Source organism: Venturia canescens, chromosome 7 (genome assembly GCF_019457755.1).
Source record: "Venturia canescens isolate UGA chromosome 7, ASM1945775v1, whole genome shotgun sequence".
NCBI lineage: Eukaryota > Metazoa > Arthropoda > Insecta > Hymenoptera > Ichneumonidae > Venturia > Venturia canescens.
The window spans coordinates 16455338-16595483 of record NC_057427.1 but is presented as its reverse complement, the minus strand read 5'-3'; the positions used below and the strand labels follow the sequence as shown (position 1 = coordinate 16595483).

Sequence of the window (140146 nt, the reverse complement as noted above, 5' to 3'; positions counted from 1 at the left end):
AACTTTATCATTTTAATATCCCGAATGCTAAGAGCTTCCGATGAACATTTTTCGGACAAAATTGACAGAGTTTGTTGGGGGACGTCTAACGACGTTAGCAGTTTTGACCTTCGATAATTGCCTCAAGGTCATTCGAAGATCAACTTTGTTTTGCCGCTTCACCATCGGCATCCACGTGGTGAACACTGGGTTCACCACGTAGAAGTTGTTGATTGGGTTTTATACGCAATATACTTGGCCCTGAGAAAAGCCGTTTGTTTTTTGAACGCCTTTTGCTGCTTGATTTAGCGCATTTCGTGTTCAAAATGGCCTCCATTGATCTGAATGTACATGTGAAACCATTCCCAAAACAGCAACAAGTGCATTACTACGAGATCGTCTCCCAATGATTATGATTTCTTGATAAGAAGGGTGACGGCGGCCGTGGGTAATTCCCTGCGACGGTCACATAGCGTCACTAAAATGTCGACTACCTCATTAGGATCATGATTGGCCATTGATTGGTTCTTCAAGTTCAGCTCAACATCAGCTTAAAACATCATAACGAACATTTACGCAAATCCAAAAAGCTATATCGTACATGTATCGATAGGAATAACAGTGACAATATTTTGTGAACAGGCACTGAGCTTTGCAAGTAAATCGAACCATCATATGGTAATCTGTGATTATTACTTGCAAATATAGGCTCAACCTGTGCATTCGGAGCAACAGAGGCTGTTTTGAACACGAAATGCGTTAGATCAAGCAGCAAAAGGCGTTAAAAAAAACGGCCCTTCTCAATGCCAAGTAGTGTGTATGTAAAATCCGTTCAGCAAGCTCCACATGGTGCACACTAGGTAATGCCGATGCTGACGGTGAAGAGTGACAGCTCGGTCAGTGATCAACAATTGGAACTACGCTAACCAAGCGAGTGAATGATACTATTCTCCAAAACTTAGAATATCAATTTTCGATTTTAATTTGAGATTTCTGCAAGAACTTTGCCAGACTTTGTAAAAAATATATAGTTCCTATCAAATTAACAAAGTTGATCTTCAAATGACCTTGAGGAAGCTACTAAAGGTCAAAACTGCTAACGTCGTTAGTAGTTCCCCATCAAACCCTTTCAATTTTGTCCGAAAAATTTTCATCGGAAGCGCTTAATTTTCGAGATATTATAATGACAAAGTTAAAATGAGCCACCCTGTATACGATTTGAATTAACTTACAATTAGTTGCTCGGGGTGGAAATAAAATGTTAGAATAACTAAAAATTCGAATAGCTAAAATCTCGAGAAACTTCGAATGATAGCATTGAATAAGACAGATCAATTCGACTAGAGTTTTAAATGTCAAAAATAAATAAAGTAGAAACTCTAAAGTTCGAAGCACGTTTACATCGAAGATGGAATGTGAAAACGGCCCATAGAACAAGGACTAAAATATCGATTTTCGGAAAATTCGATTATCGCTCTATCGATTAATAAATTACTACAAACAATCAGCGATACTGTTAATATTCACAATTTCGAAAATATAATAATGAAAGACCACATATTACTGATGTACAAATACTGACGCACCAAAAAGTCGAGCGGTCAAAATAGCGAAACGCTAGAAAATCGACCGATCAAAATAAAGAAACGCAGCGGAACACAAAATACACACTTCTCACTCACTCACTCGGACTAGCAATCCTCAATTTCAACCATCGTCTTTTTCACTTTCGCCTTTTCGAGCCATAGATATTCTGCATATCCAAGTTTTATAGACTCGAAAAATTCACCTTCGATTTTTTGCTACTCTGTATTCTGGTCTGTCTATGAAACAACTACTCTCCATTTTGAATTCGAAAATATGAACTTTTGACATTGGTATGGTCTGTAAAAATTGCATCCGAAATGAAAACTATCGAAATTATATATTTTCGTAAATACGAATTCATACCCATTAGTTTTATGAGAACATCACATCAGAGCTTTTTGGTAGAGAATTTGATTTCTTGCAAAAATATGTCTATTGAAATTGTGGGTTAAACTTTTTCAATAGTTTTTTATTTGAACAAAACGGGGAAAAAATTTATTTACGTGTAATTTATATGGAAAAACGAAAATCCGTCGAGCGTCTCGTAGAATAAAAATATGGAGCTGCCCTTGCAGGAGAATTTTTGTTATACCTCTTAGAAACTTTTAATACGACAGGACCGGGAAAAAAAATAAAAAATGTGTTTTTGGACCATCTTAAAATATATATATACACGAGTGTAATGTGTTGCGAAAAAAAAGTTAAGTCCTCAAACATTTATGTATAACAATGGAAAAATCCGCATCGTATTGATTGAACGCGGTTTCAATTGATATTTCGCTGTTTATAACGAGAAGATTACGAGGCTGAGATGACAAAATTACAAAAAATGCACATTTGTTAATATAGCCCACCGAGAAAAGAAGTTTATTAAAATTAACTCGTTGATCGACCAAGTGAAAAAGCAGGTCTTTATAGGCGCGAATCTTAATGAAATACGTAGGTGATTGATGGATGGACATGCATATTATGCGTATGACAAAGGGCTTCAAAGAGAATTCAATTTCGATATTTCGTACTCAATCCCGAAGGCATTATTCGATGGAAGGAAGAGCAGGCTAAATAGAATGGGCCGAGAGTCAGGAATAAAGAAAAAGGGAAAAATGCAGTGAGAATAACGCATTGCACGTTCGGTACAATATTATACGTTCGTAACAGTTTCAACAATGGAATCATTCGCTCGGTTAAGGTCTCATGCGAATGCGCACGCCCGGTATGAAAAAGCAGCTCTTTTAATACGTCGCTAGCCAGTAAATAGATTTTCATACACGGATCCCCGCACTCCCGCCCTCGCCCTTGTCCCTCCTGCACCTAGACTATTCCCCATATCAACAATCGATATATTTATCGATTTTTATTGATCAATCGTTCCTCTATTATTTTCCGATTATTGGTAGTAAAGAAAGTAAAGAAATATAAAATATGTCCACTCAATCGCGACGCGTGCCAACTCGTCGCAGCTCTGCAAAAAAATATAATTTCATATCGCTTTCTTTGCAATAGTATGAGAATCGATCGATAGCTCGATTTTATCTTTCGAACTGATGTTGCCACAGAGAGCCATCGTTGAGTTGGAATTAAAAAAAATAAATAAAAAAATGAACTTTGACCTCGCGATATAACAAGTTCGATGCAGGTCTTCGACGAGCGCAGAGGGTGAGTTTCTTGTGGCGTATCTGATACATCACCAGGTGGTAGCATATCCACTAGGGTGGCGCAAAAAAATCGACTATTTTTTTTTCAGTGTCTCTTATGAAAATGTGTTAATTTATCATGTTTCAAGAGCCCCCTCCAAAAATCAAGTCAACAAACAAATTTTTAAAGGTCGCTCAAGATTTTTAAAAATTCCTAAAATAGTCGAAATTAAAATTTTTTCATTTAAAAAATTTTTTTGCTCGATACACCGAAATATTGTCCAGAAAAAATCAATGAATTTCTGAAATTTTTAACTCAAAATATTCATTTTAAAAGGTCGCTCATAATTAATTTCATCTTTTATATGCTTTGCTTTCGATGCTTCGAGAGACCTTTAAATATTTATATTGATTATTCATTTTAATTTTCACTTTCAATAAGTAAGGTAATGGTTAGAAATACACAATGAGATGAAGGAAAAATCTGACATAGAAAAGTATGATTTTACAATAGGTCGATATTTTTATTTAAACAATTCAAACAATTACGAGAACTAATTAGCAAAGAAAATGTAATTATGAATAGTGCATGCCTGTTTAATCAAAACATTTATTGACTCTCATAATGAGTGAATTTTGTACAATACTGAGTGATGTTTTGAACAATTTGTTTTAATAATTTTATCAAGTAGATTTTACCAACAAAAATACTTCGAACTGTTATTTGCGACCAAGTACTTTATAATTGAATGAAAGCAAAAATAGCGCCGGTTCAAACACGGTTTGCTACGACGATAAAAAAATTTCCGTGTTTCTGGTCTATTACCTACATTGTTATATACGATTTTTCCTCTGTTTCGTAGTGCATTTTCATCGGTTATCTTACTAATTGGAACTCAAAATTCAAATTGATAATCAATATGAATATTTAAAGGACGCTCGAAACAATAAAATTTAAGTATATATATATTAAAATGAATTTAGAGCGACCTTTTAAAATGAATATTTTGAATTGAAAATTTCAGAAACTCATTGGTTTTTTCGGTACAAAATTTCGCTGTATTGAGCAAAAAAATTTTTTAAATAAAAAAAGTCAAATTTTGACTATTTTTGGAATGTTTTGAAATTTTGAGCGACCTTTAAGAAAAATTTTTTTGAGCTGATTTTTAGAGGGGGCTCTTGAAACATGATAAATTAACATATTTTCATATAGGAAACCCTGAAAAAAAAAATAGTCGATTTTTTTGCGCCACTCTAATATCCACGTATTTTACAACGGCGCTGACGGACACAACGCACAAACGACAATGAACACGCACGCGGCGGATCATTGTCGTATCAATATGTGGCAGTTGAATTGGAACGATTTCGATCGCGTTCATTCCCTATCAGCACTTTTCAGCACTTTTCGCGTCGCATGTCGCGATCCTGGTGTCGTTCTGCGCTGCCTCGTTCTCCGCACTCGCAAAAGGTCAGTTTCACCTTCTCGCGTGTTTCGAACATAGAAAATATGACATTTGAAGTCTCATTCGTAATCTGGCGATCTATCGATACACCCTTTGCTGCTAGAATTTTTTTTTCCTTTCGTTTTTATTCGAACGTTGGAAAAGTGTCGTCGCTCACGAACGACGAAGCCCGCTGCATGACTGGCACCGTTTACTCAGTAGCAAAATTTTACGGCGCCTTTGAGAAATAATCTACCTCGAAGAGCATCGTCAATGGAAATAAATATACGACGATTAATTCGTAACGTGTTCCGCATGCGTTTGCAATTCTAAAGCGACGTACTACATGAGCTCTCTTTCATTTAACATGAGAGTCGCGATAGCATCTTCGAGAAAGCGCTCTCAACAAGTGTGCGCATGTTATGTTTCCGGCCGGGTGACCGAGGTACAAGAAAATAAAAACATATTTTTGGTGTTTCATCATTTTTCAACTGCCGACTGCCCGCAGAGAAAAAAAGGCGCGTTTCACTGCGCGATCAGTTAATAGGGGAAATTTTCTCGAAGCAACATATCTACGGCACGGTACTAATTCTGCCATACGGTTGTACGCTGATAATTTCACTTCGAGCTGTTCAAATGAACCTTAAAACGTGTGAAATGGAAAAATGTTTTAAAAAAACATAAAAACTCCCGATTGAAAAACCCCATCACTTTTGAAAATAGTAGTAAACTTTAAATGTCGGGATTTTTGTCGGGAGATGTCAATACTTATTATATTCAATGATTTGATTGCAGACATCTCCCGACAAAAATACTGGCATTTGAAGTTTACTACGACTTTCTTAAGTGAAGGAGTTTTTCAGTCGGGAGTTTTATGTTTAAAAAAAAAAAATTGTTTTTCCATAATTTTTCTTGTTCGCGTCATGTTACATGTACGAAGGGAAGAAGAGAATTTTATGAAGGAAGCTCGGTTGAAAACGGGCTCATTCGATAAAATGATCGGAACATTTTTCAATCGTGTTATATATCAAGAGACTCGGTAGTGTTTGATTATATATATTCGGGTGATCCTTGAAAGGGGTGTTTTCGAATTTCTTTGCTCCCAGGGGCTCAAAAAAGTAAAAAAAAATCAAATAAAACATGAGAAATAAAAAACCGAAATATCGCCCTTGATAAGATTTTGAAAAACGATACCCCATTTTTCTTATCTTATTCTAACAACTAAATCAATTTAAAAAAAAAAAAATCCATCTAAGTTACTTACAGCATTAAAATTGATAATATCAATTCGAGGCCAAGTATTTTCTAATGAACTGAAAAAAGTTACCACTTGAATTACGTGCAGCCCTAAAATTTATAATATCAATCGGTGGACAAGTATTTTATTAGTCACTCCAAATTTTGACATTATTAAATTGTTCTAAGAAGCTTTTAAATCCAAAAAAATCACATGAAAGCTAGTCATTTCTTACTCTATGGTGGCAGAGACTTATAAGAAAATCGATTCTTCTCAGACTTTCAGGATCCTCTGGTATTATTCACAAAATTCGACGTCGATTGGATCGATACAAATTATGTTTAAATATGTATTAAAAGTACTTGTCCGGCCCACCACTATTCATTCAAATAAAAATTAATGATAAAAAAACGAAATTGTACCGCAGAATCCGGTTAAAAATTTATTGAAATGCGATTTATTATTAGTTTAATGTTCTTAATAATAGTATAGGTTAATTATACCGAATGGAATTCGTTCGCTGAAAGAAGTGAGAAGTAAAAATTGCCGTCATTGCAATACAAACTGGGGAGTTATTTTGAAAGCTTGAACATATTTAATGTGCAAAATATTTTTTATTTATCGATGCACAATAACATCCCTTGTATATTACAGGACAATTCGTTTCCATTCTTATTAAATTAGTGCAATTAAGGGAAAATTACTTGAAGATAACTCTCTAAATTTCCTCTGCATGAATATTTGTGCTCCATCAGTTCTAAAAAAGCCCTGATTTTTACTTGAATAAACAATTTTAATGGAAAGTGATGGGCCGGACAAGTACTTTTAACTCATATTTAAACATAGTTTGTATCGATCCAATCGACGTCGAATATTGTGAATAATACCAGAAGATCCTGAAATTCTGAAAAGTATCGATTTTCTTATAAGTCTCTGCCACCATAGAGTAAGAAATGACTAGCTTGCATGTGATTTTTTCAGATTTAAAAGCTTCTTAGAACAATTTAATAATGTCAAAATTTGGAGTGACTAATAAAATACTTGTCCACCGATTGATATTATAAATTTTAGGGCTGCACGTAATTCAAGTGGTAACTTTTTTCAATTCATTAGAAAATACTTGGCCTCGAATTGATATTATTAATTTTAATGCTGTAAGTAACTTAGATGGATTTTTTTTTTTTTAATTGATTTAGTTGTTAGAATAAGATAAGAAAAATGGGGCATCGTTTTTCAAAATCTTATCAAGCGCGATATTTCGGTTTTTTATTTCTCATGTTTTATTTGATTTTTTTTTACTTTACAAACGAATTGCAGATTTGTTTTTTTTTTTTTTTAATGTATTGTTTTTCTCAAAATTTGTGAAATTTTTTTCCAATTGTTCTGTTGAAATTATTTACAGTTAGCTACATAATTTTTTTTAAGGATATTTTATTACATTTTTCATGATATGATCAGGAACCACGGAAGCATCAATGTACTTTTCCCAACCTTTTTTCCCTAAGGTTTTGATGAATATCCTTGATAATATTGATAATGAGAAAAAAAAACTTTGAGCTCAAATGACTCTTAAACCAATAGATTTAGCTAGAATTCATAACAGACCTTTTTTGTAGAGCGTTAAATTCTCTATGAAAATATGTATGTTTCGAAATTTTGAATTTATTTGTCTCAATGCTATGAAATACTAAAGAACGAAAGGAATTTTTCTCATGTTATTTTCATAAGAATCATAGGTTGGAATGCGGACTATCTTAGAGTTAATATTAAGAGCTCCAATTTTCAGGGAATTATTTTTTATTAATTTGGAAACATCTGAGCCCCTGGGACCAAAGAAATTCGAAAACACCCCTTTCAAGAACCACCCTAATATATATATACACTCCCGTCCAAAAGTTTGGAGTCACCCGTCGAAATTTCTACCCACACTGAAAGTTCGATAGCTCAATGAAAAATCAACGGAATCGAATTTAACAAACGTCATTTCAAAGAGGATAAATTAATCTTCAATTTGCCACTTATTAGTATTTTTTACAATTTATTTTTTAGTTAGCATGCGCTTCAGAACAGCATCGCTTTTCGACATATTTTTGGCCTTCGTAAACACGCTGCCTATCAACTAGAAATTTTTTTCTCGACTTTCCTCCATAACAGCTTTAGAGGGGATAGAAAAAGCTTTATTTTTGTTTATTAAAAAATACCGTACGATTTTTTTTCGCAAAATTATCTTAGTTTTAGCTAAAAACGAGGAGTTTCAGAAATTGTGGCGTATCTCCAAAACTTTATGGGTTCAGAGGAAATGTCAAGAGGATAAAAAGTTGTGTCGGTTTATGATAAGCTCGCTTTAATTAATTTAGATTATTTTCTTGGTCATGGTATAGGGCTGCTTTTCTGGTCACGGTACTGGCAATTTGATAAAAGTTGAGGGTATTATGAAGAAAGAACATTATCACCAAATCCTTATCCGGCATGCGATTCCGTCAGGTCTCAGGACCATTGGCCTCGAGTTCGTAATGCAACAGGACAATGATCCGAAACATAGTTCCTGCCTTTGCCGAGGATATTTGGAAACTAAAGAAAAAAATGGAGCAATCATCAATATGGCTTGGCCACCACAATCTCTTGACCCAAATCCGATCGAGCTTTTGTGGGAGGAGTTTAATCGGAAAGTTAGAATCATTTGCCCTTCTTCTGCCAGCGATTTGTGGCGAAAGCTCAAAGACGCTTGGGCGAGTTTGGATAAAGCCATAATTGGCAAATTGATCGAGCGAATGCCACGACTTGTCAACGCAGTCCTCAAAGCCAAAGGCGGCTTTTTCGATGAGAAACAGGTGTAAACTAGGTAAGAGACTAAATGAACTATTTTTTCTATTGAAATGACATGGGGATTGCGATAAAATCTGCAAAAAGCATCTCGCTTATTTAAAAAAAAATTGACAAAAAAATTTGAAAAAATGTCATTTAGTTCAAAATTATAAATTGAAACTTTCTTCTCTCTAGAAGTTTCATCGCGAACCCTATAATTCTCGAGTTACACCGCTTTTCTCAATCAAGACCCGACCAAAAAGATCGAAAAAAAATTTTTTTTTTAAATAATCTAAATTAATTAAAGCGAGCTTATCATAAACCGACGCAACTTTTTACCCTCTTGACATTTCCTCTGAACCCATAAAGTTTTTGAGATACGCCACAATTTCGGAAACTCCTCGTTTTTAGCTAAAACTAAGATAATTTTGCGAAAAAAAATCGCACGGTATTTTTTAAAAAACAAAAATGAAGTTTTTTCTATCCCCTTTAAAGCTGTTATGGAGGAAAATCGAGGAAAAAATCTCTACTAGATAGGCAGTGTGTTTACGAAGGCCAAAAATATGTCGAAAAACGATGCTGTTCTGAAGCGCGTGCCAGCTAAAAAAAAAAATTGTAAAAAATATTAACAAGTGTCAAAAGGAAGATTAATTTATCCTCTTTAAAATGACGTTTGTTAAATTCGATTCGGTTGATTTTTTATTGAGCTATCAAACTTTTAGTGTGGGTAGAAATTTCGACGGGTGACCCCAAACTTTTGGACGGCAGTGTATATAGAGTTGCACTACGAGCTCAATTCGTGTCGAATTATTGGTATTCTCCTGATCAAAGGACCCAGGGACGAAGATGGCCGATAATTTGATTTGGGACAAACCCTTCTACCAGCAATCAGGCACCATGTCTTATTCAATTATCCAGCCGAATTTCCCCAAATTTAGTCTATATATTCGAACGCCGATGCCGTCGTTGTATTATCTTCCATTTAATGAACGAAACAAATCATTTGTATACGAATCAACAATAACTTTTTTCAACCACCCGCATCAAGTCTTTTCAAGGGGGAAAAAAATGTTGTCAAGACGAATGCGTAACGAGAATAATGAATGAGAAGCACGTTTATTACGGATTTTGAGGGATGCTTGAGCTCCCTTGACACACACCTACGTGGCCGGTCATTCATTTCAACCCCCGTGCCAGTTGGGTCGTTTCTCGCGACGATCAGCCAAATGTCTCAATGAGTGACAAGCATCATGGAAAGCTTCGCGAACCATTTATACGGATGAATACGCGTCATTTCGGATGAACGACTTTCGATAATTCGTGAAAGGTGAGGCGTTAATTTCACGTTTTGAGAATTCATGTGCGAGGGAAGGAAAAATTTAACGATCTGCACCGAGACGCTACAACGTCCCTTATGATTGTTCGATTCCAACTATCGATTTTTCGATTTCCCAATTTTTCCATACTCCATTCTCGCACCCCCTTCTGTACATTTCAACGAAGCGTTGTTTTTTTGTTTTGATTTTACCGACATTCGAGCTGATCTTACTGGTGTAACTTCCATTCGCGGACGGAATAAGTTGGTTAAAAAAAAAGAAAAAAAACGCGTTGTTGCAAACAATATAAAAGGAAATACAGTAAAATTTGATTTCAACATCGGCCCTCCCATCTGTTTCAACAATCTCGAATGACAAACTTCTCAAATGACTGCGATAAATAAGTGGAACGCATCGTTATTTCGTTGCATTCTTTCAATCAAATTTCGTTTTACTTATTTGAGTTTTATTGTAAAATAAAAAAACAAAGCGGTCGTCCGAATATGATCAAACACCGATCGACTGATTTTTTTTCCAATTGCAGCATTATTTTTAACATCGAGAATCTTCATCACTCTTTTGGATTGCAAAAAATGGGAAATTTACTTCGACTTGTAAACTTTGAGGTTCCAAAAACCCTTCTAAAGTAACAGATTTCGAATAACGGCGTATCGCGATAATTAATTCCCGCATATTCCTACTCATTGAGTTTCCGCAATCTTTTCCTTCGCAGCAGCGTGCATCTTTGCATTGTTTCGCACTCCCTCGCCCAATTTTCTATCAATTGTTAATTTGTGTTATAAAATACATGCGCAACTTTCTAAGAGCGGAATAATTCGAGGATGGAAATGCGACAAATAAATATACCGAAAATTCGAAATCTAAAAACAAGCTCTTTGTTCGGCTAACTTGTGTTTCAATAATCGATCACTTTTTCGAAGGTTGAGCTGGTTGAGCTGTTCTTTTGCGAGTTGCGAGGCTCCAAACGACTCGAAGATCGTAGTTTACTAAAGATACGACAACGAATTCGTGGCGTAACGAAAAAAAACGACACAATTACGATTAATTCATGAGCAATATTTATTAATAAACACCATAATAATGATATTAACCCTCTCAGACCGAGACCTATTTCGCGTTGACGGAAAATGATTCCCTTTATAATTTTATCTCAAAATACTTTCTAGTTTCCGAATCCATTGTGACATTTCGGTTTTTTTGTTGGGAAATATGAATTTTTGAATGTTCGCTGCGCGCAGCACCAGGTTCTTGGGGAGCAAAATCAGGAAAATTTACGAATGAATCTAGCACCGAATACCTTAAATACATCATATTAGCTTCTCTTTGAAAGGAAATAACGTTTGGAGTACGAAAAAAAATGTATACCCACTTTTCTTTTGCGATAACTAAAGCACCTTTTCACACAACGCCAGCTCAACATGAAACGCCGACTTCATATTGATATTTCGATGAGTTAAAGCAGTTTATCTCTTGGTTTAGGAGTATCTAAGGTGCAATCTAACCTTGTTTCATGGAAATAGGCAGTTAGAACCCCGACCTTACTGACCGATGCAGTTTTATTGGGCCTGGAAGCGCGTGTTGCGTAGAAGCAACATACGGTCCGAGAGGGTTAAGCGTGTATAATAAATAGATGAACCGTTGATAAACTGCGAAGTGTAACGATACGGGGTGAGGCTGTCACAAGAACAAGGTGGATATGGCAATTGCTAATCTTATTTAACTTGTGATGAGATTTGTTTAGTTAGGATATGCGAAGTAATTAAAGTTTGCGTGAAAAGTAAGTTTTCTAGGAACGTACCGAGTGCGCGAATCTGACTGATGAGGAACAGGTGCCGGTGTATATAAAAGTCAAGAGAACGAGAAGGAGAGAGAGAGAGAGAGAGAGAGAGAGAGAGAGAGAGAGAAAGGATTGAATGGAAGGAAAATGAATGAACGTGTGAATGAGAACGACGAGAGATGAAAGAGCCCAGAGTTCGATTCAAGAGAGAGAGAGAGAAGTAAAATTGCATAGAGAGACGGTGTAAAGTGAAAAGCGAAAGGAGGGAGCGGGGAGCTCGGAGCAAGGGAGAAGAAGAAGGGAGAGCCGAGAGTCGGGCGAAACTAACCTGTAACGGTGCGCAGAGTCCGAAAACCTCGAACCAACTGATGTGGTAAGCGGCAAAACGGCACGGGACACGGGACGGGACCGGCTGTGTGCCTCCTCCAACGCCTCTGCCACTACGGGGTGTTCGCGAAATTCCGTCAGTTCCGTTTAGAGACACTCACCGCCGTCACCGCCGTCACCGCCGCCACCGCTGCAGCCGCCGTAGCCCCTTGCCGTTCCCGAGTTCCCGGCCTAGCTTCTACGCATTCTCCGTACAAAGTTCGCTCTCATTCCTGCTTCATCCTCCCTCTCCTTTTCGCTTCTCCTCTGGCGCCCGCCGCATCACCCTGGCCGGCAACGCTGGCAGGCAGGCACGCAGGCAGGCGGACCACTGCCGCTCCTACAATTACATATTTCCAAAAGCCCCACACTTCATTTCTTTCATCCTTTCATCATCCTTACCTCGAGACCAGAAGCTCCTTCTCGCCTTCTCGCCTTCTTCTCTTTTATTTCGTATCTTTCCTCGGATGCTATATACTACTCGATAAAAACACATCACTCCTTCGCCGGGGACATTCGCACCACATTCGCACCGCACGACGTGTGTCCTACCGATCCCGCCGTCTCTCGTCGCGCAACGCGAGCATCAACTTTCGAGCAAACGTCGATTTTTATATCCTGCTTCTTCTTTCACTTATCTTATGTATACTGATTTTGCCAGCATCTTTATTTGTTCGGGTCGTCGCGTTCACGCAGCGAACGCCATTTTCGATTACAATTGAGAAGCTCGTCCGCTCGATGTGACCGATCCCAAAAATTATTGCTGCTCAATATCTTTTGTTGCACCTGTCATCCCACTGTTTTGGAATTCGAATCGTCAAAATAGTATTGCCGATCGAAGTACACAGAATTTGTATATTTATCATTATAGACAAAAGTAGTGAAAATACCTTACATTTGCGAATGTGAGACGTTCATTTTTGTGACAAACTATATCACGCCGCAGTTGTTCTTCTTTATTCTTAATGAAAAACGCCATTTGAAGAGAGCTCTGCTTTTATAGCCGGTCAACTCAATAACATTCGCGTCGAAAAACCCTACCAAACAAACAAATGCTTTTCTCACCGCGCCCCCGAACCAACAACGTCTTGCCACCCGACACGCACTATAGTCCTCCGTCGCTATAGACATATAATACGAACAACGCACAAAATCTTCGTACGGTCGTCCTATCCCAATTGCCATCAATGTCGAACGATATAGTGATGAAGGTTTTTCGGTGCTTGAGCAGCCTACGGAAAGAAACTAAATTACCAAATTTCGAGCCTTTTCCTTTTCTTATTAGGTACATTTTATCACTCCCATAGAGCCCATACGAATGAATTATTTTATTTGAGGGAAAACTATATTGCTATATATGTGTTATACTTATATAATGCGCAATGCATGCTAATCACAAAATTTTTAAAACGCTTTTAGACCAAGTCTAACGTACCGGTTAAATCTATTGTTAGTATATATGCATTAAAGTATATATTACTAACGTGAAAAAATATTAAAAACGATATAGTTTTGCTGAACCATCGACTGTGATAAATCCAAATTTCCATGACGACACACTTTCACTGGTATTTTTCAAAGAATTATCTGTATTTTTGACCGATTTTATTGCACCGCGTCTCATTTTGTTCCTCGCATTTTAATCCTCTACGAATTCACCACGTAGATTTTTTTCAAAATTCATTTCATCAGAAATTATTAATAAAAAAATTTTTTTCGCTCAATGAACGCTCAAAGCTGCAACGGTCGAACGATTATGTCGAAAAAAAAAAACGATATGCTGTAATGTAAATATCCGCTAAAAATACGTTTAATCGGTATGTTCATCTTGGTCTAAAAGCGTTTTGAAAATTGAACACTCATCTGCGACTAGCATGCTGTATTTTGAGCATACCGAAAGTTTGTGGGCGCATCCTACGAGCAGTGTATACATATATAATAACGTATAATAACGAGAGGTCTGCGGAGCTGCGGTTCAATATTCCCTTTCGAGTCCGGGACGAGAAGACACACGGCGACAAATCCTACATCCGCGTATGTCAAAAGTAATCGAAAATATTTCGAGTATATTTCACACCTTGCAACCAGTTTTGAATAGGCCTGCTGTCGAGTATTTTACTTTTTTCTTTTTTCATGTTATCAATCAACGTGCATAATACACAAAGACACGTTAAGTTCATTCGGTAAAGAAGTTGGCGTAATTCGCCAAGTGGTTGACAATAACTGCGATCGAGCATCTCCATTTCCAAGCTATATTTAACCCTGGAATCGTATCGTATGACCTTTGCGACTTTTCACATTATAAAATGAATTTGGAGAAAAAGTATTCGTACTAAAGGTCACCGGAATGTTGTTGGTGTTTTTTTTTCGCTTCTTTCCTATTATGAGAATGGTGATTTTTCAAGTATTCCGTGTTGGAATTCTCCTCGTGGTATTATCACAAGATTTTTGGGAATTTTTAACATTAAATATCCGAATGAATTATTGCGCAGGAGTTTATAGCTCAAAGCGAGCTACGACGAATGCAGGAATATAGCAAAAAAAAGAGAGAGATTCTAAAGAGGAGGGGATGAGCGAGCAGGGATCGAAATATGAAAGCGAATCCTGAAGCATGTGATAAAGGTCTCTCGCGTGCTGGTCGTCTCGCGCGGTGGGCGGCGTTGTAGAAAATCTGATGGATGATGGCTTGGCAGTGTAATTCAACGGCGCGGCATAATATCAGCCAATAATCCAATGTAAAACATCCTCGTGTTTATTTCTAGTGAATTCTTTCACTCCCCAACAATGATGGTTCATTGTAGCAAAGAAAACCCAAACAAACAAAAAAGTATTTGATGGTTTTTGTTTCTTATGACCCCTCCGCGATAATTTATCATTTTTTACGACTCGACGGCCGAACGAAAAGAACTAAAAACCACGGATAACCTGCCCGCGATTCTCAATAAAATTCAACTTATATAAAATTCCAATAATGGAAATTTCATTTTGATAACTCTGTTTATACATATATTCGAGGTTTAAGTTAACTGAGGCGAAATTAATTTTGTAGAGAACGAGGTTAAGATTAGACATTGTCCTCGATCCTCATATATAATCCATCCAGATATTCCATCTGTCGTACCAGGTATACGAATAACGAGCGAAATTCGAGTATGGAGACTCGTTCCAGGCGATAAACGATAGTTAATGGGGGCGTCGTCGGTACACGAGAGATTAGCGACGAGCTATGAATTCGAATGAAATTTATCAGGAAACAGGTATATGCGTTGCGTATATTATCGTAAGGGAAGGGACGACCATATGGTTCATTCATCGCTGGTGTAACCGTGTGTGCAAGCGGTGTGGAATTGGGGGTGGCACGAAAATTCGATCCAGTCCTGCGGAGACTCCTGCTACGAATTCAGGCCAACTTCTCTGCTCCGGCTTCCACCTACGCGCTTAACCCTCCCATCTCGCTATATATACGTATGCGAGGCGTTTCAATTCAAATTGACCTATCTTCGTGACCCCAACATTTTTCAATTTTTATTCCTTGTCATACACGGCCATTTATTCCCGAGCAGACTTTGAACGAAGAATTTTTTTTTCTTGCCCATCGCTTCATCGCTCGACCATATGTTGCTTCGAAACGTTGGAATAAGCTAAACTTAATCGTCTTTCCCGCTTTAGGTATATGGAAACGAAAAAGAAACGAGAAAACTGGCGATATACACGGTGAAACTTATGCGCGCACGACACTTTGATTTGAATCGAACGAAAAATAAATAATGAATTTAATCAATTTGGTCTCGATGAAGCAGCTCGAGACTCCAATCCGAAAAGTTAGTTTCAATGGGATGAAATACTCGAACGTAAGGGGTAAGAAATGAAGGAATTTTCAATTACAGTTAAGTAAAAGTGCATGCGAATAGATGAGCGAAATTTCAGCTCAGGTTATCGAACATTTAATAAAGAATTAAATTTTGAAAAATCGTAAAATTTATACGTGAGCTTATGGAGATTCCATCATCATCTCATTATTCTATTGAATAATTCATATACCAAATAATTCTGAATTCCTGATACAAACTGTCTCACAGATATAGAAAAAAATGTAAGGAATCCATAGCAACGATAAAAATAAAGTCAAAACTCAATGTTTAAAAGAAATATTAACGATACAAGTTATTGGAAAAATGGCAGAATCAGAAGCTTTTTATGTATAACCGCGCGACTCTTCAGACGTTTAGAATCAGTTCAAATTTCAAGTGCCCTCGCCCCCCGGCCCCAATTTGCACCGCTAAAAAATACGGCAATGCAAAAGGCAGAAATACTTTAATTTAAAAAGTGGTATACGGCGGCTAGCCCCCGCACGTAAAACGTAGTAACTCGAAGAGCCCCTCCGCCGCGTGGTGTTGCTCGTTTTTAACCAGTTGAAACAGCAGCAGGCTGGTGAGCAACCCCACCACTTTCTTTCATCGAAGAAATTTGTTGTTGGCGTATACGGGGCGGGAGGGAGGGCGAAGGGCCAAGTTCCGAACGTTCCGAGATAGAGAGGAGAGAGGCTTGGCTCGTGCCCCGTATAGGGATAGAAGCAGGATAGGAGCTATACGTAACCTACGTACGTAAGGAGACTCGGATAGCGGGGGTTTACCCATTTTCCACCCACGCAATCGATGGCAAGCCTACCAGTTTGTACTGAATGGACTTTACCATCCCTGTGCTCTCCAATGCCAAAACCCAAGCAGCACCCCTCCCTCCCTCCCTCGCGCGTATTGATTACTATGTCGTCGTCCCGCGGCGAGGGGGATGCTCCATCGATCCCCGCCCAGCTGAGGAGCTCTGTGTCAGTTTCATTCATAAATTTTCCCTTTTAACATCTGTGCCAATGATATTCTTTCGCGATGAATTTTATTTCGTTTCTTCATTATTCTACGCTGTTGTTGCGCTGTATCGTCTCGCAATGCGAAAGAAAGAGAGCACGCACACCGAGTTAACTCATTTTTTTTCATTCGTCGCTCCGTCTTGTCCTCGTGAATTCATGAATTTTTATTCATCCGGGACGAGGGGGGAGGGAGGTTGATGCGCGTCTGTTGGTCCACTAGGCTGGCGATTGTTTCATATATGTACAAAAAAAAGTCTGGCCCATTCTGGTAATGTACCCAAAAAGTAATGCTGTAATTTTTTCAGATTTTTAAAACAATGTTTAACCATCGACCACAGGGGTTTAAGTATTCCGTTTAAAATGCATGGGGTTTTCTTGCGTTTGCGGTCACTATTTTACAATAGGCCTAAATATGTTTGTAAAATCTTGAAATTTTCAGAAATTACTTTACAAGCATGTGGCAACACGGAAAAAATTGAAAAAGCTTCCAATATCCCCACCCTCAAAATGTTGTGTAGCATCACCATCATAATTTCAATTTTTTATTTATTTTACTTGCTCGTTTTTTCGCGTCCGTGGCGCCAAATACGAATTTATAGTTTTTGCAAAACCTCTACAACTATAATAAGTCGATTGATCAAGAGGTCTCGAATGTCACTCTTAATACTGAGACAGCTGCGAAGTCATTTTTTGACGAAAAAGGGTCATTAAATGTTAAGCGCAAAAAGATGGTTTTGGAATTGAATCCACACGAAGAAATCGATGAATCGTTCCCCAAACGGATCCAGATCAATTTTCAATAGATTGGTGGTTACTATGACAAAGAAATTTCGTAACTCGTCAAACGCTTAACTTTTTCCAAAGGTTTGGAATTGATCACGAGTTACTCAAAACTGATCCATCTGTTTGGAGTCAAAATGAAAATTACGTAATCGGTTTGAAAATCACAAAACAATTATAACAGTGATTAACGACGTTGCGGAAAAAGGTGTTCGCCTGTTCCCCGACTACAACGGAATACTCACATGGAACGAACAATGAATACAGTTCATTTTACAAATTTTAAGTGAATATCGAAAAAATAATCCAGGCGCAAAAAAGGAGACAATACTCAAGAGATCGTTACTCGTGTAGAAAATTATTATATTTTAAATACATTCGTAAAAAAATGAGGAAGCAAAATAAAAAATCTTTTTTTTTTAATTCAAATTATTATGGTGAGGTTATACAATATTTTGCGAATAAGGGTTTTGGAAATTTTTTCAGTGTAGCAACATGCTTGTGAACTAATTTCTGAAAATTTCAAGATTTTACAAACATATTTGGGCCCGCAGTAAATTAGTGACCGCAAACACAGGAAAATCCCATGTATGTTAAACGGAAAACTTCAACCCCTGTGGTTGAGGGTTAAACATTGTTTTAAAAATTTGAAAAAATTACAGCATTGCTTTTTAGTATATCGAATCGATTCAGGGGACGGGAAGGATAAAATAAATTTTGACCCCAAATAACGACCACCCTAATGTGTACATTTTGATATAACGTTTTTATTTTTTAACCGTGATTCCGATAAAAATTGGTGTACACCGGATTTCTGGGTCGTTGATTCCATTTCTAAACTTGATTAATTTTTGGCTTGCTGATTTTTCGATGAAAAGTTTTTATGCGATATTACATTCGAAACGTATGTTTTTAGGGGTACCAAAATCTTTCATCAAAATAAAACAAACTCGCTACCTACCAATGGGTGAATAATGAGGGTTGGGGGTGAATTTTTCAGATTTTTCACTTGCAAATTTTTATGCTAAATGACATGAAAATTCAAGGTTTTTCAGGGCACTAAACTCATTTATCGAGAGTTTTTATGTATTTAATTTTGTTTGATTTCGATAAAAGAGTCTAGTATCCTAAAAAAACTTGGAATTTTTATGTAATATGACATAAAAACACGTCACTGCAAAATCTGAAATTTTCACTTTCAACCCTCATTTTCACCTTTTCGGGAGGTACCTAAGTGAAAACTAAGTTTGGAAATGAAATCAACAACCTCGAAAACGCCCAGAAACAAATTTTTGTGTATTTCGGTAACTTATTGACTCGTTATAGTTTCAGCACGAAAACCTAAAAAAATATTACCAGTCAACCGGTTAAAACAACAACGTATAATTCAAGTATTCATGAAGTGTGCACCTTTAACATTCTCAGGCAAGTGCAAATTAGCTCGAATAATAAACAATTTCTTCGGAGGATCGAGTCTGCTTCGCAATAACTTATCAATCGATCAATCGATAATAAATTTTCTGTTGTAACATCCGCGCATACATATATATATATATATATTAGGATGTGCGGAAAAAATCGATATTTTTTTCCTTTGCATTCAGCCGAGAAAGTCAAATGAAGGTGAAAAAAAAGATCCCCAAAAGGAGAGCTCACCACAAAGTTATTTCGAACGGCGTATCGCGTTTGAAGATTTTCCATAAGAATAACCCAGGAAACTATTGAGACCTCTGATCATCGTATCATAGCTCTTTAGGAAAAAATCACAGAAAAAACACAAGTATATGTTTTTATAGAAAATCGATTCCCCTACAAAAAAAGTCGATATGAACAAGTAGCTCGGAGCTACCGTTTCGATGCTATCGCCGTTTGAAGTTGAATCGATAAAAAAAAAATTTCATAAGACTAAAAATCAAATTTTTTGTTTCATGAACAAACTTCTTGGTAGTTTTTCGTAGATAATAATAATATAGAAATGGAGTATTTAATATTAAGTGGGCCACCCCAATTTTGTACAATCTCACAATGACTTCATAAATCTTTGGCGTGTCGTTTGAAATATCTACAAATAATTTCAAATTTTTAACTGCTCAATTTTACTCACAGTTTTTGTTTTTCCGTTTTTTTCCAATTCTCTGTGTATTGAAAACTAATGGTTACACAAAAAAAAATGTCAAAAAATAAAATTTCGGTTTTTGCACATACTTTCTAATAAAACAACTTTCTTAACGGTCCACGTTAATTTTCAACAAAATTAAATTTTTTTTTTTTTCATTGGAGAGGACCCTTTTTAGAAAGCTGAAAATTTGAGAAGTATTTGTTTTCATTGTCTACAAACCACGAAAAAATTGGCGCGATGGCAAATCAATATGTTCACACTGTTTTGTGTGTTTTTGCGCAAAAAAGCTTCTGATTTTTTTTAAACCCTTGTAACTTTGGGAATAATGGACCGAAATATATATATTTTTTTTTGAAATCTTGGGTTTTTATTGCACTTTTCGAAAAAAAGCATGAAAAAATAGCTGATGTCCACGTTCGTTACTGTTCATGAACGTGAAGCAAAAAATATCGATTCCAATAGGAGGGACTATAGGAGGAAAAAAAATCCTTTCAGAATCTTTGTTTAATTTAAATATTTCTAAAACTTGTTTTATCACGGCAAAATTATTCTCCATATTTTTTCTCTTTTATACAAATTTTTTTTTCATCATGTATTTAATATTTTATTGGGTTGAATGAAAAAAATGTTTCGATCCAGCCACGATAGATCTAAAAAAATAGCTCTCTTTGTTTTGTACGGTTGAGTTTGTCACAAAGATATCATCTACAACCAGCAAGACTTTTATGGATTTTTTCTTTTTGGATTTTCTTTATATTTTTTTTGTCATCTATTTTTTTTTCTGCACCGATTCTGATGATAATTGCTATCCGAAACTTTTGAGATCGCTGATTACGAACCCAGCAATGGATTTTCAAATTAAAAAATGGCGGATCCAATATGGCGATCGTCAAATGCTAACAACACATCAATTCCCAGGAAACTTAGTATCCAAAAGTTTTCGCGATCACTGATCACGAAATCGGCATTGAATTTTCAAAATTCAAAACGGTGCATCCAATAGGTTGGACGTAAAATTCTAAAAACTCTACAATTTTTCTCCAATTCTGTATGTAGGGGATTTTTGTTCACTGATTACGAATCCGACATTAGATTTCTTCAATTCAAAATGGTGGATTCAGCGATAGATTTTTCAAAAACAGTAGAAAAAAATTGCAAATGATTGGACTATCGTTTTAAGAATAAAAAACCTGATAAAATCAAGGAATGGGTTAAAATCATAATTACATCAGAAGACTTTTTCCGCAAAAACACACAAAACGCAGGTAGCACATATTGATTTGCCAGCACGCCAATTTTTTTATGGTTTGTAATCATGAAAAACCATGAAAAATACCTCTCAAATTTTCAGCTTTCTAAAAAGGATCCTTCTCTATGAAAAAAAATAAAAATTTTTAAGTGTATTGAAAATTACACGAAAACTAACGTGGACCGTTAAGAAAGTTGTTTTATTAGTTAGTAGAAAGTATATGTGCAAAAACCGAATATTTTTCTCGTGACATTTTTTGTGACCATTAGTTTTCAATACACAGGGAATTGAAAAAAAAACGGAAAAATTGCTGAACACAATGAATATAAGAAAACCGACTCAACTGAGCAGTGTGAAAATTCGAAAAAAAGCATTGATGGAATGTAATTATTATTGATAAACAGCCTGATCGATAATGAGCTGCGATGAACGTTTAATATAACTCTCTGATAATGCATGAAAAAAAGTGAATGTATGTACTGAAAATATAATATCCGAAATAATTGTTTTTTTTTCATAGGAAAGGAGGAATGTTGGTTTTTCCGAAATCTTCATTTTTGGGTTTCATTGAAGATAGACATAATTCATCCGAGCCAAATGTTTACTGCAAAAATAGATAACAACGTTCAATAAGTTTTCACCGTTTCATATTACACAGTTAACACACTTGTTTATTGTTAATTTTATTTGTTGTTATTATTACCATGAAGAAAAAATAAACATATTAATGACAGACGTCGTAAGCGTGCGCGGCGCCGTTGGCTATCCATGAATTGAGAGTTTATTAAGAAAAGAGAGAAAATATCAATTTTATAGTTAAATAACGAATGATTCTCTCGCTCTACGATATACGTCACTTGAACAACATCGACGGATATCATTTTTCATCTCATTACGTTTGTCTTTTATTTTCAATAAATCTTCACAACCTTCTTCTCCTTGTTTATCTCAATTTTTTAATCTTTCTTCAATGCATCTTCAATAATATCGCGATATCAGTCAACGAACAGTCAATTAACGGTGGTTAATAATAAAACGAGCGCAATTGATATATCGGGGAAAAAAAACAAAATATAAAAGAAATAAAATGACAACTGGCTCTACTACTCTACTACGAGGGAAGCACTTGCGTAACTGACCGAACTGTCGTTCATATTGTTGCACTGACTACTTTGAGCATACTTCAAGAACTTCAAGTTCATTCGTTGACCGTTTCCTCGGGTTCCGATGTACTGGATCGCCTGAAATAAACATTTGTTTGGGTTTGTTTTCGTCAATTAAACGAGAATGAAAATTTCGGGAGCGATACATATATGAACTTGCCTGCAAGAGTACCCCGATAGGGTGACGTCCACATATTGTATTGCCAGATTTTTTGAGATATTCTGTGAAACCCGCGGGTTTGAGTGTTTCTATTATATCCATTCCCTGTGAACAAAAAAAATCGGAACAAATACAAGTAGGATAAAAGTGATTGAACGAAAATAATACGAGCTGAGGTGAAAAATTTTCGTCACGAATCCCGTGAAAATTCATCTACGATCCGCCATCATTGGACGGAAAATATGGACAGAATTCGGAACACGAACTTTTACTCGACAATGAACGAGAACATACCATTTTATCAAGATTTTGAATGGAACGATAGATCGGGCCGGCGGAACGATCGTAATGAGTGTATCGAAAACGCTGACCCCAGTGACAAAAGTCCGACGATATAACGAATAAACTCTGAGGATCTGCTAAGTACGGGGCTAAAAGTCTTCCATAAATAGATTCTTTCTCTGGACTCAATGAACCAACCAAAATGGGCACAATGGTGAAGGAATCCCTGAAGCTATGAAAGAAAAAATGCACCTTTGATAAAGTATCTTATCTCAAATTAAGTATCGATGATTGAGCTATCGCATGAAAAGTTTAACGAGTGTTATTTCAATGTTATGAGAAACACTTACTTTTCCATAACTTTCGCAATGAATGGTAAATGCATCTCGATACTGTGTTCATCCTCATCGGTGTTCATGTCCATCCACTCAAACTGTCCAGTTTCTTCGAGATCTCTGTAGACTGAAATAATAATTCGTAACAGAAACTCCAATGAAATCATATCATGTTGAATGCATTCAAGTTCACAGCAAAATCATTTCATTGTTGGACATTGCTCTATGAGTTTAAATTAGTAATATCAATTAAATTAGTGTTCCTGGAGAACGGAGAGAAATTTATTTGATTTCCTAAATACGCCAAACGATTCAACAAATTTACTTGCGTTCCATTTGAGTAAACTTCGGGGATCAACTTCGGAATCAACTTTCAAATAGATCAAACTTTTAGATATTTTTTGGAGAAAAAAAAATTAAATACCTTGATTATCTATTGGTAAGTCGTACAGAGGAGTTTGATAAGAAGTCGCGGAGGAAAGAGCGCATCCTGGCAGTCTAACATTGTGAGATGGTCCCAAGATGAATATCCTACGTCTAAAAATTAAATTTTCTCTTTTACTCGCAGTTATCACGGTTATAAATAAATGTTATAAGATATAATGACTCCTTTGACTCATTTTAGTTGATTAATATTTCATGAAATGCGATTCTGCTTACACGACTGCTGGACTAATTTGCCGATAAGCAAAACCGGAGCAAGCGCCGCAGTAGCTGTACCCGGCATGACTGTAAATTTTCATTGAAATTGGTTGAAATTTTTGATCATTGTATTTTCATTAAAGAGTAATAATTTCAAGACCGAGATGTACTGACGGCGCAATGATCGCCCTGGCCGGTCCGTGGCTCAAGTCAGCTCCGTTCAGCCAATCTTCCAATTGTTTACTCAACTCGTGCCCTGCATAATGATCATTATGAGAATGAGAATCAGGAGAAAATAGTTGCTTCTCCATGGTGCTCTTTTAGAGCTCCATATACACCATGCTTCATCCTCTAAACTCGAGGCGCGAACTTTCGTTTTTTGATAAAAATTTTAAAAACTCGTACAATAAAAAATGATAAGAGTTAAACAACAACTCATCCGTTTATGGACGACAAAATAAATTAATCGTCTCACCAGAATCGGTATACCAACTGCCGCGATGTGTTGCTCTTCTAGTCAACGCCATTATCACAGAGGGAGAACAGTGACCCTTGGCGATGGTAGCAGTTGTCTATATATATTGTACCCTCGTAGAGAAAAAAAAATCTCTTCCAAACCGAGTTCTCCAATTTTCCAATTTCCAAATTCTTGAAACCGAGCCTTACTGGCCCGTTGGTGTATGTTACCGCGTGATAAATCCCCGCTGCTGTAAGTATTCGTGCACGTCTTTCATCTTTTTCTCTTTTATATTACCTTTCTTCTTTAAAACGCGAATCATTTTCATTGAAAAAAAAAAACGGACTACACGGAATGTAAACTTGAAAATTTTTAGAATCCCACCATTGACATATACGATTAAACAAATAATTAAAACTATTTATTTAAAAATGTGTGCGAAAGGATTCGTAAATACGCATGTAGGAGCATATTATGATGGTTTTGTATTTCTTCCACGAACCATCAAGCTTTTGTTTATCCTTTATCATCCACCACCAACAACAGACGACGACGATGACGACATAACTATATCCAGACTACGGCAGTGTTGGCAACCTGAAGCGAGGAGGGGGAAGGAGGCGCCGCACCACACTAATAATAATTGTTGTAACCAAAGGCGTATTATTATAGGCCATGTTCCGACGCAGTACTCACAGTCAATATCAGAACACTGTCAGTAGTAGTAAAGTAGTAGGTCTGTTCGCGCTGGCTGAACTTTCTGCACTTTCTATACATATATAGTGATATCGTAACTCATAGAAAAGTGTAGAAAGTTCAGCCAGCGCGAACAGACCTAGTAACAACGTCTATAGTAGCATTTTTCAAAAAAAGTACCAAAAAGTTATCTTATGGTATAGGGCGCGTTCGGGGAGTCGCTATTTGCGCTACAAACTATCATATTGAATGATATTACTATATCTTGTATTTTTAGCGCAAATAGCGACCCGCCGCACCAATAAATAGTTATATCAAGCAACTATTTGGTGGCCGACATTTGTGTATATACCATTATACGATAACTTTCTGGCACACCTTTTTGGATACCTAATGGGGTAGGGAATTATAGTCGTCATGATTAAATAGACCAAACTAAATTTATGGTACTCTCGTAGAATGAAATAATATGTGCGTCTATAAAAAATAAATGGAAAATATAAAACGTAATTTTGATTATGTATATATATGTAAACACTATGGAGTTATATACGTTGTATATGATAAATAACATTTTAAGAAACGTTCTTTAAACGCAATAACAACAGTTCGAATATTTAAATTCTTTAAAAATAGTATATCGAATTTAACAGGAACATCGACTACGTCCACAAAAATTTGTTGATCGTTGGATCAAATTCGACGCTTCTCGTAGAAACTACAGTTAATCAAAAAAACGAAAAACAAAAATCCGTGGAATTTTATGATTTTTCTAATGATTTACTCATTTTCGACAAGCAAAGATTTTAATTTTTGATCCGAAAATCACTGACAACATGCAAGAACCCGACAAATGATTACACTGAAAAAAAAAATTGGAAATTCAAAACCATTCAGCCAAATTTCACAGAAGTTTTGTATGTATATGTACGAATTCAAACATACTTCCGAAAAGTTATGCGCTGGTTACTTTTCCTATACAACTTGAAGTTTACATTTAGGGTGCGTCGTTTCATTTGGTTGGACGCTCACACACGGTGTAAGCGCTTGTATAAGCGTTGGCTTATTTTGTTTCTTTTGGCGATATGAGCGCTCACGATCGCTGTCATGACTTTATTGAAACCGCAAGAGAAACGCTTGAAAACAGCGCGGGCGCTTACAGCGTGTGAGCGTCCAAATGAAACGCATCCTATTACTGCTATTATTACGTTAACGCCCGACGTAGTAAAATTGGAATAACTGGACCACCACAACTGGACCGGTTACCGTGGTTCGGACGTGCCCGATCACCGAGATTGTTGCCGTGGTCTTCTTCTTCTTCTTCTCTTCCTGAATGGCTATCTCCCACTGAGGGAATGTGTCACATTGTTGCCGTGGTTGTTTGCACACACGCATTTTAATACCGGTTGTTTTTTCTACATCGATGTTACTAAACCGGAATAAAAGCGCCGCCGCCGCCGTGTAAACGTAGTTATATGTCGTGTGGTCCGTGGGACGACGGGGGTTCGTGGTATACACGGTACTGTGACGAATGCGTAATTCGTCACCAGAGTGCGCTGATTTCTGCGCTAAGAACCGCGAATTTGTGAATTTCGTACTTTAGCATTTCATACGGATTTGATAATTTGATCATTGAAATATTAACAAATGAGAGGAACGTGACGGACTTGGGTGACTAATATATAAGTATAGCATAAACAATAACCGCTAGTCGATAAGAAATATGAACGTATTGACTAACTCATTCTTATAGTTTACATTATAATAATCTCCATACGTTGAAATGTATCGAAATAAGGCTTTCTTTGATTTCTTATATAAATAGTTCTAGTATTCCAATACGATACTTTTACCCACTTTCATCTTATAAACATTAGGCTAGGACATATCCTTCGTCACTCTTATGCTAAGGACCTAGAATAATAAGGGCATTGTGTGGTTGCGAAGCGAGCGTGTGAAACCGAAGCGTGGGTCGCGAGACCCCAGAATTCGAATGAGTGGGAGAATGAAGAACAACGTGATTGGTCCGCGTATGAGCGGAGCGTACGGAGTCTGCGCGTGAGAATCAAAAGATTTGTGAGACTAAAAGTCGAACGGAATGGAATTGGGGGAGAACATTGTTGTCAGCCGAAGAGTCAAGATCTATATTTTCGTCAATATATTCATCAAACATTTAAATCTTTGTCTTGAGTTATTGAAGAGAAATTCGCAAGGCGAGTTTCAACTCCTTATCAATCGAACCCACCCAAAACTAAATCATTCGAAATAATAGTTACTATAATTCCCGCTCGGAGCGTTACATTTTATTGGTGGCAGCGCGGTGGGATACGAAATTGAACTTGTAAATTTCTCGCGAAACGTAGTGATTGAACTGAATTAAAGTGGAGCAAGTGAAAGATACATGAAATAGACATGCAAATATTGTGACTAATTCGATAATTGTAAGAACTGTGACATTTTAATCGTTATTGTTATTCATACGGACATTAGAGTGAGATATCGAATCAGAAATACGAACAATTTTAACGCTGATTATCGAAGTCGAATTGCCGCGACCTTCCTCCAGGGTTTTGGCGTGGTTTTTCACCCGGAGGCAGAGGGTATATGAGTATATATATACCGAGGTTGTTCACGGTGCAGATAAGGACCACGTAAAAATACCCTTACGCGACCGTAGGCACACGCGAAGAAAAGAGACGGAGAATACGCTTACCGTCTACTATTGGAATTGGGAAGAGAACGAGAATACGAGCATCAGTACGAGAGGAAGGAAGACACGTAGCTGGATCAACAACGTACCAAAGTGAGACAGAGGCTTGAATCATCAGTACGAGAGGAAGGAAGACACCTAGCTGGACCAACGACGTAGCAAGTGAGGCAGAGGCTTGAAACTTCAGTACGAGAGGAAGGAAGACACGAATAGCTGGGCTGAAAACCTACCGAATCGACGCAGAGACCTGAATTACGAACACGAGAGGAAGAGCAGCGAATTCGACTCTAAATCACAGTATCATTTGAAGTAGTAAGTCACCAAGTCGATTGATGTAACGCGTTCCTCTCGAATTTGCAATTGATGAAATTTTGACAGCCATAATTACAAAGAGCAAAGTAAATTCATTTCGTTTATTGCATTCAATTGGCAGTTGAGAAGATAAACATTAAAATGACCGATCATATCGATGGAAGTACGAGTAACGAAGAACCATTGAGTAGAAACAATACTAATCCGTCAGAGAACTCACAAAGTGGTGTAGATGGTGATATTACTTCGAATAATAATAACGGTAGCGCAAATCAAATGGAAAATGTTCCATTAGATCTAACGTCAGCTTTGGTACCAACAAACGGTGAACAGGGTAGATTGAACACGATTCCTAACACACGAACCAGCATAATGTCGAATGATAGAACTATGTTACCAGTCGTTTCGACGAATGATCGGAATGTCCAACCCCTTTACCGAAATTCTCAACCTTCAACGAGTTCGTCGCTAACTCACTCTTTTCCCGGAATTGAATCAAACGGAAGTCATATGAGTTTCAAATCCGCTTTAGACTTTTTACCGCAATTTTATGATGGTCAGAATATTCCGATTTCAAAATTTGCTCGTGATTGTTTATTCGCGCAAGAATCTATCGTAGAAAGAGAAAGGCCCCTACTGCTTCGTATGATAAGATCTCGATTGCGTGGCGATGCGGATCTATAGTTACAAGACCAAGAGATCAATTCATTAGAAGACCTTTTAAATGACTTAAAAGCCGCATTTTCACCTCACGAAAACGTTCAGGACCTCACAGCGATGCTGTCTACCGTAACACAGAAAACTGAAGAGACTGCTGAAATGTACGGGGTTCGCGTACGGAAAATTTTGAATAGACTGGTCACCGCGATTGAGCATGATAACGCCCCAGAGATTTCATTTGGAATGATTCACGCAGCTCGAGCGTCCGCAATTGTCAATTTCTTACGTGGTTTGAAAGGAGACCTTGAGTTAAGAGTCCGCATAAAAAATCCAAAAACCCTTCAAGAAGCCACGAGTTTTGCGAAAGCAGCAGAGTGGGGGGTTGCTTACCAAAAGGGACTTCGTTTTGACAATACCTTGACAGATAATGAGGAAACGAAGAAAAATACTAAAACTCCATCTCACGTTCAAGACAGATTTAATCCTTGAGAAAACAGACATACCCTCTTCCAAATATAACTGAGATTCTAGATCAATTAGGAAAGGCAAAATATTTTTCGGTATTAGATCTTGCTTCTGGATTTCACCAGATCCGGAAAAGGTCGAAGCAGTAATGAATTTCCCTCGTCCAAAAACGTGCAAAAATGTTAAACAGCTTTTGGGGTTAGCCGGTTATTACAGACGATTTATTCCAAATTTCGCCACAATTACAAAACCTTTAACAATATTGCTGAAAAAGACGACTGAATTTCAGTGGGTGGAGGCGCAAGAAAATTCGTTTAACGAAATAAAGAAGATTCTATGCTCTCAACCATTATTGCAGTACCCTGACTTTACTCAACCATTTGTTATCACAACAGACGCATCCGGATATGCCTTGGGCGCTGTATTGAGCCAAGGACCTGTAGGTAAAGATCTCCCGATTGCATATGCATCCCGTACCTTAAATGCCGCAGAGATGAACTATTCCACCACTGAAAAGGAATTATTGGCTGTAGTATTCGCTGTAAAACGGTTTCGTCCTTATGTCTTTGGTCGTACATTTACCTTGATTACTGATCATCGTTCATTAACCTGGCTTCATAATCTCAAAGAGGCTTCAAGGCTTGCTCATTTTATTGGTGGCAGCGCGGTGGGATACGAAATTGAACTTGTGAATTTCTCGCGAAACGTAGTGATTGAACTGAATTAAAGTGGAGCAAGTGAAAGATACATGAAATAGACATGCAAATATTGTGACTAATTCGATAATTGTAAGAACTGTGACATTTTAATCGTTATTGTTATTACACAAGACGTGTACTGTAACGCTCCGAGCGGGAATTATAGTAACTATTATTTCGAATGATTTAGTTTTGGGTGGGTTCGATTGATAAGGAGTTGAAACTCGCCTTGCGAATTTCTCTTCAATAACTCAAGACAAAGATTTAAATGTTTTATGAATATATTGACGAAAATATGGATCTTGACTCTTCGGCTGACAACAATGTTCTCCCTTAATTCTATTCCGTTCGACTTTTAGTCTCACAAATCTTTTGATTCTCACGCGCAGACTCCGTACGTTCCGCTCATACGCGGACCAATCACGTTGTTCTTCATTCTCCCACTCATTCGAATTCTGGGGTCTCGCGACCCACGCTTCGGTTTCACACGCTCGCTTCGCAACCACACAATGCCCTTATTATTCTAGGTCCTTAGCATAAGAGTGACGAAGGATATGTCCTAGCCTAATGTTTATAAGATGAAAGTGGGTAAAAGTATCGTATTGGAATACTAGAACTATTTATATAAGAAATCAAAGAAAGCCTTATTTCGATACATTTCAACGTATGGAGATTATTATAATGTAAACTATAAGAATGAGTTAGTCAATAAGTTCATATTTCTTATCGACTAGCGGTTATTGTTTATGCTATACTTATATATTAGTCACCCAAGTCCGTCACGTTCCTCTCATTTGTTAATATTTCAATGATCAAATTATCAAATCCGTATGAAATGCTAAAGTACGAAATTCGCAAATTCGCGGTTCTTAGCGCAGAAATCAGCGCACTCTGGTGACGAATTACGCATTCGTCACAGTCTTGTGCTGCGCACTGCGCCAGCTGCGCATAAGTACAACGGAAAGCACAGAAAGTGCATGGTGGTGGGAAAAAGAGCAACGACGACGAGATTTCTGAGTCATTGGTGATCATCAACCAATCCCCGTCCGACAGCGCTGAGCATAGAGATTCTTGATGTATATAGCCACATATACCGGTATATCATTCATAGAGCATAGAATAGAATCATCTTCCGCGACAGCAGCCACGTCTCGCAAGTCCAGCAGCGCATTGCCTCCTCGTAACACTCGAGTATCGGGGCTAAAAGTACATAATTATAAAATTTGATAGTGTATCGAAGAACTTTTATATCATCAACGCAAAAACGATAAAGCTACGGGAATGTTGGCGAAGTACCTGGTTTTTATTTGCTCCCTCGTGGTCGCCGGAACTTTGGCCGCCGAGGAAGATGTTCTCGAATTGACGGACGGTGATTTCTCAGCCCAATTGGACAACAATGAAAATGTTCTTGTCATGTTCTACGCTCCTTGGTAAGTTTTCAATGCATCAAATTTTTATATATTTGTTCAACTTGAATGAAATTATGTATCAAGAAGCATTATTTTCTTTCGACTCTCAAGTGATTTTTTTTTCACTAGAACCAATAATTTCTGAATAAAATTTTGGATTTTTGAGAAATAAGAATTTCTTTTTTTTTTCTCCTTTCACAGGTGTGGCCACTGCAAACATCTCAAGCCTGAGTATGCCAAGGCTGCTGAATTACTCATAGGCAACGATCCTAAAATCACTTTAGCCAAAATTGATTGTACCGAAGCGGGCAAAAAAACTTGCGAGCAATATTCGGTCAGTGGTTACCCTACTCTTAAGATCTTTGCCAATGGAGAAATGGTCAGTGAATACAATGGTCCCAGAGAAGCTGAGGGCATCGCCAAGTACATGAGGGTAAAGTATTTACTTATTTTCCAAGATTATATTTAATAATGTGAAGGATATTCAGGAAATTGGTTCATGTTTTTGAGTTTGAATGAATCCATATTTCTTCAATTATGAATTATTTTGTATCAGCATTTTAAAAGAAATTTATAATTATTTCAGAGTCAAGTAGGCCCTGCCTCTAAACACTTGAAGGGACCGGACTGTAAGAAAGCCTTTCTCAACACGGATGAAGTTAGTTACATTGGTTACTTTGCAGAGGAAAATAGTCCTCTGGCCAATGCTTTCCATGCTGTCGCTAAGAAGTTGAGAGAAAAAGCAAGATTTGCTCACACCAGCGACAAAACTCTCTTGGAACAAGCAAACTTCAAGTGATTTTTTATTTCATCTTTGTAACAACGATACTAGTTTTTGGAACAACAAATTTTGAATAATTTTTTCTTGTATTTTTTTTCTTCCAGAAATCACATTGTTCTGTATCGTCCGAAAAAACTCCAGAATAAATTTGAGCCTGATACTCTGACCTATGAAGGTCCTGACAAGGTTGCCGATGTCAATGATTTTGTAACCAAGAATTAGTAAGTAATTATTTCATCAACGGTAAATGAGAATTTCACCGATAATTTATTTAACAGCGTTCAATACTGAAGATAAAATAACTTTTTTTTAGCTTCGGTCTTGCCGGTGTTCGTACAAGGGACAACTCTCAAAGCTTCACAAATCCATTGGTCGTAGCATATTACAACGTCGATTACACGAGAAACGCAAAGGGAACGAACTACTGGCGAAACAGAATAATGAAAGTGGCAAAGAACTTCCCGAACATAATGTTCGCGATATCTTCCAAAGACGATTTTCAGCATGAGCTCAACGATTTCGGAATCGATTTTGTCAAGGGCGATAAGCCGATCATATTGGCACGTGACGCGAAGAATCGAAAATTCATATTGAAAGACGAATTCTCGATGGAGAGTTTTGAAAAATTCTTGAAGGCATTTGAGGCGGAAGAACTCGAGCCGTTCTTGAAGTCTGAGCCAATTCCAGAAGATAACAGCGCTAGTGTGAAGGTCGCGGTTGCAAAGAATTTCGACGAAGTTGCCATCAACAACAACAAAGATACACTCATCGAATTCTACGCGCCCTGGTGTGGACATTGCAAACAATTGGCACCGATTTTCGACGAGCTTGGCGATAAAATGGCCGACGAAGATGTCGAAATTGTGAAGATGGACGCAACGGCAAACGACGTACCCTCACAGTTCGAGGTTCGTGGTTTCCCTACCTTGTTCTGGCTCCCTAAGGATTCCAAGGACAGCCCAGTCAAGTACGAGGGTCAACGTCAACTCGACGATTTCATCAAATACATCGCTAAGCATGCGACCGAAGAACTCAAGGGTTACGACCGCAAGGGTAAACCCAAGGCTGTCAAGGAAGAGTTGTAAATACGCAGTAACAACAGCAGCAGCATTAACACCACCAACGACGACAACAATAACAACAACAACAACAACAACAACAACAATAATAAAAAGGAACAACACAGAAAGGAAAAAATTAATAATTGTGACAATTCTGTGACAACAATTACAAAAGTAACAACAAAAGAATTAACGATTCTTTTGAAATGAAAAGATGAAAGAGACTACGATATTTCTGCTACGTAATATTTTTTCATTCATCCATTTACGTTGATCTTTCAAGAGGTTGTAGATTGACGAATCGTGATGTCCGTTATAGGAATTAAAGAATAGAAAAAGAAAAATAAACTGGGGTGTAAAGTGAGCACAGAGAAAACAACAATCGATGCGTTCGAATCTCACGATTTTTGTCAGATACATTATCGGGGCAGATCCTTCCTTCCTTTACGGACTTCTGACATTCCGATTTTTTGTTTGTCTTTTTTTTCTCATCGTACGGTCAAAATAACGAAAATTGAAAACTCTAGACTTAAGGAAGATGCATTTTGTTTATACGAAAAGAGAAATAATAAAAATGGGTTTTTACCACGAAAATGTTTTTCATATATATAATATACAGTAGTATAAAGAATTTGTGCGTTTCGTAATTCCTTTATCGATAAATAATATTTCGTCGTATAAAATATGAAAGTTGAAGATAATGTATAAATTCGTACAAGACGGGGTCACCTACAATTCGTCCTTTTCTAGTGTCGTGCCTATGTCTCGAATACTTGAAAAGAATAACGGAATGTTATTCGATACGTGGCGAACCGCTGCAATAAACGGTCGATCGACGATAAACTCGTCCGGAATTTCGTCCATTGCAACCAATGACCTTTTTAGCCTCATTTGAACGACTGTGACAGAAGATAATGTTTTATGTTACTATTTCTTGTTCAGATAATGATGATGCTTGTTCCAATTTTTTAATTTAACACATTTGCCAAGTTCCTTACCCGTTGTAGCTGCCGCTTCAGTCCCATCTTCGTCAACGTCGATGAATGCTTTTTGAACAACCTTATCCACTTTTAAAGGTGTGTAAGACATCTTCGTCAAGTCAGCGTTATCTTCGAACATCGAGGTAAAACCAAGCTGCAAAAAAAAAAACAACATTCCGCGTTTCGACTAAATTGTTTTGATTCGAGAGCCGAATTATTAGCTCCGCGCAATTGTACCTCAATAAGAGTGTCCTTCAAATCAATCGTCGCCTCTATCTTGAATTTCGGCAAGTACAATCGCGTCAAACGTGTCGAACTTTTTGCGTTTACAACAGTGCTCCAATCAAAATTTTCTTCCACGTCTTTCAATCCTTCAATCTCATTTGGCAATAGAATAACCATATCAATATCTCCATTCTGAGAAAAGCATGGTTTATTCAATAAAACTAATGAAATTCAATTAAAATATACAAATAATGAACACATTCCAACAAAAAATTAATGTCGTTATTTTAAATTTGTTCACCATGTATGGAATTTCGATGAATCGGCAATTCAAACTCGGTATTTCCCCCTGTCGGTACTTGTATTCTTTGAACATAGTATCAACTTTATTGTTTCGTGTTTTCGTCGCGTGAAATATTTTTTTCTCCGTTTTCGTCGGATCGAACCGTTGCCTCCACTGAGCTTTAAAGTATACAGCACCGGCGAGTATGACTTTCGTCGATTCATCAATCTCATCTGGACACAATAAATCATGATGTATATATACAAGAAATTTTCAATTAGCAATATCTTTTTAAAATTCAATTACCGGATGACACAATATTTTTTATTTTGTTGTTAGTATTTTTGAAAACCCAGGAATTGATTTTCTCTGTGGAACGAACATTGTCACGAAAATCAAGGTTCTCTATGGTAAAATTATAAAACTCGATTCCTCTACTGTGAAATGTTTTGTAAAGTTGTACACCTTCCTGTAGAAAAATCCCATTTGTCATGCTCAGCTCAACCGAGATAATACTCTACGAAAAAAAATCAAAGATTACTCCTAATCTATCTTTCGGCTACACCGAACACAAATATTTCACAATTGACGATCTAAAATTATTTTCTTGTTCATTATCAAATGCCAAATTTTCTTTGTACAATGAAAAAGTTATTCCGGTGAAATACTAACATTAAGACTTTTCATGATTTCTCCATACTCCAAATGTAATTGGTCTGTATTGAACAAGGAAAGACCGGCTTTAATTTCCTCAGCAGTATGGTTGTTGGAACCATGGAAAAGGTAAGACAGAACCAAATGTATCCCAAGAGGGGAATCCACAATATTATCCCTCACTTTTTGTGCTATAGCCTGAAAAAAATTAACATTTTGTTTATTCTCATAATAAATTATAAAACATATGAGGGATCAAAGAAAAGTTACTCGGTGGAATTTAGATGAAAATTGGCAACAGCTATCCACAGCCAGAGACATTTTTGGTATTTCTTCTTGGAGCGATGCCATTGTTATGGAATGAAATGTGATTATTATTAAAATCCAGTGAGACATGGAAAAATTATCTGCAATTAAAAAAAAATACAAGTCCAATATTTTTTGACAATTATATACTGCGCATTTCAAACTTTTGAAATTCATTTTTTTTTCCTTTTCCTATGATGAATTTGTGTGCTAAAAATATTAAATAATACATACACAAGGATGGTAAAATCAAAATAAGTTCTGAGCATTATTTCAGAGGTTATGACAAAACAGAGTGAGATACAAAGATGAGATTCTACAGCCTTGATTTTTTGTAATTATATTTCATGTGTCCAAATAAGTTTCATAGATTCATAGATTAAATGCTTCAAAAAGATCAACATATAACCACCGTCGGAATTTCAAAAAACATAGGCAATCAGTACATGCAGCAAATAAACATAAATCTTAATGTTTCAGTATACTGTGGGACATTCCATACACAGTATAGCGTGTTAATATATGATTTGCAAAAATATCAGAATGCACATATGTATAAGCTACGGTTTTGTTTTATCTTTGTGGCAAATCGAGTAGTACTGGAAAAAATAAGAACGCTTTCATGAGAAGAGAAAACGTGTGTGCATCTCAATATTCTCTTTCATTTTTCTCGCACACGCACACATACGTCATAATCTCGTGATATGACAATTTTATCAGTGTATCTCCGCCGCGAGAGAACGGGTGTTCATCGCGCAACCAAGGAACGACGAAGAACGATCATTTGCAACATTCTTGTGAGAGTCGATTCTCGTTTTTGTTAAAATTACACACGGTCATAGTTAAAATACTTGCGCTGCTCTGTTATAACAACGTTAATCACACGAACAAAAAAAAACTCATGACAACGATGAATTTATTGAAAAATTGGATAATTACGTTGCAGTTGATAGATAATTAGTTTTTACTCGATTATCAAGATTTTATGACGAATAAACGAAGTGGAAATACACGTTGCGATGTTGTGTTATTTGTGTGTGTTAACTATATCAAGAGTATATATATAACTTCGTCGTCTCAATAATCTTCACACACTTATTTATTGGGATGCGTGTGAGAACACATCTGACGGTGAAATTCGGAGAGAACATACATTAGTATTTTTTTTCAACGCGCATCAGTGCTTCAGTCGCGATAAGACGGGTGAGCAAGTTGGTCGAATTAGTCACATATAGAGAAGTGTTTACAGTGATAATAACAATCAAATCACCGATTGTAAAGAATATACTTTGTTAACGCAGTATAAAAGCGTAGCAAACAATACAGTTTTACGGTCGCCAAATCCATTTGGTGCGAAAAAGTGATAAAAATTGTCGCTAATTTATACAAAGTTAGTTGTATATATATTTTTGTCATAAGTATCACATCGCTGCATACGATTAGAAAGAAAGAAAAAAAATGTCTTTCACCTTACAAAGGTGTACATTTGGGCTACTGAAGACTGTAAGTAGTAAAAAATCGTTGCTTTTGGAAAACCCACGTCTCACCGATGCGAGAAAACTTTCAGACACATATCTCGGGTAAGTTTCGATATTTTCCGTTTTCAAGTTTTTTACGCGTACGAAATTCGCGGGTTACTTGTTTCATACCCACTGTGATACCGGTTCTTTAATTGATTCCCGTGACCTTGCACGTTTCCCAATTGACCTTTTCTCATTAAAAAAACATGCATGTTTTCCTTGCCTTTTTCGTTTCTTTTTCTTTTCAATCGCAGTCGTATTTATTCGACAACAATTTTGCGATTATATATCCTTGTACCCACAATCATATCAACAAAGTCATCTTTTTTCGTATCAGGATTACATTGTATTATCGTCTGTGTGCCTCTGTGTGTTATAGACTTTATTATCACTGTTACTGATTCACTGATTTTCGGATCTGGCTCTTCAGAGTTCTGAAAATTATCATTACAACCCATCATATATGTAAAAGAAATATATGGAGTTGAAAAAATGATTAAGGATTGACAATATTTCTAAATTGCATTATTCTTTTGTGATAATAAAAATGTCAAAAGTTTTAAGACCTTTGCTATAATTTTTGCTTTTAGATTAGTATAATTTTTCAGAATTTTTACAATAATTTATTAATACTAGTAGCAATTTCCAAAAAAATATGCCGAAAAGTAAGCTCAATGGTTCTGCTAAATGGTTGTTAGCCATCCGAAACATAACTTTTTGATGATTTTTAGGCTGTACTTTATAAATCATTGGAATTACCTTTTCCGTCACCAATTTATGTGAGCCGTCTTTCAAATGTTAGGATCTTTGGCATGGATAATCTTATATTAATTTAATTTTTTATTGCATTTCCTGCCAATCTCGACGTGTGAAAAATTATTAATTACAAATGTCGAATGACTATAGAATATTATGGTTTCAGTTTTATTTGTGGAGTTGACCTAATATACTCGTTTTTCGTTATAAATTATTACAATGGAATATATATGAAATAATTAATTACTGGAATGAGATTTGAAAATTTATAATTGTACCGACAAAATAAATTGAGGAAATATTGAAGAAAAGCCTTGAATTTCATTGCGTTCGTTCGATGAAAATTATAATACCATTTGACGGTGTAATAAAACTTGCAGAAATATTTCTATTTCTAGTGTTAAAATTTTTGCATTTACATATCAAGGGTTCTTTATAAATAAAAAATATGTAAAATGAGAACAGGAAAAATTTATAAGGAGCGAGCGAATAAGAAACGATTGACCGTTTTATGGCTAAAAGAATGTGCATCTGCCAAAAGCTATTTATTTATATTACAAAATTCATTAATGAAAATAAGGATTTTGGCATGCTATTTTTCTGACTCAGAAAAAAATGAAGGAAAGTAGATGGGTAGTAGTAGGTGGGAGTGTAGATAAATAAACCTGAATGTCTCGGTCGATATCCATAGTCTGTAGAAATTTATTGAGTGCAACTCCATTGAGACTCAGCCGTGACTAACCTCTGGATTTACTCAACGATGCCACAAGACATTCTGTCAACTGTTTTCATTCAAATTATTCAGCTGTGAGTGCAAGTTCAGAGGTTTCTACAGTGTTTGAGATAAGAATGACGAAGGTTTCGGTATAATTTTGAATTTCAAATTGTTGCATAGATAAGGAGTATTTTTCTTGAATTCAGTATGTGTAATTCATAGTATTTTTAGAATAATATATGCGTTGAGCTATTCACCTCTCAATATATTTCCAAAGTTTGCAGTTGTAACTTTAGTTCCATACCGAAAGAGCTACCAATTACTGATGTTTCGTAGAGACTTGTAACAAAGTAACGTTTTGCTAAAAAATAAGTAATTAAATATTTACTGATTAATACAAAATGGAAGATCCAAGAGGAAGGTAAAATTACTTGGTTGAAAAGATCATTAAGAACAATGACTATTATATGAAAAAGTTTAAGTTAAATTTTCATTTGTGTAGAGATATTAATTTTTTGGTTTTTTTGTTTGTACAGTACAAATGTTGCACGGCTGGCTCACAGCAAAGCACAAACAAATTGGACCACCACAAGAGATGAGAGCAGGGAAATGATGGCTCTTTGGCCAGATGTTGTAAGAGATCTTACAGAGGCTGGTCGACACCTTGAGGTTCCTGAAGCCACAAGATGGATTGCTAAAGTACATTATCCCCACTATATATATATTAGGGTGGTCGTTATTTGGGGTCAAAGTTTATTTTACCCTTTCCGCTCCCTGAATTGGTTCGAAATGCATAAAAAGTAATGTTAACCCTCGACTACGGGAGTTGAAGTTTTCCGTTTAAAATATACATAGGGTTTTTCTGCGTTTGTGGTCACTATTTTACTGTGGACCTAAACATGTTTCAAAAATCTTGAAATTTTCAGAAATTACTTTACGAGCATGTTGCTGTGCACGGAAAAAATTTTCAAAATTCCTATCCTCAAAATGTTGTATTCTGGAGAATACTTTTCTATTCATCATCAACGATACTTGATCAATTGGCAATCAATAAATAATAAAAATTATTCTTTCAAGGTGCTGCAGTACAACGTCCCAAATGGTAAAAAGAATCGAGGTCTCGCGGTCGTTGCTGCTTACAGAATGCTCGCTCAACCAGAGGACCTTACCGAGGATAATTTACGACTAGCAAGAATACTCGGGTGGTGTGCTGAAATGGTCAGCAGCAGTAGACATTGCATTAAAATACCCGGTTAATTGGCCCATTTGCCTCAATGTTTGCCCAGACCAAGATTATTTAATTATTCAATGATAACATACGTTCCATTATAATATGGAATTTTCATGTAAAATCATTTTTTTAAATCATCGATATGTAGGTCCAGGCTTATTTCGTGGTGGAGGATGATATAATTGATCGGGCAGTAACACGCAGAGGGCAAAAATGTTGGTATCTTTACAACGACATTGGCTTAGCAGCGGTCAATGATGGAATTATTATTGGCGAATCGGTGCATCAATTAGTCAGAAAACATTTCAAAGGAAAGCCATGTTATCTAGATCTTATCGAAACATTCGCCGACGTAAGCCATTCAATTTCGTCATTTTTCAAAAATATTTTCACATATATATTTTTATTAATATTTTACATTATTGCAGAATAAACTAAAAACGGCTATCGGTCAAACTCTCGATCTTTTGGCGACACAATTTGGTCGTAAACTGAATTTAGATCTATTCACAATGGATCGTTACAACGCAATCGTCAAATATAAAACAGGATTTTACTCTTTCGTCATGCCGGTTACACTGGCTATGTACTTCGTGAGTTTTAACGATCTTTATCTAACAAAAATGCATGCATTATTCATTATTCTCGGAATATTCAATTGCAAAATGATTTATGCGCATATCGCATGTCTTGAAAGCGAAAGATTCAAGAATTTACAATATTCTGCAAGAGGAAAAAAATATTTTTGAATTCTCTAAATATAGACGAACAAATCATACATTTATTTTTCTTACTTCTCGAAGAAGGTGGATCTTGATTGTTCGGTTTTTTAGGCTGGTATAACCGATGCTGAAGTTCACCGGCAAGCCAAAACTATCCTTTTGGAAATGGGGAATTTTTACCAAATCCAAGACGATTATCTCGATTGTTACGGTGATCCAAGGGTCACCGGTAAATCCGGAAGGGATATACAAGAGGGAAAATGTTCGTGGCTCGCGGTCGTTGCTCTCCAACGAGCGACACCTGCCCAGCGTAAAATTTTTGAAGTTCGTATATGCACTAGCCCACCACCTGACCCTCCAACAAACGCGGCGCCGCGCGTTTGCGTTTGGAAAATTGCTTTCTCTATAACGGAACTTTTGCTTGTCTTTGCCCAGGAATGTTACGGCGTGGACGACCCGGAGAAAGTGGCACGTATTAAAAACTTGTACGACGATTTAGCGCTGTCGACAACCTATTCGATTTACGAAGAGGAAAGTTATAATCTCATGAATACTCATATACAACAAATTTCACGAGGTCTTCCTCACGATCTCTTCTTCAAATTTCTCTCAAAGATTTATCGTCGCGATGCTTGACCGTTCAATACGGAAGAAAAAAAAAATACCCTCCCTCGTCAGTTATTGAGGAGGCTAAAAGGCATGAAGAAATTTATGCAAAGATTAAATGTATAATTTTTTTTATATACCGATATATATAATAATAGGTACACTTTGATCAATGGTTTTGTACGCAAAAATTGTATACAAGGGTATCCGTGTTTAATTTTTTCCACCCTTCGAAACAACGAGTCAATTTTTTTTACTCAGAAAATCAGAATTGTAAGATTATTCTTTCAATCTCCGTTATTATTTTCCAAATTTCTAAAATGGCTATACATCACACTTCGTATTATTTCGTTTCGAATTTCGGGCCGACTTTTCTACCTCATCGTATTAATAAGAACAGACAACAGAGTTTTCTAAAAAAAAATAATAATGAAATTAATAATAATGTAAATAACACAATTATTGTAATAATATTTGAAAGCAGTCGATAATCGTGTCTTACAGTTTAACCCGATGACTTGAAATTTCCTCTATTATTGTTTTTTTCAACGAAGTTTGTTTGGCAAGAACTTGCAAAAATCTTTTTTTTCCTCCAGTAGTTTTATATTGTAATAAGTTATGTAAAAACTAATGAGACGGTACATTTGAATTATTCTGGGATTTAATTTTCTCGATAAAATGTATTTTTTATTTTTCACTAGCTCATTTACTTGTTTTTATTATCTATGAACGTCCTCATTATTCGGACTTTCCATAAATAAATTTATCACGGAAACACAGTACAATACAATGGCTCTTCAAATCAAACTCAAGGTGAAAGATTTTTTTGTTCTCTAATTTACAGCGACATTTTGCGACCTTCGATCGAAATATCGACTGCTCGTCTGGCCGCTTTCATTCTTTTGGTATCGATGTAATTTTTCATGTGGCGCTCGAACCGATTCATTTGCTTCTTCGTAGACTGAAAAATAATTCATTATTTTATGTTTCGAGAAATTTTTTTTGGCCATTGTTATATTTGTTGCTTGTTTGAGTTTTCTTACCCTACTAATATCCACATCGGTCTTCCAATCGGGACGTACGACGTAGTCTTTGTTCGAAGGTTGAGGAACACGAGCTCGAGCTACCCAACCTTTATCACCGGGCCTGAGAAGCCTGTCATACCGTAATATAAGCGAGAAAGATTTCTTTATAACTGAATAACAAAAGTTTTGAAAGAAATGATAAGTTACAATAACAATGAGAATAAAACTTACTTGGCGTCGCTTTTGAGAGCTTTATTAATATCCTGAGATTTTTGGGAAGGTTCACCCTCCTCGGGTTTTCTCCGCTTTTGAGGAGTTTGTTCCAAATCTCTTTGAAATCTTTCCTCCTTCGACAATGCTTTGAAATCAGCTGATAAATTGAATATCGGTCGTGCCCATTCATTTATCAGTTTGCCGGCTTTTTCTTTGTTATCCTTGGTTTCCCGCGGATGTTTGTACAGGTACATTACAGCCTTACCAATACCGGAATGTTTCAGGGAAGACTGATCAATACGGGGAAACTGTATTATTGAAAAAAAAACGAGCATCATCGTTAAGAAAAGATTTTATGAAAACCGTTGGAAAAGAAATTCATTATTTTTCAATCTTACTTCCAATAATAATTTTAAAAGACTATCTCGTATTCGTATCGAAGGCAAAGATCGATCGGGCATCGGTGCGAGCCAATCCGTTAAAACGGAAAGTACGTTGTGCTCGAGGAAGGCCAATTGCAAATCGTGCTTCTTCAACTGTGACAGAACCTTTGGTAACATGGCTATTTTATTAGTTGCTGGCTTACTCAGCTGATTCAGTTTTCTATCCTCGTCCGAGGCGTTTTTCATGTCGGCTAATAATTGGGCTATTATGTCGTCGTTATCGTTGATAATATCTATGTCTTTTCGCTTACGACGTCTCGTTTGTTCCTCTTTCTTCCTTGCCAACATCCTGTCAAAGTCTGATATGCCATCGTCTCTGGAAAATTTCATCGATTCATCATAAGATTCCTTCGATCGACCTCGAAATTTTACGATACATCTCACCTTTATCCAATATCCAAATCAACCAAATAAAAATCAATGTTTTACGTTTATTATTAACTTACACGTAATTATTCCTGAGCAACGAGAGCGGGTTGAAAATAAAATAATAGTTATACAAATTATGTAGTTGGGAAAAATGTTTAGTCAGTTACAATGGCATTGCGGGGGCATAAAAAATGGATATTCTTCCGAAATGGACACTCGCGATTCAAAGACAACCCCGGGACATTTCAGGCCAAATCGACAACTTTTGAATCCGACCCCCTTCGATTTGGCGGAAACTTTTTTATCTTTTTCTACTGCACAAAAGAAACTTTTCACAATTTTTTCAAATTTTTTTTCCCGACCCAAAAATATTTATGAATTTTTCAAAAAAATGCCGTTATTTTTGTTCAAAGTGACACAGCGCTTTCGAAAATTGACTTATTGGGACGTTTCTTCAACATTTTCAACGTTTTTTTTTTTTGAGAACTTGGATAAAGAACTAAATTTTTGGATGATTGCCATTTTTAATTTTTTTTTCTCCTTGTCTCCATAAGAAACTTTAGGATTTTTTACAAGTTCTCTGAAATTTTCAAAGTGGCATCTTTTCGCTTTCTACTCTTTTTTTTCCATTACAAAAAAATTGTTTTTCTCAATTCAGCTTATTTCTAAGGACACCGCTTTGAAAATCTTCTAGGATATATAGAGAACCTTAGAAGTTGAAAAATAATAATAATTATAAACGTTTTAATCAGTAATTATTGGAAAAATTTCAATTTTTTCAAAAAAAAAAAAAAAAAAATCGAAAAATTGAAGATAGCCCTCAATATCTTTTGTTTTTTTTTCTAAATTACATTTGAAAACAAAGAAAATTAACCAATTTTTGAGCAAACTATCAGCTTTTAACAATTCACAATTAACAATTAATAAATAAAAAATTCAAAATTCAAAATTTTTTCTCTTTTCCACTCTACGTTTTTTTCCTTTTATGTACTTATAGATTCTATAGTTGAAATTATTCAATAAACTGTGCGTTTTTGGGTATCGAAAAAAGAATAAAAATATATTATGGGCAATCTTTAATTTTTTCTGATAAAATTGAAGTTTTTCCAATAATTACGATTTTAATTTCTATCATTGTCATTATATTGTAACTTTTAAGGTTCTCGTTACATCCTAGAAGATTTTCAAAGTGGTGTCATTAGAAATGAGCTGAATTGAAAAAAAAAAAAAAACATTTTTTTTGCAATGGAAAAAAAGAATAGAAAGCGAGAAGATGCCACTTTGAAAATTTCAGAGAACTTGTAGAAAATGTCAAAGTTTCTTATGGAGAAAAGAAAAATAAAATAAAAAATGTCAATCATCCCAAAATTTTTGTTTTATTTTAAATCTAAATTCTCAATAAAAAAAAAACGTTGAAGATGGATTCGTATTGATATTTTTTTCGTTTACGAAAACTGAGTATTTTCGGATGAACAGGTGAAAATAATATAAAATTTCAACTTACTGATCACCCTCACCGCGATCACCAATGATTCCTTCATCAGAATCTTCTCCATCATCCTGAATGGCAGGTGTTGCTTCAAGATCGGCATCCTTGTCGTGATCAGCTTCAGCCTCGCCTTCGGCTTTTTCTTCTTCATCATCTCCGAGTTTTTTTCGACGTTTCGAGGAGCCCTCGTCTTCTTCCTCAGAATCGGATAATTTGTGTTTTGATCGTTGTTTCGTTTTAATAGCGTCCTCATCATCGTCGCCATCGGAATCAGTAATTCGTTGTCGACGTTTTTCTGCGGATCCAGCGGAATCGCGACTCCGGCTCCTCGATTTTAATTTTCCTCTCGAGCCAGATCTCGATCTCGAGACCGATCTAGCCCGTTCTCCCGAGCCAGATCTCGAGCGTGAACGAGACCTTGACCGAGATCGTGAACGTGATCGTGACCGTGACCGCGATCGCGATCGGGACCGCGATCCAGATCTTGATCTCGATCTCGCAGAAGCGGATCGTGATCGCGAACGCGAATGTCTTGATCCTGAACCCGAGCGCGAACGCGATCTTGAGTGTCTAGAGCCTGAGCGTGATCTCGAACCGGAATGAGATCTCGATCGTGAACGCGATGCTCCTTTTCTCGAGACAGAACCCGAACGTGAACGCGAACGAGATGCTCTTTTCCGCGATCCAGAACGTGATCGCCAAGTTGCTGCTCGTGAACCTGAACGCGAGCGTGATCGCGATCCTGCTTTTCGAGACCCCGAGTGTGATCGTGATCGCGATCGCGATGTCGCTTTTCTCGATCCCGATCTCGAGCGCGATCGCGATGTTGCTTTTCTGGAATCTGATCTTGAACGCGATCGGGGAGCTGCTTTTCTAGATCCCGACCTTGATCGCGATCGCGAAGGTGTTTTTCTCGATCCTGATCTCGAACGAGAACGCGAAGCTGCTTTCGCCGAACCTGATCTTGATCGCGATCGCGAAGCTGCTTTTCTCGAACCTGATCTCGAGCGCGAACGCGAGACTGCTTCCCTCGATCCTGACCTTGACCGTGATCTCGACGGTGCTTTTCTCGATCCTGAAAGTGATCTTGAAGCCGATCTTGAAGCGGCCTTGCGCGAGCCGGATCGTGACCTGGACCTCCTGGGGGAGTCAATGGGTGATGCTGGCTTCGACGGGGATCTGCTTCTAGATCGTGCTGCTTTCGTATCGGGTGAACCTGATCCCGATCGTGATCTCGAACCAGTTAATCTTCCTGGAGAATTTGGTTTGGAGCTTTCCGCGGAGCCGGATCGACGTTGATTCTTCGATGAAACCGGAGACTCCGGGCCACTCGGGTTTGCAACAATGATGGATTTAGGCTCGGGTGATCTTGACCTTGATTTCGATTCCGATTTTGCTTTGACCGAATCGCGAGGCGATCCCGATCTTGAGCGGGATCTTTGCCGTGAGCCTGAATTCGAACGCGATCGGGAGCCGGAAGACTTTGGATAGGGAGACCTCAGCCCGCGCGCTGACTCATGTGACCCTGACCTCGAACCAATACCTTTTGATCTTGGCGAAGAATTGCGAGAACCACTTTTAGATCTTGAGCGTGATCTTGTAGAAGATTTGGAAGCACAACGGGAAACTGATCTCGATGGTGACTTTGGCCCGCTTTCTCTGACCGGAGAACAAGAAGGAGATCTAGAAGCACTTTTTTTCTTCTGCGATCCTGACCTCGAAGCCCGAGGGCTCCTAAGCGGAGATCCCGACGGAGACTTTGAACCGGTAGACGATGGGGAGCGCGACGATCCTCGTGATCTATCGGAGGTAATCGAAGAAGCTATTTGTTCGTGTAACGGCGAAGATCTAGCCGATCTGCAAGCATTTATAATTTTAATTTTGTAATTGTCTCCAAAATGTTTCTCTGGCTTTTTTTTTAAATGTCATTTGGGATTTGCCATCAAACAATTCAGATTCCTAAAGACACAAGTTTCACGTCTACGTGTAAAAATGACCTGTGAAATCGGTAAACAAATTTTATCATTTTTTTTTAGGTTAAGTTGAATTTTCAAAGAGCCGAAAGATTAGATATACCTATCAGGGGAATGGTTCGGAGAACCACGTGACCCTGATCGACTTCTAGGAGAAGAACTGCCGGACTTGGCAGAATTGCGTGATCTCGAAACTCTCGGTGAACGAGTTTCCGATGATGGGCTGTTCCGAGCATTGTCGAGTTCATCCTCTGAATCGCTTCTTTCGTCTGGAATTACCGGTAGCCATGAAAGTATTTTCGAACAAAAACAAGAAGAATCATTTCAAGGATATTCCGAGGATCAGCGGAGCTGTAAAAATGCTCATTTTTTGTAAACAAATAATAAAGAACACTTACCCGCCCGATCCATTCTAGAGTCGTAGAGTGATAATCAAAAAATTTTGAGAAGCACGTAACTCGAGTGACTCGAATGAGATTTTATGAAGTCTACGAAAACTGGAAGTTTCTCGTTAGCGCACAATAATAAAAACTAAATATTGCACGATCGGAGCAAGAAAAAATTAGACACTCGCGTAACAATATCGCCCGACAATTGTTTCAGCAGCTTAGCTTTTTTATTTGATAGATGGAAACACCTATATATTTTATTGCAGCCTATCGGTTCATCGTACCAACTGTTGGAACGTACGAAAGCGATTTTGGTCAGTGGAAAACTTTAAACAGTTTCTAATTACGCCACTACGAGTGCTGACCGAAGAAGTCTGAAAATAACCAAAAAAATAACCAAATGTTTCACCGCCGCCGTTGTGTAGTAAATGCATTGGTTTTGTATGGCACCACTGGCGGTCTTGCGAACACTTACGAGCGTGGTGATCCGCGCAGCTTCTCAATCTTGCCGCTCCGCGGTCGTCACAACGGTCTAGAGACATTAATTCCATTTCAGTTACTATATACTACATACAAACAAACAAGCGCCGCCGCGACGACGCTCCAACATGCTCGGTTTCCTCGAAATCTCTGTTCGAAAGATAGCCCTACTGCCCTACTCTGATGGGTTTGTTGCGACCGTACCAAAACAAAATGCGAAGCGCGATCCCTATATTTTTGATCGCTACGTTGAGAGTAGGGATCTCCTTTATCGACTGCCTAAGCATCCTGTCTGCGCTACGGGAGAACGTGTAGATTACCACCTATACGAAAAACGCGCGTATAGTAATGAAAACCCCCTTGCGGTAGGATTCCGCAGTTACTAAGAGAACACGTTGACGTCGGAGAGGGGTTGCCGAGATGCTTCGCAAGCCGGCAAGCGACTCGTTCGCCGAATTCGCTCGCATTCACGCTTCAAACATGGCAGTGGCTACAAGCGTTGTCGTGCTCGACAGAGGCAACAATACCACCTGCACTATCAATTTGCACGGTGTGTTAGTTTATTATTATTTTTATCTGTCCGTGATACACGCGCCTTACTTATTCGCGTTAAGGAATAAAATTTTTGGGAAACGCATTTTTCACGAGTGTTTCGAGAGCGGTTGTCGAAAGTTTTTTTTTTAATTTTTTTCTTTTTTCATACACAAGCGTTTTGATAGCATATGACTTTTTCGCGGGATCGTAAACACGCGCGGGTTCAACGACGTTTTTCTTATACATGAAATTCTTACGCCAATGACGTTCTTTTTATGTAGTGACACTAAACATTTGTATATTTGTTGTATCGCTGGCGAAAAAAGGCAATTGACTTGAGTCATTGATAAAACAACATAAGATTGATCAATCGATGTTTTGAAGTTTTTTGAGTATGCATACGTCATTTGGAAAGACTCGTTAAACTCGCGATAAAATTGTTGCAACTGGGAGTCATGTCTCGATGCATTATCATTTATTTCGACATAAGTGAATTGACGAAAGTTTATAGATCTTAATAATCTTTTATTTCTCAATCAATATTTCAGGAGCCACGGTGGTGTCTTGGAGAGTGAACAACCAAGAACAGCTGTTCGTTAGGTGAGTACCAATTTTTGACTAAGCTGAAATAAATACTCTACCGCCGATATTACTCGTGATTATTCGTGTGTCATGAAGAACGAAATGTTTGTCATGAGTTTACGACTCTCGTATAGTCGAAAAAAAGTGGGGGGCGGAGGAGGGTAGTATTACCATTGCGAATGAAGGTTGTAAGGTCGAGAGTTCGTATGATCTCGCGGTTGTGCAATCGAAGCCGGAAAATAAAGTGCGAGGTGATTTTGCGATCGCATATACAATCGTATATGGTAATTCACAATACATATATGTATTTATAATGACAATCTCATTGTGTACAAAATGCACGATGCAATACTTGGTAAATAGCTGCAATCGGTACATACTATGACGGTACAAAAATAGTTATCTCGTAAAGTTTTTTGTCTATTTTAAAATGCACCATCTTTCGAAAAACGCGTCTATTTTCTCTCGTCATTGCCGCGTTGCATATCGTTACATAAAAATTCAAAGGCTTCTTCTTGTTGTCGGCTTATAGTATAATGAGGAATATAAAAAAAGTGATCGAAAAACTTGATGCAAAGGGTTTTGCGCGCTCGGACATAATGTTTACATAAACACATTTACATCATACTTTTCCCCTCGTGCATTTACATGCACGAGCCTACAAAACATTATAATTAGTTCCCAACATCATTGTACACAGCGGAAAAGTCTGCGTCTTCATTATTTCTCCAATGATTATTACGACGTATGTGAAATAGGTATGACACCAGTAGAACGGAAATTAACCGCTTATTCCATCATTATTATTTTTGAGAAAGGTGAAAATGGCCGATTCTCATTGAACCTCTTGTCACACAAAATAAAACTTGTACCTTTTTTCCTAATCTAAACTCATCGCAGTAGCGATGTATCAAAAGATCCAAAATTTGTCCATACATGTGTATGATACATATGTGGATGTCTGCATCAAGAGTAAATGCATATATGCAATATCCATCGCATATGGATATGGCATATACAATAATAACAAGCATAGGGCCGTAACGGGTTACATACGTGGTTTTTATATATCGCGTATATAATAAGGGACCGGCAGGAGGGGGGGGGGGGGCGAAGGAGAAGAGCTCATCATCAGCCGTGGCAAAACGCCGGTATGTGTGTATGTGTATATATATGCACCGGTAGATATCGCTTTGAACCGCGAGTTAAAGAGTGAGTGAGATGGCGTGGCGCTCGCGGAGCAGACGTTGAAAAAACTAACGGATGGAACAGGGGCGCCGCCGCCATGGACCATCGTACTGTACTAAACTATGCTATATTATACACTATATGTTGCTGTGTATATATCTATAGATATAATTTGTATATATACTATACGAGGTCACAAACCGCACGCCGGGGTTTTCTGCACAATCTCTGTGTATACTTTTTCGTAAATTATATACGCACGTGTATTTATATATCGCGCAACCCTCGTTCTTTCGCACGCAGTAACTTTCTTTCACTCCTCGAGTCCTCGATAATCGAAATATGGCGGCAAAATTTAAATCCGACCCCTCTTTCTGCGATACCGCGGTATCGTGGATATGTGTTGGAAATAAACAGAGCGATCTGCTTTCGAAAGTTTACGAAAACTCGTATACGATCGTACGCGACGTAATGAATTTTTTTTTTTTTTTAAACGGACAAGATTAATTGTAATATATTTTATGACCCTGACATCAAACATAAAACGGTTAGGACGAGATACGAATGAGACGAAGATAAAGAGATCGTGAAATAGTGAGCGACAGAGTTTAGATATTCGGTAAAGGGGTATGCGACGCACAGATGGAAGAGGGAAGGGCCCGCAAGCTCAAACAATCCGCCAACACGATTTATCTTCCGTCGTTGTATATGTGTACGTACGTGTATCTGCCCGCTCCCGAAGAAAAATATATAGGACGATGGGCGAAGTAGATTTTCTCCCCTCACCGATGATTAAGGATCATTCTTGCATGCCCCCTCCCCCCCCCCCCCCGGTCTCTCTCTCTTTTTTATACGTACGAAAAGGATTTGCATTGAGATATTTTTTACTATACGCTTCACCCAGTACTTGAGGATTGTGTCTTGGAAATAGCCAAAATTCGAGTCATCATTTGACCAGCAGTATTAGCGAAAATAATGGAACGAACGAACCTAACACGCGTACGTGAAGAAGAATAACGAAGGTTAGAAGGATGATGTACTGCATTAGGAGCTCTTGGAGCTCCAACGACAATCGTTGGTGTATAAAAAAAAAAGTAATTTTTCCAAAATTCCAGATTTAAAAAGAAATTTTAGATAGTGCTCAAGCCACTTTTCGATATTTTCTTGTTTTTTCGCAAAAATCGGGAAGGAAATTTTTTTTGCTTTTAAAAGTAGAAAGTGTTAGTGTTCCGCATGGAATTGTGAATCTTATAAAATTTTGTCGTTAGTCTCGAGAAAATTTAAAGGCTACCTCGCATAATTTATTTCTTTTTTTTCTGTATATTTAGCTATAAATTTTAGGATTAAAAAACGTGTGGCTACAAATGGCAATTTTTGTCGTTCTTCCAAGAGAAGGGGTGAATGTACTTTGCAAAAATATAGTTTTTCATAATTACACGTTACAACAAATATTTTTGCGTTCTCTGAAGCGATTGGATTTCAATTCTCATGTATTTTTCATAGAGATATAGGGGGGAGCGGGGCAAAACGAGATATCTAAAGAAATATTGAACTTTTCAAGAGTTTGAAAAGCTCCGTCTATTTTTTACTCCCAAAAACCAAGAAATGTACTGAAATTTTTTCAAATAAAAAAAAAAATTCCGGAACAATTTCCCTCAATAATTTATAAAATTTTTTTTTTTTTTAATAATTTTCATTCAATGCATCTTGGGTGCGTTTTTATTTTTTAAAAGTTTGTATTCTTCATTCACATGATTTGTGTGCAGGTGCGACCACGGATGATGGTCCCCCAAAATAGGGGAGCTGGGGCTAAGTGTCCACTCGAGACAAAGTGGATTTTTCTGAAATTAAACATTTTGGGGCAAAGGAGACTTGCCAAAAGTAGGAGATAATATAAGTTTTCAAAATTTTTTTTCAAACTCAGGATGTGTCTTTAAGGTTTAAGAAACTGAGATGTTTGTTTCATTCGTATGAATTTGATATTAATTGCATCGACAACGAACATCATCATCATCATCGTCATTATCGACACTTGCGCACTAGGCGAGGGTCCACTTTTTACATGACGTGCAACGAATCCAATCTTCGATCGATTTCGACTAGAGTTCTTCGCTAAAAATACAGAAAACATCTAATAAAAAAAATTTAGCGGCTCTCTCAGCTATGTTCTTCTTGCCAACTAACAGCTAATTCGGCCCGATATGACAGCCAGAATTTGAACGTAACCCTCAGCAGTACTCAGAATGAGCTTTGTTTCCATAATACGCACTCATGTGTTAAAATATTATAATGATAATGCGGGCTGTGACGACGTTCTTCTTCTGTTGAAATGAAAAGTCAAGGAACAAAGAACTTTCAATAACATTCAATATATTTTTTTTTATTTATTAATTTAAAAAATTTGCAAATTGCTTCCTCAAGATGGTCAAGATGCACGATGCTCAAAGCTTACTCTATGAGATGATATATTTTTCATTTTGGCTTCCTCATAGAGGAAGCTTTCAACATTGTTCTAGAAGCTTGAGAAAGCAATTTGTTACTTTTAATTTCCACCATTTTTTTTTACCTTTACTTTAAATTTTTTTTACATAAAATTTTAACTTATTTATCGACTTTTAACTTTTCCGAATTTCAAAAATATCAGCACTTTCTTTTTTTAAACTGTCACAAAAAAAACTGAATGACGAGCCATTAGAAAAAACAATTTGCAACTTTCAATTTTCATCGTTTTCTCTATTTACATTTAAATTAAATAATCTCGACAACTTTGCTGGAAAGTATGGAGGAAGTGCAGACTTATACGCAATATCTAACAAAATTTCCAAGAATTAAAGCGGATTTTTCGAAAATCTCATATTTTCGTAAAATTCCGAATATCGTAAAATTTCAACCGCTCAACCGATATTTCCCAAATTCAATACCAATCTTCCTATTTATAAAAAAAAAAATCAGTAATAAATCTTGAAATTTTCGGAAGTTAGAGCGTCGACATCCTTTTTTTGAAAATTTCAAAACGTCGTAGAATTCCTATTTTTTTTTACAAATTCTGACAAAATTATCAGAGAATGAAGAACTCGTATAGATTAACATCTGTGCAAAACGGTAGTCCTGTACCTCAAATCGTTTTCGAGTTATACTAAGCGTTTGAATTTTGCAGTGCCATAACACACACGCGCGCGTGCGCTGGAAAGAATCTATTCTTTTCAAAAAGTTCACTTTGCCCTATTTATTTTTTTTTATTTTTTTTTTTTTTTTTTTTAATTCAAATTATTCAAATTTCATTCAATTTCACCGTGCAGTCGAGACATCTAGTCATACTCGTCCGTAGAGGATTTCTTTCTCGAGGGAAAGTCCACTTTATTTCATAATTTTTTTTGACAGAATATAAAAAATTACCGTGAAAAATCAATTTTTGACGACACCAGTAGTTGGCAGTACATATGTAAACCGATACATCTAGCTGTGCTCATGGTATTCACTTTACCCCACGTTCCCCTATATCTGCGATTACTGTCATAGACAGTAGTGAAAATTTGAAAAAAAATATGATGTTTTAGAAAAAATATATTTTTTGATCATTTTCGAACAAATATAAAAATTGAGAAAAAAGTAAAAAAAAAATTCCTACATTTTTCGGGTATCCCGTTTTGCCCCGCTCTCCCTTATAATTTTATTATGCACGAAAACTTGCTAGGGCAGCGTTCAAAAATGACAACATGCCAGATAAAGCTGTATTTTGCCGAATTCGAATTCTTTATTTCAAAGTCTGATATTTTACTGCAGAAATTAAAATTTGGGAATTTTATGGTTTCCTCATGCGTTATAAAAATTAGTAATATATTTTGATCGAATTCTTCTAGAAAAAAACGAAAACTAATTAATGCAAAAACGCAAATATTTTTCATCAAACTTCCAAAATCGGTCTCGTAATTTTTGCGAATATAAAAAAAAAGAAATGAAATTAAAACAGCTTGAAACTAAAAATTTTTGCGATTCCGCATTCATTAGCCTACATTTATTTTCCATCAGAATTCAGTCAAAATATTTTACTAATCTTTATAACAAATGGAAAAACTAACAAATTTCAAAAGTAGCCTTCTGCGCTGAAATATCAGACTTTCAAATGGAAAATTTAAATTCGAAAAAATTTTGCAAAACTGTTTATGTAAAATACTTTTACCCGTTCTTTTGGACACACCACAAGAATGGTCATTCGTAGTCACATGTTTTTCAATGTCATGATTTGCAGCTAAATACGCAGAAACAAAAATACATTATGCGACAGCCTTTAAAGGTTTTTGAGAGTGACAAAATAGGGTATTACACCTTTTTTTGAAAACTGTTTTAAAATAATCCTGTGATCGTAATAAACCAGTAGAATTTTTATTTCAATTTTATAAAACCGAAAACTGTCTTGAAAACTATTTTTTATTTATGATTTTCAATTTTCGCGCGGAAACGCTAGCCGCCATGTTTTTTCGGTTTGTGACGTCACTCCGTTAGTAAACAATACAATTGCGAAAGACCAAATAATAAGATTTGTAAAAATAATGAGTTATAGTGGTATATCATTGGTGTCTCGTGCCTGAATGGAATAATACAAGTGTAAAAATGCCACAAAAATAGTGGATTCATCGCCACCATCAACATATTTATCATTGGTAGATTTGTACTATCTGCTTTCACAAAACCGTTTTCCATAATGCAATTTTAATCAAATGAATGATAAAAGTCCACGAACGTGCATAATAACTTGTAAAATTTCAAAATAACACAGAGCGCACAATAAGTATCTAGATTGTTTACTATCGGAGTGACGTCACATTGGAATCCAATATGGCGGATGGCGTTTTCGACATTTGAAAAACAGTTGAAAAAAGACGATTTTTAAAATTGAATTATAAAATTTACATTGCATTTTTATGAATAAATATTGACGTTTCTCGTTTACTTTTTACGAAATCTATCATAATCATGTATTTTTATATATTTTTTTACATGGTGTAAAATACCCTATTCCATAAGATTCATGATTTCACATGAAAAAAAAAATCGATTTTTTTTGCAGACTCCTAATGTATTTACCAATAAAATTAAACCTCTTGAGTGCGTGTTAAAGCCGATTTTGAGGTTGCAGATCGAGGACGTAAAACAGAAAAAAGGAAGAGAGGACATATTTCGCAAGTCGGAATCCGACAACGTTCCTCCTGATTAAAAATATTTTATATACTTCTTGTACAGTCCGGCGGTTCTTTAACAATCGAAGCAATCTTTCCTTTGAAGTGTGTTTTCATCAAACATATTTAAAATTTGAAGGTGATTGAAATGATTGGGTACTAGCTTTTTAGACTATTTTTCTCGAACGATTGACCGAGTTCCTAAACGGTGTTGTTTTTTTATATTTCTAGAAAATTTCGGGGTTTAATCGGAATGAAATCGGAGTGATTTTCGTGTTTCAAATATTGCGCCCGGGGGACAAAGGGGTGCTTAAGAAAAAACTTGCAACTTGAGCGTATGACCAAACTGTCCGGACTTGTACAACTGATAAATAGTTAGGAAGAAAAGAGAATACGAAGTGAAAGAGATGGGAGAATAAGCGTGAGGATAAAAGAGCGATGAGGCGTACAGAAAGTAGAAACACAGCTACTATACGATACGATGTGTCACGTGAGTGAGGGAGCAAAATATCGTGCGCCGCCGCGCGGTTGAGAAGTGGAGCTGGCGGGAAGCAAAAAGAAAGGAAGCGGTTGGGGGAGAGAAAGGGGAAGGAGAGGGTAGATGTGTGTATACGACGAAAAAGTACGAGATCGGAGTGAGCGAGAGGCAGCACTAATGATGCCAGCCCCATAGCCCCGTTTTGTATTGTCCCAGCAGGAGCAGAAGAAAGAGCTTTTTGTCACCCCCTCCATTTGGTCGCGAGCCACGGTCGCGCTGGACGGTGCTGGTACTCTGGTTCTGGTCCGTATTGCTTGCCGTACGCCGCTCGCCGCACAATCGGTTCGGACAAATCTACCGTCCTCATTTACAATGATACTTTTATACGACGACATGCATCATTTCGAGCTGTCACTGTTTTTCTTCATCTCGGTGAAAATAATTGTAATTAAGTATTCAAAAATGCGCGGCGATGAATCGTTGATTTTCAATATCGACGCAGCAACGTTCGTAGATTCCAATCGATTTTTTTTTCATCACGAGCCTTTTTTCCAACCGTTCGTCAATTATTCTTTCTTTCATACGCTTCGATCGTTTCCCCTTGATTTTTACTTTCATCGTATCATCGTAAATATTAATAACTGAGATATTGTTGCTGCTCACACCGAAGCGAGTACTCCGATTCGACCGGACGAGCACACAACGCCGGAGCATCAACTGAGCAAAGAATCCAGTTGAATGGGAATGCTGTAGAATGTCGGCAAAAACCACGAGCACCGGGGATCATTAGTCGACGCTCTCGCTCCATCTTTGTTCTCCCTTACCGCTTACTCCATCTCTCACTCTCTCTGTCTCCCTCCCTCCTCCCTTCCATCCTTCCATCTCGCTTTCTTTCTCGGTTCTTTCCAAACGTTATACCGGGTGAAGCAAACGTTTCGACAGGATCTTCCAACTTCCAATTCTCGACCCTCTCGACAAGAAGAGCTAACCCCCCCCCCCCCCTCCCGCTCGAATCCCTAGTCCCTAGCCCCTTCTTAATTCTTCGCGTGTCCTTACCTCGCGATCGTGTATAACGCCATCTGTGAAATTCTTGGTCTTGGCCCCGTCGCTTGTCGCACATGTGGAATACACGTGGAAAGAGTCCGACAGAAAAATAATTCACATGGTACGACGGGCGACGAAACCACTCTCGGAACGCATTTTTCAATCTCGAGAATCTCTGAGCATCAACTTCACGTTGCCTCGTTCTTATAAAAATCTCTTCAGTCTTGTATGGTACGAGGCGTCAAAAGGGGCCAGCTTATTTCACTCGGAAATTGTGTAACTCGCGTCACGTCGATTCGTCGTCGGCCTTCTTATTTTTGTAGGTTTCCATATTTGTTTTTTCTTCTTCTTTTTAACAGCAATTGAGGCTAAAATAAACGTGGTGCAGGCCTTTCGTATAGTTATTGTAAATAAAATCAATCTAGTCTCGTTTAATTAATGAAAAATCTGTCATTGTATTTCGGATCCGATGAACGGCTCGTGCCCCAAAATTCGTTGTAAATTAACAAGTTGCTTCGTTCATGTGTATTTTTATAAAATATTTAGTAGGTCTCGGTGACACCACTTGGCGATTCGTTTCCTATAAAAAGGCCAATGGGAAATTTATTGGACCCCTTGATTATCCTATAAGCTACTCAATTGTGCGTAAGTTGTGAACGATATTTCACGGAAAATAAAGAAAAAAAATCGTTCGCTTCTGTTTTCGTTGCACTTCTTTGTTTGCTCGCAACCCACGCGATCCGAGTAAATTAAAGGCCGAAAAATACACTTTTCTACCTACCTCGGTTGGTTAACGGCCGAGAGTACTCTTGGACGATTATTGTCATAGCGCGATAACGAGGTGATTTGTCGGAGAGGGCGAGTCGGGAGGGGGGAAAAGAAAGGAGTGTTCGCGAATGAGACAATGTCGACAAGCGTGGTGATCGAGAGTGGGCCGTGAACGAGGAGATTCTTCGAGAATGATGCGCAAGAGGGAAAAGAGAGAAGGTCGTGCGGCGAGAGTGCGTCCGGGCGAATCTTGATCGCACACAATTTTCGCGCTGTCAACGACCCTCTTCTTAACTCTTTTGCATTACCCAAAAAGTACAAGGCAGTTCGTTGCACTACGAAATATTGTTTAAATGAATTATCCACATAAAAAAAAGCTCAACATTCATTTGGAGGGATGTTTCATGCCCGTAAGGCTCGCATCTTTCCGCGCGAACTCACAATGATGAATTTCTGCAGCAATTTGTCTGCCAATATTTTTTCAAACCGCGATATTCAAATTTTTCACATAGCCACTCCATTATTTCTCGCGGTTTAATTGTGATATCGAATACGGAATCTCTTCCAAGCTTTAAATCGGCTCTAATTAACTCTAATTCTCATTTTATTCTTCATCCTGTATTAATACGTACAGCCAATTGTCGAAACAATCATACGATCTTTCAAAATATTTACCAGAAGACAATTCGAGTTTCAGTCATTTTTGCAGTTGTCTAATTCGTTTTTTTTTCTTTTGCTTTTTTTTTATTATTTTTCGTAACCCAATGAGTTTACCGAATGAAGCATAAAATTATTAAATTTGTGTATTTATACACATTTTATTTAATCGTATTGTATTTGAGTGCACACCTGTACTAGTAGCATGGATATTGCAACAGTACTTGGTCACGTCAAAGAAAGGGAGAGAGAGAGAGAGAGATTGAAGATAAATAGGTTCGTTTCTTGCTAGTCTTAGTTAAACAAAGTTTCGCGAACCGCGCGCAATGCTCGAGAACCGATGAGTCGAGCCAAGGGCTGTGCGGGTTGGTTCGCCTGGGCGCGAAGCACAGAAGAGAAGCTGAGAGAGAGAAAGCTAGTGCGAAAAAAGGGGGTTCAAGCTTCGACCCTTGCCTGTTCCTTCGTGTGCTTGCTCTTGTCCCCTGCCCCCTCTTCCCTAACTCCTTTTTCTCTCCTCTCCGCCCGCCTCGCTGCTCTCTTATCCTTGTTCGCCGCTCGAGCTCGTTTGCTTCGCGGAGCCCGGCAATTCGCAAAAACCCTTGGCTCCAGGCGCAAGAGATTCGCTGGAGGACGCAGAGGAGCTAGCTCAAAGATTCTATAACGGGTGTCCATGATAACGCGCAACCCCTTTCTCTAGAAGCATTTACACATGTATTCCGATTGTTAATGAATAACGAGATTGACGAAAAATGTTAACTTGTATATGATCGAGTACGAAACTATGTTTCTAAAAATTTTAATTTATTCTACTTTTCGCGCCATTTTTAAATATAAATAAGCGTATGAAACGGCTGCGTCATGGATCAGTGGACAATATCGGTGGATGTACTCGCAACGCGCGTCGTATTCGCATCGAGATCGAGTTTATTTATCGAACGACAAATTTGGCAAGCCTGGGATTCCAATTGGGGATCCGCACTGAGCATGCGATGCTTCGCGAATTTTTCTTGAACTGCTGTTTCAGTGCAAAGCAGACGACCTATCACGTAATGTTAATGGTTTTTGAAGCAGTTATCAGCAATAAAAATGTACGTATTCATAAATTTGACAAAGTTTTAAGGTAAGAGTCGCCCGACTCTATGGTCCAATGACTATTTATTAATCGTCGAAATAAAATAGGTTATAAGAAAGGTTTTCTGTATTGAACAAATCTTAGGGCAATTTAAACTGTATTCGTATAAATTTATACAAGATCATATTTAATAATTTATGATTATAAATATCTTATGATTGCTTATTTGACTCAGTTTTTCAATATATACATATATATGTCGGTTCTCTTCTCACCTGACAGTCGAAAGATATCCTAGCCTCCAAACTCGCCAGCTATCACAAAAAGTATACATGTATGTATACGTTCTTAAGGAAGTTAACGCGAATCTAATGGAAATCGAAAATTCCAACTTTAAGACTTGACATTTTGAAATATGCTAGAAATATACACCATGCGTCTATTCCCGGAATTATTAGAGGATCTACCGTCTAGTTATCGAGAAATCAATGAACAAAAATCACATTTTTGAAGGGTTATACGCAGGCCCTTATGACAGGTACACTCCCTGTGTGATGATTTGAATTTAAGGTGATGGAGCAGTCGCTATCTCGCCACCGTGAGTGCGAGAGAGATAGCTGCAATTTTCGAAATTGAATATCTTCGACACGGTTTGATCAATAAAAAAAAGCCCCTGTCAGCGTATTTTTGCCATCTTTCCGCGTCCGGTGACAGAGCCTTTTTTTGATTAGTCAAACGACAGCGGAGAATTTTCATTTCGAAAATTCGAGGTGAGGTTAGGTGACTGATCCTTCACCTTAATGTAATAGGATCCTTCCAACTTTGAAGAGCCAAAAACGAAAATAAGAAAGTAGAATGTTTTTAGAGACCAATGATGTCTTAAAGAACCCTTGTTAACGTTGAAAATAACTTGGGAATGGAAAAAGAAAAAACACTTTTTGAGGTTAACGAGTAATAACGGCATAAACAGCGTATGTTTCGACAATCCCATGAGCCAGCTGGTTTAAAATATAGATATGCATACGCATGTAAATAGAAGATGGCTGTTGTCACACTTTGCTTGACGATTTTACTACGAAAGTATTTTAACCGCTATCATAATATTCAAAATTTATCAATCTTAACAAATAAGTTACACAAAATTTTAATAATTGCGAGAATAAATTTTAATCGTTTTTTTGATCATCAAGAGAGCAAAAAAGTTCAGTTGCTTTTTTGAATCACAAGTAACGCAAGATCTTCCTTAACGTTGCCAAGTATATCGAGCCACTTCATGGCAGTCGATCTCCTGCCATTTTCTGAGTTTTCATCGGGATTATTTTTAAAATTCTCTTCGAATCTCTCTTGGATTCTCTTGGAATCTTTATAATATAATCTATGGGGAGCAATTTTAACATAAATTATGTCTAATCGATAAGGAAATGAATTCTGCAATCATAATGTTGGCGGGATGGGTTTCTCATAAGATGCCGTGTTATATTTATATTTTTGATCGTAAATTTCTTGATATAATTTTCGGTAACCTATTAAATCCTTTAGCCATATGAAAGTTTATCACGTAAAAATTATATAAAATCACGAATTCGCATAATATCGATTGTCGCGCGACTTCTACCTTAAGTACGACTGGTCCATGTTTCCAATGCTAAATCATGCACAACTGTCAAAATTGCACTCCAAACTCCAATAGTGCCATTTTTCCGTGGGACACGAGCGCCTCCATCGCTAGTGTGGATCGCCAATAGAATAAATCAATATTTTTATTTGACCGCCGCGAGCAGTGCTATCCGTCAAAACTGAAATACGAGTCAGCGAACGAGAAACAATCGAATGTTCAATTTTTCATTGATCTTTATGCTTGAAGAATTTTTTTGGAATCTACCATTTTTCCTAACACCGGAAGTCGACTTGATTGTTATACTCCTGTATAATTAGTTGTTCAACGCGAGAAAAAAAACACGTTGGCCGATCGAATAGCAGCTGAGTAGTTCCACGACAAAGAAGAAAAAAGACTGTTAACGGAAACGCAGAAATAGATTTTCCAGACTGATATTTATCAATTATTCCCATCACAATTCGGAGACCTAATAAAGTATTGCAAATGAAATGATATTGTTTTTGTCACAAGAATAAAAGCTCATCAAAGGACACGTCATCGGATTCTCGATCTTTCGAAATTAAATAAAAGCAATTACGTATTCGAGGTTAACCGTTTTCGAGCCGAATATGCGATTCCAGGGAGGGGGGAAGTACTTTATCACTCTACACTACAATAGAAAACAATAAAATATTCATCAACCACGAATCCATGAGAAACTTTTCAAACTCTGTTCACCTATCGATTATAATAATCGTGTCAGGTGTCAGCGTAGCAGGTCGCTAGCTATACCGTATCCACAATTAGGGGCTTCCGATCCTGGTGCGTTCACGGGCGTTTTTCGATACAAGGATCACATAACATGCGTAGAATCGTGATTGATAACGTGCATCCTTACGCAAGCTGCCAGATCGTATGTAACGTCGAATATCGAGAATCGTATGAGAGAAACCCTGAGGAACTTTTAGTATCGCGGGCGTTTACGATTCAACCGAATACGATACTGACGATGAGAAAGAGAATAAGGAGAAAGACGGAGCTTGTATATTTTGAAACGACAAGTGCCTCGCGATTTGTATAAATGTAAATAAAAGAGCGAAGCAGCAATCGAGAATGAGACCGTAGGGCGGAACGCGCGGCGGGGGAAAGTATCGGAACTCGGAACATCGCTCGAAAAGTATACATACATATGTCTATGTATGCATTGGTTCGGAATGAAACAACGATATAGGGACACGAGATGGAAAAAGTAGAGTTGCGGCTACAGGGACTAGAGGGAACATCGAGAGAACCTGAGTGGTTGGAAACTGTGATGTCCACAAAAAGCGCACCAGACAGCGGCGAACGTTTTTGCTCGGCGTCAGCTTCGCGCTCCCTGTTCTCTTTGTCTCTCTCTCTCTCTCTCTCTCTCGCTTTTTATCCCGCGCTACTGCATGTTCCAGCTATACAGCAGCCATGCGCACTTCACTGTAATGCTCCACGGGACGTATACAGCGAATACGAAGAAGGATTGAGGCATCGCCGTGTATTTTCCTGCGCACCTATCGCCTTCAGAGATATATATTCTTCGAGTCTTTGAAAAATCGTCCAACACCTTTTTAAATCTTATAACTTTTTAGTATTAAGTTTCGTCGCTGCTTTTCTTATCCGCGTCGTGTCGCCGCGAGCGCGCACTTTCTTACGATTATTTATGATTAGTACTACTCCAGGACGTCCGCAGTTTAGTTGTTTTTTTTTCCTCCGCGGAGGCGCTCCTTTACCGCAGCAGCAACGATCTCTCGCGCATTTCAAGCCGCGTTAATTTACGCAGAATTTATTCGTTCCTAGACATATATATTTGGACGGTTTTTCTTTCGTTATAATCGTTATCGATCGAAATTTTAATCGAAACATGTCCAATATGAGAGCAGAGTTTCGGTTTCCTATTCGTGAGATGTCGCTTTTCAACGGAAATTTTGTTATACCGCAGTTTGTCGGAAAGGGCGAAGGCGGTTTGAGGGGCGGCGTTGAAAGTAAAGCAGGAATTTCTTGAGAGTGCCACGCCGCCGCTTCTTTCGTCTAACCCTCGGGCCCCTCGGGTGACTCGGCATTTCGACTGGTTGCGATGTCCATCAAATTTTCCCTTGGCAATATATACACATATATTCACACAAACTAACAATAACAATAACAACAATAATAATAATGATGATAATACAACGCTGGGCGTACTTGATAGGTTCGTCAAGCGTAGCGTGAAATTCTTCGAAGTCGCGAGCCCGAGCTCCGTAAATTAGATATTGTACGTGAAGTGTGACCTTCGCGTTTCACCGAAGAAGTAAAGAAAAAAAAGTTGCCTCAAATAACAAGAGAAAACGAATGAATCAAATATATATATACTTGTTTCACAAAACTATTAATTATAATTAATTATTTTCTCTTTCATTTGTTGCAGTAAACAAGCGGTTTTCGACGGTAAAAAAGCCATTAGAGGTGGAATTCCGTTTGTCTTCCGTGAGTAAAAAAAAAAAAATGCTTCTTCATGAAATTGTATTCGATAACGTAAAAATAGTTATCGAATGAAAACTATAAAAAAAGGTTAACGAATAGATAAATATTGTCCGATTTGTATTTGGTTGGGTATATCTCGTTACAGCACAGTTCGGACCATGGACTTTTGGTCCCGGTCACGGGTTCGCTCGTATAGTACGTTGGAACGTCGAAAAGTCACCGGAAAGATTACCTAGCGGTGACGTCGAGGCAATATTCTCGATAATGGACAGCGAGTTCACCCGCTCGATGTGGAATTACCCGTTCAGATTAACTTATCGATTAATATTGCGTGAAAAAGAATTACACTTTAACATAGGGGTTTACAATCCGAGCAAGGATCACACTTTCAGCTTCAATCTCTTGTTGCACACCTATTTCAAAGTACCCGATGTTCGGAGATGTCAAATAACAGGACTTCATGGTTGTACTTTTATCGATAAGGTAATAATCGAGCTCCTATTTTTTTCACTAGCCGATTAACTTTCTCCGTGAGCATTCGCTCGCAAGCGATTATAGTTGACCCTTAGTGTGCACACCTTGACAGCGAGACATTTCGTGCACATGGGGTCACTTTGAGCCCAGGGTCATTTTTGACATCGAATATCTCGGTAACTATGCGCTTTTCGTAATAAAAGGTTTAGTCACTTTTTGCAGTGAATCGATCCAACTTTAAGACTGCAAAGTCGGATTTCCAAAAAAATCTTTTTTCATTGTTCAAAAACGTGCTCAAAGTTGGATAGTGCGCGTAAAAAGCACTTTTTCGGTTAAGGTATTACTGAATGGATAGCCCAGCCGATAAATTGTACCTGATCGGAATTTCCGTACTTCGTGATACAATAAAAATTTGAAAAAATTCAGCAACATTTGGAAAGTTATGCACTACAATTATCAATAATAATATTGCCCAAAAGTTATTAATAAATTGTTTAAATAAATAATTTTTTAACAATTTTACTGTAAATCCTTGTTTTTTTTTACGAATCGAATGTGCGCATTTTTCTGAATGCTCATGATTTTTTTCAAAATTTTCGTGGATTTTTTAAATTTCTTTTTTTAAATTTTTTAAGTGGCACTATTTGTACATTTTTGATCCAATAACCTCGAGACTTTTCAAAACTGATGGTAAACATGTCTTCTAAAACATATCCAAAATTCAAATATTTTTAAATTTTTTTCAAGAAATTTCAAAAATCCACGAAAATTCTGAAAAAATTCATGAGCATTCGGAAAAATACACACATTTGATTCGTAAAAAAAAAAACAATAGGTCACCGCAAAATTATTGAATAATTAATTGTTTAAACAATTTGTTATTAACTTTTGGGCAATATTATTATTGATAATTGTTGTTCATAGCTTTCCAAACGTTGATGAACTTTTTCAGATTTTTATTGCATCACAAAGTACGGAAATTCCAATCAGATATAATTTTTGGTCGAGCTATCCATCCAGTTATGCCTTAAATCTCTCGTAAAAAATTAAATTTTGAGTTTTGAAAAAAATCCTTACAGAGTTTTACAGACAAGGGTCTATGCTTTAAGGGAAAAATAGTCCACTTTGCAACCGTTCCGAAAAGTTTATTTATTTTGGATTATGAAGTTGGCTATGCTCCCTACTTCTACTACTAAAAATTTGGGGTCAACCTGACCCCAGATGCACACTAAGGGTTAATGATTCCCAAATCCAAATCCAAATACAAATTCTAAACAGTAAGATTATTTCGAGGTTAAATATAGCCATTAAATTAATTGTTTGTTTGAATAATGCATCGACTTAATACGAGTGATTGTTTGCAGACACGAGATAATCAAATATTCCAAGAGGGTTTGGACGTAGTGACGGTGAGAGAATGGACCGATCGAATTTATCAGAACACGCAACCCGAGCACATAATAACGAACGTGGTATCGGGTCGTAAGATGCGCGTACAGAAGTACAATTTTCCGGACACGGTGGTGTGGAATCCGTGGCAAGAAAAAGCACGGGATATACCTGATTTTGGTGACGACGAATTTCCAAATATGATTTGCGTCGAGAGCGGACACGTCAGTAGCCCGGTTATACTTTTGCCGGGTACGGCTTTCGAAGCTAGTCAAATACTTCAGGTAATGTGAGCGGAGGGTGGCGGAGGTGCTTCTTCGAACTCGAACAACCCGAATCGTCAAGCAACGAATAGCAACAACAACAGCAACAGCAATAACAACAACAACGACAACAGCAGCAGCAGCGGCAACACAAATGCCAATTCAACAATCGCAACTTTGTCTTCGTCATCGAACGAGATTGGTGGATCGTCAAGCGGAATTTATCCAACCAGACCGGGATGGCTTTACGTACCACCAACCGAACAGCAGATACCCCCCTCCTCTTCTCCTTCTCATCCACCCCGCCACCACTGGCATCATCATCATCATCATCATCATCATCATCGTCATCGTCATCATTACGCTCATTGCATCCCTCAAACTTGCACCATTTGCTCGCTCAATCTTTAGTTTATTATATTTTCATTGTTTTCCTTTCCCCTTTCAATTTTTATAACACATTTTCTATTTTACACGACAAACTCTCTTTTTCTCCTCCAACTACGATAATAACTCGTTCACGATACATTCCATTGATGCAAAGAAATGATGTATCATAACAATGGTGCTCTATCACTCGCTCGAATATTCACGAGCCACTGACCAAACATTTTTATTATTTTCACTACAAATCATTTCTCAAGTCCATCGATCGACTCCAATATCTCGCACAATTATAAATCTTATTCATTTTTATAATAATATATTATAATTATTTCAGTCGTTTCACGATTCATTTGTTATAACAAAAAATTGAACGAACTTTGGAAATATCACAAATCGAGTTTTTTTTTTTTTTTTTTTTTTTCAATAATATTCATCGAGGCTCGTGGTGAAACATATTTTTTTTCTCTTCTACGATTGAATCGAGGGGAGTATACGATATTATCATTATAATGTATACGATGTTTGAAAAACTTGAACTCAAGCCATTATTTGGACAACGTTGTATACGAGATAGAAATTGATTGTAGTTGGACATGACGAGTGCTTTGGGGAATTGAAAAAGATTTTGAGTGAATCGTCGCGAGTGAAGATGTTTCACTTTGTTTCTAGCTCATGTCTATAAATCGAGAAATATTCTTCAACTTGCAACAAGAGAATAAATAAAAAATCAAGCACAGCGACAAACGTTTTGGCCCTGAGAGGCTAAATCATTAGGCTTAATTTTAAACGCAATTAATATTAATGAATACGTTGAATGTTTTTCTTCGCACACGTCCAAATCAGCGAGACTCGATATAATTTTTATTAGTGCGCTCAGCGGAATGTTTTTTATGCTCTCGTAACATCGCGTACTGTATGTCACGTTCGATTTATTACAGGTGTAACAATTCCGAGCCCTCTTTTGGGAAAGTGCAATAAAAAAAAATAAAATAAAATGAAATGAGAAAAGAAAACACGTATGGGAGAAAGGACAAAACTTACAGGTTTATTTGATGATTCTTCTTATTCGATCGTTCTTCGTCACTTTATGCATCGTAGGTACATTTTTTTAAATAATGATAATTAACTCAAATGGTGTAATCTCGTCTAAAAATGTATAAATGTAATTGAACAAATTTTTACGTACTCTTTCATAGTAGTAGAACTAAGTTTGTTTTCGGTTACAATATTTTCCAACAACGCACAATTATTGGATCAATATTCTTGAATTATTTACGAGATTATTAAACGTTCGTTTAACTTAATACTTATTAATACAGATTCATCGAGATTGGTTTTTTTTTTTTTTTTTTTTTATTCTCGCTTTTGTACAAATTTCCTATCATTCTTGTATTAGGATGAGCAAGTGTGTGTATACATTACATGCACTAATGGTATTTCAAGTCATCGTCTTGTAAAACGATTCGTAAGGCTGTTTTTTTTTCCTTTTTTTGTGCGGTATTTAATTAATTTTTTTTCTACACAATACGATTTTTTGGTGCACTATTTCTTATTCATTTGATTAGCAGTGAATTCGTTAGATATTCATATATATTCTTTTATTTATTCGTATATCTCTCGGTTGACGATCCAAATGATACTCGTCATGAATTTGTCGATCATCTATTACCTTGCTCCTGTATTCAACACTTTCTCCTCATCCTGCTTTTTCAGCTGTTTCTCTCGCATTCTCTCCGCATCCCTGGAAAAAATGTGAAAAATTTTTCACAAAGATTCTTCCAAATTAATCTACCATATTCATCAAATGAGAATAATTTCTCTTAGCGATACACATTTTGTCCTATAATTGATAATGCGATAACTTTCTTTAATCTTCATAATTTTTGGTGAAATGGACAAAGGTTGAATTCACCGTTGCTTTCTCTGCTCCAGGGTAAGGCCCTTGTTGCTCTCTTGTTCACCGGCAGCTTTTTTCTGATTTTTTTTCTGGTTCTTGGCACGGGCAAGTTCTCGTTGGTTTCCACCTATATTCAAATTCATTTCCTCATCAGACTAGACATTTTAATTGATAATACGCAGCAACAATCCTTGTTATCATTGACAAGGCTATCGGTTATTTAACCGATAGCTTTTTTTGCTATTTAGCAAAATTGAGTAAACGAAGTATATCGCTTGGATATTTCATGTTTTCTGTAGATTATGTAGAAAAAAAACATTCAATGACGAGCTATCGCGAGAATTCAGATTTTTGAATATACAAGAAATTTCAGGGTATGAACTTTCGTTGTTGAACAAAAATGCCAGAGATAAAAAAAGGGTACAGCTAAATAGCGAAGCACTTGGAAGTTGTAAGAAGGGAGTAAAAAATAGAACGATCGTTTGACGTACATTGGATACCACTGAACTGGAGGAAAACTATGCTACTTTTAGAAATCGCAGAAAAAGAGATTCGATGAGTTTTCAGATGAGATTGGAAATATTTTGCATTCGATAGTTCGATAGAGATAAAAAACAGAGAAGCTTGGCGATTAAATCCGTTTAAAGAAATTTTTTTAATGTCTCAGGTTAGAATGAAAAGGTGACACCATCTCTTTTTTTGTAGTTACTTCTCTTTTTGTTCTCGAGGCCGTATAACCGACAATGTTTACACAATACAATTTCAAACTGTATGAAAATTTCGTCGAACAAAACTACTTACGCGTCATTTTTTCCGTATTGATCTCCGCGCGATAAGCAAGTATTAAGAATCGTGACTTGGATTTTAAAATTTAAATCGACGTAAAAAGAAAGGCACGGCTATTTTGTCAGGCACCGAGATCCCGAGACTCTTCTCTTTACGGGGGCCTCCTTCGTGTGGCAACTATTGGGAGGATGTATATTTCTAAACCAAAATACTGAGGAATATCATTGGTGATTCATAGATATATGCGGGTACCCTATCAAAGAGCGGGGGAACGATAACAATGGCGCTGTGATCGTTCATAGAATTTACCAGGGAGATCTAGAGGGAAGGAGACCGAGAAAACCGTATTGCTGGGTAAATGGTCCTTCTTCCTCAAATGCGTTAATCCCGAGTCGCAACACTGAAAAGTTGAGAAATTCGAAATCACTCTCAACTTTCAAATTTGTACGGTTATTTGTTGTTTTGACAGAATCATATATATAGATATCAATTAACTACGGGTACAAAAGTTGAATAACACATGTGCCGCTAGTGGCGAAAACATGAAGCACTTTGAGAGACCGCCATGCACTCTGACTTCTTCTATCCCGTCTCTCTCATCTCAAATTTATGTTGAAAAAAAATAATAAAATATATATATCGTACGACCACCACCGAACCGACCATGGCCATGTAGAAGCAGCATATTTCGCTATATATAGTGTGGTACTACAGTTTTTTACTGACCGTCGGCTCGTTGGACACCGACTCAACCGGCTGGTGACCCGGTGTGGTGGTGAATTACCTACTGTAGAGAATTTCTTGAGGCTTGAAACAAAGTTGATTTTTCACACTAAGGACGTTATATACACCTAGCTACTATATTTATGTACCGCGAAATATTTACACTTCACGAGCTATTCTTTTGAAGACAAATAAAATGTTTAATTAACACGTTGTCTACTTTGATCGTAACCAAATTAAAAGATTCTGAGTGGTATTGGCACGAATAAAATCTTCATGTAATTTAGAATTCTTATCGCAAATCCTGCGTCTAACGTGACTGTAAAATCCCACCAAAAGTTGGACGAGAGATCATCTTACACGCGTGCCATTCTCTATAGGTTAGATACGTTCATCTTCGTTGGCGGAGAGCAATATAACTTTTTGAAAAAAAAAAAAAATAATGCTTTCAAAAATGGTGTCACCCGATGTAATAGAAAAATATTCGCTGCGTGAGAAGTCTAGAAGAAAGAAAGACTGTTCGAGCATAGACAAAGAAACGAGTGAAAAAACAACCGATAATGGCGATAAAATCGTAACCAAAAATTCCGAAACGCCTTGCGTCAATTCGAATTGGGAAAAATTTCGAAGTGTCCTTGGGCAACAAGATTCAACGGAAAAACAATCAAAACGTCACCACTCGCATTCCGTTAAAAGTTCACGTATTTATCGTAAAACACCGAGAATGGTAGTTCCCGAAAGTCTGAATAAGGTAACTATTTAAAAAATTTTTATCAGCTTTTTCAAAGAAGCAAATGAAAGAAAATTTGGAATCCATAACCTCGAAATTTTCTCTATTTTCCTAGTAAACAATAAATAAGCAACTTTCAAAGTTAATATAATTAATGGATCATCAAATCATTTTCAATATTCTTTTCCAGTCAAACAAGGCTAAAAATATCCTGTCGGTAGATGAGACAAAGTTAAACAAAGAATTAACAAAGCAAATAGCAATGGACTGTGAAATGGTGGGAATCGGTGATGGAATGGAAAGTATGCTTGCACGAGTTTCGCTGGTGAATCGTCACGGAGCTTGCGTGTACGACAAGTATGTCAAACCGAGAGAAAAAGTCCAAGATTATAGAACAGCGGTGAGCGGAATACGTCCGCATCATTTGACCAATGGAGAAGATTTCAAAGTGGTACAATCACAAGTTTCAGAAATATTGCGAGGCAGGCTTCTGATTGGGCATGCTTTGAAGAACGATTTGAGCGTGTTGTTCCTATCGCATCCTAGAAGACATTTGAGGGACACTTCGCGCTACAAACCGTTCAGAAAAATAGCCAACGGCAATACGCCGAGTCTGAAAAAATTAGCATCTGAATTATTAGGCCTAGATATCCAAAGCGGTGAGCACAACTCGATAGAGGATGCCAGAACGGCTATGCAACTGTACGTTGTGTACAAAAACCAATGGGAGAAAGATGTTTATTCGAAATCCACCGGCCGTTAAGCCGTCCAAACAAATTCCTTATATTTATATATTAATATTTATGCCATTTCTATGTCGATATATTTTTCGAGACGCACGTTCATTTAATTGGAAAAAAAGCGTTTGGAAGATCAGAAAATCACACACGAACGTTATACGTTTCATGTAAATATTATATATTAATCATACTCTATTCTATACGCCATGTTTCATCATAATTGTTACTTATTGCAATAAAGTTAATTTTTTCCATAATTTTTTATGTAGTTTTCATGCGTTGCAACGCATTTACAACAAACTTGTTTGAGAACAATTCATTCGATATACATACTTGACTTGTCTAAAAGGAAAAACGGTACATAAAATTACGGGACTACTCGACTCTTGTACGAATTGAGCGTTAACTGTCAAGATATTTCCTTATCTCTCAGAATAATGTGCTCTCAAGTTTTATAAAAAAAGACAACAATATCATTATCACTACGATCCGTACAGGATAGGTCGAAGGTCAATGATCCCGGATTCATAAAAATCGAACAATACGAGAAGGGAACCACCAACTATAAAACGACCTTGTTATATCGTTGTATCTGAGAAATGAGAAACTCTCCCCAATGCTCTTGTGCCACTCACGAGTCATTCTCGTTTCTTACGCGTTGATCCGCGTTTCACTGATCTACTACGCTCATAGTTTCGTCGTCCAAGTAGGAAAAAAAAGTTTTCATATCATAATTTTTTTTGTTTTTAGTAGTCCGAAAAAACATTTTCTCCTCTGACGTAATAATAATAATAATAATAATAAAATATTTTTACGATTACGAAAGAGCGGAAAATTGCCTTCGCTCGAACGATCTCCCCCAAAGTCCGGGCTCAGAGATAATCGTTGTGACTGATACGAGAAAGTAGTGATTTTAAGCCTTCTCAACGAGACTCGTGTTTCAGCACTCGAACGTTTCTCCTTCATGGCATATCGTCTATTTCGTGAGTCAGTGGCGAGTGTATAAAATCTAAAGGAATCTGCTTCGTTTTCTTTTTACTCTCTCTATCTGCAATAAGGATCGCTCTTCTAGTAGAGATTTTTTTGATCCTTTTCATTTTCACATCGCGAGATCAGTGTGCGGATTCCTTTTCAAATATAAGCAAAAAATTGAAATAATTAAGAATGCGTGTGGCCGTGATCGGGGCGGGTGCAGCAGGACTCGCGGCTCTTAGACATTCTACCGACACCACTTCCGGTCAGGATAACGAAGCCATTAAAGTTACCGAAGTTGTATGTTTCGAAAAAACTGACAAAATCGGTGGTACCTGGGTTTACGAGAAAAATACTGGCTCCGATGCATACGGTTTACCCATACATTCGAGTATGTACGACAGCTTGAGGTGAATAAAATATTTTCTCATTCCTACAGGTATTTTTTTCAATTGTAGATATTTGTGACCAACAGTTTTAGGGAAACTGGTCTGCGATCAGTTTTTTCTGACTCCCCCCCACTTCAAAATATTCGAATATGTAGTTGCAAGCTCGTCTCTACTTAATTACGGTTTCAACTATTACAATACCAATTTTTATTGAAAAACATTGCAAACCGAAACAACGTTATGGCACCCGACCTTTTTCATATTGTAGTTTGTAAAAATTTCGAAAAAATCACTGCACGAAGCCAACTTTTATTTTTTGGAATAACGACAATTTGAAATCGAAACAATTCAGTAAACACGCGGTTCGATAAATGACTCACAGTTCGAGATGATCGAAGAAGTGCGGGCATACTTAACGCAGAAAAATATAACTTAACCCATCTTAAAACCCTCGTATTCGAGTAGAGATAAGTTTTTTTAATATTATTCGAGGAACTGAATTGATATGAATTTTAGAACCAATTTGCCCAAGGAAATAATGGGTTATCCTGATTTTCCTATATCAATCGATGAGCCAAAAAGTTATTTGACGCGGATAGAAATTCTCGATTTTTTGAACCGATATTGCGATCATTTTCAACTGCGACAACACATTCGCGTGAGTTTTCACATTTTTAAACTTATTTTTCTATAAATCATTCGCCAAAAATAATATATTTGTTTCTAGTGGGCGAATTTCGATCGAGAAAGTATTGTTGTTACATTCGAAATATTGTACTTTCAGTTCCACCATAACGTCGAAACGGTGGAGCCACTCGAAGGCTCTTCCGGAGTCACCGGGAGCAACCTTCGAGCTCCAAAGTGGTCGGTCAAGGTCAGAGACTTGACGAATAAGGAAATATTGAAGAACGAGATATTCGATGCAGTTATGGTTTGCAATGGTCATTATTTCGAGCCGAGTTTGCCGTCGATACAGGGTCATGACGTTTTCAAAGGTCAACAACTCCACAGTCATGATTATCGGCTTCCCGATGCGTTTCAAGGAAAAACAGTAGCCGTTCTTGGTGCCGGCCCCTCGGGTAAAACGATTATTAGAAATACCTCTGGATTGTGTTTTATCGCGAATTTAACATTTTTATCCCCTTATAAAATAATTGATTGACGAGTTGATGAATTTAATTCGCCCAACAAAAGGTATGGATTTGGCTCTGGAAATATCAAAGAAAGCAAAACACGTGATACTCAGTCACCACAACAAAGACCCAATCCACACAGTATTTCCAGCTAATGTCGTTCAAGTATTTATCTCATCACTTTTCTTTTCTCACGTCCGTCACCACGGCCCGTGCGGAGATTAATTTTTTTTTTTGTCTCTTTAGAAACCGGATATCAAAGAGTTGACCGAAAACGGTGTCGTTTATAAGGACGGGAGTAGCGAATCGGTGGACATAATATTTTATTGCACAGGTATACTCTTTTCAATTCCGAACGTGCTGCAATCTCGATTTTGTTCACAAAAGAATCTCATTTTGTGTAAACGTCAATTCCCTGTTCAATCTTATTTCTTTGCTTTAGGCTATAAATATAGCTTTCCTTTTCTGGCTGAAAGTTGCAATGTCAAGGTTGACGATAATATGGTAAGACCGCTATGGAAACATCTCGTTTCCATAGAAAATGTGACTCTAGCTTTGGTGGGTTTGCCATTTTACGTTTGTGCTTTCAGCATGTTTGATCTGCAGGTGAGTCCTCCAGTAGTTTCGTATACAAACGAGAATTCATCTTATTGTCAGTAACAGTTGAAGACAAACATTGAATCCGCAGGTACGTTTTCTTCTTCGATTCTGGCGAGGAGAAAAAAAATTTCCTTCGAAGGAGTCAATGCTGGCTGAGGAGAGCGCCGAGTTGGCTGAAAAGATAAAGGAAGGAGTTGATAAACGTCATTTTCACATGATGGGACCAAATCAGGCTCGTTATTACGACGATCTTGCTAACGTGGCTGGAATAATTCCATTGCCACCTGTACTTACGAAATTACACAACGAGAGCAGTCAAAGATTTCTCGACGATCTTGTTCATTATCGAGAAGATCGGTATCAAATTTTAGACGATCTTAATTTCATTCAGCTGTAAATTTTCAAGAGAAAAATATTAACGGAATACGAATCGGATTTACTTTTGAAATAATCGAGTTATCGCTCTATTCAAGATAGATAAAATACAATATTTTTCTCTATGACGATGCCAATTTTTTTTTTTTTTGACAATCATATAGTACAATAAAGCGAGTGGTATAGATTATTATTTACTACGAGATATCGATCATTAATTTTATTCGCTCAGTTGCATATTAGATGTATATAATATATACAACATTCTTTTTATTCGTGTGTTATTCATGATTTATCTTCAGCTAGTAATAAATTATAAACACTTCGTTATTGTTATGTCGAAATTTTTCTTCCATTCATTTCTCTGTTTTTCGTTTCTTTTTTTTTCTTTTATTTCATTAATTTTAAACCATAGAAATCTCTAAACTACATCCGATTTCTTGACATATTTTTTTTCACCTTGCGCGCTCTCTCTCTCTCTCTCTCCTTCATCGATAATAAATCCTGCACTAGGAAATAGGAGACATAATTAAAAAGTGCCATTTTTACTATTTTAAACGCGGTAGTACCTATTATTTACACAAATGCACACGGAAATTGCAAGGTATATTAATTTTTCATGAATGATTTCTCATTGTTTTTTGTTCTTTTTTGAATCAGTGGCGACTCTCGTGACGCCGAAGACAATTGATGAGACAATTTAAAGGAGAGTCACGCAATTATAATCTCTTTTTACGCTCATTATAGAAAATGTTAATGGCAGAAATCGGGCTCTTCTGATGAATCATACTAGCGTATAGTATTTTTGAATCGCTAGACTTTTTAAAAATTTTTACACAAATCACGATTCGTGAATGTAGTATCGACGAATTAAAAAGTTTTACTTGGCGCGAATCATATTCGCACAAACAGTCATAATCGCTTCACTGACGCTCTCCTCTCCTCATGTTGATACATTTTTATAAAAATTTTGTGTCTCGCAATCGTCTGCTTTGTTTTTTTTCCTATTTTATATAGGGAGAAAAAAGAGCTTTTGAATAAACGATGGAGGAGGGAGGGTATCGAAATCTCAAGATTTGAGACAAATAGAGTCAAACATATAGGTAATAAGAAATATGCTGACCATTTGTCGAACAAATCAATTGTTGCTTTTCTTCGCCTTCCTCAAAACTGCTTGTTGAATTTAATATACAAAAGGCAGTCAGAATGTCTGAAAAAACTCATAAACTTCAATAGTTGGGGCAATGACGATGATCATCTTTTTTTCCTTTTTTTTTCAAACAATTATTGACTAAAGTACCTTAGATGCGTTGTTATCTCGTTTCTTTTCTGTCCCTCGTCCGTTATTCATTCATTCAATATTGTATAAAGGAAGGCATTCTTAATAATCCTCAAGTAGCGAACGACTACTATTGGACAGAAAATTCCTACAACGCGTGAAACCGGCGAAATGTGGTTTTTGGGAATCTGAAATTATTTGCGATAGCGGGGCGCGAGAAATGTTACAAAATGAAAAAAAAAAAAAAAAAAAAAAAAAAAAAAAAAAAAAAAAAACATAAAACCAAAGTGAGCCGATAAAATAAATTCAATGGGATGATTTCGTTTCTTATTTTGTAGCCGTGAGATGGGAAGATGTGAATGAGATAGTAACGCGTGCATTCGTTTTTTTTTCGAAGACAAACTGGGAGCCGCTATAATTTTTTTGTTTCTTTTCATTTTTTCCTTCGTATCTTTTACTTAATCGTTCTTTCATATGGTGATTTACATACATTATTAGGGAAGAACTAAGCTATAGTACAAACTGTATACTCCCCGCACTGTTTGACCACAGTGTAAATTCAATGTACACAAATTTGAGAAGTTTTCACTCCCGCATTGTTTCTCGTTCTTTTTCTTTTCCTTATTTTCCTGTATAGACATGCATTATGACAATAATATATAATATTTTTTTTTTCAACGAATTTTACGAATCACTTAGCGATGAGGAAAAAAAAAGTTCCTCGGCTCAATGAAAAAGATGTGGGAAAAGTAACTTGTCGATTCTCTTTTCTCTAGTCGCATGAAAAGTATTGTTTTTATGTACAATGGCCGCTGGGGGCCTTGGTAAGAAAAAAAAAAGAGGAAATAAAAATCACGTACGGACGTCAAATCGTCTCCGAGAGACTCTTTCGCGCAGAGTAGAAAGATTTTCTCTCGGTAGAAGGCGCGATTGAAACGCCGACAGTTCTGATATTTTTGAGCTTTCGCAAATGAGAAACTTGACGTAAACGTTACGAACGCTCGAGGACGGTCATTAAGAAGGAACACTAGGAGTTTGCGTTCGGTGGTGGCGGCGGCCTTCTGTCATAATCCCTCCTGTAATCTTTACTCGCTCTCCAATCGCTGGGGTATCCTTCGTTCTGATATCCTCGACCACGAAAATGACCAGGTGGCATATCCGAAGCTGGATAACCACCGGGACCACCGGCGTTATTATAGCCGCCAGGACCACCGTAACCGTAACCTCCTTGAGGCCCCGAAGAATATCTGTAGTACTCACTGAAGAAAGAAAAAAAATATATTTTCGATTATTCAAAGGAGAAGAAAAAAATACTTTGTTTCCGACGATGCATTTTCAACAAGTTGTGTGAAAACAGAGTTTGAGATTTTAAAAGCTGCTTACTTTCGTTTGTCGTTCATGTGCATTCCACGCTCACGATCTCGATCCCGTTCTCTGTCTCGGTGATAACCACCCGACATTCTGCCGTATGATTCGATCCTTTCTCGTTTGTGCTCAAGAAACCTGTGAGAAAAAATGATATTTTAATTTTTTATATAATTCAACCCCAAGTGCGTGGCTAAGGATGCGACGACGGGTTCGATAATGTTTGCCACCCAGAGCGTAAGAGAGAGGAAAGAAGAAAAACCTGTTATCACGAGGATCTCTGAGGTCTCTGGCAGGAGGCCAATGGTCCTCCTCTCGATTTCCACTGTAATGTCCACCAGCGGCGGCGTATCCACCGCTATCTCTTCGAATTCTCTCATCTTTGTTGGCAACGGATAATCTATCGATACTCCTCTCGCCATGATTCGATCTGTCCCTGTCGCGATCTCTGTCGCGATCGCGTTCTCGTTTTCCATCTTTGTGCTTGAGTTCTTTGGGCTCTTTGTGTCTCGTTGTATCGAGGCTGTTTGAGGTTGACGTATTAGAATTGGGTGTGGAGGGAAGCGGAGTAATAGTTAGACCACCGATCGTAACGCTCGGTGTATTCGAACTATTGGCCGCGGCGATTGCGCTAGCGGTAGAAGCGTGTTTTTTACTGGGAATGCTGCTGTTGGAATTTTCCTCTATTTCTTCGATCCTTCGTTTGGCCGATCTCGGTGGTTCTTTGAGGCTCGTCGTTTCAGCGTTATGCTTGTCGGTGTGTTTATCGAGTGTGTGCTTTCTCGAGTGCCCGGTGGTCGTAATCGGATCCTCCTTTTTCTCCGGACTGGAGGATGCTCCATCTTCTCCGGTTCTCATTGCGTGTTTGTAAAGTTTGTACAGCTTTTTCGCGTCGAAAACCGTAAATTTCGAGACAAAGTACCACAAATTGCTTCGCCACTCTTTTATTTGTTCGGGATCTTTGTAAACGGACAAACACGTATTAATCTGATTGCCGATTTGTATGAGATATTGACGAGTACGATCGAGCTGATCGGCTTCGCTCAAAGCTTCTTCGGGTTTGTCGAGAGCTTTGAGAGCCTTCTTGACGGGACGCATTTTTTCCTTACATTCGTTGAATATCGAAGGATCTAAACCACCGAGTACGTCGAGAGCTCTCGGTTCGTTGTTAGCCGTAAAATGCATAGGTCCGACCGCTTGTTTGTTATTCTTCTTGTTTCTCTTGTTTCCCTCTTTCTTGTCTCTCTTGGCTCTCTTTTTTCTCTCGTCGTTCGCACCGTCGCTCTCTTCCTTCGTCGTCGTAGCTTCTTTTTTCGCAACGATCTCTTCCTCTCGTTCCTTTCTCACCGGTGGTTTTTCTAACTTTGCCTTTGGTTTTTTGCTCTCATCGCCGCCGGAACTGTCCTCCTCGACGATTATTTCTTTCGTAATCGCGCTCTTAATCTCCTTCGGCTTTCTCGGTTTTCTCATTCTGGTAACACCGAGCTTAGCGTCCATTTGTTTCTTCAATACCTTCAACAGATATTCCGCCCGGGCGTTTAATTGTTTCAAACGGGGCTTCGTGTCGTTCGGCAAAATTTTATCACCGATTTTCAAACTCGGATCCATTTTTATAGCCTCCCACGAGCCCATACCGTGGGCATAAATTCCTCGAAGTAATCGCGAGTCGTCCTCCGAAGTCCATTCACAATCGAAATTAGCCGCTTTCAATTTGGTATCGAGGTGCCAATTGGCTCGTTGTTCAGGATCCGCTGGTAACGCTTGGTCCAACGGTTCGAGTTCCTTCGTCGCCGCTGACAAGGATTTCGCGTTTACCATAACACCGCCGAGCTTAAAAGTCGGTCCTTTGCCCCGTTTTCTACCTTTTCCCTCTTTCACGGGTTTCTTGCTATCCTCCTCGGCAGCGGCCGCGGCCGCAGCAGCAGCTTTGTTCTCCTTGGCGATGCTCTCGAATTCCGCGATGCAGGCCTCGCATCTCGTTCGCAATTGTTCAGCAAGCCATTTCAATTCGGTCACTGGTTTCTCCTGCAATTCCGCATCGGCAGCGATGTCGTCGATTCGCTTTCCCGGGGCAGCGAACTTTTTATAACTCTTTACGAAACGACGAATTTCGACGTCGGTAAAACTCTTGACGACTTCGCGAGGCAAAACTCTGGGCCTGCCGCGTTTTTTTGGTCTATCCTCGTCATCTTCCTCGTCGTCGGAACCATCCGCGTCGCCGCTTCCTGTCTCGTCGCCGTCCTCGCTCTCCTCCGACTGCATCTTTCTTCGTTTTCTTCCTCGTTCCTCGCGACTCGATTGATTCAACTGTTGAAGAGTCTTTCGGCTTCTCGGTGGTAAATATAAATCCTCCATTTCCTTCGATTTTTCGTGTTCCTCGACTTTAGCACGGAAATTCTCGGGTATTATTTCTGCCCAATCTTTGCTCTCGTCGTCGTTGTCAGCCGTTTGAGCGAGCAGCGGCTCCGGTTCTTCCTCGAAAGCGGCAAAACTCGCGACCTTGAAAGCCGAGAGCAATTCATCACCGACGGTTGCCGGGGCTTCGTCCCGTGTCTCGGCTCGTCGTAAAATTTCGTCGATGTCACAGGTCGGTTCCTCGTCACCGTCCTCCTCGTCTTTGAACAGTTCTTCAGCTCCGAATTTCAAAATTGCGTTCAAATCCTCTTTGTTGAACGGATTGTTATTTGTTCCAGGACTTTTTTTGTCCAGTACCGTTCTGCCGGTCGTGTCCATTCTCTGTATAACCAAATGGTCGAGCACCATTTTTTGTTTGGCACGCTCAACGATCTCCTCTTCGACCGAATTTTTCGTCACCAAACGATAAATATTCACTTGATTCTTCTGACCAATTCGATGGGCCCGGGCTTGCGCCTGAAGATCGTTTTGCGGATTCCAGTCCGAGTCAAAGATAATTACCGTGTCAGCGGTTGCGAGATTTATTCCGAGGCCACCGGCTCTGGTCGATAACAAAAAGCAAAAATCCGATGAGCCTTCCGCGTTGAAATGATCCAGAGCTTGTTTTCTCAGTTCCCCTTTTATACTACCGTCCAAACGTTGAAATGGAAAATGCCTCTTTTGTAAATATTCACCGAGAATATCGAGCATTCTTACCATTTGACTGAATATCAATACTCTGTGCCCGGTTTCGCGTAATCTTACCAAAAGTTTATCGAGCAAAACGAGCTTACCCGAGCCCCGTATGATCGATTGAAGATAATCCTCGTCCGAATCTTTTCTTTCCGATTCCATTGGTTTCGTAAGAAACGCGTGATTGCAACATTTCTTCAATTCGATAACAATATTTATGAAAGTCATGGTCGAGCCCTTTACACCCTTTCTCAAAGCGTTATAATTCTTTGTCAATATCCATTTGTAGTATTGTTTTTGCAACGAGGTCATTTCAACCCGTAATATTTGTTCGACTTTGGCGGGCAAGGATTTTTCCACGTCTTTCTTAACGCGCCGCAGTATAAAAGGTTCTAATTGTTTGTGCAGTTTGGAATAACCTTTTTGGGCGGCGTTGTCGTGTTCCTTCTCGAATTCCTCCCAATTGTTGAATTTCGACGGCATTATAAAATGTAGCAGCGCCCACAATTCTTTCAGACTATTTTGCAAAGGTGTACCCGTTATGAGGAGCCGATGATTCGTATGAAATTCCATTAGTGCTTTATACAACAAGGAATCATCGTTTTTCAAACGATGCGCCTCGTCAACGAGAATCACCGCCCAATTGAGAGCCCCTAAAAGTGCTTTGTCCTTAAGAACGATCTCGTAAGTCGTCAATATTGCGTTGAATTTCAATCTTTTCGAGCTGTAACACCATTCGTATTCGCGAATTACGTTGCGCGACGTAACGTCACCGAGATACGTGACGAAATTCATGTCGGGCGCCCACTGTGCCATTTCTCGTTGCCACGATGTCATCGTCGATAGTGGCACTACCAGAAGAAACGGCCCGTAAAGCTGGTGCGTGTGGAACAGATAATACAGGAAGCATATCGTCTGAATTGTTTTTCCAAGCCCCATCTCGTCCGCCAATATGACACTGTTCTCTTTACACCACGAATGGATCATCCAATTCAAACCGTCCATCTGATAATCTCGAAGAACGAGCTCTTTACCACGTCCCATGTATTCCGGTTGCGCTTTCAACTGATGAAACTTGGGCCTTGATTTTAATACTTTGCAATGTTTACTTGGCGTTCTCTTCGAATCTTCCCTATCGCGGAATTCCTTAATCATTTCCGGCCACTTGCGAATTATCAACGCACCGTCCTCCCACGTCGAATCTGCATAAGGTAAACTCTCCCATTTGCAATAATAATCCGGATGATCCGAATCCGGCTTGTTGTATTCCGCTGTAACAAAAAATTCAATTTTATTATTCCTAAATTTATATTTCTCAGAGGTTCGGGGCACCGCCTTTCCAAATCACAGCATTAAAAAAAAAACTTGCCTATTATCCTCTCGACATTGTTGTAACTCTTGAGAAGTTCTTGTTGCAATTCTGCCTGACATTCGAAATAATCTATGTCCTCGGGGCCGGCGTATTCTCTCCATTGTTGGATTTCTCTCTCCCGTTTTATAAAATTATCTAGTTTCTTCAATCCTTTCACCTGAAACCATATATTCATTCATTCTCGTTCCTTTGACGTACCGCGCGTCACTTTGTCATCAGATTAAAATATTTAGGAAACTTTTGGAAACTACTTTCGATCGGTATTACTCCGTACTTTTTGAGCTTTCAACGATTCTTCGGACTCCCACGTATTGTGTATGTGGGACCATCCTTTCCACTTTATAAGGTACTGTATTTCGCTTTCCTCCAAGGCCAAATCCTTTGGATTCGGATCTCCGTTCTCCTCCACAGCGTATACAGTCGTAACGTTACCCGTAACTGGAATCGTTTTTTCAATTATACGGGAAAATTGAGAAATTTTTCTTCTTTTTTTTTTTACACAAGAAATTATTCTGTGACGAAATAACACAGCAACGGACCTCCTTTTTTGCCTCTTCTTTGTGCAATGATACGTTCAATAGTTTCGGCATTGTCGGGTTCCGTTGGCTCGGCCGCCGCCGCCGCTGCCGCCTCATCTACTTCGACTAAATCTTCGCTGTCCGTGCCCTCGTCGCTTTGCTCTTTATAGCTGACTGTAGTACCGGCTCTTCTAGTGATTTGTCTACCACGAGGAAGAGAAGAAAAAATTTGTTGTTTGATTTTGTTTATGGACAATTAAAAAAATTGAAACAGACATTTGAAAAAGCTCGTGTATTCTCACCTTCTATTGTCATCGCTATCGAACGAAGAGTTTTCCGACGATTCGGAAACCCTTTTTTTTCGTGCACGCGAATTTTCTTTGATTTTTTGCGCAGCTCGACGATTTATGGATTTACTCGGAGGTGGTGGCGGCGCTCTTTTGCTATCCAAGTCATCCGATTCTGAATCCGAACTTCCGGAATTCCACGAATTTTGGGAGCTACGATAGTTTTGATTTTTTTTTTTTTTTTTTTTTTTCCAATGCAAAATATAATTTGATTTCATTGCGAGAAACATTCAACAGGAAAATCCGCGAGTCAGCAAATCGGGAAAAGTCGTACGAAAATAAAAGAAGAAAATAAAGCCTGAAAAAATGAGCCACTCGACAAAACTACCGATTATTCGCTGTGATTCCGTACTTACTTTTTTTTCTTAAATTTTTTCCGACCGTCCGAATTTATTTCAGGCGGTGCTGCCAATCTCTCAGGCTCCTTTCTCGACCTTCCCGATCTCCTGATCCCATAAATGTCTGGATTCTCGTCCCATTCTCGGCTAGATTCGCTCTTATTTCTACGCTTTGGTTCAGTGCTGTGATTCGAACTTTTGCTCTGAAAGCAATCGCTGTGCGCGGGTGCATCAGATTTTCCCGATTTTTCCGAATCCGAACCTGTCGCCGAACCGGAACCACTCGACGAGCTAGAGTCACTGCGATTGTGCAGCCGGGACAACGTCACGTTTCATTCATTTTCTATATACTTTTCTCCAACGTTAATCCTTTTAATTTATTTTTTTTCCAACACTTTTTGTTTGCTATTCGCGCAGCTACATTTCAGTAACATTTTGCAGTTCTTCGGCATATACTTGCAAATACGAAAAAACAGATAGATTTCAATATCAAATTTTTATATCTCCACGAATCTTTAAGAACCGTTTTCTTTGTCATTACTTGTAAAGCCGTATTGTTGATTTCGAAAGTGAAAGGTTTCATGAAAATAATAAGAGTTTACTCCAGACAAGTAAAAAACGACTTTTTTTTTAAAACAACACTTTATCCCATTACTTTTTCCACGACATGAGTAATTTTCCGAAATTTTTGACAACAGTCCTATCTCGGGTTGAGACGATAAAATATAAAATATTTCCAAACGAATTTTACAATCATAAATGGAAAAAATTCAAGTATCCATCTGGGACAGCAACAGATTCGTCGTACGTGTTCAACAAAAGATTTCACTCGATTTTTAGTGATTGATCGGATGACACGATTATCGAAGATGAGCTTTAAAAATTCATTCATTTCTCATGATAACGCCAACCCTGACTTGGATCATCATAGCTTTCAGTGTACACGAAAGTTGGGCGATACTTTAAGTACGAGATAGCCTAATTGTCAGAGATCCAGAACTGATACAAGAAACGTGACGAGCTATAATTTTTTTTCCACAAAAATGACAGTAATAAATGTCCAAAAAAAGAGAAAAACGCTTCTGTGGTAATACAGTATTTTTAAGTATACAGAAAAGAACCAGCGATGATACAATGAAACCGAATGAGTCATAATAAATTATGTATCGAATGTAAAAATAAGTGTTTATGGAACTTTTCGTGGTGTTGAAACAACAAAAAGACGTAAGTAATAAAGTACCTACCTATCGCTTCCAGAGCCTGATCCGGAGTTGCTGCCCGACGAGCTACTGTCGCTTTTGCTTTCATTTTCAGAATCTGAGCCAGATTCCTTGCCGGATTCTGATTCTGTTTTCTGAAATACATATATAATCAACGGATTCGTCATCGAATAAAATTGTAAATTTCATTATATTTTCGCCTTCGTTGTTGTTTGGAACGCATTTTTTTGAGATTCGCGATTTTTCATTTTCAACTATAAGAAACTTTTTCATTCCAGCCACCTCGCTATCTTGAGGAATCTCTCAGGAATTTCTCAATATTTCGGATTCTCGAAGCAACGCTGCTACCCGACCACCATTTTGTTGACGAAATCCGCCATCTTGAGGATAACGTCGATTCTACTACGGGTCAACACCCGTTTATTTTCCTACATTCGACGTTGAATATTCGCACAGTTTATGTGCTTTGAAGATTATTATTCCTGATGGAACATTAATTTCCCGATGAAATTACGTTTTTTCATGTGTCTCTTTCCAATATTCATTTCTCCGGAGTTGTAAAATAAAATAAGAATCCAGTAATGAATATTTGTGTACAAATAAAAATTCTCTAGAATTTGATGCATAGATTTTTCAATATCATAATATTCATTTACCCACGAATAATTGTACGAGAAAAAAAACATATATTTATATGTGAAATTACATTTTCCAGCGCTAGTTGAACCGTAGTTATGTCGATCATTGACTGTGACAATGTTCGCAAGAAACCTAAAATCTTACAATTTATCTCATTTACCAGGAAGTAAGAGTGTATTTTTACAAGAGGTACAAGGTTTTGTTATAAATTACACTCCGACGGCGCTCAACAAGTTTATTCAAACAATCAGATTGTACAATAACATTTTGTAACAGCTAAAATTGTAGATGTAGTCAAAAAAATTAACAAAAGAATGAATGATTTTTGTTTGTTTTTTTCAGTTGGGAAATCAAGTTCGGAGCCTCAATTTTTCATTTCTGGTGAAATGATAAACTTCTGAGCAACTTCCGTACGAATGTACAAGCAAAATAGGCAAGAATTTTCTTAAACAATTGGATATTACAATCAAAATCCTCCCGTGACATGTGCTTTTTAATAATGTTAAGAAACAGATTACAAATTGGTATTAGTCGGCATTTTTCATTGAAAAAATTGATTCAATTCGAGGAATGGTTATAATCAAGTTATAACGCGACAAGAATCAGAGTTGAAAAAAATTTCTTAATCATAAAGGTGCTGCTCGTTGGGTAAAGTGTTTTCCTCAAAAGCCATAATTTATCGATTAGAATTTTGTGTCTCGTCCGCTTGAGTTCATTCAGTTAAGACATTATGCTGGGAAAAATTGGGAAAAAAAATATACGCCATAAGAGAAAATGGAATAAAGTTTGAGAAAAAAAATAATGATAGATCGTAGAGAAGGTTGATAAAGTTTGAGATAAAAGAGGACGGCGCACTAAGAAATAGGGGGTATCAAAGATGTAAGAACATGACGGATGAACAATGCTGAGGTCAAAGTTTGGGCTCAATTTGCAAAAATGGGTCCGTCACAAAATTTTGATTAGACCAATGCAGCGCATTAGAAAAATCATGAAGTACGATATGGAGCGATAATTAGGCTGGAACAATGACATTTTCATTGAAAAAAGGCTTAAAGAATGAATGTAAACAAACTTGTAGGTTATTATGAAGAAGCGAATACTTGGTGAAGTTGTGAAAAATCTTACAAGCAGGTCGACGATTTTTCATTTTTCCAAGTACCATACGACCCCGCCCAATCCTTTTTCACACAAATAAATAAATATCCACTAATAATTTGGCGATAATAAAGCGTTTTATGGGCTAATATTTGGTGGCATGAAAAACGCATGTGGCAACGTGAATATCTCAATATTCCAAACAACACCGACGGCAGAGTTATAATTCGAAGATTTTTTTATTTATCGCGTAACACAAGTTCCGGAAATACCTTATTTTCGACAAAAAAGTACAACGATTTCGATCTAAACACTATTAACATTGAATTCGTTTCGACAAACTTGCCTCCGAGCCCGATTTTCCCCACTCACCTGCATCGTTCCCGTCTACGCGTCTCACTTAGCCTCCTATATTATTCTTTTTACAAATTCCGTAACACTATTTTCGTTTAAAACAACTTTAATACGTAGATACGATGACACCCGATCTCATTAGTGTACAAAAGTTGTTACTGAAACACCCGACATCATAAAAAAATATCGAATTTAACACGTACTATATGGTCGCTGGCCTGAGCTTGGCCGCCATTTTGTGAACCCTCGTCTCGTTCTTCGTTCTTTTCGTTCTCCCCCCGTCCATCCTCCCGCCCGTCTACCCATAATGCAACGCGGGCGCGCGCGCGCGCAACCGTACCTTTCCCCCTTCTTCCCTTAGCCACTCGGACAGTTCGGTGGTGTGCAGCATCATCGCGATGCCCCCCCCCCCCCTCCCCTCTTCTCGTTCGTGGCCCGCGGCCCGGTGAACCTAATACGATTAAACGAGAAAACGAGCTTCGCCGCAGTGCGCGTTCTTTTTTTCTATCTCTCTTTCATTCTTTCCTAATACATGCATTTATCAATCTTTAGAGATAACACACGGTTCATTGAGCAAATTTATTCATAATATTCGCGAGAAATATCAAGTATACGAGATTCACCAATGAAATTAATCAAAATTATGAATAGAATTTTCCGCACACTTTCTTCTCTACCAACACATGCGACTTTAATGATTAATTTTCTAAATATTCTTATTTCTTCCTGACCTGAATACGAGATATTCACGTTTATCGATGATGCGTAAAAAATATTATTTAACGTTCAGACGCCACGCCATTTTGATTTTACGAGTTAGTTTACCCACAAGCCACCATACACTTTTCGCCATTTCTACTCGCGCATATCGGGATTGGTTCAAACACATCGATTTATAATTATATAGATTACGTTTAGACATGGTATTTTTCTTTTGGGAGTACGTTGTTGAGAAGCGGTGCTTCGTAGCGAGATTTGCACATAAAATATGAATCGAAAAGCAAACCAAAAACACCACGAAATTTCGTGCAACGCCCAAATTTATCCGAGTAAAAATAGCGCATGCAGTTTTGTTAAGTCACAGAACGAAGAATAATAAATATTGCAGTAACACAAATAATTTTCACTTTGTAGCACGAAATAAATTCACCAAGGAATCGCTCGTCCACAAGCGTGCAATAAAGTATCATATTTAACGTGGATAGTGAAGAACAATAAAAAAAAATAGAAAATGAAAAAAAGAACGAGTCCTAGAGTCTGTAAGAGAATGAAGCGCCGTCTATGGTGGAAAATTGTGAACCGTTCTTACTTAGGCTTATGATTCTGAAAAAAAATTTATATATATGTATAGAAGCCAGGCAGGGGACACAGCGGTTATAGAACAAGCGATTCACCAAAGCGGAGTTCCAACTTGAAACGATGTATTTACGACATTAAATTAACTTATTTACAGCAAATGCGTGCAACGTTAAGTTTGCAAAAATTTCAATCACCGGGACTGTGCGTAGTATTGTTTTTTTTTCAAATAAATAATCTTGCGTAAAGCTTTCAGAATGAGAGACGTAAAATATTACCCAAAGACCATTTGGCACATCAACACCGGAAAAGGAGGAGAATCCCGAACGTTCGATATACTACTACTACGCCATTTCCGGTCGCGCATGCTCACGATTTCCGCGAACGCATGTGCTGCTACTCTCGCATATCGAAATATCGAATGATTTTTTTGGCGGCATATTCAAATTTCAATTGAGAAACGACAATATACTATTTAGGGCTTTTTTAACGTGTAAAATTTCACCTGAAATTTTACACGTTATTATTATATTATATATATATTTTTTACTCTGAAATTTTTTAAACAAGTTCTGAACAATTTTTCCCCGTTTAGGTGCGAGTAATACATTTATATTCACATGAAATTCAACACAGGATTTTGAGTTTATGGAGAAAAAAAAAGAAATGGCGCGAGTCATTGATGCTGAAACGTTCTAGAAATTCTTTTTAGGATAGGATAAGAAAAATAAATCATCATCCATTTATTTTTAATGTTACGATTGCAATGTCTAATAATAGCAATTATTTTATTCAATGATGATTGGGTTTCGGTAAAACAAATTTATAGAAATATTTGATAAATTCTAGTTTAACGCATGATTCATTTGATGGATAAAATAAAGTGAAAAGATAAAGGTCAATTTGTTCTTCACAGAGTACGGAAGTGTAAGAATGTGTTTACTAACTTGAAAAAAATTTTGATGAAAAATAATTATTGGGTGGATTATTCATGATCGACTGGTTTTTTCTCACTCAATAAATTTTCCTCCTCTTGGTCACCTTCGTTTAATAATGTGCTTTTGTTTTTTGATTTTGCATCCGGTACCCACAAACCGCTGTCGACACATCGTTTCATGTGATATTTGGCTTCTTCCTCAGGCATTTCATCTATTGTTTTTTGCAGCAGAGGAATGTCTTGAACCTCGAAGCATTTTTGAAGGGCCTGTAACGGGAAACCGACATTAAAAAATCGCGTGGGATATTATTTAATAGTTTCCAATGCGTGGGACAAAATGTTGAACGAGTATTTTCACCTCAGGCAGAGACTCAAAGACTTCAACAGGATCAAGGCCTCCAGGTCCAAGGCGAGCCAAGCGTTCCTCCTCTTCATCCTCTTTAAGAGCCTCAGCAACTTTTTCTGCTGCTCTCTTACGTATCCGATCCTTGAAGGCGGTAAGCTCGTCCTCGAAAGACTTTTTGTATTCGACCTCGGCTATTTGAATACGGCTGAAGAATGAGCCGACACAGGCTCTCGGATCAACGTCCAATTGCTTGGACAGTTCGAGGATGTATTGCATACACATGCACTGATGAGCGACGTGCTCCATCAATACATGTTTCTGTGGAAATTAAATTATCTGGTAAAATATGAGGTGTAAATAACAAATTATAGATAAAAATAATCAAAATCAAACTCAAGTAAACCCACTTCTTCCATTTCGAGATTGATGCACCAAATGACCAAATAATTTGCAGTATTTTCGCAAACCAGCTGTTGATTTTCTTGCAAGAATTTTTTGCTATCATCGTATCGTCTCAGCATTCCGAATTCCTTCAATTTTTTCTCATTTTCCTTCACAAAATCCTTCATTCTTTTTTCCCTCACTTCGTCCGGTAATTCGGATTCATCTTCCTTCCTTGCTGGTTTTGTGTTTATCACCGTTTTCGTAAATCCCGCATGTCCGATCGTATCCACATTCCAGGGTCTCAATTTTTCTTTTTTCTTCAAATCTTCCTCTTTCGCCTTGATCTTTCTTTGCTCGATCTCTAATTCCTCTATTGCTTTCTTCAGTGTCGACAACTCCTCCGTGTTGCATGGTATCCTTTTTTGTTTCTCCTCCAGAGCTTCTAGTTCGTTCTTTCGCTCTTTGAGCTTTCTCTCAGTTCTTGAAATGGAAATTTTTCATTAAAAATAGTCAACGAATGAGTTGGATGAAACACATGACATTTCAAAACCTATGATATCCGTCCATGATCCAGGGCATATGAATGTAGGAGGGCAATTTGAAGAATTACTGAACACATTTCAACAGATTTTATCACTTTTGCACAGTTCTGTCATGCGAGTGAACGTATGAAAAATTCATTGATATTATGCATAAATCTCGTGTAAAAGAAAAAGTCGAATTTTAATATAAAAATCCCTGTCCTTGAGAGTTTCATACATTTCTAATCTCTTCCTATTAATCAAATGATCGATATAACACGATAAGTGTCATAGAATTTTTCCATTTTTGCCTATTTTTAAAACGCTCCTAATCATACTCATTTTGTTTTTTATAAGGATACACTTGTATTTTATGTTCTTGTCAGATCTGTTAAGTGCTCATAATTCGTTGTTTCTGTTTCAACAGTGTCAGATTTACACAGAGACCTACCGGGGTTGTAAAAAACTTAGGCAATACCAACAACTTTATTCTTCATCAATTGTGGATAACTAAGCTCCTGAAACTTGAGCAACGCTTACTCTAATTTCAGTTGTTGGAACTCTCGTTGTTCTCTCTCTTGCTCTTCCATTCGTTCGATACGGGCTTGATGCCGCCATCTGAATAAAGACGGAGTATCAATATTGGGATGTGTATCATCCTCGTCATCAGAAATCTGTTCATCAATCATAGAGAAGTAATTGTCAGTATCGTTATCGTAACCATTTATTTATCGTGTAATATTTATTAACAAAGATAATCATGTTTGAAATAATGATTTTTATTCTTCAACGGTGTGTGTGTGTGTATGTGTTCATGCACGCGTGTACATATGTCATTTAATTAATTCAAGCATTATAGTCGTTTTTACCGTTATGAATCATTATTTATCTTATTATGGTGCAACAACAAACTTCATCATGATTCTCGTATGTCGATAAAAAAAAAAATTTTGCAATGTCCTGGGTGACGAATCAAAACAAATAGAAAAAAAAGGTAACATCAAGTGTTACCTTTAAAACTAATATTAATCTGATGTGAAACATTCAAAAGAGAAATTAGGATTTACATCACAAGAAAGCACAAGGTTAAAAGGAGAACTTTGGAAAATTCCACGCAGTTTAGACGAAACTTTCTAGAAGCTTATAACCAAGAAAACGAAGCGTTAATGTGTATTTATTCTTACCTCTATATCCTTCCACTTGCTATAATCAACCATTTTATATGGCACGTAATTTAATGTTTCCAAAAATATTAATTCTACCGGTATACCAATAAAGTGAGAAAACTAAAAGTTTGATCGAAATATATAGGCAGTAATATCGATTCACTCGGTATAGATTTGTTCTTCTTGGTTCTTCTGGTGGTTCTCTGTTCTGGCAGTTCTGGTAAATATGCGACGTTCGCTTACAATTGTCAAGCAACGATCGACCGGAACAACTTCTTTTTTAGTTAGCGGCAATCACAAAGAGAGAGAGAGAGAGAGAGATTCGCCAAACGAGCTCTGCTATAGCAGCACCAGCAGCAGAGAAAAGTAATGAAAAAAAATTCAAGGGATGGCGCCACTTGGATCTTTCAGTGGACAGATCAATTTATAATTTCAATTTTCTCAATTCAAGTGAAAACACGTGCTCCACGTGCTTTAGAATAACTTAAAAACTTTTTCAAACTGACACAGATTTAAATGACAAAATTCTTACATGATTAAAGTGTAAAAACACGGAAATGGCTCTCTCAAGAGGTAAGTATCGATCGTTCAATTCCAATATAGTTTTAATACAATTTCTTAAACAATTTAACAATGAAAACAAACCGCTTCAATGTCGCAATTTAACCTTGTTTCACAGAGCTGAGTCGTAGATTGGAAAGCAATGAGGAGCCATTAGCGAAGCGTTTGAAATTAGCAGAAAACACTTTTACGAGCGAAGATTTCCCTGTGACACGAAAAGAAGACCTTGTTTTAAGATGGCTGTGCGAACAGATAGAGAAGGAGGGAACAAATTCTGCTCCCATTTTAAACACGCTGACCAAATGTCTGAGGTTCAAAATGTTTTGTCCCATGGTTATTTTCAAAACCGATATCAAGCAAATTCTGGTCGATACCTTGATAAGAAAATTAAGCCACGCAGAGAGCACAGAACTCCGAGAAGTTATGGAGGCTTGCACAATGATTTTTCTCAACCGAGAAATGCATCGCTACTTTCAAACCAATCTCTTGTCTATCGCTAATTTAATCACAAGCCTTGTAGCTTGTATTTCTGCCAGAAAATCAAATAGAAACATAGATGAAGGAGAGGCATTATTGAAAGATGAAGGACGAACTTGTGTAATTCATGGTATCGAATGCTTGGTTACTTGTTATAAACAATCGACCAATAAAGACGAAATAGCTGAGATCTTAATCTCACAAATGTTGTATCCGTTATGCAGTCTTGTTAATATGAATCAGCATGATAGACTGGGGGCTGAAATTCACAAGTGTATTCAACAATTAATATTTGGCAAATCAAGATTTTTGCAGTTTAAAGATTTCATTGGAAAAGAAGATAATTTTGTGTTGAAGTTGTTTGAAGAATTGAAAAAAAAAGTAGATAGTTACGAAGTGCAAATTACAGTTGTTGCGTTTTCATACATTTTTCGAGCTGCTGCTGGTTCTTACAAAAATGATCCAGCAACCATAGACCGTGTGTTTAGGAATTTGATGAATTCTGCCGGCCCTGTCAAGGTTAAAGTCTTTGCAAATATTAAACAACAGTTATCGAATGTGGGATTTGATTATCAGAATAAAATTGGGGAATCAACACTTTTTGAATATTTACAAATGTTGATCGACGAAGTAATTTCATCAGAGATTTTGAACGACGTTCACTACAAAGCTTTGGAAAGCATCGCCGTGCTCAATCCCCTCATTATTGAAACAAAGATGCAAAATATCTTTGAGCGCATTCTATTCGAAGAAAAAAAAAATGGAGACGAGATCAATTCGTATACGGATCTTATGGTCGCAATTATCGAGGCTGGAGTGCGTTTAAGACGAGAACAAAAACTCATTCCATGGATTCTTAAAGCTGTTGAGATAAAACTCGAAGAGAGTAATAAATTGAAATTGAATTTTGAAACCGTTTTTCCTGTGGGCTTTAAAAAACATTTCAGTAAATCGGTCGGAAATATGACAAGCGCGCAAACTATCGGTGTGCTCAGAACTCTCATTTATCATCTCAACAACTGCGCCGCTATGGTTACTAAAAATAAAAGTGAGTATTTTAAAAAGTTGTTTCCTCATTTTTCCGATTATTTCAATTGAAATTGTTGAACCAGTTGTCAAACTTTTCCAAAATGCAAACCACAAACTCGTCCGATTTCGAAAAAATTACTGAATTCTAGATAATGAAAAGCATATTTTCAGAAGTTGGGACTTTCATGTTGCAAGCCACAGCTGATTTAATGTCAGCATACTTCGAAGGCGTCCGGATATTTGATCATTCCATTCAAATTTCCAGTCAGGATAAATTTATTCAAGGCCTGAGAGAACTTGGAAAAACGATTTCCTTGTTAACTGACACAATAATGGAAATCGGGGATAATGAAAAAATGATTGCGGCAGTGCTGAGCGTTGTTTGGTATTGGGATAGTATGCACGCTTGGATGGAACATTACGTGCCTGATGCAGTATCGCAAAAGCTTGATTTTCCAATTTCTGAGAGTCGAGTTCGAGAAATCATGGAAAATATCGATAGCCTCAATTGTAAAAAAGCAATGGTATACATTCGTTCTATTTTTACATTCCCGAATTTCATACTTCCCGAACTCTCAGGTACTTGAACTTCTTTTTAACATCAATAATCGATTACGAAATTGCAGAACAGGATTTTAGTCCAGCAAATGGGACGAAATTTGGAAGAGAGCAAACCCTTCGATTCGTCGAACCTGCTGGATGGTTTCGAAAACTCTTGGTCAATTATACTCGATCATAGTCCACACGTTATATCATCAATGAACAATTCACAAATTGCTGAATTAGCGAAACATCTTTTGGATGATTTGAAGTGTTCACAGACCAAAGATTTACAGCCCCTGAAGAGACTGAACGTCGAAAGCGTGCAGAATGACGAGAGATTTTTAAAATCTCTTGTGTATCAGATACTCGTCGATATCTCGGAAAAAGTCAACGAAAGTATGACGAAAACAATCGCAGGACACGTCGATGTGGTAATTTTATGATTTTATTCATAATTATGAAGATTAACTAGATACAAAAAGAAGAAAAAAAATGATGCGTTTGAATTGACACAGGTGAAAATTTTGAATCGTGGCAGTACGTCGAAGTTAACGAAGCATATGAAAAGTGATTTAACAAGAAAAGAATGGAAGACTTTGAATGAGGAATCGTTGTCTATTGTGGAAAAAGATTTGCGAATCTTGTTGCATTTACCGTTGAAATATTTCGGACTCGATTTCAGAAAAGCTCTCTTTCTCGTTATTTATTCGATTAAAAATGAGTCTAGGGGCAACGAGACAATTCTACAGATTTGTTCACGCATTTCAATCGGTTAGTGCATAGTTTAATGTTGGTGCATAGTTTAATGAATTTTCATGGACTTATAAAGTCGTTATTAATTGATTTCTTTTTTTTTTGTTAAACAGATTTGTCAGAAAAATTGGATATCGATGTAATTGATCTGATTGATTCAGATTCACTGATTTACGAATTAACGCATGACAAATCGAACCGAAGGGTCATCGAATCGTCATTAAAAAATATTTCCAATTGGGAAACGTTGAAAATTTTGGTGAAAAAATCTCAAAAGACTGATTCTTCGACTGCTCTGTTGTTGGAGTGTATCGAGCGTGTAAAGCCGAAACTGAAGGGTGAAGAGAAGGAAATATTTAAAAAGGCCGAACAAAGGTTGAGCAGAAAATTACTCGACAACATGAATGACGAATTTAAAGATCCCGATAATATTAAACGCTTCACTTTAGCTCTACGAGTTTCTACAACGAATGGACAAATACCGGAAAATTTAATGGCTATCACGAAATCCATTATAAACAAGATTTTTCTGGTAAACAATTATTTAACGACTAGCAAATTCTCGTTGTGTTATCTGTTCATCATTTTACAAAGCTTTATTTCTAGACTGATGCAGTAACAGATGGAAAATTTATCACAGAAGGTCTACATTTGATGAGTGTGGTGTTGAAACTTGGTGGAAAATTGGATCTGAATGAAAAAATTCTAAAAAATGTTTGGCCACATGTGCTCAATAATCCCGTAAAAGATATCGCTCTTCCCATCTTGGAAAGAGCAGAGCCCAAGGCGTTGAAAAAACTTTTTATGCTACTTCATTCACAAACTGTAAGGAAAATCTGCGAACTCGTAAATGAAACAAAAAAAAAAAATCCTGAAAAACGATGTGCCGTTAGAAATATATTAATTTTTCGTTTTTAAAATATTTTCCAGATTACGGCCCTTACAGCGTCGGACGATGTTACTTTCAAACGCTCTCTGATTATTTGGAATTGTGTGACGAGTATACCAATGAGAGATGCTCGTCAAAAATTTCGAATAACTGCTCTACATTATTTGCTTCAAGCTCTACTAATTTCAAATATTCATGTCAACTTTTGGCCGCCTGTCTTGCAATTCGTGCGCAGCATATTGCCTGAATCCCTGCACGTTATCGAGAAAAGTATCGATCTCGTAACTCTACTTGTTGCACGATCGTTGAAAGAGGCAGAATTGAACGCTTGCGAGTATGCTCTCGTTTTATCCTCCTCTTTGGTAAAATTCAACGCGCCGATTATTATCGATCGATTGCCTATTCTGCTTGGGTTGTATAGGAAGATCGTGGAACTCGTTGTTCGTGAATCGAGAAAGGATAATGATTCGTCGAGGCTACGAATACTCGGATGTTTAGCTCTTGATATCGAAAAGTAAGTCGCAACATTTCTCAAATATGATTTTTTTTGTTTTCAACTACGGTAGTTTCATTGTTTCTCATTGTCATTCCATTTTTTATATTCTCACTCCGTATATGTATACTAGGGTGATCCTTAATTGGGGTTGAATTTTTTTTTTTCAAATTCCACCCCCCCCTCCCCTCCCCCTGATTTGATTCCAAATCACTGAAAAAGACACCACGAAAAAGCTGTAGTCAGTGGGATGATGGGAAAGGGTGCCGGTAAGTCCGGTCATTGTTTCGACTTTAGTCAAATTTCTGTTTGTTTTATCTTCGGTTGCTATTCTTTTTATTCTATCTATCCAGATCACGTTGAGTCGTCCAAGTGTACTTGAAACCCTTGTCAATCGTAATTAAGAACAACTATTCAAGTATTTATGTAACTACGTCATGCACCCACCTCCAATCGCTTCAACTGATTATCTTTGCCTGTGATGCATTGTTTTCCTGTATGCCCAGTAATTAATCATCGAATGATTTTTTGTTCTTTGCTCCTGAAGAGAATTATATTTTCTAAAATTTCTAGATCATTATTTCCTCTTATATTGTCTTCGTGACCTGGAGGAAAAGCGGTTGTATCCCATGCTAATCTGCATGAATTTATGTATCTGTCGTTTCTGGGATCCGTTGCTCAGTAATTTGCTTTTTTGTCTTTTTCCAGGGCCGATGAAACGAAATAATTTTGTTTCGTAGGCTTGTGTCAGCTTGTTGAGACTGAAAGAAAGAAACAGAAGTTGAGACTGTTGAGAATGAAAGCTATTAAAGAATTAAAATTATTTCGGCATAGCCCATATGCCGAGGGAACTTATAAAATATCAGGAAGAATAGGCCCCAGCGGAAAAACATTACTTTAATATAAAATACCTTTTTTTTCAATCGATTCAGATTTACAGGCACCATTTCCCATCATCCCACTGACCACAGCTCTTTCGTGGTATCTTTTTTAGTGATTTGGAATCGAACCAGGCGGGGAATTTGAAAAGAATAATTTCAACCTCAATCAAGAATCACCCTAATGTCTACATTCCATAGTTGTATTTAAATAATTTAAATCTCCTTGAACTTATCAGATCTTGTAGATTTTCTTAAAAATTCGTTGATGTTATATTTTTTTTTTCATTAATAATTTCAGATTTACCAATGCTTTGGTCAAACTGAAAAAAGATTTGGTTCGAATCAGTCCTTATGTGATCGCTGATCTTGTTGGAATATTTTCAGAAGGTGTAATACCTCCTAGAGTTAAGGTGAAAAACTAAATTGATATGATTTTATTTTTTATCAATTTCATCTGTCAACGAGTTCTGGTATTATTTGGAATTAATTTAATATTTTTCAGGGGCCATTGGAAGATTCTGTTGGACATTTTCTCAGCATATGCGACCAACATGCCATTTCTCTGCTTTCCAGAACTCTGCCAACTTCTACACGGGGCATATTCCAAACTCTTTATGACACTTATAATAAGTTTCATAAGTTTACCGGCAAAATCTGATTTCTATATCTATTTGTACGATATCTACAAAAGTTTCGATTACATCTACAATCATAAGCAAATACAACAAAAACTTTGCAAAATTTGTACATATTTTTAATTGTTTATATCGATTTTACAAAACAGAATTGATAATAATCGATCTACTTGCAACCATGCACAATCCTTATATATTAAAATGATACAAATTTTTTAAAAAAAAAACAAAAAAAAACTTTGGCAATCCGATCGATCGAAAAAATTCGATCAATTTTTATCGTCGCTCGATCGAGCAGGTGTCCATGTGTGCATGTCGTCTGCTACAACAGCGCCGCGCCGAATGTTGTTTTTGTCATCTCTGTCTCTGGCTCTGTGTCCCACGGAAGGAATACTATGATACTATGTGGGGCATACGAAAGCCCATCGGTTATAATTTTACCGATATTTTTATAGTTACGATACTTGGCGGTATTTCAGGTATATACATTTGGAAACCCTCGATTGAAAAATACTGGGCCGAAAAGAAATCTGAAGACAAAATAATAATTGATCCATCAGAATGAGGTTGGTTCACATAACTTAACCTCCAATATGTTATCCATAAAAATACTGTTAGAATACATCTAAAAAATGGATAAACAATTACAAACTGACGGACAAACAATAGAGAAAACAAAAACTGTATTGACTCAATAAGCGGTCATAGCAACATCATTGTTTTTTTTCCAATTTTTTTTTTATCAACTGATTTGACAATAATTTGTAAACAAGAAATAATGAAACTAGGAGATAAACAGATTAAAATAATAAGTAGATTATAAAATAATGATTGAAACATGTTCAAAATCATAGTAAAAAGCCGGCATCTATGAACGCACAGGTGGGAATGTTTCTCCTGGGTACAATAGGCATGGGTGGATGTGCATTAACCATATTCTTAAGCAAGTAAATACACTTTATTCTTTAAATATAAACAACGAATGAAAGAAGAGTTGATTTATGCAAATTGATTTTTTATTCAATATTCAGATATGTATTTGGGCCATTGATGAAAGAAAGAAAATTGAATAATTCGATGGCACTTGCTGAATCATTGTATCAGCTGGAATTGGAAACTGAAAAGAATATCCAAAGCGGAGTCAACGAGCACTAGAAAATGAAGCTTCGAAAGAATTTTATCCAATAATCTATTGACTTTATTTGTAATGAATAAATAACCAAGAGGAAATATTTTGTACAATTTATTTATTTGCAATCATTGTTGTTCATTTGACTGATCAAGTCCCGAATGTCCTTTATGGAATTTTTTTTTATTGCCAGAAATAGGATTTCTAAATCAGCGTGCACAATCACTTATTCTACTGAAGAACATACAATATTCATTAAGACATTTTTGACACAAATCCTCATTCGGTCATTATTCTTTCTCCCTGGCCTTCCAGAACGTTTCGTAAAACGGCAGGTTTTGCATGATCAGTTTCCATTCGGTTAAATAAACTATTCCAATGCCGGCGGTTGTTCCGTAAGTTGCTGCCGAGGGGAGCCTGTGAAAATCAAGCAATATTTACCCTGAGATGATGAGAAACAAGATTACATAAGTGAAAATATCGAAAACACACACTGAACGAACGATTTTACAATAACGATCAGCTGCTAAGGTTAAAGGTGTCTTCTCTTTTCATATTTACCACTTCATCGCCAACTCCAAATGCCTCTTCCCAATCATTTTGCTCACTAGAAGTTAGATCGGCTCCGAAATCTATAAACCCGTTTTGCAACGAAAAATTGACGAAACGAATTGGTGTCTGTGAGAGTTCCTGTGTAGCGTGATGACTGAAGACCCAAAAGCCAAAAGATATATAACATATATATGTTTACAGGTTTTTTCTTCTTCCCTGTAGTTCGACCTGCTTTACCGATCGTGCTAATGTTTTATATCCCATTTTTCATAACTTACATAAGTGTTTATAATTGTTTATAAATCGGTTTTTAGAGACAATTTTTTAGTAAAACCAAAGAGTTTGGTTTCCAGTGAAATAGCCAGTCATGTTTAACAGATCAAGAATTAAGCATTGTATAACTTTTGATTTTGATTAGACAGTTTAAAATAACGATTAATTGTGTAAATTGACAAGAGCGTCGCTCTGTGTTAGTTCTCGAAAAGTGCATCTTCCAGGTCAGAGTGGCTCTACCTTGTTGTGAGAATTTGACAAATTGTGCAAAGCACGTGGTGGTAACGATGTCGCTGCGATATAACCATAACTACATGAGAATGTGATTTGAGGTCAGTATTGCACGACGCGAACATATACAACATACGTATTTGACAAAAAAAAATGAGAGACTCCGAGTTTCGTGCTCCGGGAGCCTAGTTTCGTTCCTTTTGTTATTTTTAATTTTTTCCCAAATTCATCAATGCGGATGTACCAGCCGGCCACGCGAACGAGGAATTTCTTTAATCGCCTCATTGTCTCTGCGTCGCATAAAAAAAAAATAAATATATTTATACACGATAAAGTTAAACCCGACGGAGATCAGAGAGGATGGCTCATCAGAATTAGCGCTTCGTACGTGAGCTACGTGAGCCAGTCACGAATGCAAGAAGATCAAACAAAACAAAAACAATCGTGTGTTGTTTGTGGGGGCAGGCAGGCAGCGACATTTGATTGAAAAAAAAGTTCATAAAGATTGTCTTCGTAAGATGGGATCGCCGAGAGCTCAAGCAGTGTATCTTTAGCGGGATGGTTTTTTTTATTGTTGTTTTTAATTACGGGCAATTTAGTCGAGAATCTTCCGACTGATGTGAAGATCGTAGAGGAATAAGCAGCAGAGTGTTTTATTCCACTGGACCATTTATTATTCTTGTTTACGGCAGGGCAAACGTAATTTCTTAATTTTTATCCGATCGCTGTACGCGTTTTAGTTCGTGTGCATAACGTCTGTGATATAAATAAATAAAGTGAAATAAATATAAAATTTCATTTGGAGAGTGGTTTATGGATGTGATCGGTGGAACAGAGTCATGGCAACGCTTTTCGAAAGTCCCTACTTGTCCAACAGGCTGCGACATATCGAGGAACGTTACGAGGGGCCGACGACCTTCGGAAGATGCGATTGCACGAGTTACAGTTATTTAGCACTGAGCCTCGTATTATTCGCGATCGGTACGGCTATTACGATATTCGCAATTGGCGACGTTGCCGATCGGCAAGTATTCTCGAATCTCGGTCACATGTGGCTCGTTGGACCGATTTTTATAGGCTCCGGTCTCATGCTTGCTGTCAAATGCATCTTGTATCTTCGAAGAAAATCTGTTATCCAAATGATCTTTCATCAACGATTATTCCTGGTAAGATAAAAACTATACAAACAACTAACATGCATTTTATTTTATCAGGTCTCGAGGTCGAGACCTTAAACTTGACACGTGACTCGCCGAGCTCGCTACTATATTTAAAACTCGTATAATTCTATACAGATAAGAGGTTGTAGCGTCCTAATCCATTTGAGATGGGTTTTTCTTATATTTTCATGCGCGTATCGCCTATGCTGTGTGTTTAGAATTTCGTTTTATTTTTGCCTATTCGTTTCTTTCGTGATTGCGCATAAATTTGTGTCCCCTGCTCCCTTTCTTATTTTGTTTGTCGCAATTTCGCGTTCGTATCAAACTTTATTGTTTTCATTTAAATAATAACGTACCTCGTCGTAATATTAGTTTTTTCAATATATAACTCGTTATTGGACGAATACAGGAGAGAAAGTTTTCATAGTGAAATTTCGAATTTTCAGCGAAAAATATATTTTGAGAGACGAATAATCCTAAATATAAAAATGCGAGCAGAGAATTATTATATAACATTATCACGTTTGATTTTTTGGGCATAACGATCGAAGACCGAGAGATTTATAACCGTGAACGCAAATGGATTTTGTTTTATTACACTTCATTTGATTTTTACTAACTGGCGTTTTTTTCTTCGTGTTGTTTCTGCGTTTCTTGGCAAAGATCCAAAGGCATGAGAGTTTATCTTCTTTTTTATTTGCTGGCAGAAAACGTGCGAGAGTTACTGATTTAAATAATCTCGAACGAAAAGAAAGAACATCGATAACAAGAACGCGCTGCTACAATCGTAAATATATGGAGGAGATTGAAAAGAGAAGAAAACGACAATAATACCCGGCTCGAGATTATTGTATATACAAAAAGTTCGGATGAAGGAAAATTTGCAAAATGGAATTTCCATGAAATTTATATTGGTTTCGTTCTCGTTTGCGCGCGTTGTCAGGATGATTAACATTGCGTTACAACATATTAATTATAGGAATTAGCTGCGGCTCAGGGAATGAGCGGATCCGGGGCCGGCATGATTGGACCACCCTCGTACGAAATAATAACTCAGGCTCAGTGTACCAATGAGTTGCCACCTCCAACGTACGCGGAAGCTGTGGCTCTGCTCCAGCAGGCCGGTATTCATGGCAAGTTTCTTTTATTCTTATTTATATTCGTGTCATCATTATTATTTCTATACTGTTGGAATTATTTTTCGTTTTATCATTAACTTGGCGCATTTGTAGTTTTCCATTTTTTATTCTAATATATTTGTGACGAAAAAAGCCAAACACTGTAATATTATTAAGGATAAATAGGCGTGCACGCTAGGCACAACAATTGAAGGATATATCAACGAATTTTCAGGTGATTTCCAACAGGTTGTAACTCGGAAGAAAATGGTCGCACGGAAAATTGAAAAAAAAAAGAAAAAGCAAACTGCAGCTTCTTCAAGTCTAGGACGCTGAAGTTTCCAACGTTGGAGTCCAACGAAATGATAAAAAAAAGTCCAATAATTCCAGTAATTCTCCTATTTTGTTTCCTGCCAAATTTGCGATTCGTAGTTTTTCAAGCTGCACCAACGATTCGTGAAATAAAAAAATTGGTGAATTACAAACGTTTTTTTCGTTCATTTCGTTGGACTCCAACGTTGGAAAGTTCAGCGTCGTTCAAGTTTCTAGTTCCAGGACTCATGCTCGAAATTTTTTTACCAAAATTTTGTTTTCTTACGACTTTGGTGATTGATTACACTCGGGAAATAATAGGGGATCTGTATCAATACAGAAAAAATGAAAGGAGGGTTTTGTAAACTGCAAATGATTTTCTGCGAGATGCTGTCGAACGATATCCGTGGAAAAAAAGTGTTGTACAACTTAGGATATAATAAAAAAACAAAGGATATCGTCTGTAATTTTTCAACCTAAAAGTTTCATCCTGAAAAGACCCTGAAAATTTCATGGCTTTGCGATTTTTCGAATCTTTTGTTTTTGCCGAAAGTCTCTATAGCGAGCGATTTTTCAATTCTCATTCATTTTTGCTTCCTCATAGAGGAAGCTATGTGATGATGAACATTTTTTTTCCAGTTTTCAATGTCAATGAGCTCAAAATGTCCAAAAACATTAAAAAATCATATCTACAAAAAATGTTCGGATGCGTGTGTGCGTGTGTGTGCACGCGCGTGTGGCATGGTACTGCGAAATTCAAACGCTTATAACTCGAAAATGATTTGTGATACAGGGCTACCATTTTGCATAAATGTTAATCTGAAAAAGCTCTTCATTCTCTGATAATTTTGTCAGAATTTGAAAAAAAATACGAATCCTGCGACGTTTTGAAATTTTTAAAAAAAGGGTGTCAACGCTCTAATTTCTGGAAATTTTAAGATTTATTACTAATTTTTTTTTTATAAATAGATTATCATAATAGGAAGGTTGGCATTGAATTTGGGAAATATCGGTTGAGCGGTTTAAATTTTATGATTTTTCGAATTTTACGAAAATATGAGTTTTTCGAAAAATCAACTTTCATTTTTGGAAATTAATTTGGAAAAGTTAAAAGTCGATAAATAAGTTGAAATTTTATTTAAAAAAAAATTAAAAGTAACAAATTGCTTTCTCAAGTTTTTCGAACAATGCTTAAAAGCTTCCTATATGAGGAAGCCAAAATGAAAAATATAGCACCTCATAGAGTAAGCTTTGAGCATCGTGCATCTTAACCATCTTGAGGAAGCAATTTGCAAATTTCAATTTCCAGCATTTTTTCAACTTGAGAAAGTGTTTTTTTTTTTTTTTAGGATAATCCATATTTCTTGAATAAAAAGCACCGAAGAAATCCATGAATGAAGTTTTTTCAAAAGAAAAAAATGTTCAAATTTTGTTCCAATTTTTATCTTTTTTTCCGTTGACGTTATCACTTTGAAGTTTTTTTTTTTTTTTTTTTTTTTTTTTTTCATGAATATCGTTCGATAGCGTTTTGCAAGAAATCATTTGCAGTTTATAAACCCCTTCTTTCATTTTCCATTTATTCCCCGAGTAATCAATTACCAAAGTCGAAAATAACTTTTTTACTTTTTATTTTGATCGACGATAACTTTGCGACATATGATCGTGCACAGAGCTCACGAGCAGGTAAAATTGAAGAGGATTTTATATTTTAAAGTAGCATTTTGATAGTACGATTTGAAAACATTTTTGGAAGCCTTTCGGTAGACGCTGTTTTGAAAAAGAGGAAAATCTTGTTTCCAATCGTTGTTTTTTTATTACGATTACTCACGAACCGTTTGAGCTAAAAAATTTCGAGTAGGGGTTCTGAAACTAGACATTTGAAGTTACGTTTGCTTTATTTTTTTTTAATTTCCTGTGCTACCATTATGTAAAAATCTCGAATTTTCTTGATAGCCTTTAATTATTGTGCCTAGTGTATTTCTTTTGCAATGATCCATTAATTTTTTACATATATTCAATGGAAATCTGAAAAAAAAAATTTTCTGTAGATGCCAAACTGTCCTCGATAGATGGACCCGGAAGCCACGACGGTGGAACTGACAGAACAAAGCCCTGATTTCTTATTCTCGGGTCTTGAAAAAATTTCATCTCCCAAGGTTCCAGGACGATCTGAAAAAATCACATCGGCCGACCAAAAAACGTCGGAATCCTTGATGGAAAACCGTACTAAAAAATTGTCGAGAAAAGAATTATTTTTGAAAATGCAGCGCGTAGTTTCAGGGTAAACATAACGGAATTGGAAAACGCACGGAACTTGTTTAATTTTCATTCTTTTCTTGCTTCAAGTATCCATTGTGACAGGAATTTGAAATATTTCTCAATTTTAAGTCCTCGGGAGTTTTTTCTTCTGCGACTTCGTCGTACGCAGTTGAAGTTTTGGATCGATAACTCCTGACTTTTGAGCGTGTGTGCAGTCGAAAATAAAAAAAAACTGCATATCCTCGGCGATCGAAAATTTTCGACGAACGGTTGATCCTTCGTCAACTTCCTGTTCCGATATAGATTTGTGTCAATGCACACTCGGCCCACAATGACTTCTCGAGGGCATGATAAAACTATTCGATCGGAAACTCGGGATAACTTAACGTGCAGGATTTTACGGTTCCTATCAAATTGAGCAATAATTGAACCGATCAATTTAACGAGAGACCATAAGAGAAGAAAAACAAATGTCTCGGTGCTAGCTGCGATCGTTACAGTTTGCGTTTTTTTTCCAATATTTCCATTAATTGGGAAAAGCATTCTATTGTGAATTTAATTATTATTAATTGAGGAATGAGATACCTAAGTAAGCTAGTGATTCAAGTGCAAAAGAAGACGTCACTCTTTCTCTTTCGTAATACAGAGTAAACGATTTGTGCTTGAAATTTAAAAGTATATAAAAAAACGCTGTACGTAAAAAAATCGTCTCAAATGAATTGATAATTTTCAATGAGTGACGCATTGATCAAAGTCAGAAAAAAATTGATCGATGAAAAATCATTTTTCTACTTTTCTAACACTCTCCGAACTAGTAATTTACATTAAAAATATCCTTAACTGTTCGTTCAATGAACACGATAAACCTAAACGAGTCAGCGATAGCCTTAAAAAATGGGGTAGTGTACTTGTAATTCCTATGTGACGCCGTTATTATGAATGGATATTAGGGAAAAAATTGAACAACGCCGTTAAGTTGTTCGAGTCCTGGATCCTCGGAAGCCTAATTTATCCTAGACAATCATCAATAACGACTGAAATCGTTTGAATGAAAATCTCATTGGGAGATATCGTCATTCGATCGATTTATTTCAACGTCCCACAATCACAGCGAGCTTCGATTATTTTTTTTGTTCAATCTTCCTTTTAACCGTGGAAATCGAGATTTTTCCAAACGTTCTGAGAGGAAAACTGTTGCTGTTTCGTAACTACCCAGTGCCTTATGCGATTTTGTAATTTTTTCATCATTGGCCTAGAGATTTCGTAAGAGGAAAGTAGCAAGGAAAAAAGGAATGAGAAGGCATGAACAAAGTTTCTCGTCCGTATGTACATGACGAGATTTTATTTTTTATTCGTTTTTGCCATTCTCCGGAGGATTAATCTTAAGAAAGTGAATACTGTACACGCCGTTTAGATTTTTAGGAAGGATAGAGAATCTGCGTATAAAATCTACGTGATTAAGAAAGATGAAAAATTTGTGAATTTGCATTCTTACGATGGATATTTTTCTATCTTACATCATCTGAACCATTGAGACTGCTGTTGCCTTAGATTGTATATTCAATATCTCGAGAGATATTTATATGAGTGATTGAAATTTAAACATAACATGATTAAAACGTTTCGACAGTATTAATTGTACCGGAAAAATGTTGTACTTAGAAGTTGAATTATTGCAAATAATCGGTTTTTCTTTTTCTTCATTTACTTACTCATGGATTCAGCAATTATTTTTGATAGTTCATTGATTGGGAAGAAATTGAAAAACAAATACGATCATTTCAGGAAATACGTCTCAATTTCTAGTAATTTATCAATAACAATCGTGGTGCATTTTTCTTTTAAAATTTATTTCTAATGTTTTCATTATACTTCGTTAAGATAGATTTTTATTTAACGAGGGCATATGTCATATAAATGTTATTGAAACGAATTTTCGACAAAAAGAAAAACCAACTGCCGAAAAAGCATGACGATTTTTATCGCATTACGGAGTGAAGCCGGTAATCGGCATTCTTATTAATTTTTCCTGAACACTCGGAAAAAAAAACAATGGAAAACATTACAGCAGTAATACGATGCCAAAAAAATTAAAAATAAATTAAAAAAAAAAACCGAAGAATCCTCAATAACTGCATTAAAAATCTAGACATCCCAGAAATTTCGTATGAAACTAAAAACAATATAATAAGATTGAATATTTAAGAGGTGTCGCCAAATCAACAGACTTAATTTTTTACGAGCATACAATTGTGATTATCATGTACACGCGCGCACATACATACATAATTGAAACCGAAAAATATAACGTCCAATTATCGAAATTGTGGATTAATGAATATTTCTATTAATCCCTGAATAATACCAATTTTCCCCGCTTTTTTTTTTTGTATTGAGCGCATTCTGCAGGGGATAACTTCGCGTGGTTGTTACGCAAAGGTTACAAGTTTTCTTGATAACGATCAACGCGTGGCGAACATTTTTTTAAAATAAATAAGAGTTGACGTTTTTGAATTGAGTCAATAGCAACCTATAATGGTCCGAACATTTTCTGAATAAAATAACTGAGTTTAGTTTTCTTTTTTTTTTTTTCATTTCATTTTTATTAAACAGCCCTCGAGCGTTGTAAATACACTGTGTGAGAATGCGAGATTGACAATCCGCAGTTACGAATTGGCAAAGAAAATTTTATCGTCTTAAGATTGTGAGAGATGGAGAAAAAAATTATAGTTGATTTAAGATGTATTATAAATGAGCAACCGCAAGCATTTCTTCCTGATGAATTAAATGAGTTGTGTTGTTGACGAGACCCATGAGTTTTGATAATGAAGCTGCCCAGGCATCGAGGAGTGCGGCAGGCTCTTGAGTCCCGGTGAATCTTACGACGCCCGCCGGTCTGTCTGTACGAGCATTTATTATGCCCGATTCTACGAGTTTGCATAAACTCGCTTCGGTTTCCTGGATCGGGAGGTCCAACAATTCAGACATTCGGGTGAGAGTTATTTTTGTGTAGTACTTTGCCATTATTCGTATATTCTGCAAAACGAAAAAAAATTATTCAGCGGTATTCGTAATACTATTGAAAGAAAAGTATTCTAATAAACAAAATTATAACACCGCAATGGAACGGAACGATAAGGAGGACGGAAAAATTTATTGAAGGACAAGTAATATTTTGGAGCATAGATGAATTGTATTTTTTTTTTTTAGAATATGATTTTTGTAAACTTACATGCTCTACGACGCGATTTCGAAGCTCGGCCCAACGTTTGCGGCCGTCCTCAGTAGAATTGCTAAACACTTCGGTACTCTTGAGCTCTTTCTCGTAAATTTCGCACAAACCCGACCATTTGATAAGCTCCGGATTTACAAAAAGTCGAAGTAATTCTCTGTAAAGTATGATTTTTTTTTTTTTTTTTTCATCAAATAAGATGGCTTATTTTGAATGAATCTGATTTAAATACTCGAAGAATAAATAAAAATGAATACTGACTTGTAGGTCGGTATATCGTCAATAAATTTGTCAGCCAATAGTCTGTGTGTCATGTCAGCTTGCTCCGGTTCGTGAGCAGCCAGTACAAGGTACATAACTGCTCGGGACATTGCTGCTTTGCGCTTTTCTGGAAATTCCTTTACCGCTGGTGTCTCGAGGACTGCACGATTGTGCCGACAAAGCTCTAAATACCATCCTTCGTGACGTGCCAACTCCATCATTAAGCTATGATGAAATTTTATCGTTACTCATTATTGAGTTACTGTTCACTTACTTAGTTACATCTTGAAATTCAAATAAATTCGATTCAGTGTTTGCTAACTCACTCATAGTACTTCAATTTCAGTAATTGAGTTTCCACATCTTTTTCGTCTTCAAAGAATTTGATGTTTATTTTTTTCGCTATAATTTGTGTACGAACGTAATCCTGTTTGGCGAGACAAAGACGCATTTGTTCTAGGATCAGAGAAGCTTTTTCGAGACGAGTCATACTGCCGTAAGTCTCGACCTGTGAAAAAAAGAAAAAGAAAATTCGGCTTCACATGTTTTACAGACCCCAAAATAAGTATTTGAATTTTTCTAGAAAAGAATCGGATCGGTGACCTGTAATTCAAGCATAATGGTTGTAGCATCTGTGAGTTCACCATCTTCCTCTTTCAGTTTTGCCAGGCGGTGAGTGAGACGAGCTCGTTCAACTTCAACATAGATCTAGAGCAAAATAATGATGTTGATAACAGTAAACAAGAATGGAGTCCGACGGTATAGTATGACAGTCATCATGGAGAAAATATCAAAAACGTGTTTACAAAAATGGAATACAAACGGATTCAAATTTACCTTTCCTTCGGTCACAGAGCGCAAAGTTTCAATAAGTTTTATCATAGTCTCCCGATCCGGGGTTTTGTCAATATAAGTGCAACATTCTTGAACCATTTTTGTCACTGCTTGTTTAAGCTGTGATCTGCGTTTGGACAATAGAATTATATGCTCATTCAATGCAGACCAGTTTTTAGCTTCGAAACATATTTCTACTATCGCCACTAGAATCCTGGATGTCGACGGCATATCACTTGCCTGATACAAAGGTAAAAATTCGATTAAATCAATGGAACCTATTGCTTCGAGTTGACAATTATAGACTGTTGATTTCTTGTTTTTACCGTTCTTGCTAGTTTTTCCAATGCCAACAATTGATCAAGCGCATCATGGAGCTTTCCCTCTTGGGCCATTTTTTTGCACTCTGGGATTTTTGTATCGCAGTTATTGGTATAGTCCACATCCATCATCACTAACTTACCCGTCTCATTAGCTGAGTCCGCCATTATTGTGTCCCGGAGTTTTTTCTACCTTCACATTCAAAAAATATTAAGTATTTGCAATAATTTATTTGTTTTTTATTTTCATTCTTAAAATTCATCATTGTATACAGTATTTGATGAGTTGCGAATGTATTAATAACGATCATGAAATTGATTGATTTGGAAGAAACAGAAATATTTTTTGGATGATGCTTACAAAGCTAAAACGACCCTTGCCATCTACACAAGGCATCATTACACTGCACTTTTTGTAAATCTTATTTTTCACATCCAAGGGTAATTTTGTCTGTTAGTTATATAGAAAGATATCATTAATATTATGGGTAAAATTGTTAAAATATTTACAAATAGGTAAACAACAGTAAAGAAATGGTGAAAGCTACAGTCATTACAATAGTTCAAGGTTAGGTTCGATGGGGGTTAGAAAATAACTCAGAAATCAAAGAAGGTAAAGCGAAATCAATACAGTAATACATATTTAGCATAAATAAGTAAAATATGAGAGTAACGCACTTATCAAATTTGACTAAATTAATTAGACGATTGATCGTGCAGGACAATAAACAAAACTGTCAACCGGATGACACGAGAGTCTTCCGGATGACTGGCAATAAAATGAGCGCGGTAGTCTATTCATAACGAATTACCAAATACTCACTCCAATTCACCGGAAAGTGTCTCGTTTAAACGAAATACGACTACTATAAATGTAACGAATGGATAATGATCTTGTTGGACCAACAAAATTTAATTCAACAATGGAAAATGTATCGAGTCGTGGGTCGTGATCCTGGTTCAGAACATAAGACCGAGTTGAATAGATATTGTAAGTTGTTTCACATAATATCGCTGAGATAGCGCTAGTGTCGAGTTTCGCTGTTCTTCAGCTTTTTTCATATGAGTAACTGGCAGTGTAAAGATGAGATATATCGGGCAAAACGTTTGTTGTACTACTATACATATTTTTCTTTTCGCGCAAAACACACAGGAACAAGATAGAAGGTATAGAAACGCGAGAAATTCAATATCACGTCAAAGTTTGCAATAGTTACACCTAATATACTGAATAAGGTGTCATACAAATGTGAGAGAAACCGTAGCCTGGGCTAAAATTAATTGTTTCTCTCTCGGTCAGATGAAGGTGAGGGATTAATTTTCTTTTCTATTGTCCGACGAGGAGGATGCTGGTCGCGATTGATTCGTCGCATCAAGAGATCGCATAAAAGTCAAATGCATTTCCTCTTAAGAGTATGGATCAGTTGACTAACTTCACTTGAAATTTTCGAAATCGAAATTCTTTGACACAGTTTGACCGATTGAAAAAAGGTTGTGTCAGCCTATGCAGGACGATGGCAAAAATCGACTGACAGAGCCTTTTTTTAATCGGTCAAACTGTTGAAACTGTGTCAAAGAATTTCGATTTCGAAATTTGCAGTTATCTCTCTCGCATTCACGGTTGCGATATACCGACTGATCCATCCTCTTAAGATGATGGATCAGTCGGTAATCACAACCGTGAGTGCGAGAGAGATAGCTGCAAATTTTGAAAAGGAAATTTTTCTACATCGTTCATCTGATCGAAAAAATAAAAATGTCATCGGATTTTTCGATTTCGAAATTTGCAACTATCTCTCTCGCACTCACGGTTGCGATATACCAACTGATCCATCCTCTTAACCGATTAAAAAAAGGCTCTGTCAGTTGATTTTTGCCATCGTCCTGCGTAGGCTGACAGAGCCTTTTTTTAATCAGTCAAACTGTGTCAAAGAATTTCGATTTCGAAAATTCCAAGTGGGGTTAGTCAACTGATCCATACTCTTATAAGGATGTAAAAGCGGTTCGTAATAGTCAATAAGCAGTCTCTGACCATATTTTTTCAAAGAAATTACCACACGAGCAATCATATATAGCACAATATTATTATTAAGAAATCTTGTAATGATTGTTTAATGGTAAATAATATTTAAGTTTATTTCATTACGAAAAGGATTTTATGCAAAGTTATTAACACGACTCGGTAGTGCAGTGTGAAAAGTTTACGTCTGATAACATCGGATGTAGTCAGTTGACAGCTGAGGTTAGAGCTTACCAGCATAATGACAAAAAGTTCCATAAAGCATTGTACAAATGTTTACATTTATAGGTTGTGCGATGTTGCCACAACTTCACGGGGTTACGAAATCCTGAGGTTCCGTGAGCATTAATTTGTCGTCTTTAACCTCATATTTCTAATTCAGATGTCCGTTGACCTCCTTTTTTTAACGAACCGTTAAAATCCTCAGGGTTCACCGCATATAATAGACGTTCTTTATGATTAACATCTGATATAAAAATATATCAAATTTTGAGTTATACAGGCTTCGAAGTCATTGTGGCCATATATGACACGTAAAATTGTGTTCTTTTGACTAAAAATATTTCGATTAAACAGTCGTTAAGAGACCTTGAAATTTCACAGAGATTAAGTTTTAAGCTTTTGGATTATAATATACAAAAAAATTAGAGTGCCATCTGAAATGGAACCTAGTGCTTATACATCCTTAATATTTTCTAATCAATATATCGATATTATATTGTCGATATTATATTTGTAATGTAGCAAAAGAAAATGGGGTGGCTCTGCAACGAAGAGGCATTACCTTGGCTGTCGTATGAATAATCAACAAAATTACTTTTAGTATATATATGTGCTGCCATGTATATATTTTTCTTTTGGATTGTTTATTGTCATTTAAAGTGGATGGGTGACGGCTACGTGATTTTTGCAGCAGCAACTATATTTTTCGAAAATTTCAAAAGATGAAACTTGCTTGAAAACAATAATTTTATTATTTTAGAAATATAATTGGTAAAGAACCAACATTTTTATACAATTTTATTATTAAAAAGACGTTAGAAAAGTTCATTTTGACTAACGTGGTGCAGCAGCTGCCGCGCTGTCAGTTTTGTTTACAAAATTTATAGGTTATGAAGTGTGTTTACTGTTTAAAGTAGTATTGCGGTGGAGGAAAATGAAAAAATGAACGATCAAAAAGTTTACCGGGATAAAAATCGTTGTTTTGTAAAAATTTACAAAAAAACGTGGCGAAGCTAACAAACGACAAAATATTATCAAAAAAGGTCGAACTGACGTCACATGTGAACGTATATTGAATGCAGCGTTGTCAAACGTTACTGATCCATTTGTCGTATAATCCGAATGATTTCTCATCAGATATTTTTTCATATTTCAGCCGATTTTCAACTTTTGTTGTTGCGAAATCTTGGATATTACTAACGAAAAAATTCAACAAATTTTCATGTGTGTACGGCTTTCATATGTCGAGTGATAAGTGTCAGAGAAAAGTCGATCTTCAATAATTAATTTGCTGCTAAACTACACAGTAACTAGCCTCGAAATTTTGCAAATCTATCCAGTACGTATTCATTTTTGCCTACCAAAAATATCATCGTGCAATCATGGATAGCAAATATTCATCCATCCATCTTAATGTAGTATATAGATGCGGTGCATTACACTCAACTCTCAACTTGTTTTCCTGGATTGAAAGGTCGTGTGGATCGGTATAAGGGATAATAAAAATAAAACTTCAGAGAAATAGTGATATAGGCACTTATATTTGCGCGTGCGTACGTATACGCGTGTGTGCGTGCGTGGGTGGGTATGGATAGAGAGGAGGGGGTTCCACGAATGGAGTGATGAATATACAACAGCGATTTTTTGTGGGATGGCGGATTTGTACACATAGACGAAATACACATAAGATATGCGATTGTTGCTATTCGTGCCGAATGTAAAACCAATTGCGAAATCCGTTGACACTTTTGCTGGTGAATCAGCGCATATGCAGTGTGTGGGCTGTGAACGAGAGAGGATATCACGAGCAGGCTGACCATTCTGCTCTTCGATCGAAGAGAGCTCGAATAATAAACTGACATCTCTACATAATGGATTCATATGTATTCGCACGCACATACGTAGATATATGTGTACATCGTAATTTGAAGAGGGATGAATACTGGGAGGGGCTTTTACAGCTGTACCCACAGCTGGGGAATCGAGCATCCCGCCGAATCTTTCTCGTATGCACTTCACTCCTATGATGACGTCAACGGATCGATGTTTAAATCAGAGTTTTATCTTCGAGAATTCTGGTCAACATTTGTAATCGTACAATCGATCGAATGTTTTTTTTTTAATTTAAATTGTAGGGGTGAAAATCTCCGTCACGGATCTATGAATTATACGTCTGGTTAGATTTTTAGGAATTGAGGAGCACAAGTGCGATGAAAAAAATTGAATGACAAAAAAAGGGTATTGAGAGAAGGGACGTTGCATCTCTTATGTGTCGGTAGATGGTCCGGACTTTGAAATATCCCGTGGATAAGTTTGGTCTACTATGTGCGCGTTGCCAACGATTAAAAGTACACACGTTTCGAGGGTTGAGGCTTGGAAGCATTTGTATTCAACAGTTATCGTTGGCAGTCGGGCTGAAACTATGTTCCGGACTATTTTTCGCAATAGCAGTAGAAAGAGAAGAACAACAACGAGAAAAAAAAGGACGGAGAAGGGAGATGTAACGGAACTCGGAATTTCGCTAACGTTCGTGCGTATTCTTAAGCTCGAATAACATCTTAAAAATAGAGTCAAACAAAAGGAAGCGAAGCGAGAGTTGTTCAAGTTTTTCAAGCTCGACGGGAAATTGACTCGAGTGTACTTTTTCCTTTCGAATGTGCCACGAATGCGTTATTTTTTTTTCACGAAGTAGTTTTGTCAGTTTTGACGTGTGTGACGCGTGAAACACTCTTGTCAAACATGATTTTTACATTTGAGTTTCTATATATTACGACGAAGTGGACACGTTGTACGTTCAAAACTCAATATATGCGCGCACGAATATATGAATTCATATGTGTATATAGCATTAACCAGGTATGCAGTTATGAGGATACGAGCAATAAAGTCAGAAGTAAAGCACACACGGCGGGTGTATATAAAAGCTATGGCGTACCCTCCACAGCCCCGATGACCTACCTACCAACACCAACACTGATATTCAATGACGTATTTTACCGCGGCGGCCCTACCCTGCTGACAAGGGGGCACTTGTTCTCTTCTTCCCCCCCCCCCCCCCCCCCCCTCAGCTGCCGTTCCTTTTCCGCCAACTCCCGCTCGCCTCCCCGGCATACCTTGGTAACTGGTAACTATATGTCAATGCATTTAAAGAGGTAGTACGCGCGACGTTCCACCAAGGTATGTATATACGTAAATTCTGCCATCGACTGAGTCAAGCGATTACGTATATGACACATATGTATATGAAAGTACAACGTTTGCCTCTCGGAGTTTTTAAAGAGACTGCCTGACGTCATATCTGTTGAAAAAACAAAAGAAGAAAAAAGAAATGGAAGCGAGCGAGACACAACTATCGACGCTATCGACGTTCTCACCGCTCCGACCGCCCGGCAACGACTGCGCGTCCTCCCTCCCCCACTCTTTTCCTACGATCGCGCCGCCACACATCCAGCAGCAACAACGCCATCTCACTTCTTCTCTCTATTCTTTTCTTACTCGCACTCCATCTTTTCTCTCTCTCTCTCTTTCTTTCTCTATATTTGCCTCGCTGATTCCTTGTCGTATTGTGTAGTGTAACAGTGACAGCTGCCTGTATATTCACGACAAAAACGGTTTTCGCTCGCTCGTAACCTTTACCGGGCGGTCGATGCCCGTGTCGACTACTCAATAGCTTCTAGGTCTCGTATTTAATTTACGATACTACAATAGCTCGCTCTTTTAACAGTTTTTCTTTTTTCTCTTTTCTCCTCTTCTCTTTTCTCTTTTATTACAGCGCGCTGTTTATTGTCGCATCTCTTTGATTCCAGAGAGAATTGCGTGTGGTGTGCATATATTCCTACACACACACACTACTCAAAGCTCTCAAATGTAACTACGAACGAATGAATGGGATATCTCGAAACTTTTTGTATCGAGAATAGAGAACAAGCAAAGAAAGACCCAATTCTTTTATATACTCGTACCGAAGAATGGAACATCGTGCGCATGTGTTGGAGCGATAATCACCGAAATTCCAACCCCAATATGTACATTGTTTCCAAGTTATCCTGTCACGAGAGATTATCACTGTATTTCTTTTAGAAATCGAAATTATTATAACGGCGAAAATAAAGATTGATATTAAGCCATATAAGACAATTGGACGCGTTTAGCCAGTTCGCACGATATCGGACTATATTTTTTCATTATTATCGATTACTTGTAGGCAACACCCTTTGACCTCCCACGAATTTAATTCACTCCCTCTCTCTCTCTCATGTTTCTCATTCGCTCTCACGTTTTCCCCTTTCACCTCCGTACGATACTTTGGTGAATCAATCAAATGTACCGGAAGTGATATTGACACGTTTGAAAACAAATCCCCACACTGTGGTACGTTGACGCGAAAATCGAAAAGCAGTCACCATTTGCTCATAACCTTTGAAAAAGTCTTCTTTTCCAATTTGTTTATCGGAACGCGACGTAATAAATAATTCTACATTAAAGAAGTTTCAAAGCTGTTTAAAATTTAAAAAAAATTCAACAATTTCAGTGTCTTTTGGAAAAATGAAAAAGCAAAATGATTTTTACCGGGAAACGAGAAAAAATGATACTCTTTAATTGCATATGTTCTTTTGACGTCGTTTTTTGTCATCCTCTTGAGGTCGCATTTATGAGACTATAAGTAGAACATTTTTCTCGTGTTAGAATATATATTTATATATCGATGTAAAAAAATACATCTGTGTGACTTATGCACTTGGAGGAGTCAAAACATTTCCAGTTACGTCAAAGTCGATACTTTCAAGTAGAACTTTTCTGTCAGAATGAAAAAAAAGAAAACAAAACACGGAATAATTGAAGCTCAAGAGATTTGAAAAAAGTGTCAGTGGATGAGGAGGTCGATGAACGATTTCAAGGTCGTTTACTCATTGTTAAATCGTTCTCGCTCCTACGTTTGCGAAGCAATAACACATTCATTCATTTGTCATTTTGTTCCTTAATACATCATCATATTGAATAATGAATACAATTGTTTAAAAATAATTATTGACACGTTTGCTGAGAATCGGTGTTGAGCACGTTGAAAAGTTGTACACAATTTGTTGAAGAACAATCGAATTTTTTTTTATCTGACAACTCGTGAGCATAGACATGAGAGCGCGTTTGACTGAGCTAGAGAGTGGAAAAATTGGTGTTTGGTCAGGCGCTGGCTTACTCAGCGAATCAGTAGTGCGAGTGCATCACGTGTCGGACTACGATCGGTCTGAACAAAACGTTCGAGCAGCATTTTTAATTGTATGTACGTCGTACCGCAGAGCTTGGCTCGGTTACGTTATCCATATATACATCCGGCTTTTTCTCTTTCGCTATGTAACACACGAGGTGCATCGAAATACTCGTATTTTCACCAATGTAATTAGCAATCCCCGCATTATTTTATTCTCAAGAACAATCCATTTTTAAGCTTATTTCACCATAATTGATGGTGAAGAAATAGAAAAAATAATAAAAAATATGTCAACGTATAATATTCCCCGAAATGATATAGTTAATTAATTATTGAAGAAACAAATTTTGAAAATTTTCGAAAACAATTGGAAACGCTATCGCTCCGGTAAAGAGTCTCTGGCAGCAACTCGTCATATCTTATAAATGTACTTGTCTCAGAGTCGCTGCCGCGACTCTAGATAACAGAAATTTATTTAGAATCATTTCTTTGATCAAGCTGGCGCGCCTCTGAGCGAATAAAATGTTATAATTTTTGTCCGTTTTTTTTTTTCACTTCACAAATTCTAAATGATGCTCGCATAATTAAAATTCTGTTAATGAAATTGTCAAGTTACAAGTAAGTATTAATAATGGTGTCCGGCCAAAATAACCTGGTAACGTAACCATAATGAAGAAAATAACCAGCGAACAAAATAAGCATGAACAAAAAACCGATAAACAATATAACTCGTGGACAGACTAACCACGAGAATAATAATCGTCATTTGAAATGATCTTTGAGTTTGCAATCACTGGAATATGGAGAAAAGTTGAAACATTCATTTGAAATGTTGGTTGCGGATAAGTATGAAACTCTATGCGGGATTTCTATTATACGATTCGAAATGCTTCATTATGAATTTATTGTTTATTGTTTTTAACATGTTTAACACCTCGAGATTGTCTCGAGAACACTTATCTTGCAATTTTTCTTTCTTCATTTGTGTTTGTTTATTTAGGTTTGCGTGTGTTTTTGTTTCTTTGCATGTTTAGATTTGTGCGTTTTTGTTTGTTTTGGGATCGCTTTGAGTTATTTTTTATATCGGTTATATTCGTCTCGGTTATTCTGTTTATGGATTATGTTGTTCATGGTTATTGTAGCAGGTTATTTTGAGCGATGTTATTTAGGATGGGAACCATTAATAATGTGCTAATTGGCACTTGACTTGATTTTCGATTTTGGAAAAAAGGAACGGAGTAATAGCATGTTGTGTTATTCTTGAAATAGCTGTTTTCGATTCTGCTCTCGAATCTCGGCCAATATCAAATCCGAATTGACGATCGGAATTTTTTTTTTCGTTGTTGTTGTTGTTGTTGTTGTTGCTGCTGCTGCTGTAGCAGTCGCCAAGTTCGTGCGCCGATATCAGTAGTAAGATAAATTTTTTTGAACTCACGATCACAAGTTTATCTATTGCAAAAAATTGCCTCGTGACATTGGAAATGAACTTTACTTTACATCGTGATATGGAAGCTCATGATATTGTCCGCCATAGTGACGTTATCTCGTGGATTATAAAAAATCTTTTTCTTTACAAATTGAGACGTAAGCTCCGGAATATTCGATTATTATACTGCGGATGGGGGGCGGGGAATGATACCGCGGATGATAAAATAAATATCGCATCTTTGGAATGAGAACAAAACGGTGAGTAATATTAACAAGGATGATCAGGGATAAAAGTGCATGATTATTGCCCCGGATGCTGGTATTCTTGGGGTCTCGACATTGTTTCTCGCTCGGTGAAACGTCGATTCCCACATGGCCGACTCCTGTTGCGCCCCCGGAAACCTTGAGAAAAGTGTCGAGGATCGAACGCGAGAATACCCGCTTCTGCGTTGTGCGTGGCGCCGCTCCTCTATAATCTTCCTTTTTTTTCCCTCTTCTTGCCATTTTGTAGGAGTTTCAATCAAGCTCCGGTTCGTTCCGTTATACCAATTACCATGCACTGACCAGTTATTATTATTGCAAACGTTGAAAAAACCAATAGAAAAGGATAGTATTGCCTGGAAAAATTCCGAGGAATGAGGAATCGTAAAAAGGTGAGTGGATAAGGTTCGCGGGTTGAAACGGAGCTCCGAGTTTCAGTGGACAAATGAAACCACGGCGGAGAAATTTGAAAGTATAAATCTTTTGACACCTGCTTTTGCGACTTTGATCTGCTCGAGGCTACGTTTTGTTTTGGGGGCTAACGGCTAAAGAAGCGAAAATTTCCTGCGGGGAATCGAAAAGAAGGATGGCAAAAATGAGAACAGAAAACAAGGAAAATGATAAAGAACATTTATGAATAGAAAAGGAGATTGAAGGATGTGAGGAATGGAAAGAAGAGGACCGGTGAGACAGGAGGAGGGAGTCGCGGGAGCAAACGGATATCGGTGTGCGAAGCTAACGTGTTGAGCACCAAATACCGGCTAATGTCTGATGCCTGTGCGTGCTAAACCACACCTAACCTCACTCGATCGTTTCTCCCCATAGAAAGCTCTTCTCCTCGGTTGGATATATCCAGCAGCAATTGGGCCAATTGGGCTAAAAAATAGGGGAAAAAATTCGGTCCGAGGCAGCTTCTCGCATCGGTTTCCTTCTTCATTAGCGAGTCACTTTCACCTTGTCTTCTTTTCGTACAAGATCGCGTTCGTGTACATGTGTATATTTTGTTAGAACGTGACGGTGGCGGCAGCGGCGACGGCTGACGTCACGCAGACCCGATGAGGGGCGCGGCCCGCCATATTGATTCGACTCCCACTCTACGAAGTGAGTGAGCTCCTGCTCGTCGTCGTCGACGACGACGACGACGACGACGTCGTCCCATTCACAAAAACACCCCGCCAACTCTGCAACCCCTTTTTCACAACTGCCCACGCGTTTCTCACTACCTCTCCTTTATGCGACGCGCGCGCGCACACACACACTCGCATACATGCACGCATACGGATAACGTTTTGAGCAAACGCGGCTACCGTTTTGAAATTATCTCCGCAGTTCCCGGCTCATTCTATTAAATCGTAGCTAACATTTTTTGACTTTCTTCCGTCTCTCTCCGACTATTTTTTCATTATAAGACGCTGCGCAGTCTCCCAATAATGAGATATCATTCCAAAATGTTTTTCCGTCAATGTTTCTACACGAAAATTCCCCTTTAAATACTGCTTTTTTTTGTGATTTTGTTCAATGAATGGCATGCAAACGCGAGATTATATTTTTTTACTCTCATAAAAAAATGATTATTTTTTTAAATTAATATCGGCTACTGATTTCTGCTTCGTTTGCGAAATGCTCTCTGATAATCCTCACGCCCTTTCTTACTCCGATCTCCGCGGACATAATTTTTAATCGATGACGACGCCTACTCCTAGGCACGTCAGCAATGGACCATAATATTCCGGCATGTGCTTAATATGAAACATGTCACAACTTAATAGATATACATATGTTCGGGTGCTTCATAAAAAAATCGAATTTTTTTTTTCGTGGGCCGAAGACGGATAAATGTAAACAAAGTGACTTTCCCAAAACTTGAGGTTAAAAAAAATATATTTAGCGGTTCCTCAAGCGACTTTTCTATGTTTTGTTCCTATTTTAAGGTAAATCATCTTGGAAAAATCTAAAAAGGTCATGAAACGTTATGCAAACATTACATGCACTTTCTTCCTTCAACAGGAGCGAGCAAGGCAAAATAGATCAGCCAAGCAAAGCGGAAACCCCCCCCCCCCCTCCCCGGAAATTTTTTCTGTTGGAGATCTGCGAAATTTCGTTATTGGACTGAGAACATGCTTCGAAACCTCAAGTTATTGTTATTATTATTGTAAATATTGTAATTATTGTAAATATTATATACTATTATTGTCAATATTCTTTTATCTAAAATTCTTTTACGTACCACGAAAAGTGTGTTATCATGTTTGTACGTGTGCACCAGTGGTTAAAGGAGCATTGCCACCATTTTGTTTGCACGTTTCCCGAGAGTAGAAGCCGAGTGATTGAAAAAAATTGTTTTCCTCTCGTACCTTCTCATTTGAGCCTAGAATAGCCTCGATTCCGGAGGACCTTCAACGTTCTTGCGACAACAACTCGGATACGACTCATTTAGATTTTATCTCACGCGGTTACAACGACGACGATCCATATATATGTATAGAGTTTCACGAGAGGTGGGGCTCGTGGTGACTTAAATGCATTTTCCCTTGCGCTTCCGCCAATTTCAGTACCTTGCCCTTCCTAATACGATTTATTCCAGTCATTTCGAGCCGCACTCACTTTCTTTTTTACCAAGCCCAAAAATAGTGCACCTAATTTCGTATTAAATTCGTCGAGTTCACCGCTTTTCCTAGTAACTCAATAAATACTCAAGTTCGTAATCATATTCCAACTCGAATAATTCAATTCTCCTTTTTTTTTTTATTAGAATTTCTCGTTAGGAGGTGCCAATTATTGAACTTTACCGAACACTTCCATCGTGTGTGCTGTTCATGCCTATGGGAATATACAAAAAAACGTATCAAAATTTTTAAAAACAAAGAAAAGTCGACTTATACGCACACGCTGCACGTTTTCCTTTTGACCTTTGGAAATGATCTTTTTAATACTCGGTGTCCGGACACGTGCAACCTGCCGTATATCTGAATATTCGGATTAAGGAGTTTCGGTACTAATTTTTTCGGTACTAATTAACGAGTTTCGGTCTAAATATTAAGAAATTGATTGAATTTGGTGATAATGGTCTTCAACATCAATTGCGAAAACAGAAATTTTTTCAAAATTTTCTTCTACTTAGTTATCGAGTAATTACGCATTAAAGCAGATTTCTTGTGCGCGGAATGTATACCTATATATATATATATATATATGGAAACCCTATGCTTATACACGTGAACTTTAGTGATCAATTACTCGATAACTGTGTAGAAGAAAAATCTTGAAAAATTTGTATTGTCAAATTTTGCACTAAAGAATATGTTCACCAAATTTTCTAAAATTCTGAACTTTTTTGAAATTTTTTATGTTTTTAGCATGGTTTAGCATGGCAACATTGTATCGCCTGTACCGAAACTCCTTAACTGCGATGCGTATATATTAGGGTGTGCGGAAAAAAATCGATATTTTTTTTCCTTTGCATCCAGCCGAGAAAGTCGAATTAAGGTGAAAAAAAAGATCCCTTGAAGGAGAGCTCAACAAAAAAATATTTCGAACGGTGCATCGCGTTTGAAGATTTTCCATAAGAATATATAACCCGGGAAACTATTGAAACCTCTGTTCATCGTATCATAACTCTCTAGGAAAAAATCACACAAAAACCATAAGAATATCTTTCTATAAAAAATCGATTCCCCTACAAAAAAGTCTCTATGGACAATTAGTTCGGAGTAACCGTTTGGTGCTGTCGCCGTTTGAATTTGGATCGATAAAAAAAAAAAAATTCATAAAACTGTGAAAATTAAATTTTTCGTTTGACGGACAAACTTCGTAGTAGTTTTTCGGTTTCACCCTAGTATATATATATATATATATATATACACAGGGTAAATCATTTAACGTGACTACCTTGAATAATTCCTAAAATAAGCGTTGTATGAAAAAAATGTTCAGACAAAAGTTGCACGGTTTCGAGGGGCACATTATGTGGTGCATGTTTTATTTTGATAGATGGAGACGTTTCGGGGATTTGAAGGTCGATTTCGTTTTTTTAAGTGAAAGGCTATTTTTTTTTATATCAAAATATGGTAAAGTATGCAATTCTGAGTAAAAAAGTATAGATCTACATTAGCTCTGAACCTAATAGTTAACAAGTTATTTCACTACATTCCTTCCATTACCTATGATACCTATGTAAAAACGGGAAGTCATGATGGGATTGACAATAGGATTATCTGAATAATGTAATTCATGTTTTTTTGCAGAAAATTTATTTTAACAAATGTTCGAAGTGATGGCCCTTAACCTCGACTTTATATATATAGGGCAAAACGGACACAGTGTTTACTTTGCCCCATAAAGTTGAATTCCGGGGCAAAACGGACTTTCCCGAAACTGAAATTTCATAAAATGAATAAAATTTTTTTTTCGGTTCAAAATCATGTCCTGACCATAAATCATGGTAAATTATTGAATTGCACAGTGACATCCCCAAAAAATTTAAGTTTCAGAGCAAAATAGATCCCAAACTACTTTCTCACTATCTATTCGCTTTTTTGACTTATTTTTAAAAATCACAATAGTAATAAAAGTATGAATAAGGAAAAAGTTTTTTTATTCATTTTTTTACAAAAATCGCACTCATAGCTGACATCTTCGTCTTCAAAAGACGAGGACTTGGCTGTCTTGGTGAGCTTTTTTCTGTGTGCTAAACTGCTACATTTCGAAAAATTTCGATATTTCGATTTTTATGCCTCTTGGAAATTGTGTCCGTTGTGCCCCGGAAAATTTTTTTGAAGAAATTCCGAAAACTAGGACCATGAATCAATGGTGGAACTCCGATATAGTGCGAACACCAAATATACCCCAACATGATGGATCTAAAGTTGATTATTTGCATTCCTCAAAAACATGACAGAAATGGGATATAAGATTTGACTCTTTTTTTTTCATTTACATCCAAGGAATGGAGCCTGAGTGGTCCCATTTCTTTCCCCATATTACCGAGTTGACATTCTATTCGGGGACAGTCGCTTGGAACGGCCGTATTTCGAAAAATGTCGGTTTTTCGATTTTTATGCCTCTGAGGGGCTGTGTCCGTTTTGCCCCGAATTTTTTTTTTTACGAAATTCGGGAAACAAGAACAGGACATCAATTTTGGGACTCAAAAATGATTGGAAGACCATATGCTCATCAATGAAACTTATTTAAATCCTCAAGTGTCCATTTTGCCCCATACTACCTTATATATAATTGTATCGACGCAGTGAAAATAATGAAATGTATTGACACGAGTTCCAATCGTCCAGCAATATTCATTGCCTCGAGAGTTTTTTTTCAAACATCCGGGAATAAGAATCGGCTCTTTAGGAAATGACATGTATATATAGCGGCGGGATATGGGCAGAGTTTGAGTAGTCACAGAGTTTCTTAGTCAGACAAGAGTCGTTGACTGATCGAATCGTCTCGGAGCTTTTATCTTTACGTTGGCCTGGTGAGGCTGCTATCATACCCTTGTATGTCAGTCCCTTTCTTTCACCCTCCCTTGTTCCATGACGTCATTCTAACAACCAACCAAATAAATTCGTGTCTATTTTTGCTCCCTATCTGGCGTATTTATTTTGCTTTGTTCGAGAGAAAGCAGAGCCGCCGTTCCAATGTCGCATGTGATTCATGACTTTTCAGAGGTCAACGCGACTTCGTGGATGCACGAACACGGTGTCCCTCGCTGAGAAACTAAAAAAAAAAAATACGAAAAGAGAGGAATTAGGAATCCTGAATAAAAAGGTCTGAATCGATGGAACCCTTCGACGGGGCTCAACTCTATTCTTCTTTCTCCTCAAGCTGATATATATCTGTGCATGGCATTGTTGTATATTGGTGAATGGCCCACGGTCAGGACTACCCCAAAATTATCGAGCCCTGGCCGAGAATTCCATCATTCCTGGCTATGAATTACCCGGGAATAACAATGGTCAATGTCTCTTCGGATTTATTCCCGAAAAATCCGATCCCGTTTCTCGATACGGCATGCCCTCATAATTCTAATTGTAATCCCCATTTATAATCGCATTAATTTATACTATTAATTACTAATTGAAACGAGTATACGGAGCCCACGAAAACTCGTCAGGTATCTCCAAACGAGAAACAAAACTGTATATCCTATGTGTGTTCGAAAAATGAACACATCCTGTTGGAATCATGTTTATGCCAAGATTAAAGTCAAATTTAGTATCGTTCGATCAATCCACCGACTCAAGTTGAAAAAATGTTTCGCGCGTAATAAGAATAGAATAAACTATCATCCGATGTACGCATTGAGGCGTTAAACGTATATCGATATATTGTTAAAAGAGACATTTGAACGTTTCAAAGTGCCTGGATTCGTGTTTATACGATTGCACGCCCGGTGCATTGTCAAAGTAATTGAGAGTTGATATTTTTTTGATGGCGTTAGCATTGTAAGCATAGTCCGGAGGGGTGAAAAAGCGATAAAATAGCAGTGGAACAAAGAAGAAGCGCTGAAAAGGGTGGAAGAAAGTCGCGTTACGGGTGCTGGCAAAGAGAAAAAAGAGGGAGCTAGGGAAAGAAGAAGGTGGGAGATGGAGGGAGATGTCCTGTAGGAAGGGGGTGTGGAGTGCGGTAGATAGGGCTGTTCGGTCGCCGAAGGATGAATGAAGCCCGGATTTTGGCGCTGCTCCAGTCAAGCGTTGCTCACGCTGGAACGTTTCGTGAGTTTGGTGGCAGAGGCAACAACGATTGGTGCACATTAAAAGAACTGCGGGTGGGGAATCGGGGGGTGGAGCAGAGGGGCAGGGGTTGGAGGGTGGCGAGAGTGCGGAGCTCTCTACTTTTGACGTCACCGTTCAAGGCCGCGTGCGATCGTTACTACTACCACCGCCGCTGCTGCTGCCTCAGCCGCCGCCGCCGCCGCCACCGCCACCGCCACCGCCACGGCAACACCACCGCCACCATCATCATCCATACTGCTACCTCCTGCAACCCCTTTTGTCCGACCCATATGAACCTACTCGTTTTATTCCTGCTGACAAGTATTGTACCATAATACCATTTAGCTTCCTCCCCCCCCCTGCCCCTCTTTTCTCAAACGCTTTTCGACAATAACCTCTGTTTTGTCAAATGTTTATTTTTTTTTTTTTTTTTTTTTTCCATAAAATTGCTTCTTTTCTGCCACTGGCCTCGTTCAGCATCTAATTTGTGGATCCAATTTTTTAGAAAGTACACCGCCACGCTTGATTCTTTCCTATATAAGCATTCTTCTTGGAGTAAAATTGTTGAGGTGAGAGGCTTTTTAATTTGGCTTATTGCCAAATTTTCCTCCCTTTATGCCAGTTGCTGGCACTTTTTTGGGGCGTATTAACAAAGTCTGTCTTTTGAGTTTGAGAAAGCCTCGGAAAAGTTCCCAGGCACTTGTAGCATTTTGCTTCACGAGTAATCTTTATTCATTGTATTTGGATTCATTGACGAAATAATCAGAAGACATTGTTTCGACGGTGCTAACATTCGCCTTGAAAATGTACTTTCTTATACTTTTGTTCCACCTCACCTCCTACGCGATATTAATACTGCACGAAAATAGTCGCGATTCTCTATTATACGTGTACATTTGACTTTCTGTGCGAAATACTCGTATAGTGCGAGAGTTCATGGATTTCGAGAGTCTTTGGGAGCAGATGCCAGGACCATTTAATACGAAGAGAATGTGCGCTCGTGTATGGCAGTTTTAATGATGTTGAAATGAAGTTAACGTTGAAGGATTTCGTATATCAAATACCATTATAACTTATTTATCAATATTATTCAAACTTGTGTATTTCCATGAAAAAATTGACTAAAATTACTGCTTTAGGATTCGTTTCATTGCACAATCGATTCATTGAGCGTCCCTTGAGCTGCGAAGAGAATGCCATTAGGGTCATGTCCGCGGTATGCTTTTGGCATTTATATAGCTGACTCGGAGACAAGTACATTTATGAAAGCGCGTTTGCTGCCGCAGAGACTCTTTACAGGAGTCATCGTGTTTCCAACTGTTTTTGATATTTGTTTCTTTAATAATGAATTAATAACGTATTTTTCATTTATTTTCTACCGATCGCGACCTTTTGAAGCTCTGTAGCTTAACGCATTAAAAATATATGAATTATTTATTTTTTAATTTCATCAACAAATTGTGCATTTTCCGTACATACCTTTGATGCTTTGCTTATGTCTTTTTTTGTTTAGTGATACTAGTCATAATCTGGTGCAATACAGATTGCATATACTTTAGGGTGGTCCTTATTTGAGGTTAAATTTTTTATTAACCCTCCCCTCTCTGGTTTGATTCAAAATCACTGAAAATGACACCACACCACGAAAAAACTGTGGTCACTGGGATGATGGGAAAGGGTGCCGGCAAGCCCGGTCATTGTTTCGACTTTAGTCAAATTTCTGTTTGTTTTATCTTCGGTTGCTATTCTTTTTCTATCTATACAGATCACGTCGAGCCATCCAAATGCACCCTTGTCAACCGTAATTAAGAACAACGATTCAAGTATTTATGTAACTACGTCATGCCCTCACCTCCAATTGTTTCAACTGATTGTCTTTGTCTGTGATGCATTATTTGCCTGTATGTCCAGAAATTAATCATCTAATGATTTTTTATTCTTTGCTACTGAATTTCGATTATAGACAACTTTTGTATCGTTTTTCTATTCGCTAAGAGAACTATATTTTCTAAAATTTCTAGATCATTATTTCTTCTGATATTTTCTTCATGACCTGGAGGAAAAGCGGTTGCATTGCATGCGATTTCTGCATGAATTTATATATCTGTCGTTTCTGGGATTCATTGCTCAATAATAGCCTTTTTTTCAGGGCTGATGAAACGAAATAATTTTGTTTCGTAGGCTTATGTCAGTTTTTCGAGACTAATAAAAGAGATGTATCTAGGAAGCAACTTCAAAAACATGTTTTTGTTGTGTTTAAATACGGAGCTCAACGTCATTGATTGAAGAGAGATTGATGCATCGGTGTTTTGATGTGAATTTTTATATTTAGGGAATTCTTTTATAACGTGATAGTCATGTGCTATTTTCAGAGACACGGAATAAAAGAGCTGTTTTGAGAACTTGTTTGTCAAAAGATAGTCGAACGCAATGTCGAGAGATTTTTTATGAACAATTCGTAATAAGATGCAATTCCTGAACCATCGGATGTTCTATGTCGGCATTTCATATGAAAGTTATTAAAGAATTATGATTATTTAAGAAGATTAATATTTGAGGATGAAATTTGTAATTAAGGTGGCTTGGGCTATGCCGAGGAAATTTAAAAGATATCAGGAAGAATATCGTGTTAGCTGGACACTGTGCCAGGAGACACGATATTCGGAACGGGGTGAGCTTTCCCAGGGAAGTGTGATAGTTGGACTCTATGCCGCAGAGACTATAATAGGAAAACACGCAGAGATTATAAAAAGAAGAAGGATTGGAATAAAATGATAGGTGACCGGCCCCAGCAGAAAAACATTACTTCAATATAAAATATTTTTTTCAATTGATTCGGATTTGCCGGTATGGTGCCGGTAAATCCCAGTGGCATTCCCATCATCCCACTGACCCCAGCTTTTTTTTTGGTGTCTTTTTTAGTGATTTGGAATTTGAAAAAAAAATTCAATCTTAAATAAGGTAATGTGATTTCCATTGGAATCAAGATTAAAAGCCTCGTATAGATACCAAAATAGACGAATCAAAATATGAGCCTTGAATATATTAAGATTAAGTTTGTGCGCATCGCTCTTGTTGGTCTCCCATAAAAATCACAACATTTTTTTTCCTCGTGATCATTGCAACTCACTAATAACGATACGTCGTACTGTAAAGTTCTTGGCATATTTTTTTAGAGAATCGAATGCTCTATAAAAAAGTTTCGCACCGTAGAACTTTTGTCCGGAATATTTTTTTGTAATGTCGATATAATTATCGGGTTATTTAAAATAGCAACAGTTAGTGCCGCACCCTGTGTAAAGGTCAGATTATGAGAAAATCATGAAAATCAATGATTGCAAGACTTTCAATTCGAAGAAAACAAAATAAAAATTGGCTTTTGTATTTGTCGAATTGATGGGTATGTGGTGTAGGTATATGTATTAGGAAATGCGTAAGAGAATGAATCAAAGCGAGTGGGCGTCAAGATTATATTGATATGTGGGTGTAAAGTGTAATTTGAGGCTCCAACTTGGCTGCTAAGAAATATTACGAAGTTATATACAGCAATTTGGCAGATATAGGGGAGACCGGATAAAATGGGCTACCCAAGGAAATATTGTATTTTGCGGAAATATCAGCAGCTATAAGCCAACAAATGTACTGAAATTATTTGCAATTTAAAGAAAAAAAATGGTTTTTTTTTGTGAAAAACGAGGCGCGAAAATTCTCAAAAATTTGTGATTTTTTTTCTGTAATTCTCAATTTAATGCACTATTTTTTTTAAAGACGCAGTCAAGGTGCATTTTGTCGAAGTATAAAAAAAGAAAGACGGATGAAAAGGAATATCGAAAGAATTGCTTTTTTAAATCCCTTTTTGGAGTAATAGGGGAGGGTAGGGCAAAGCGGAACATCCCCCTGAAAATTTAGAAAATTTTTTTGTCCATTGGAAATCTGCAAAATTTCGTTATTCGACTGAGAACATGCTTCAAAAACTCAAGATTAAAAAATGTATTTTTTTAAGAAAGGATCACCGGCCGCAAAAATATCGTCAGAGTGCACTGAAGTTAGCCGAGTTAGCCGACCACGAAAAATGCTCTTCCCGGCCTGAATTGCGGCCGGAAAGTGCGTACTTTCGGCTAGGGGAGCAAGAAAAATAGTATATACTCCACGGGAGTAAAGTTAGACTACCTCAAACCGCGTGTTTATGAACCTCGCCCTCGCCACCGAAAATTCAACCTTCCGATTTCGGAAAGTTGAACTTTCGACGCATGTGTGGTGAAAAATAGTATATACTCCACGGGAGTGAAGTTAGACTACCTCAAACCGCGTGTTTATGAACCTCGCCTTCGGCTCGGGTGACAATTCTGCCCGCGGTTTGAAGAAGTCTACTTTCCCTCCCTAGGCGTGTACTATTAAGTTCATTTCATTACGAAAAGGATTTTGTGCAGAGTTATTAACACGACTCGGTAGTGCAGTGTGAAAAGTTTACGTCTGACAACATTAGACGTAGTCAGTTGACAGCTAAGGTTAGAGCTTACCATAACGACAAAAAAGTCCCATAAAGCATTGAACAAATGTTTACATTTATAGGTTGTGCGACTTTGTCACAACTTTACGGGGTTACGAAATCCTGAGGTTCCGTGAGCATTTGTCGTCTTTAATATATTTCTAATTCAGATGTCCGTTGACCCCCTTTTTTTAACGAACCGTTAAAATCCTCAGGGTTCAATACGGTTCAATGCATATAATAGACGTTTTTTATGATTAACATCTGATATAAAAATACATCAAATTTTGAGTTATACAGGCTTCGAAGTCATTGTGGCCATATATGACACGTAAAATTGTGTTCTTTTGACTAAAAATATTTCGATTAAACAGTCGTTAAGAGACCTTGAAATTTCACAGAGATTAAGTTTTAAGCTTGGACTATAATATAGAAAAAAATTAGAGTGCCATCTGAAATGGAGCCTAGTGCTTATACATCCTTAAATATTCGCAAAAAAATCTCAAATCCCATACAACTCTAATCTTATGCAACTTCATTCTGATACAATTCTGAAATAAGAGAAAATCAAATTTGACTGCTATATTCAATCAATCGATTATCTGTCACCGATATTGTAAATTCAATGAAATTAATTTTACCCGTGGAAGATTGAATTATTCAAATCTTATCATTTTCCGTTATTCATAATTTTATTGGTGGAAACTGCATATTTAAATGGCTATGAAATTGCACTTGTAGGTAGAAATCAATCTCTCTATACTTTTTCAAACTGTTAGGGCTGTTGAAAACTCGGCAAAGCGCAGCGTGATAATGCGGTCACGCGTAGCTCCGAGTATTCTCGTGCGTGCAAATGTTGGAGCTCCGTACCCGAAAGTGATTGGTTGCGATTATTCGCCCCACTTTGATCCATCCCCACCCTGCTTCTAAACAACCTTAAACAGCAGAGAGATGTAATACTTAGAATCATTTATCTGGTTTAAAAATATTACAAGGTGACTTATGACAGGAATAGTAAGAACAATAAAAAGTACTCATAGCAAATTTTCGAACCTTTGCTCGAAGTGCTGGAACGTCGCATACTCGAGGTTATCAGCGCGCACTTTTAAATTTCAACGTATGTAAAAGTTCGTGCCGGCTAACTGCTACATATTTTTATAATTTTGTGTTTTTTGTTTACATAACATATTATATTTAATATCAATAGAATAAAAAAAATTACATATTCAAAAACAATTTTATTTTTCATACGTATTATCTTACGTACGTGGAATTTTTTTGAATTCAAATAATATTCGTCATATTAACATAGTCTCCATTACTTTTCAAATAATTGAGATACATATGCACTTGAAATATTTTTTGGCATAACGAACTCGCGATTAAATTAAACGAAAATTCACTGACACAGCTGATGGGCTGCCGACGGCATATGCAATGCTTTAAACACGCATATACACGCGCACACATACCAACCGAAAGCGATGTTGCCAAATTAAGTACTACTTAGGTCAAATTTTTTTATGACTAGGTGGGTAGTTGCTAGTTGCGTTCCTTCCTTAAGATTAGGGAAATAAAGATTAGAGTTGTCCTACTGCCATTGAATTTATTAAATATTTTGTATTAAAATCTCCACCAAATTGTTAAAAATAATTATGGCCTTCAAATTTCGTTTAAATTGAATAAAATAAAAGAATGACGCAATCGTACATTTAGTCTGGAAAAATGCTGATAGACACCGACATAGGCGCGTCACCAGAGCCCCTTTACGCGCTCCGTGTAATTAACGTGCTCTTCAGCTGTTGGCAGTTTTCAATATGGCCGCTGGTGTCAACAATCGAACGTGCCATATTAATCCAGTCAAAATGCAGGAATAGAGCAACTTTCAAGGGCAAATCTGCAAACTTGATCTAAGACTAATTGTATTTCGCGCCTCTTCCTCGAGATCAGAGTGTAGTACCACCTATTTTATGCCGATATGTTCACATTCTTCAAAGTAAAATAAAAGATTTTACCTTAGCAACCGCTGTTACGTTGTTCATATATACGCCATTCTACTTTTTTGTGCCGATAGCGTCGCATCACAGTAATTAAGAATATTAATTTTCTTAATAATTATCAAGTATAATACACAATGAGCAAGAGGAAACACAAAGCCAACTCCGCGGACGAAAAATATGATGCAAAAGGTCTTGGTAAAAGACTAAAACGTCTTGAAAAAATTATAACGAAACTCGGTGAGTAAGGTTATAAGATAATGAAAACCGAATTTATCTTAGCAGTTACACTGATGGTTTTTCATATTTCTGGTTTGCAGCCATGATATATAAATGAAATACAGTATAAGCGAAAATAAGATGAAAGACAAAAATACACCAAAAACGTCTAGCAAGGCGGGTGTATGTCCATCAGGTCTGGAAATAGCGAAAAATATGCTTACTCCAGTTTTATATAAGTATTCAAATGAGATAACCTCTGCAAGGTTTTTTCTCAAAAAGAATACGTATATAACTAGTATTTTCTGACTCTTCTTGCTAGGAGATCGTCAGAAGAATGGTTCACGACGTTCTTCAACTCCTGGGCGTCGTGGATACGAAAAAAATTATGATGACTCGTCAGATCATCATTTTTTGGACCACTATCACACTAGTGATAGTGAAAAATCGTATGACTCCCAAAACGATATTTGAGATCGAAGTTTAAGCCGTGAGGAACATCATCCTCGGAAACATTTCGAGGAGGAAGTGGCTATTGGAATATCATCTAATACTCCTTCAACTTCTCAAAAAGATCTTCATGGTTGTCCGGACATAGAAGAGAAAAATGAAGAAAGTTCTCTGGAAACGGAAAAGCAAAAAGAGGAAGATCTTGATATCGAGATACTGCAGGTACTTGGTGATCGGTTGTTACCGGAAAGAATTTTTGATCCCGCAATACATAAAGATTTAGCTATTCGTCTGCAGGAAGTCCTATCAAAAGGGCTACCAGTTGACGAACGAAAATCATTGATCGAAAAATTTAATCTTCCTGAAAATGCGTTATTCATGGATCCGCCAAAATTGAATTTTGAGGTTAAAGCTTCTTTGCAAGACGCGATAATAAAAAGAGACACTCGTATTATCAAGAAACAGGAACGGATTTCTGCTGCACTTGCTGGTTCATTAAAATTAATATCGTTGATGTTAAAATCTTCAAACGAAAAAATTATGATGATAGAAACCGCGAGTGGTGTTCTCCGAATTTTGGCGGACTTGCAAAGAGAAGAATCCGAGATACGTAAAAGTTTGATTTTAAAAAATATTGATATTTCTATGCGTGATACCTTAAAATCAACAAGCGTTGATGAGTGGCTCTTCGGTAAAAATTTAGAGGAGAAGGTAAAAGCAGCTAAAGTATTAGAAGCTTCTAGCAAGACATTAAAACCAAAAGTTCAACAAAGTCAGCCTTATGATTCAAAAAACTGGAAGGGCCCGCCACGTCGTACTGTGTACAAGACGAAAACTCGGATGACGTCGAGTGGGCCAAAATCATTCGATCGGATGAAATACGATCGAGATCGAAAACAGGATCGAGATCAGAAATCGACGTATCGAAAATGGAATCGGACGAATTTCAGGAAAAAGGAGTAAATTCGAGTGATGTAGGTATATTGGCTGGCAGATTAACAAATTTTAAACATAACTGGTTGAAAATTACTACCGACAAAACAATCTTGAGCTGGGTTAGTGGGGTTAAAATTCCTTTTAGAGAACCACCAATTCAATCAATTCAGGTACAAAAACCTCACTGGACTGCAAAAGAAAAAGACATAATTTCTGATCAGCTGACAAAACTTATGCAAAAAGGGGTAATTGAAGAAGTTGAATCAGTTGAGGGACAATTTATTTCGAATATTTTTACGGTACCAAAACCGGAGGTAATAGATTAATCATCAATCTTAAAAACCTCAATAAATTCATCGATACAGACCATTTCAAGTTAGAAGATCAAAAAACGGTACGACGTCTTTTATTCCCAGGGTGTTTGGTGGCATCATTGGATATGAAAGATGCGTATTATTTAATTCCAATTGCAAACGCAGATAAGAAATTTCTCAGATTTTATTTCGGGAAAAAACTATTCCAATTCACTTGTCTTCCATTTGGATTAAATATCGCTCCTTATGTTTTCACGAAACTGATGAAGCCAGTGATAGCTTTTTTGAGATCACGAGGGTTCATGTCAGTCATTTATCTCGATGATATACTTCTACTTGGAAAATCATTCGAAAGTTGTAAAAAAAATATCGACAGAACTAAAAATCTATTGGAAAAATTGGGCTTTTAATTAATTACGAGAAGAGTAAGTTATTCCCAAATTTAAGACAAAAATTTCTGGGACTTATTTATGACTCATCAAAAATGACAGTTGAGCTTCCTGATGATAAAAAAAGAAGAGTATTGAGTTTAGTGCACAAGATGAGACACACAAAAAGATGCAGAATAAGAGCTTTTGCGTCAATTATTGGGACATTAGAATCGTGTTGTGCAACGCTAAAATATAGCCGAGCACATATGAGATCATTTGAAAGGACTCGAATGCTAGCCCTAAAATATAATAATGACGATTTCGACAAATATATGGATCTTCCAGCATCAATCAACGATGACATTAATTGGTGGGTAAAAAATGTAGAATTCGCAGCGAATAAAATTCAATCATTTAAACCCTCTATGGAAATATTTTCCGATGCATCTCAGACAGGCTGGGGGGCAGTATGCAATAACAGTCGGACCCATGGTTATTGGAGCATAAGTGAACAACAATTACACATTAACGAAAAAGAGTTATTGGCAGTCCTTTTTGCTCTTAAGTGCTTTACAAAAAATTCAAAAAACGTAGATGTATTGCTGAGAGTAGATAACACTACAGCAATTGCATATGTAAATAAGATGGGTGGTGTAAGTTTTCCAAGATTGAATGATATTGCGCAAAAGATTTGGAACTGGTGTGAAATGAGGAATTTATGGATTTTTGCTTCGTACATTGCTTCTAAAGATAATATTGAAGCAGACTTCGAATCTCGTCGTCTTGAACCTGAAACGGAGTATTCTTTATCAGAAGTAGCATTCAATTACATTATGAGAAAATTGGGAAATCCAGATATAGATTTATTCGCATCACGTACAAATGCGAAATGCGAATTATATTTTTCTTGGAAAAAAGACCCAGGGGCATTGAAAGTAGATGCTTTCACAGAGGATTGGAAACCTTTTTTCTTTTACGCATTTCCTCCTTTCTCTATTATTCTGCGGGTATTAGAAAAAATCAGGATAGAAAACAGTAGAGGAATTATGGTGGTACCACTCTGGCCAGCTCAAGTTTGGTATCCAATTTATATGTCCATGTTAGAGTCAGAGCCAATATATTTCGAACCTAAAATTGACCTAATGTTATCTTCGAATAGTCAAAATCATCCAATGTGGGAAAGGATTACCCTGGTTGCGGGAATCTTATCAGGATAGCTCTCCAAGTCAAAGAAGTCCCCGCAGAGACCATGGATATTATGATTTCATCTTTAAGTGAAACATCAAAAAAGCAGTATGATGTTGGACTTAAAAAGTGGTGGTTATTTTGCAAGGATCGCCAATTGAATCCTCTTGAGGGGTGCATCTCAAATATACTTTCTTTTCTTACTGAAGAATTCAACAAAGGTGCGTCTCATGGATCTATTAACAGCTTTCGTTCAGCTATTTCACTAATTTGTGGACCAGAGATTGGTGAAGATCGAAAGATCAAGCGTTTTTTTAAAGGAGTGGTTCGACTCAGACCTCAAAAACCTAAATATAATTATACATGGGACCCATCATTGGTTCTAGATTGTTTCAGAAAATGGGGGCAAAGTGAGGAGCTAACGCTGGAAAAAATTTCTTTGAAATTAGTCACGCTTATGGCTATAACAACAGGCCATCGAATGCAAACTTTGTCGTTGATAGACATTAGAAATATAAATATAACACAGGATGTTATTAACATAATGATTCCTGATAGAATTAAAACATCAGGCATTAACAGGGCTCAACCTTTACTTGTGTTACCATTTTGGAAGAGTGAAAAAATCATTTGTCCTGCATCAACGTTGGAAATTTATATAGAAAAGACTAGAAATTTAAGGAACGAGGAAAAGAATCTCTTCATTTCGTGGAAAAAACCCCATAAAGCAGTCTCTTCACAAAGTTTAAGTCGCTGGATAAAAAATGTTTTAGGCGAGAGTGGCGTTGATACTAATAAATTTACTGCGTATAGCACTAGACATGCATCAACATCGTCAGCTTACAAGAAAGGTGTTAGTGTAAACTATATTCGGAAAACTGCTGGCTGGACATCGAAGTCGAAAACATTTGCACGTTTTTATCAGCGAGAGATTGTTACAAGCGATAATGAATTCGCTTTTTCTATTTTACGTGGATAACAGAGACAATATTCACATATGATCGATCGTGAATTTTAATTTGTACGGTTGATTGTATTCTGATTAATAATTCATACGTTGCTTAATTACTGTTAATAACTGTTGACTGTTATTTATTTCTTTATAGCCGTAACATACTTTGAACAACTACACTCTGATCTCGAGGAAGAGGCGCGAAATACAATTATTTGATTAAACGAACTTACCTTAAGTGAAGTTCTATCAAAATTGTATGTAGCGCTTCTTCCGAAGAGATCAGACTCCCGCCCTATCATAATCCCAATTATCCTTCTTCTTAAAATTATATTTAATAATAAGGACACCCGTGGAAATGTTACGGCATAACTTGGAAGTAATGACGTATATATGAACAACGTAACAGCGGTTGCTAAGGTAAAATCTTTTATTTTACTTTGAAGAATGTGAACATATCGGCATAAAATAGGTGGTACTACACTCTGATCTCTTCGGAAGAGGCGCTACATACAATTTTGATAGAACTTCACTTAAGGTAAGTTCGTTTAATCAAATAATTTGATGACGCTGAATCGAATGGTGTAAATTATTTTGCGATCAACCCCCGGTAACATTGGGAAAATGAGGGTTAAATGTTTAAAACGCTTATAACTCGAAAACTATTTAACTGATTGAAAAAATACTTGCACCATTGTTTTCGGATGACAAAAAATACGTAAGAAAACACCCTATTAATTTCCGATAACTAAAAAATTAATAGTTAAATAGTAAAAAACAACAGTGAGCTCGGGGTGAAAACCTCGAAACTTCAAAGGCTTCAAAACATATTAAATTTGTAGATAGGTTCTTTCGATTCTACATACTTCAGGAGGCTTTAATTGAACTTTGTAGAAAAAAATTTGTTTTTTAAATATTGTTTAAGTATGGAAAAAATACAATTGAATGTGCGTTTATTTTGGTTTTCCATAGCACGCACACAAGCACGTTGCATGAGATACGCGTGCGCACAATACGCTTTAATGAGTGCGATAGACAGAGATGTATGCATATACTCGATCCTTCTTTATGTCCCAGTGGTGCTCGATATGCCAAATTTTGTCTTAAAACCCGTTTTTCACCATTGTCGTTCACACCATTGACGTTTTCCAAAACGTCACACCCATTGCAAATCATTTTGAATACTGAGGAATTTAGTATTCACGACAATTACGAACCGTAAACGGTGTATTTGTTTGTTTTTGATTCGGAGAAGTACACGCACGCACACACTCACACACACACGCACACCCAAACAAACAAACAGACAGACACACACTTGTTATGTGTGTTGTAATGTTGGGAAAGTGAAAAAATGGTGAAACCTAAGGATCAGTTTTTTATTTAAAAAACCATGTTCTTGGAATTTTTTCAGCCTCTCAGAGATTATGATTGTCAGACATGCTTATTAACCCTAATCACTCACTTGGGGTCTGAACGACCCCATTTGTTTTGTGTAGTTCTGATGTTTTCCAGCAAGCGACACTGTAGAATATTGTGCAACACTGTGCAACACAGTGTCGAATGGTGCTCGTGCTGTTTCCCTGTTGTTGGAACGCATTGTGTAACACAGTGTTGCTCTGTGACGCGGGCTGAAAAATGTTCCTCAAGAAGTGTGAGTGATTAGGGTTAAGTGAAGAAAAAAAAAAAAAAAATATCTCATTTTTTGGGAAAAGCCGTACTTCTAAATATTTACCCATTCCTGCATTTTGACTGGATTATATAACGTGTTGAGGGAGCGTGATTCGTCTCAATATATACTTATATATACGAAAACTTGACCTTTCAAAGTCTGATATTTCAGCGCAGATGGAAATTTTCGAATCTTCTGGTTTCCCCATTTGTTATAAAAATTATTAAAATATTTTGACTGGATTTCGTTGGAACCAATGTATGCAAAATCGCAAAAAAAAATTAGTTCTAAACAGTTTGTTTGTAATCAAACTTTATGATTTTGTAAAGGATGGCAATTTCGTACAATAAACCTATTTCAAACTTTTTGTTCATACAAATGTTTTATGCAAATCTTTGTTTTTCATACAAATTTCTATGAAAAATACAAGAAAATTGAAACCGATCGTTTGAAAAAACGCAAAAATGTGTGTTATAACATGTAATTTTGAAAAATAATGTTTATGTAAAATACTTTCACCCCTTTTTTTGGATGGAAAATAATAATTGCGTTTTGCAGCCACTCGGTTTTTAATCTCACGATTTATACCCAACCAAGTACACAGAAAAATAGTAATAAATTATGCGAGACAGCCTTTAAAATTTTTTGAGAGTGTCAAAATTTTAGAAGATCCATGATTCTGTGGAACACAAACACTTTCTGCTATGAGAGCAAAAAAAATGTTTCCCTCGCGATTTTTGAGAAAAAAAAACAAGAAATTATCGAAAAGTAGCTTGAGCACTATCTAAAGAGTTTTTTTATTAATCTGGAATTTTGGGAAATAATATATTGCACACCCAGGAGATAAAGTCGAACTTTTTAACTCTGAGGGTGATGTTGTCAATCTTGATAAAAAATAGACGAACGAAAGATGAAAAGTAATATGAGAAATAGATGCGAAATGAAATATATAATTCGTACTCGAATATTGTGAGAGTTGGTGCGATCGGAGAAAAGTAGAAAATGAAGCAACGAACGATGCAAACGACGAAATGGGTAAAGCGGATGGCGTGGCCATACGGCATGTACGAAGGAAAAGATTCGAGATAAAAGAACAGACGGTGCTACCATGCAAAGCTCTTGCGCGGTGGGCTCGAATGTCCATGCTGACTCGATCCGATGATCCGGAAAGACCACCAAAGTGTGCTAGCGAAATATATATTCCTGGTAATCCCTATGAAGGCTCGTTGTGCACACGAGCTCTTCACCGTTGCTCCGCTTCTCATTGTTCGGCTTCGCATCCAGAACGCAATTTTAATTCGATATATAAATGCTCCGATACGAGCAAAGTCGAATGGCGGTCTTTTTTTATTTCATTTCAAGTTTTCTCCCCGAAACGAAAAAAATGTTATTGATCCGAATGAACCGAGTCCGAATGAACGATCTTGCTGCTGGTAGTACAATATAATTTGTTCCCGTGTGTACGGAAGCTATAGTTGAGTAGCAATTATCTTGACAGGGTTGCGACTCGATCGTCAAAACTTGGAAATGAAATCGAGGGATGAAGCAATCAAACAACCTTTCATATATAACTCTATAAAATCCAATAATTCAATATTTGGAGCTTAAGAGTATGGACGCAGTTACCTAATCTCGCTTAGAATTTTTGAAATCGAAAGTATTTGACACACTTTAGCCGATTAAAAAAAGACTCTGTCAGCCCACGCAGCAAGGAGAGGGCCAAAATGAGCTGATATTTTTATTATTTCGATCGGACGAACGGTGTGGAAAAATTTCACTTTCAAAATTTGCAGCTATCTGGATACGAACTGGATACATTATCGATAAAATATCGATAATTATTAATTGTTTAACGGAGAACGGAGAGATAATGCAAATCGGTTTGATTTGCATTATCGTAATCAGCAGAAGTATAAGTTATCAATCTTTCCTTTATCATATGCACGGTTCACTGTTTTTTCTTATTGCTTTATTTTTCGTAATGACATGAGGACCGAGACGTAAGTTAAACTCGCCTGGGCACACGCGTAGGCAAGAATCTTATTCATTTTCTTCACTATTATAAGAAAGGCCAACTCTGTACACGTTGCGAGTATTTTCTGTCCATTATCGCCTACGTTTGTTCATCTTTATTTTTCCCTCTCTCTTCCAACCGTTTTACTATTTCCCTTTATCTTCGGTTCATGCCGAGGTAAAAAACACGTCAAAAGAAAAACACTCACGTACTCTCCGAAATGATGTGTACTATGACATGGGCTTTTTATTCTATTTATTTATTTTCATAAGAAACTTCACCTCTCGATTATTGATACTACAATGAAGGCCGGAACAAGCGGAGCTCCGCTTCATTTTTCCTTACTCGGTCATTATTTATTTATTTCATATTCATGTCGGAACCCCTATTGTTTTGTAAAAAAACAGAATATACAGATCTATAGGGAAAAGACAAAAAAGAGATGAATAATATCAGCAACGAATATTGTAATAACACTCGATCATACGAAATCGCAGCAATTTTCTTGAATTCTGGTAATGGAAGAATCAATATGAGCGGGAGGAATCAATGAGAGAAACAAACTCCCTATGGAAGTTTGTTACTCTAATATAATCAATAATAAAATCGGTTTCGTGTTTACGAATATACAAGGTTATTATAAAAACAGGGCTAGAAACGGGGTGTTGCGAATCGTTTGCGGCCTCATGCTCGAATATTCCGAAAATCTATTGTGAATGAAATATAAAGGTACAGTTAATGGGTAAATTTGATATACGCGTTTGTTCCGTTTTCACCCCCCACCACACCGGAAAAATAGTATTTGTGTTTGAACTCATTCAGTGTGTATAGAGGTACGAGTGACGCCGCAGTGTCTACGGACGCCCACGTTATTTACGAAATGTCATGACTCTCGCAGCCCGAGTATTATTATATATGCACCGAGAAAAGCGCTGGGAAACTGCAATAGGAAAGAAGCAACGACCAACCGGTCTCCTTTTATTCTTCATCTAAACTCCCTTTACTTTTTTTCTCTTACATTCACCGCTCTTGTCCAGGATAAATAATCTATTTAGTCTTTTTCATCGTCGAATTTTGCGATCACTCGAATCTTCCGAAACATTCGATGAAAACTATTTTAAATGTGCCAATAGCTATTCCGCAGATCCTGGTTCGGAGTGATACTGCTTCAGGTTGATTCTGAAGACGATTGTGGTGCTAGACCAAGACTGATAGAATATTTTATACCAATCGGAATGGTGCTCCCGAAAAAGATGACACGAAAAATGGTTACGTCAATGTTAAACATGGGCCAAAACATTGCCAAAGTTTATTATGAATTTTTGGTGATTGGAGTACAAGGCGAATGAAAATGAACGGTTTACAATTTCCGCGTTTGACACATCGAAATAATATATTTGCGGTGTTTTGTCGCCCAGGTGTCCTCTTGATTTTTGTTCGAATGCGTAAGTACTGGACGCACCGCACATTATTGGATGGTCAAGAGGTTTCTTTCCGTAACACTGTGCGTGAGTGCGTGACGAGGTCACAGGTCGCAGGTTCCTAAATTCGATGAAAAGAACGAATAATGCTGGAGATTAAAAGGTGGAGAGAGCGAGAAAGAGGATAAATTGCGTTGCTTTTTCGAACTTTTCCATTCGACCATGACGTTAAC

The 140146-nt window shown here is 37.2% G+C and overlaps 12 protein-coding genes and 2 long non-coding RNA genes across 42 annotated transcripts; 6 read left to right on the top strand and 8 right to left on the bottom strand.

The window, feature by feature from the left end:
• Window positions 1–21762: 21762 nt before the first annotated feature.
• LOC122413724 (protein MEMO1) lies at window positions 21763–26316 on the bottom strand. Of its 2 annotated transcripts, XM_043424274.1 has the most exons (10): window positions 26181–26316; window positions 24721–24851; window positions 24237–24468; window positions 23936–24017; window positions 23780–23848; window positions 23544–23656; window positions 23135–23246; window positions 22797–23016; window positions 22503–22607; window positions 21763–22420 (listed from the first exon to the last, which is right to left on the bottom strand). In XM_043424274.1, the coding sequence occupies exons 3-10, from the start codon at window positions 24286–24288 to the stop codon at window positions 22283–22285; spliced, it is 891 nt and encodes a 296-aa protein (XP_043280209.1). In that variant the 5' UTR covers window positions 24289–24468; window positions 24721–24851; window positions 26181–26316; the 3' UTR covers window positions 21763–22282. The 2 variants fall into 2 exon arrangements, with proteins under 2 accessions (XP_043280209.1, XP_043280210.1); XM_043424275.1 differs by lacking the exon at window positions 24721–24851 and having other exon boundaries at window positions 26181–26198.
• Window positions 26317–29252: 2936 nt separating this feature from the next.
• LOC122413727 (uncharacterized) lies at window positions 29253–30639 on the bottom strand. The gene is made up of 2 exons (XR_006261606.1): window positions 29644–30639; window positions 29253–29570 (listed from the first exon to the last, which is right to left on the bottom strand). It is a non-coding gene; the product is annotated as an uncharacterized lncRNA (long non-coding RNA).
• A 246-nt stretch (window positions 30640–30885) lies between these two features.
• On the top strand, window positions 30886–33102 carry ERp60 (disulfide-isomerase A3). Its single transcript, XM_043424246.1, has 5 exons — window positions 30886–31189; window positions 31370–31601; window positions 31755–31963; window positions 32054–32170; window positions 32263–33102. The coding sequence occupies exons 1-5, from the start codon at window positions 31041–31043 to the stop codon at window positions 33032–33034; spliced, it is 1479 nt and encodes a 492-aa protein (XP_043280181.1). The 5' UTR covers window positions 30886–31040; the 3' UTR covers window positions 33035–33102.
• Window positions 33103–33589: 487 nt separating this feature from the next.
• Window positions 33590–36673, bottom strand: LOC122413719 (antitrypsin-like). 7 transcript variants are annotated; one of them, XM_043424260.1, is made up of 8 exons: window positions 36554–36673; window positions 35423–35559; window positions 35171–35350; window positions 34805–35015; window positions 34517–34731; window positions 34228–34407; window positions 34009–34144; window positions 33590–33909 (listed from the first exon to the last, which is right to left on the bottom strand). In XM_043424260.1, exons 2-8 carry the CDS (start codon window positions 35546–35548, stop codon window positions 33740–33742), a joined length of 1218 nt encoding a protein of 405 aa, XP_043280195.1. In that variant the 5' UTR covers window positions 35549–35559; window positions 36554–36673; the 3' UTR covers window positions 33590–33739. The 7 variants fall into 7 exon arrangements, with proteins under 7 accessions (XP_043280195.1, XP_043280193.1, XP_043280198.1 ...); XM_043424258.1 differs by lacking the exon at window positions 36554–36673 and adding an exon at window positions 36398–36530; XM_043424263.1 differs by lacking the exon at window positions 36554–36673 and adding an exon at window positions 36398–36526 and having other exon boundaries at window positions 35423–35484.
• Fpps (Farnesyl pyrophosphate synthase) lies at window positions 36524–41713 on the top strand. 4 transcript variants are annotated; one of them, XM_043424268.1, is made up of 7 exons: window positions 36524–36661; window positions 38986–39148; window positions 39527–39667; window positions 39829–40032; window positions 40109–40273; window positions 40514–40726; window positions 40838–41713. In XM_043424268.1, exons 2-7 carry the CDS (start codon window positions 39059–39061, stop codon window positions 41036–41038), a joined length of 1014 nt encoding a protein of 337 aa, XP_043280203.1. In that variant the 5' UTR covers window positions 36524–36661; window positions 38986–39058; the 3' UTR covers window positions 41039–41713. The 4 variants fall into 4 exon arrangements, with proteins under 4 accessions (XP_043280203.1, XP_043280200.1, XP_043280201.1 ...); XM_043424265.1 differs by lacking the exon at window positions 36524–36661 and adding an exon at window positions 36906–37038; XM_043424266.1 differs by lacking the exon at window positions 36524–36661 and adding an exon at window positions 37603–38541.
• On the bottom strand, window positions 41123–47144 carry LOC122413712 (protein IWS1 homolog). Of its 4 annotated transcripts, XM_043424241.1 has the most exons (8): window positions 46919–47142; window positions 46624–46789; window positions 44563–46404; window positions 43136–43147; window positions 42645–43005; window positions 42265–42554; window positions 42052–42163; window positions 41123–41969 (listed from the first exon to the last, which is right to left on the bottom strand). In XM_043424241.1, exons 1-8 carry the CDS (start codon window positions 46929–46931, stop codon window positions 41847–41849), a joined length of 2919 nt encoding a protein of 972 aa, XP_043280176.1. In that variant the 5' UTR covers window positions 46932–47142; the 3' UTR covers window positions 41123–41846. The 4 variants fall into 4 exon arrangements, with proteins under 4 accessions (XP_043280176.1, XP_043280174.1, XP_043280177.1 ...); XM_043424239.1 differs by having other exon boundaries at window positions 41123–42163; window positions 46919–47144; XM_043424242.1 differs by lacking the exon at window positions 43136–43147 and having other exon boundaries at window positions 46919–47141.
• Window positions 47145–47788: 644 nt separating this feature from the next.
• On the top strand, window positions 47789–66502 carry LOC122413723 (glucose-6-phosphate 1-epimerase). The gene is made up of 5 exons (XM_043424273.1): window positions 47789–47939; window positions 48472–48523; window positions 62921–62979; window positions 63122–63459; window positions 64815–66502. Exons 1-5 carry the CDS (start codon window positions 47810–47812, stop codon window positions 65130–65132), a joined length of 897 nt encoding a protein of 298 aa, XP_043280208.1. The 5' UTR covers window positions 47789–47809; the 3' UTR covers window positions 65133–66502.
• A 2557-nt stretch (window positions 66503–69059) lies between these two features.
• LOC122413714 (flavin-containing monooxygenase FMO GS-OX5-like) lies at window positions 69060–74031 on the top strand. 3 transcript variants are annotated; one of them, XM_043424245.1, is made up of 9 exons: window positions 69060–69275; window positions 69372–69646; window positions 69816–69982; window positions 72243–72384; window positions 72511–72805; window positions 72921–73024; window positions 73106–73193; window positions 73302–73465; window positions 73548–74031. In XM_043424245.1, exons 2-9 carry the CDS (start codon window positions 69620–69622, stop codon window positions 73854–73856), a joined length of 1296 nt encoding a protein of 431 aa, XP_043280180.1. In that variant the 5' UTR covers window positions 69060–69275; window positions 69372–69619; the 3' UTR covers window positions 73857–74031. The 3 variants fall into 3 exon arrangements, with proteins under 3 accessions (XP_043280180.1, XP_043280178.1, XP_043280179.1); XM_043424243.1 differs by having other exon boundaries at window positions 69060–69646; XM_043424244.1 differs by lacking the exons at window positions 69060–69275; window positions 69372–69646; window positions 69816–69982 and adding an exon at window positions 70390–71747.
• An 8-nt stretch (window positions 74032–74039) lies between these two features.
• On the bottom strand, window positions 74040–87016 carry Chd1 (chromodomain-helicase-DNA-binding protein 1). 3 transcript variants are annotated; one of them, XM_043424231.1, is made up of 10 exons: window positions 85467–87016; window positions 83385–83494; window positions 82159–82440; window positions 81758–81955; window positions 81477–81658; window positions 81212–81375; window positions 80935–81094; window positions 76741–80836; window positions 76497–76616; window positions 74040–76372 (listed from the first exon to the last, which is right to left on the bottom strand). In XM_043424231.1, the coding sequence occupies exons 1-10, from the start codon at window positions 85470–85472 to the stop codon at window positions 76141–76143; spliced, it is 5550 nt and encodes a 1849-aa protein (XP_043280166.1). In that variant the 5' UTR covers window positions 85473–87016; the 3' UTR covers window positions 74040–76140. The 3 variants fall into 3 exon arrangements, with proteins under 3 accessions (XP_043280166.1, XP_043280167.1, XP_043280169.1); XM_043424232.1 differs by having other exon boundaries at window positions 82159–82356; XM_043424234.1 differs by lacking the exon at window positions 82159–82440.
• On the bottom strand, window positions 84221–90392 carry Cdc37 (cell division cycle protein 37). 3 transcript variants are annotated; one of them, XM_043424269.1, is made up of 6 exons: window positions 90117–90392; window positions 89473–89606; window positions 88435–88891; window positions 88040–88345; window positions 87023–87948; window positions 84221–84732 (listed from the first exon to the last, which is right to left on the bottom strand). In XM_043424269.1, exons 1-5 carry the CDS (start codon window positions 90147–90149, stop codon window positions 87730–87732), a joined length of 1149 nt encoding a protein of 382 aa, XP_043280204.1. In that variant the 5' UTR covers window positions 90150–90392; the 3' UTR covers window positions 84221–84732; window positions 87023–87729. The 3 variants fall into 3 exon arrangements, with proteins under 3 accessions (XP_043280204.1, XP_043280205.1, XP_043280207.1); XM_043424270.1 differs by having other exon boundaries at window positions 89473–89550; XM_043424272.1 differs by lacking the exon at window positions 90117–90392 and adding an exon at window positions 89802–89811 and having other exon boundaries at window positions 89473–89550.
• A 116-nt stretch (window positions 90393–90508) lies between these two features.
• LOC122413711 (uncharacterized) lies at window positions 90509–97589 on the top strand. Of its 4 annotated transcripts, XM_043424238.1 has the most exons (13): window positions 90509–90671; window positions 90778–92184; window positions 92337–92689; window positions 92792–93139; window positions 93224–93479; window positions 93575–93993; window positions 94068–94286; window positions 94392–94684; window positions 94772–94864; window positions 96023–96134; window positions 96227–96925; window positions 97214–97306; window positions 97391–97589. In XM_043424238.1, the coding sequence occupies exons 1-11, from the start codon at window positions 90656–90658 to the stop codon at window positions 96380–96382; spliced, it is 3672 nt and encodes a 1223-aa protein (XP_043280173.1). In that variant the 5' UTR covers window positions 90509–90655; the 3' UTR covers window positions 96383–96925; window positions 97214–97306; window positions 97391–97589. The 4 variants fall into 4 exon arrangements, with proteins under 4 accessions (XP_043280173.1, XP_043280172.1, XP_043280171.1 ...); XM_043424237.1 differs by having other exon boundaries at window positions 92340–92689; window positions 94392–94864; XM_043424236.1 differs by having other exon boundaries at window positions 94392–94864; window positions 97242–97306.
• LOC122413726 (uncharacterized) lies at window positions 97590–98410 on the bottom strand. The gene is made up of 2 exons (XR_006261605.1): window positions 98050–98410; window positions 97590–97905 (listed from the first exon to the last, which is right to left on the bottom strand). It is a non-coding gene; the product is annotated as an uncharacterized lncRNA (long non-coding RNA).
• A 233-nt stretch (window positions 98411–98643) lies between these two features.
• Window positions 98644–105717, top strand: LOC122413725 (uncharacterized). Of its 2 annotated transcripts, none has more exons than XM_043424276.1 (3): window positions 98644–99710; window positions 100684–100837; window positions 101058–101601. In XM_043424276.1, the coding sequence occupies exons 1-3, from the start codon at window positions 99384–99386 to the stop codon at window positions 101156–101158; spliced, it is 582 nt and encodes a 193-aa protein (XP_043280211.1). In that variant the 5' UTR covers window positions 98644–99383; the 3' UTR covers window positions 101159–101601. The 2 variants fall into 2 exon arrangements, with proteins under 2 accessions (XP_043280211.1, XP_043280212.1); XM_043424277.1 differs by lacking the exon at window positions 101058–101601 and adding an exon at window positions 103183–105717 and having other exon boundaries at window positions 98647–99710.
• Window positions 105370–109022, bottom strand: Rpn5 (regulatory particle non-ATPase 5). 6 transcript variants are annotated; one of them, XM_043424252.1, is made up of 8 exons: window positions 108853–109022; window positions 108047–108233; window positions 107724–107960; window positions 107490–107594; window positions 107213–107394; window positions 106887–107111; window positions 106626–106782; window positions 105370–106429 (listed from the first exon to the last, which is right to left on the bottom strand). In XM_043424252.1, the coding sequence occupies exons 2-8, from the start codon at window positions 108206–108208 to the stop codon at window positions 106139–106141; spliced, it is 1359 nt and encodes a 452-aa protein (XP_043280187.1). In that variant the 5' UTR covers window positions 108209–108233; window positions 108853–109022; the 3' UTR covers window positions 105370–106138. The 6 variants fall into 6 exon arrangements, with proteins under 6 accessions (XP_043280187.1, XP_043280184.1, XP_043280186.1 ...); XM_043424249.1 differs by having other exon boundaries at window positions 108864–109022; XM_043424251.1 differs by having other exon boundaries at window positions 108047–108229; window positions 108864–109022.
• Window positions 109023–140146: the final 31124 nt, after the last annotated feature.

Bases quoted from the DNA above. Each gene is read 5' to 3' on its own strand.
- LOC122413724 (XM_043424274.1), bottom strand. From the start codon at position 24,288: ATGGCGTTGACTAGAAGAGCAACACATCGCGGCAGTTGGTATACCGAT. The intron at 23,849-23,935 runs GTCAGTACATCT...GAAAATTTACAG, and splicing joins GCCAGGGCGATCATTGCGCC to TCATGCCGGGTACAGCTACT. The intron at 23,657-23,779 runs GTAAGCAGAATC...TTTAATTTTTAG, and splicing joins CAAATTAGTCCAGCAGTCGT to ACGTAGGATATTCATCTTGG.
- ERp60 (XM_043424246.1), top strand. From the start codon at position 31,041: ATGTTGGCGAAGTACCTGGTTTTTATTTGCTCCCTCGTGGTCGCCGGA. The intron at 31,190-31,369 runs GTAAGTTTTCAA...CTCCTTTCACAG, and splicing joins GTCATGTTCTACGCTCCTTG to GTGTGGCCACTGCAAACATC. The intron at 32,171-32,262 runs GTAAGTAATTAT...ACTTTTTTTTAG, and splicing joins GATTTTGTAACCAAGAATTA to CTTCGGTCTTGCCGGTGTTC.
- LOC122413719 (XM_043424257.1), bottom strand. The intron at 35,351-35,422 runs GTAACTTTTCTT...AATTTTTTTCAG, and splicing joins TTTCATCTAAATTCCACCGA to GCTATAGCACAAAAAGTGAG. The intron at 35,016-35,170 runs GTTAGTATTTCA...TTTTTTTCGTAG, and splicing joins AAATCATGAAAAGTCTTAAT to AGTATTATCTCGGTTGAGCT.
- Fpps (XM_043424265.1), top strand. From the start codon at position 36,917: ATGTCTTTCACCTTACAAAGGTGTACATTTGGGCTACTGAAGACTGTA. The intron at 39,668-39,828 runs GTCAGCAGCAGT...ATCGATATGTAG, and splicing joins TCGGGTGGTGTGCTGAAATG to GTCCAGGCTTATTTCGTGGT. The intron at 40,274-40,513 runs GTGAGTTTTAAC...TCGGTTTTTTAG, and splicing joins TTACACTGGCTATGTACTTC to GCTGGTATAACCGATGCTGA.
- LOC122413712 (XM_043424239.1), bottom strand. The intron at 46,405-46,623 runs GTATATCTAATC...AAATGCTTGCAG, and splicing joins CCGAACCATTCCCCTGATAG to ATCGGCTAGATCTTCGCCGT. The intron at 42,164-42,264 runs GTAAGTTTTATT...ACGGTATGACAG, and splicing joins GCTCTCAAAAGCGACGCCAA to GCTTCTCAGGCCCGGTGATA.
- LOC122413723 (XM_043424273.1), top strand. From the start codon at position 47,810: ATGCTTCGCAAGCCGGCAAGCGACTCGTTCGCCGAATTCGCTCGCATT. The intron at 62,980-63,121 runs GTGAGTAAAAAA...ATCTCGTTACAG, and splicing joins TGGAATTCCGTTTGTCTTCC to CACAGTTCGGACCATGGACT. The intron at 63,460-64,814 runs GTAATAATCGAG...GATTGTTTGCAG, and splicing joins GTTGTACTTTTATCGATAAG to ACACGAGATAATCAAATATT.
- LOC122413714 (XM_043424243.1), top strand. From the start codon at position 69,338: ATGCTTTCAAAAATGGTGTCACCCGATGTAATAGAAAAATATTCGCTG. The intron at 73,025-73,105 runs GTATTTATCTCA...TTGTCTCTTTAG, and splicing joins TTCCAGCTAATGTCGTTCAA to AAACCGGATATCAAAGAGTT. The intron at 73,466-73,547 runs GTGAGTCCTCCA...TTGAATCCGCAG, and splicing joins TCAGCATGTTTGATCTGCAG to GTACGTTTTCTTCTTCGATT.
- Chd1 (XM_043424231.1), bottom strand. The intron at 76,617-76,740 runs GTTTTTCTTCTT...TTTTTCTCACAG, and splicing joins AGAGATCCTCGTGATAACAG to GTTTCTTGAGCACAAACGAG. The intron at 76,373-76,496 runs GTAAGCAGCTTT...TTCTTTCTTCAG, and splicing joins CACATGAACGACAAACGAAA to TGAGTACTACAGATATTCTT.
- Cdc37 (XM_043424269.1), bottom strand. From the start codon at position 90,149: ATGGTTGATTATAGCAAGTGGAAGGATATAGAG. The intron at 89,607-90,116 runs GTAAGAATAAAT...ATTGATGAACAG, and splicing joins GCAAGTGGAAGGATATAGAG to ATTTCTGATGACGAGGATGA. The intron at 88,892-89,472 runs GTAAGCGTTGCT...TTCCATTTCAAG, and splicing joins TTCCAACAACTGAAATTAGA to AACTGAGAGAAAGCTCAAAG.
- LOC122413711 (XM_043424236.1), top strand. The intron at 92,185-92,336 runs GTGAGTATTTTA...GCATATTTTCAG, and splicing joins TATGGTTACTAAAAATAAAA to AAGTTGGGACTTTCATGTTG. The intron at 96,135-96,226 runs GTGAAAAACTAA...AATATTTTTCAG, and splicing joins TAATACCTCCTAGAGTTAAG to GGGCCATTGGAAGATTCTGT.
- LOC122413725 (XM_043424276.1), top strand. From the start codon at position 99,384: ATGGCAACGCTTTTCGAAAGTCCCTACTTGTCCAACAGGCTGCGACAT. The intron at 99,711-100,683 runs GTAAGATAAAAA...TATTAATTATAG, and splicing joins TTCATCAACGATTATTCCTG to GAATTAGCTGCGGCTCAGGG. The intron at 100,838-101,057 runs GCAAGTTTCTTT...ACGAATTTTCAG, and splicing joins CCAGCAGGCCGGTATTCATG to GTGATTTCCAACAGGTTGTA.
- Rpn5 (XM_043424248.1), bottom strand. From the start codon at position 108,440: ATGATGCCTTGTGTAGATGGCAAGGGTCGTTTTAGCTTT. The intron at 107,961-108,046 runs GTAAAAACAAGA...CCTTTGTATCAG, and splicing joins TGGAAAAACTAGCAAGAACG to GCAAGTGATATGCCGTCGAC. The intron at 107,595-107,723 runs GTAAATTTGAAT...ATTTTGCTCTAG, and splicing joins GCTCTGTGACCGAAGGAAAG to ATCTATGTTGAAGTTGAACG.